This window comes from Malania oleifera, chromosome 6 (assembly GCF_029873635.1).
Source record: "Malania oleifera isolate guangnan ecotype guangnan chromosome 6, ASM2987363v1, whole genome shotgun sequence".
In the NCBI taxonomy this organism is placed as follows: domain Eukaryota; kingdom Viridiplantae; phylum Streptophyta; class Magnoliopsida; order Santalales; family Ximeniaceae; genus Malania; species Malania oleifera.
This window is the reverse complement of record NC_080422.1, coordinates 46,736,084-46,880,262: the sequence shown is the minus strand read 5'-3', so window position 1 is coordinate 46,880,262 and position 144,179 is coordinate 46,736,084. Positions and strand designations below refer to the sequence as shown.

The 144,179-nt window shown below is 36.0% G+C and overlaps 2 protein-coding genes and 1 non-coding gene across 6 annotated transcripts; 1 reads left to right on the top strand and 2 right to left on the bottom strand.

Moving 5' to 3' along the window:
* Window positions 1-13,803: 13,803 nt before the first annotated feature.
* LOC131158976 (small nucleolar RNA R71) lies at window positions 13,804-13,909 on the bottom strand. Its single transcript, XR_009137592.1, has one exon. It is a non-coding gene; the product is annotated as a small nucleolar RNA R71 (small nucleolar RNA).
* A 44,685-nt stretch (window positions 13,910-58,594) lies between these two features.
* On the top strand, window positions 58,595-91,571 carry LOC131158327 (uncharacterized). Of its 4 annotated transcripts, none has more exons than XM_058113114.1 (7): window positions 58,595-58,727; window positions 58,821-58,958; window positions 59,099-59,169; window positions 86,321-86,369; window positions 86,446-86,553; window positions 90,608-90,689; window positions 90,766-91,571. In XM_058113114.1, exons 2-7 carry the CDS (start codon window positions 58,910-58,912, stop codon window positions 91,019-91,021), a joined length of 615 nt encoding a protein of 204 aa, XP_057969097.1. In that variant the 5' UTR covers window positions 58,595-58,727; window positions 58,821-58,909; the 3' UTR covers window positions 91,022-91,571. The 4 variants fall into 4 exon arrangements, with proteins under 4 accessions (XP_057969097.1, XP_057969096.1, XP_057969099.1 ...); XM_058113113.1 differs by having other exon boundaries at window positions 58,610-58,732; XM_058113116.1 differs by lacking the exons at window positions 58,595-58,727; window positions 58,821-58,958 and having other exon boundaries at window positions 59,097-59,169; window positions 86,282-86,369.
* LOC131158326 (probable pectate lyase 4) lies at window positions 91,257-94,038 on the bottom strand. Its single transcript, XM_058113112.1, has 4 exons — window positions 93,566-94,038; window positions 93,140-93,495; window positions 91,573-91,708; window positions 91,257-91,472 (listed from the first exon to the last, which is right to left on the bottom strand). Exons 1-4 carry the CDS (start codon window positions 94,010-94,012, stop codon window positions 91,257-91,259), a joined length of 1,155 nt encoding a protein of 384 aa, XP_057969095.1. The 5' UTR covers window positions 94,013-94,038.
* Window positions 94,039-144,179: the final 50,141 nt, after the last annotated feature.

The window sequence follows — 144,179 nt, the reverse complement described above, 5'->3', positions numbered from 1 at the left end:
TGGAGAACCAAGACACAAGAGATCTTCCTAGAAAGTGGCAAGTACCACTTGTTCTTTTTCTATCAATTTTACATCCATCATAATCAGCATCCGAATAGCTGATCATTTCAAAGCCAGTGTCCTTAGGATACCATACACCCAAGTCAATAGTACCTATTAAATATCTTAAGATTCTTTTTACGGCTATTAGGTGAGATTCCTTAGGGGCTTTCTAAAATCGGGCACACATGCATACACTAAACATAATGTACGGTCTACTGGCTACCAAATATAGTAGACTTCCTATCATGCCTCGATAATATTTCATATCTACCGGTTTTCCTTTTTAATCCTTATCAAAACTTATAGATGTACTCATTGGGGTTCCTATAGGTTTGCTACCTTCCATATCAAACTTCTTAAGCATATCTCTTATATATTTTGATTGATTTATGAAGGTTCCATTTTTAGCTTGCTTAATCTGAAGTCCTAAGAAGTAAGTCAATTCTCCCATCATACTCATTTCAAATTCATTTTGCATACACTATCAAAGCCTTTACATTGATCTTCGTTTGTAGCATAAAAATTGATATCATCCATATAGATTTGAATAATAAGCATATCTTCATTTTTAGATTTAATAAACAATGTGCTATCCACTTTTCCTCTAGAAAAACCATTATCCAATAGAAATCCACTCAACCTCTCATACCAAGCTCTAGGGGCTTGTTTTAGTCCATATAGTGCTTTTGTTAAACTAAACACATGATTAGGGTTATGAATATCCTCAAAACCTCAAGGTTGTACCACATAGACTTCTTCATTTATAAATCCATTTAAGAATGCACTCTTCATATCCATTTGATAGAGTTTGAATTCTTTGTGAGATGCATAGGCTAATAACATTCTTTTGACTTCCATTCTAGCTACAGGAGCAAAGGTCTCATCGTAGTCTATTCTTTCTTTTTAATTATGTCCTTGAGCTACAAGTCTCGCTTTATTACATACTACTATACCATTTTCATCCTTTTTATTCCTAAATACCCATTTAGTTCCTATTACTGAATGATCAGCGGGTCTAGGAACTAAATTTCATACTTTATTTCTTTCAAACTGATTTAATTCTTCTTGCATAGCTACTATCCAAGAATCATCACTTAAGGCTTCTTCTATATTCTTGGGTTCCTCTTGAGATAGAAACGCCTAATGATTACATAGATTTTTCACTGAGGATCTAGTGGACACACTGTGTGAGGGTTCACTAATGACTTGGTCTTTTGGGTGATTTCTTACAAACTTCCATTCTTTAGGTAGTTCCAATTTATCTGTAGGTCCATAATTTAAGGTTGATTCATTGTTTTCATCTTTTATTTCTTTAATTTCTAAGTCTTCTAGTTCTTGTATTGTTTCAGTTTCCTCATTATCAATTGTTTTAGTGAATGGATTTGCCTCATCAAAGGCTACATGTATTGATTCTATGATTGTGAGTGTTCTTTTTTTGTAGATTCTAAAAGCTTTACTATTTAATGAATAACCTAAGAATATTCCTTCATCCAATTTTGCATCAAATTTTCCTAACTCTTCTTTATCATTCAATACAAAACACTTACATCCAAATACATGAAAATAAGATATGTTATACCGTCTTACTTTCCATAGTTCATAGGGGGTCTTATCTAGGCTTGATCTTATGGAAACTCTATTCATCACATGACATGCGATATTTTTCTCTTTAGCCCAAAAATACATAGGTAATTTATGCTCATTAAGCATGGTCCTAGCCATTTCTTGAAGAGACCTATTGTTGACTTTGATGCAATCCCAAGAGGGGGGGTGAATTGGTATTTTAAAAAATTTATCCCCTAGGTCAATTATCCAGCACTAGTATTTCACAATCCTAGGGTCAATCTAGAGTAGATAATAAGGTAAACAAATAAATGCAGCTATAATTTAAATTACACAATTAAATGAGCCAAGTATGCATAGAAAAGCGAGTAAAGTAAAAATAACACTGGATATGTTATCGAGGTTCGGAAAAAGCGTCTATGTCCCCGTCTCAGGTCGCAAGCCTGAGGATTACCACTATTACTCACTTAATGGGTGGAGCGGCACCGATTACAACCAGGTCAAATTTTCAGGGCTGATCTCAACCTTTACAAACTTTCCTTACAGGGTAGAGAAGACCCTAACAACTTATCCTTATGGGCTAGATCAATACCCCCTTAGGCCACACCTGGAATACAATCAGATAATATAAAATTTGTGTACAATGAAGATGCTTCTTACACTAAGCAGATATGTACCACCATAAGCACAATACAACCAATGCACTCAAATATGATAAGAGTTAATGCTCAAGTGAGTATATCAAGTATATCTCTCAATCAAATAAATTATATGATAATGTGGGAGATGCTAATGTGAAGTTATATGACAACTCTTAAGAATGTGTGTGTGTGTGTGTGTGTGTGTGTGTGTGTGTGTGTATAAGAGTGAGACCTTTGATTCAATATAGTATATTCAATAAATGAATTATCAAAGGTGCTTTATAAATCCCTAAGCAAATATCTCAAAATATTTTATCACACAATAAATATTAGGGTTTAAGCTTGCAAAAATATTTTTATCAAGAACACAAAGCAAGCTTTTGAACCTTGCAATAAGAATGCCAAGATTCACAAGCATGGAGGAGTTCTTCTTGAATAATATTTAGCAATAAAATACAATGGGAAAAACTTTAGCTCACTCTCAAAAATCAAGATCAAACAATGCAAGTATGTGAGAGTAGTTGGCTTAATCAGAATGTATAAATGCCCACAAGATATGAGTGTTCACTCAATCCTCAAGTTGCAATAACTTTGCAAATGAAGATGAAGAACACAATGCACTCTTTCTAAAATATGTAATCAATAGAGTATAAGAAAAAGTTTTAACAATGAGCTTATGAAAATGTGGGAGTATGAAATATTTTAGGAATAAAATTTTCAAAGGATTTTTGACTAATCACTTTGCTAATCTCATGCTAATTATGACAAATTGGGGGGGGGGTATATATAGAGTAGGGCAAAAATCTAACCGTTGAGAACATATAGGGTATTTTCGAAATTGTTTAACTATGTTTAATAAAAATTAACCCTATTTAACACGTGGTAAAAATTTGCCAACCCGAGAGGTTTGGTTGACTAGATTTGAGGTTCGGTCGACTATATCACTAAGTTCGGTCAACCGTGGCATTTTTGAACTAAGGTTTTGGTCAACTAGATTAAGTCGATTTTGAACCCTTCGAGGTTCAGTCAACCAGAGCATGTTCGATTGACCAAATTCAAAGGTTTGGTCAACCAGGTCAAATTTGAACTAAGATTTCGGTTGACTAGGGCATTGGGAATTCCCCATGTGTCAATTCGGTCGACCATATGTGCCTAGTTCATTTGAAAATGGTCAACCAACCAAAGTCAAAATGTTGGCTTCAATTCGGTCGACCAAAGCTTCTATATAGCTTTAAGATTAGTCGACCAAGGCCACTTAAGATGTGAATTTAAGCCCTATTTTGGTCTCAATGCTTCATCACCCCAGTGTAATTAAGCATAAGGCATTTTAAGTTATATAGGTGATGATTCCTATGGTCATTCTAAGGCCTCTTAAGAGTTAACCCCAAAAATCCGACGTCGGTCGACCGACTCCCTAAAGTCAAACTATGGTCTTGAGTATTTAATTCTTGTCATGCATGATATGCAAATATTACAGGCCCAAACTATAAAAAAAAATGCATTTTACAGTAAGAACAAATGTCTTCAATCTTCTTGCTCGTGTGTCTTCATGGAATGCGCCAGATACATATGATCTTAGATTTTCCTCTGGCTTCCAAGTCCCTTGATCTTATGTGTACTGAAATTTAGACTTGTTCACATACTTAAACGCACATAAGATACTGGTATTTTGTCAGCATCAAACAGAGATCTGACTCAAAAAGTCAACACCTATTCTTCCTTTCAACAACTCTATTTTTTTTAGGCGTTCAAGGTGTTAAAAAATTGTGATTTATTCCATGTTCGTTACAAAATTTATCAAATTCTTTATTTTTAAATTCTCTTTCTTGCTCACTTCTAATATTTAGAACTCCATACCCTTTTTCATTTTGGAGTCTCTTGCATGAGTTAATTAACATCCTGCAAGCTTCATCTTTGGGCTAAGAAGAGTACCCAGGTAAACCTAGAGTAGTCATCAACAGTGACGAAAGCATATTGCTTTCCTTCTAGACTTTGTGTTCTAATAGGGCCAAATAAATCTAAGTGGATAAGTTATAAGGGCCTACTAGTGGAAATGTGTTACTTCTTTTTACAACTTGTCTTAGTTTGCTTTCCAAGCTGGCAAGCACCACAAATTTTGTCTTTTATGAACTTTGTGCTAGGTAGACCTTTGACTAAGTTCTTTTTTGCTAATTTAGATAACAAATCCATACTAGCATGTCCTAGTCTTCTATGCCACAACCAGCTAGTTTCATTTGTGGTTGCTAAGCATGTGATTTCTTGAGATATTAGATTTTCAAAGTTTATACAATACACATTATCAACCCTATTAGCTATGAGCAACACATCATGTGACAACCCAAAATTTTTTTTCTGATACCAAAATGTGACACCCTAAACCCAGTGGGGTCTAGGGTGCAACCTTTCATAAATAAAATCAATACAAGCAGCGGAAATAATTTTAACACCTTAAATATTACATTACCAGAGTACTAAACCACCATAATTTCATAAGTGTCTCTAAGTAACAATATTTACAATACGTGGAATATATATATATATAAAGAGAGAGAGAGAGAGAGAGAGAGAGAGAGAGAGAGAGAGAGAGAGAGAGAGAGAGAGAAACATTGATAACTAGTATTACTCAACCACTTATCCTATACTATATTTTCTAATCTTGCCCCGAAGCTGGCTACGCCTGTTCTCTGGTATGTCCTGAAATATGAATTAATTATAGGGTGAGACATCTCTCAGTAAGTACGAACTAGATTATCATCAATGTGTGGCTAAAATGAGCTTTAGTGTCAAAACAATTTAATCACAATTTTATTTTAAGAAAAATATCATTTGTAATATGTTAATCATGTATACAATCAAATACTCGTACTTTCCTTCAAAACACATTTTATGCCTATCAAAGGTCATCATCACATAAATACCCAATATGTAGACAAGACTCCTTTTAATCGATGCATGTCATGTTTAACCCCTATGACCAGATTGTGCGATTCAAAGACTGGACTTAATCTTGGTTAGCCGACCAAGGCTAAATCAAAAGTAACTCATCTGTAAATGTGATTTGCCCCACATCCTGGTCCAGAAATAGGTGTGTACTACACTTCTCAGGCCAAATCCACTATCTACCACCAACACTTTTACAACGGTGTGGTTGCACTAATACTCATCTGTAGCTACAGTACCGAGCATCCACCATCCATCCGGCCCATCAGGACTCTTAAAACATATAATTGCAATTTATGCAACAACATAATATAATGGTCTCATCATTTTCTCAACATGCAATTTGTAACCATATTTCAACAATATTCCCAATGAGCCACATAATTTCCTTAACACCATATGGTAATAATCTCATCATTTTCCATTGTATCACTTGTCATAAATTTCATCAAAATTCCAAATCAAACACATATTGAATATAACAAAGTAAAATTCCAATTTGCTCAATTAGTTAACAAAATTAAATAAACTCATGCCACACAATTTATTCAATATTTATAATTTCCCAAATTGCCTGCAAAATTTTCACAAATATATACTCGGTAAATTTAATCAAAATGCAGGCATGATCAACTTCCCGTTTTTACATTTAATCCCCTATACATTTAAAAACCCAAATATGATCAAATCCCCACAGAATAATTTAATCCAAAATATTCCCAAAAACCCAGGCATACGAAAATAATTGAATTTACATAAATATAATTAAATTTTCGTACTCAAATTTAATCAAGAATATATTAAAATCAACACGACATAATCTCGTCCACTTACTCTAGCTTTGGATTGGTGCCTACGACATACAAACGATGAAATTTCCCTGATTAGATCATTGAAGAGCATAGCAGAGACCCAGAAATGGTGTCCGTCCTTCAATTCCACTAAGGAAAGGAAGAGAAATTGAGAGAGAGAGAGAGAGAGAGAGAGAGAGAGAGAGAGAGAGAGAGAGAGAGATGTGAGGAGGGTGTTCTCAGGAAATCAACTTTCTTGATTCTTTAGGAAAGTTTACCTTATATATATATATATATATATATATATATATATATATATATATATAAAATATTATATTATATTATATTATATTATATTATATTATATAATTAATAATTATTATTATTTAATTAATTTTTTTTTTCATTTTTGGATTACTACATCCTCCCCTCCTTACAAAAATTTCATCCTAGAAATTTGTCAAGCATTTAATATCAGTCGACTCTAAGAAAGAGCCAGTAGTCACCCACATAGTGGCCTCATCCCAAATTTATTAAAAACACTCACTTGTGGCGGAGGAAAATCGTGGTTACAAGCGAAGTTTCTAGGAGATTACAATTAGGCAATAAAATTCTCCCAAAAACCAACCACAAACATAAACCAAAAAACAGAAAACCAAAACTATACAAATCTACATCACAACAGTCCAACAAACTACACAATAGTCATGGTTACTTAACTCAGTGTTGAGTCTCGTTGAACATATGTACGTATCACTTATGCATTTTTTTCTCTAATTCCCACGAGACTTCCTCAATTGTATGATTACACTAGAGCACATTTACTAACAGAATCTTCTTTGTATGTAACTCCTGATCCTTTCTATTTAGAATCTGCACCGGCACTTCCTTATATGATAAAGTGTCACTGACTTCCAACGACTCATAAATTATCACATGAGAAGGGTCTGAGACGTACTTTTTCAACGTTGACACGTGGAACACATCATGAATTCTAGATAACGTTATTCTGTAGGCGACTGGACCAATCCTCTCCAGTATCTCGAATGGCCCAATATACCTGGGGCTCCAAACCTCATAATTCCCTTCATTGGTGCAATTCTCAAAAAATACATTATCCCCTACCTCAAATTCTAGCTCTCGTCGGCGGATATCAACATAACTTTTTTGTTGACTCTGAGTTGTTTTAATTTTGTCCCGAATGAGTTTGATTTTCTCAGTAGTTTGTTGTACTATCTCTAGCCCCAAAACTCGTTGTTCACCAACCTCATCCTAATACAATGGATATCAGCACCTCCTACCATATAATGCTTCACACAGTGCCATCTCGATGCTAGCCTGATAGTTGTTGTTATAGGCAAGCTAAACCAAGGGCAAATACTGAATCCAACTACCTCTGAAATCCAGCACAAATGCTTGCAACATATCTTCTAATATATGAATTGTCTTCTCAAATTGTCCATTAGTCTGGGGGTGAAATGTTATACTAAAAGTTAGTTGAGATCCCAAGGCTTTCTGCAAACTTTTCCAGAACTAGGATGTGAACCGTGGGTCCTGATCTGATATGATGGATACGGGCCCGCCGTGTAGTATAACTATCTCCTGAACATACAATTCTGCCAATTTATTCATGGAGTAGTTAACTTTGATTGGAATAAAATGGGCAACTTTTGTTAGACGACCAACAACTACCCAAATGACATTTTTCTCATGAAGTGCGGGCGGTAATCCTATGATAAAATCCAAAGAAATGTGCTCCCACTTCAACTCAGAAATATGGAGTGGTTTCAATGGCCCTAATAGTCTCTGATGTTTAGCTTTCACTTCCTGACATGTAAGGCACTGCTTTACAAATCGGGTAAATTCTCTTCATGTTGTTCCACTAGAAAGATTCTCGCAAATCCTGATACATCTTGGTGTTTCCTGGATGCACCGTATAAAGAGAGCGATGAGCTTCTTCCAAAATTGTTCTTTTATTTCTTCATCATTGGGTACACATAATCGGGTTTGAAACCTCAAAACCCAACATATGAGATGTTAAAATCCGCCCTCAATCCATTCTGTACCTTGCCCATAATCTTCACCAATTCTGTATCTTTCTTTTGTGCGGCCTTAATCTTTTTTAGCAGGGTCGGTTAGATAACCAGACTGACAACGAAAGCCTGATGATTTCCCTCCACTATTTCAACACCAAATCTTTCTAGATCCATCCTAATTTGATGTGGAGTTACAACTACTGAGACTAATGCATTTAATGACTTATGACTTAGCGCATCTGCTACCACATTGGCTTTTGCCGACTAGTAGTTGATGGTGTAATCATAATCTTTGATCAATTCTAACCATCTCCTTTGTCTCATATTCAGTTCTTTTTGCGTAAAAAAAAAATACTTAAGACTTTCATGGTTTGTGAAAATCTCGCACCTTTCACCATACAGGTAGTGCCTCTAGAGTTTCAACACAAATACCACTATTACTAGTTCTAAATAGTGCGTAGGATAATTCTTCTCATACTCCTTGAGTTGCTGAGAGCATATGCAATAACCTTCCCCTACTACATTAATACGCACCCAAGCTCTTTTGGAGATGCATCACTGTAAATCACAAAACCACCTTCCCCTGTAGGAATTGTCAACACTAGCGCAATGATGAGTCATTGCTTGAATTCCTAGAAGCTTTGCTCATATTCATCTATCCACTCATATTTCACATTCTTTCTTGCCAATCTCGTCAGAGGACCTGATAATTTAGATAACCCTTCCATGAATAGGCAATAATATCCTACCAGAACTAAGAAACTTCTAACCTCATGAACATTCTTCGATCTTGCCCAATCCATTACTGCCTCTATTTTACTTGGGTCCACAGAAATACCATCCCTGGATATCACATGTCCTAGGAATGCAACTTTCTCCAGCTAAAACTCACATTTCTTAAATTTAGCATAAAGCTTCTTTTCTCTTAGCGCCTAGAGTACCAATCTCAAATGGTTCTCATGCTCCTCAGGACTCTTCGAATAAATCAAAATATCATCAATAAATACAACCAAAAATTGATCCAGATATTCATGAAAAACCATGTTCATAAGGTCCATAAATACAGTAGGAGCATTAGTTAGTTTGAATGGCATAACTAAAAATTCATAGTGACCATACCTTGTTTGGAATGTAGTCTTTGGAACATCCTCAAACTTGATTTTCACTTGATGATACCCTGATCGGAGATCGATCTTAGAGAAGACTTGTGTTCCCTAGAGTTGGTCAAACAAGTCATCTATATAGGGTAATGGGTACTTTTTCTTAACTGTCGCCTTGTTTATTTCCAAGTAATCAATACACATTCTCATCGACCCGTCTTTCTTTTTAACAAATAGAACCAGTGGTGCTCCCTATGGTGACACACTGGGTCTGATGAACCCTTTATCCAGCAACACCTATAATTGCTCTTTCAATTTTGCTGGAGTCATTCTATATAAAGCCTTAGAAATCAGTGTTGTTCCTAGAAATAGGTCGATAGAGAACTCGACTTTGCGATCAGGAGGCAACCCAGGTAAGTCCTCCAGGAATACATCAGAGAATTCTCGCATTATTGGGATATCCTCGAGGTTTAATTCTCCCTTTGGTGCTTCCTTCACATATGCTAGGTACCCCTGACATCCATTCAATAGTAGCTTTTTTGCCTGAATAGCTGACAATATCTGTGGTGAGGAGCACACACAGGACCGAAAAAATTTATACTCTTGCTCTCAAGGAGGTCTGAACACCACCTCTTTCTTGTAACAATCTATACTAGAATAGCTGGAGGCTAGCCAGTACATCCCCAAAATTACATCAAATCCATGCATATCAAACACCACTAAATTAGCAAGTAGCATTCTTCCCTATATACAGATGGGACAACCTTCAAGCATATTTCTACATACTACCAAGATCTTCGTTGGTGTAATATCAGTTAATTCAACATTCAGTGGTTGAGTTTCCACCCCACACATTTTAACATGCACCATAGATATAAAAGAATTTGTTCTTTTAGAATCAAATAATACTACCACTTTCTTTGAAAATATAGAAATATTACCTATCACCACGTCAGTGGCATTCTTTGCATCTCCTGGAGAGTAGACACGAGTCGGGGCGGTATTCTTCTGAGGATTGCCTCAAGGTGCCTGATTTCCCTAGTATTGATTAGGAGTAGGTGCATTATTCAGTGACACATGATAGTCTCGTGCAATGTGGCAGGGTCTATCGCATTAATAACAGATTATTACTCCAACTCGACATTCACCCCAATGCCTATTATTACATTTAGGACAAAGAGGGCATGGTGGATTGTTCTAATAAGCCTGATTTCCCACTACTTGCCTTTGGCTCACATTATTACTATTTCTCTACCAAGGACCCTAACTAGCACCGACGTGAAAACCTAGAGGTGCGAGCCTCTTCCTTTGATTCAGTATCTCTGCACTTCTCAATAGAATTTTCTCTATTACCGCTGCTTTATCCACCAACTCAAATAATTTCTAGACTTGAAAAGCCACCACTTGCTTATAAATCCTCAGATTCAAACCCTTTTCAAATCTCCGAGCATTCTTTGGTTCATCTGGAACCAAATATGGGGCAAATCGAGCAAGCGCCATAAACTTGGCCATATACTGTTGAACGGTCAAGCTCCCTTGAGTTAGATTTGTAAACTTCTCTGCCTTGGACTCTTTGGTGGAGGCAGGAAAATAATGATCCAAGAAAAACTCCTTGAAACGTTTCCATGTAAAAATTTTCGGCTCTGGCCTTTACTCCTTGAGCAGCTTCATAGAAGTCCACCAACGTTTGGCCTCACCAGTCATCTTGAAAGCGACATATAGAACCTTCTACTCGTCTGTGTAGCGAAGGACTGCCAATAAGTCCTCCATCTTTTGAATCCAATTTTTTGTAGCAATTGGATCAGCTCCTCCCTCAAAAGTTAGGGGGTTCATACTAGTGAACTGCTCAATGGTACACCCCTAGTCAGTGGGTGGGCAACTTAGTCCCCTAGAGCTCCAAAGAATCTTCGTCATAACCTGCTATGCTACTTCACGTATCACCACAGCAGAATTAACACCCTCCTAGTTGAAAGCCTCCATATTATTACTTCCATCCGCATTCTTGTTGTTATTTCTAAGGTCTATTCTGAAGAAAAGACAAAAAATTATTTTACGATCACAAATTACAATGTGCCCAACAATACACTAAAAATATCTTAACCTACCCATTCCTACCCTCATCATAATTCATACCTATACTCTAGTAAAATTATTCACTAAATTCTACAGAACCTATCTCCTAAGCTCTGATACCACAATATGATGACCAAAATTTTTTTCTAATACCAAAATGTGACGCCCCGAACCCAGTGGGGTCCAGGGTGAGACCTTTCATAAATAAAATCAATACAAGCAGTGGAAATAATTTTAACACCCCAAATATTAAATTACCAAAGTACTAAACCACCATAATTTCATGAGAGTCTTTAAGTAACAATATTTACAACACGTGGAATATATATATATATATATAAAGAGAGAGAGAGAGAGAGAGAGAGAGAGAGAGAGAGAGAGAGAGAGAGAGAAACACTCATGGCAACTATGACACCTTGTAAGGTACTGTTGAGCCATTTGTTCATTTCTCGAGTTGTTGACGTCAAACTCTGAGTTTATAAAACTCAACCTTCCTTCTTTTTCTGGACTTCCCTTGCCAACTAGTCTTCATTTTTGCACTTGCCAACCCAGAGGAACATTAAGTGGCACGACCAGAAACACACAAGGGTGACTTATTCTTCTACCGCAGACTCCAAAGTTTAGACTAAGATAAAAATGATGCAAGGTTCAATCAATTCCTCAACCAAATGACCCTTCAGGGTGACCATATTGAAATACTGAGACAGAACTGAGAGCAAAATTATCGAGAGCCTCGAAGAAGTGTTCGACCAAGAGACCTTAAGGGATGCCTATGTTGAGTTCTTGAAATTTCCTAAAGATCGAGATCCTACAAGTCTCGACCACCAATTTGACCAACAAGACCTTGAGGCGCAGTGCAGTTGAAGACATTGAAGATTTGAATTCTTGATTTCCCGCAAGTCTCGACTAAGGCATGCACAAGAAGGACATAGGGGCGACTTGGTCGACAGCGACGATCTTTTGCTCGAGATCTGCTGCAAACTTTTCTAACTTGTAAAACAAACCTTATAAACCCTAGAACCTATAAGTATTCGCTACGAACACGAGCTCTGGGTTCCTCTTTAGCCACTCTTAGGTTAGTGACAGACTTAAGATGTCATTGAGAGCCACTTTAGATTAGGAGTAGAGTTGATTTCAATTCCTGTTTCGGTTTGTGCATGAAGTGTCCAACGGCCTGTGACAACCGGCAGCATTCTTGTGCTATGTATATTACATGATCTTCTTTTGTACTTACTAGCGTTAGTGACAAACGTGATGAACGCAAAGGGATGATCTTCTTACATGCTTTCTCTTTACTACTTTCATTTATTATTTCGATTGTGATGATGTTTAGTGACAAGATTAGCACCTATATTGCTTCAATCAGGTACACGTATTAGGCTACAATCTCCCATAAAGGTTCTCGTGATCGTTTGTGATAGAGTATACTTTGGATCCCGAACATACTCTAGATGGCTGGTGCACCCTTGCTACTCTATACCATCGAATGACTCCTTGTACTATTTAGCCGGGTTCTGGTTAATTTAGTACAGTAAACTCACTGAACTTAGATTACGCCAAACAACGTCCTAAATTATATTCATGTCTAAACATTGCTTTGTAGGAGTAGGGTTAGCTTAGATTTATTTGCTTTCTTTTACATGCTTTACAGTAGATTGTTAGACTTCACCCATTAAAAAATACCACTTTTTTACTTCTCTTTTATACAAGGATAGAGTAAACTAATTTAGAAGAGGTCACATAACTATGCCTTAAGTCTTCGTGGATCAACACCCGACTTACCCACATTTTACTGAACTTGGGATTAGTTAGGTTGTATAAATTTTATCTTTGGTAGTTAAGGACCCAAGCTTTGGTAAGCCTACCAAATTTTGGCGTCGTTGCCAAGGACTTGGCTACGATTATGAACCAACTTCTAATTTAGGGTATTGTTGCCTTGTTCTTTTGATTTGCTCTCCTTTTATTTTCACTTTCTTTATTGTTTTTATTTTTTTTATTTTTGTTTACAGTTTCTGAAGTTTGAATCTTTGTGCTTAAAGGTGAGCATGTATGGTCTGCGTTCTTTGGAACCTGAGATAATTCCCATAGATCCTAAGTTTGAAAAATCTAGTAGATCCCTTAGGAAACCTATCTCTAATCTAGAGAAGGCTCAGTCATCTGAACTAAAAGCCATGGCCAAAAATAATCCACCGGTTCCCGCTGAACAAATCTCAGAACCTCAAGCTCCCCCACCTACCTGTAGTAGGAGAACAACCCCTTCGGTCTCTTAGGGACTACTTTGTACCTAATGCATACACCTCCCCATCTTGCATCTGGTTATTGGATATCCAGGTGGCGCAATTCAAGATTAAGACTTCAATAATCTCGATGCTGCCCAACTTTCATGGGAATTGCACTGAAAATCCTTATCAGTATCTGGATGAGTTCTTGGAGATTTGCTCCACCATCCGTATACCTAATTTTAGTGATGACGCCCTTCGTCTTAGGCTTTTTCCATTCTCTCTGAAGGATAAGGCCAAATATTGGCTGACGTACTTAGAGCCGAATTTGGTGGCCAGCTGGGCCACCATGCAACATGAATTTTTGAAAAAGTACTTCCTAATTGGGAAGACTAACCAGCTACGAAGGGCAATCACAAGTTTCACACAAACGAATAGGGAACTTTTCTTTGAGACCTAAGAGCGTTTCAAGGACCTACTTCATAAATGCCCACACCATCAGGTCCCCAAGTGGCAATTAGTTCAAACTTTTTACGAAGGGTTAACTGAGAGAGATAGTTCCATGGTTGATGAATCGTGCAAAGGTACTTTCCTCACAAAGCATGAAAACGAGGCCGGGATTCTCTTTGGAAATTTGGCTAAAAATTCTCAGCAACATATGGCTGCCACTCATAGACTACCCAATCCATCAACCTATAAACCTAAGGGAGTTTACGAGTTAGCCACAAGTCAAGACCTAGCCCCTACATTGCATGCCATATCCAAAAAATTAGACCAGTGCTTATCCTTAGGACCGCAGGCAATGGCATGTGCAAAGGTTTGTGCAATCTGCTCTGACCCTTCTCATACATATTATAATTGCCCCCACACACATTCCCATCCTGAGCTTGTGTAAAAGAAAGTAAAGGCCACCCACAATTGGTATGACAAGCCGTCTAACGACCCTTATTCGAATATCGAAAACTCCGGGTGGAAACAACATCTCAACTTCTCTTGGAGGCCACAAACTCCAAGTTTTCAATCCCAAAGACCTCCGCAAGCCCCTAATGCTTTGCCTTCACGCTCATACCAAAATATCCAAAATCATTCTGATTGAACCTGTTGGAATTGGTGTGATCCCAAGAGGGGGGTGAATTGGGTTTTAAAAATATTTCAGCTAATTTAAATACTTACGCCAATTTACCACATATCATATCCAATTTTAATTATGGTTGTTTATGTAAAAAATGAATAAGCAATATATGCAGACATACATGTGTATCTCATTTAAAATAAATGTGTGCATGCAATTTGTTATAACCATAAATGAACAAGCATACACATGCTGAATTTAAAGTGCATAAATTAAATGAGATGATAAGAGAGAGACACACGATATTTGTTATCGATGTTCGGCCAAACTAGCCTACGGCCCCCCCCTTGGGCATACCCCCCAAGGATTCCACTAACCCTGCTCACTTAAACGGGCGGAGCAAAAGTCGTTACAACCTTTACTTACGGGGTGAGGTAAACCCCAACTCAATTACAAGGTTGAGCCCAACTTATTTCACTTATGAGGCTAAGAGTTCCCAGTTCAATTTTTGGGTTGAACCGAACCGGTCTCACTTACGGGGTTGAGACTCCATAGTTCAATTCCCGGATGAACCCAACTGATATAAAAAAAAAAATTGTACATAATAATGCTTTTGAAAATACAAACAACGATGTACACGTTTAAACTCATAAAATGCACACTTTAATATGATATGATTTATGCTCAGTAAAGAAAGGGTATAAAACAAATATTCCAATCTTTGATGAAAGACATATATCATAAAATGCATCAAAGATTTGAACAATAATAAAATACTTCTCCAAAAAATATTTTCAGTACTAAGTAGGTGAACCTAGGGTTTGCTTTTCAAATAGTTTTTGCACAAATAAAAATATATATGAAAAATGAATATTGTGTTCTCCAAAAGGATTTTTGCAAATGAAAAATATTTGGAGAATCTAGGAGTTAAGCTCAAAGATATTTGTGCAATGAATACAAAAACAAATACCCAAACAAAATACTCTCTTAAAAATATATATATTTCAAAAAATGTAACAAAGAGAATTGGAGAGTATGAAAATTTTAACTCCAAAATGATTTTTGAAATAAAAGAGTATGTGGGGGAGCTTTGATTAAGTAAAAAAGTTTAAGAAAAAAAGTTTGCTAATCTGGAGTAATGAAGGGGTATTTATAGTTTTTCTAAAAATTATGACCATTGGGGACATGCTCGGTTTTTTGAAAAAGTTTAATTAAAAAATTAATGATATTTTAGCCCTTAAAAAATTTCCAACTCAAGATGTTCAGTCGACCATATTTAAGGTTTGGTCAGCTATATTACTAGGTTCGGTTGACCATGTCAATTTTGAACTACGGATTTGGTCGACCATCTCAAGGCGATTTTTGAACCCTTCATAGGTTTGGTCGACCAAGGCAAAGGTCGGTTGACCATTCCTATGGATTTGGTCGACCAAGGCCAATATGAACTACAAGGTTCAATCCACCAAGTAGTTGGGGGTCAAACACGTGTTAATTCAGTCGACTGTGGATGGTTAGTTCATTTTAGAATGATCGATCGAGCGAAGTCAATATGCTGACTTCTGGTCAGTTTGGTTGACCGTGGCATTTATATTGCCAAGGGTTCGGTCGATTGATACAGTCAAATGTTTGACTCAGGGTAGGTTTGGTCGACCAAGCTTATTTGTATTAAAGGATTCGGTCAACCGAGACTTTTGAATTAAACCTAAAAACCCAATATTGATCGACCGAAGTCTTTATAAGCCCTAATTTGACCCTAAAGCAATTTCTAAACCTTTTGTAAAATTTTATCTTTTTATGAAAAAGGTTTTGTATGAAGTGTAGGTGCACTAAGGTTAGTCTATAGTCATCTGAGCATTCAAGTTATATCATGCAGATGCATGCATTATTACAGACCAAATAATAAGAGAACTTAAATGTAATACAAATTAAAATGAATGTCTTTGTCTTTTGCTCTTCAGTCTTCATGGAATATGCTAGAATGATATGAGCATTACGTTCTTCTTGGCTTCCATTTTCCCTTGATCTTATATGTGATTTGAATTATATACATGTTCACAAGTTAAGTACACACATAAGATACATGTGCTTTGTCAACATCAAAACAGGGATCGGACTCAAAAAGTCAACAATAACCCCCTTTTTGATGATGACAAACATACTAGAGCAAAATGGGTACAGCCTGAAAAGGCTCCCTCTAAGAATATGCATAATGTAAAATATAAATTGTAAGCATAAACATATTTACAAAATAAGACATTGCAAATAATCATGCATTTAAAATTTTGCATTAAGGCACAAGCTCAGATATTTTACCCCTATATTATTTGCCCCTAAAAAATATTTCTCTATTGGTCATAAACATTTTTCTCATTAAATTCTCCCCTTTTTGGCATCAACAAAAAAGGGTTAAGCTAAGTAGAAAAATATTTTATTGTTTAAAAACATACTTAACAAAGAGAATTCCCCCTTTTTAAAATAATTTTAATTTTCTTGAGAAAAAATCTCCCTTTTTTTGGCTTAGGATTTGGGCAAAGAAATTTTTGAACTATTTTAAAAAATAGCAATTAAGCACACAAAATAGTTTAACTGATCATAATAAAAGATTAAAATGACATGTTAACAAGATTAGACCAGAAATATCCTCAGACCATTGCAATTTAGGCACAACGTAAGACCGACAAAAGATTTGAATTTAAAGCATGCGATATATATATAAAAAAAAAATAGGCTCGAGCATAAGAATGGTCTAACTAGTGCACATGCATTTCATGTAAGATCCATGAACCAATTATGCAACACTCATAAAAAGAATTTATAAACAATATAATTTGATGACATAAAATTTCAATACAATACAAGCACAGTCATGAAAACATTCATGCACATAAGCAAGAGATAAAAGATATATTCTATATAAGTTCAATTCTTATATACATATATACATTTTCAAAAGTAAGAATATATCCCCTTAATATTTTTGATAAATACTGGGAGCTTATGCTTCCTGAAAAAGAAACTTTAATTTAAAACTCAAGCAAGCATTATTTTTCTAGTTTATCATTTAAGCACAAATCACAAAGTACCAGAAAAATGCAACCATATAGATCCAAAGATATTAAATAAATTTAAAAATAGGGATCATATGGCAAAACCTAAGACACCTACAGCTAAGTAGTATATTTTAAATCAAACTTTTCAATAAAATCATTTCATTTAAGCACAGGCTACAATGAATTCAACAACATATCTAAGCCAAAAATTTGGTGAGCATAACAAGATAGAATTTTAACTTAAGATGATCCCCCTATCAATTTGAGTTCATGCTTAGATCCTTCTAACTACTTATACTGATACAAAAGAAAAAATTAAGCATTTAAACAGTATAAATACTATTTTTCATTCATAAACTAATTTTACTGGGCATAGGTTAAATCATTTGTTTTCCACTAGTAAAATGTCCCTAAACACACATGCGCTAAAAATCAAATACAAAGTCATGCATGGTGTTCATCTGTACCATGAACAATCCATATCAAAGATTGATTCAATAGAGATAGGATATGAAGTTCAAGGTAAAACAATTTCGGAGTCAAAAAGTAGTAATAATGAAGAAGTGAGTCAATGGGTCAGGTATTTCTAATCCTTTTCTCAAGGATTGGGCTTATTTTGTGTAATCCAAAGAGGGGGGGTGAATTGGATATTTTAAAATTTCTAAGTCAAATTATCAACAATCAGTATGTTCAACCTAGGGTCTATTTAAAACTCGTATTTAAAAATAGATAAATAAATCAGTAATTAATGTGCACGAATATTTACTTCAGATATTCTCGATCAAACACAAATATGTATTCAAGAACAGATTTAGCAAATATATATATGTCAAGAAGTAAGTGCTAGAAAGTAAAGCATTAAGAATACGAGATAACACCAAATATGTTATCGAGGTTCGGTAGCAACGCCTACATCCCCTCCTCGAGCTAACAAGCATGAGGATTTGCACTAAACCTTTGCTTACTTGCGGGTGGAGCCGCACCTTTTACAAAGCCTGTTAACCTTATAGGTCACACCCAGTTTTTGATTATGACAAATACTCCTGGTACTAATGGCAGTACTGAGAATTGCATGCAGAATCACCTTGTGCGCACTTCAGGACTAAAAGACATATCATGATGGCATTCAATGTTCATGCCAAAGAATGAAGATCTATGTGTTGTAATTCATATTCATTTGCTTAGTTCTTCATTCTGGGTTGTAATTTATTATGAACTGTGCACGTGTATGGCTTGTAATAATTTGCATCATGCATAGTAGGTAGGTATGCTCAAAACGACCTTAGTTGGACCTTAGGTACCTACATTAAGGACACAAAGTCCCCTACATCACTTATCTAAATTAGGAGAATCAAATCAGGATAAAATGCACTTAAAGGGAAAAGATGAAAGGGTTTGGGCGACCGAACCTTTGTTGTGTAAAGTGGCCTAGGCGACCAAACCAGTCAACATGTTGACTTGATCTTCGAGCACCCAAACCTTTTTGAACGTACCTTCCTCGGGCACCTGAAAGCCTGTCAGGATACTTTTCAACTACTCGGGCGACTAATGGTTTGCGTTCAAATGGAGGCTTAGGTGACCAAACTGCCTAGTTCGGTTAACCGAACTATGAGTCGGGCACGCGAACTATCGAACATTTGCTACTGACTTTGTTTCAGCCGACCGACTCATCATTCAGGCACCCAAACCATTAAAAGTTGTATTTTTGACTATGTCTGTTCAGGCACCCGAACCTTTGGTTGGGCACCCGAACCTCGTGGGTTAAATAATTTTTACTAAATTTTTAAATGGGGTAAAAAGGGCTAATGTTCTTAATGATCCTTTAAACAAATCTAATTATACCCATTATCCCCAACGGTCAAAAATCCCTCCTTGCCTATATATACTCATTCATTTGTCTTAATTAGACAATTTTAGAAAACTTGATTAGGGCAAAAATTTACTCAACTTTCAAAACCCTTTATTAGTCAAATAATACTTCCAAACACTTACATACTCCTCATTCCTTTCTCTAAGCATTGTGAGTATTGTCCAAGGCTATTGTGTTTAATATTCATAGCTTAAACTCTCACTTGTATTATTAGTTGATTGATTTTCTGAGAGAGTTTAGCATTACAGTTCTTCCACCAATTTCATTTGATAAATTTGGTGTGGAACAACCTTGAGGGTTGTGGTTCTTGCATCGTTGTTGTAAGGTACCGAAACCTAGATTTGGTGTGCAAAAATCCTTCTCAAAAGCTAGTGCTTCAAATAATTCTAGTGTGCCTTGAATATTGAGTTTGTTTGCTTGAACTTGCTTAGCATATTCTGAAACCCTGATCTAATATTGTATTGTTCATATAGTGTGTTTCAAATATTGCTTGGGTTTACACTCTAGATCTAAACTAAAATCTTAAACGTGATTGAGTGCTTAAGCACACATTAGAGCACTGAGCATATTTACATATCATTTGTACTTGCATTGTTGATTGAGCTATATTGGTGCACACATCTGCTTGTCTAGAAGCAAATTTCCGTGTACAAACATTTTATACACATTGGTTGCATTCCAGGCATGGGCCTGAAGAGGGAGACTAGCCCTGTGGAATAGTCCCGGATTGGCTTTGATCTGGTTAGGAAAGCTAGGTGCGCCATCCTATTAAGGCGTGTCGATTGAGGTCATCCCCTTGAATTGACCTGGTTGTATTAGGTGCCGCTCCACTTGTTTAAGTTAGCATTATAGTGGTAATCCTTGTGCTTGATAGCCAAAGCGGGGATGTAGGCAATTTGCCAAACCTCGATAACATATCGTGCATGTTCTTTACATTTCCGCACTTTCTTTACTGCACGTGTATGCTTATTTGTTAATGGCATAGATTAACCCTAGGTTGTGTTACATTATTGTTAAAACCAGTAGACCTAGGAGATTAACTTTAAATACCCAATCCACCCCCCCCCCTCTTGGGGTTGCACCAAAGCTAACAATTGGTATCAGAGCCTCGTAACTTAGACTTAGACGTCACTTAGTAAAAGATCATGATGGCTCATGTTAGTGCATCCCCTTCATGTGAGGGAAGATTGGTCACACACCCACCTGTATTCTGTGGTAATGATTATGCTATATGGAAATTTAGAATGACTGTGTATGTGAAACCCTTAAATTGGAAATTTTGGAGAGTCATTGATAAGGGTGATTGTGTGCCTATGAAATCTATTGGGTGTACTAATATTCCTAAATTTGAGAGTGAACTGAATGATCATGATAGGGACTTAGTATAGGTAAATTTTGATGCCATGAATACCTTACTACATGCTTTAGATTCTAATGTTTAATGTGAGGTTGTGGCTTGTAGTAGTGCTAAGCAGATTTGGGATAAACTTGAGTGGAGATACAGTGCATCCATGCAAAAGGAAGATTTCTCTCCACGCGACTCAGGCTCCACTGATCTTAAGGAAGGTAACCTATGTTATATAGTTTTTACCAATGATGAGGCTATCTTAGTTCCTTATGTCTTAGTAGATGAATATAAGCATGATTCATATGCCGATTTGAATGATATATCTGATTGTGAATCATATGATAGTAGTGATAGTAAAAGCATGCCAACTTATAAGGAACTGCAAATTGAATACATGAGGACTCATAAGTTACTGGTAAAATCAAATAAGAAATACTTTGTGCTGAAAAAAAAGTATGATGCATGCTTTAATGAATGTGACTCGAAAATTCTTGCTAAAAGAGAAAATAATTTTAAAATTAAAAACTAGAGAGAAAGAATGAATCATTAGAAAAAGAATTGGCTGTTTTGAAATCTAAAGCTTCTAATGATAATGAAAAGAACCATTTGACTGCAGATCTTGAAAGTAAAGCAAACAATTTATCTAAAGAACTTTTGAAACTTCGGAATGTTTGCAAAAATTTGGAGAACTCAAAAATTTAAGATCTAGAAAAGAAAATAGAATACCATTGTAAAATCATCCATACATTCACTAGAGATAAATAAAATTTTGACAAACTTTTAGATTCACAAAGGATGACCTTAGATAAAGAAGGTATAGGTTTTAATGGAATTGAAAATAAGAAAAAGAAGAACTTATGCATAGGGTACTTTGTAAAAGAATTGAAACACTATGCTAGTACCTCCTCTAGTCTATACATTCACACCATATGCATCTTAAGCAAAAATAAGAGGCACAAAAAATTTGATTGCCCGTTTAAAAGAAAAGGTGTGAAGCCCAAACAGGTATGGAAAATCAAGGAACCACCAACCCCTAACTTATCGAAAATAAAAGGAAGAAAAATGGTATGGGTTGTTAAGAAGGAAAACCCCTTGAAAGTCAAGGAAGAACACGCTCACATAGGAATTACATGACCACACAGCTCTTCCTTAGTAGTTAGGATTACGGGGTAGCATTCTCTAAGGGGTTAGGAAGGGGGCTAGGGCTGATAAATATAAAATCTTAGTATATCCACCATTCAAGAGCATACTAAGTGTCTTGAGGAATTAAGCCAAAATGTGAATTCAAGTACAAAACCAATATGGACTAAATGAATATTCTTATTGGTTAGAATATAAATCATTGGCTGTTTGAATGAAAATCCACTCCTAAATGGACATGGCATGTTTACCTTGTATTTAAACTTCAAATTGCTTGCTTAAATATACATCTATCGTTAAGCACACTTTGTCCATTGTACAACTTTGAGGTTTAGAAATTAAAGCCGAAAATCCTGTCCTAATCTTATCCTGAAGCCATATCATTGCCCTAAATCCTACATGTAATCCATAGGGTCTCTAGCTTTGAAAAATTGATCAAATAAGAACAAGTGGACCAAGGTCGGGTGACCGAACCCATTAGTACATGTGTACTTCGGTCAACTGAACTAGAAGTTTGACCAAGCCGTTGACTAGACTTCGGGCAGCTGAACCTTTGGGTTCAAATTAACTCAGGCTGCTGAACTGTCATTGGGTCCCCTGCCATATATTCGGGCTACTAAACCAAGATTTCAAGTGACCGATCAGAACAATTCAAAATCAATTCAGGTGGCCAACCCTCAAAAATACAAAATGGCGCTTAATATTCGACCAACCGAACCAGTGTTCGGGCTACCAAAAAGACTCAGAGGGTTCCCATATTTAAAGCTGTTCGGGCAACCAAACTCATGCTTAGGCGCCTGAACCGCGCTGATATATATGGTTCTCCGTGAAAAATGGTTCCTTTCTTCCACAAATTTGAGAGTCTTCTTAGTTTCTCCTCTCACATCCTAGCCCAGCCTTACTTGAGATTTGTCTCCATGGCCAGAGAGCAAAGACGTGTAGCCACGGGTGTTCCATTAGACGAGTGGTTTCTCACACCCGATCTGCGAATTAAGTATGAGAAAATTTTTTGCCTCAAAGATCCCATTCTGGGAAAAATTCTTGATATCAAATTCATGCAAACTCACTTCAACAACGTTCTTGACATGTTTCAATATCAAGGATGGTATGAGTTTGTAGCCTTTCAGCCCAGAGGGATGTACCTACTACTCATCCAGCTCTTCTATGCCAATCTCGCTCAAGATGGGCAAGGCTACTACTCCAGGGTGCTCGAAACGAATCTCCACTTTGACGATGCCTACCTAGAAGAGACCTTTGAGATCCAGTGTGGCGACTTCATCTGTCTCGACTCTTCCTCCACCTGGATAGCCAAGTAGGACTTCATGGTGAGCACTTTCGTCAATTTAGTTCTGACAAACCCTGTAGCTGATTTGACCCATACCCCCAGCTATAGATCCTCGACTCTAGAGGAAAAGGTGGTACACCACCTAATTTCCTATAACATCTTGCCCAAGTCAGGACTGAGGGATCATGTGTCCTACATGGATTGTTTTGTTATTTGGTGCCTCTTCACCAGGAAGAAGCTAGACCTACCTAGATTGATCAAAAGGTGGATGTTCGTGAAAACTGTTGGAAAGAGGATTATTCTACCCTATGGTGGGATCTTGTCTAGGATATTTGTTAGAGAGAGACTTAATAGGTCACCACTTGCCACCATCAAGAAAGTCCGGCCCTCCGACGTATTCAACTCCACCACCTTAAAGTTGATGGGTTACGAGCTCACTAGCAACATGTGGTTGCCCACTGCACACGAGAGAGACCCAGGAGCTCAGGAGGCCCCACAAGAGCTGCCTCATGTACCATCCAGTGCCGAGATCATGTCAGCTATCACTGATCTCTCTACCTCATTTCAGGAGTTCCATGTCTCCATGACTAAGCATGTATCTTCTTCATAAGCTAGACTGGACTCCCTATACAGTGAATTCACCGAGTTCCAATCCGAGGTACGGGCTAACTTCCATATCCTCGGTGAGTGGCTACAAGAGATGAATGAAGAGGTCATTGGGGAGGACGACCAGATGGAGGTGAGCGGTGAAGAGGGAGATGATGATCATGACGACGGAGAGACCTAGGAGTGCTTCATGAGGATCCATTTTGTCATGCTATAGCTCCTTATTTGATCATCTGTTATGTTTTATTCAGATACATTTTTCATTTGGTCTGTATTTATTTTTAAAATAGCTTTTATATTTGTTTCTTTTGATGATCACATTTGCCTCACACACGCAGATACGATGATATGGTGATTGTGCTTTTGATTATGATATATATATATATATATATGCAGTATTTTGATTTGCATGTGCTTATGCTTAAATGACTATTCTATTGAAATATATGCTTAGTATAGAAAGCCTCCTACATAGCGGATGCAGTTTATGAGAATTGCCTGCAGGTAGATTATAGGTTCTCGCATGCCTTACTCATGAAATACTGCTTGTTTGAGAATTGTTTTTGTGCAGGTAAATTTTGGGAAATGTCCTATTTACAGCTGGCATGCTGCCGAATTTTCTGTAGATATTTGCCCAAATAATTGAAATGATCGTTTATATATTTTCTTGTGTGCAAATGCATTTGATCTTAAACTTTAAGTATTTATGCTTAGCTCATTTGCTTTAAAATTCTAAATTCCTTGGAGTTGGTTATGCGTATATATTTGAAGTGCTTAGATTTTGGCAGGCTATTGTGGATTGATCATATTTTCAAACAAAATGCTCCCGGATTTTTCCATAACTATTGCACACAATCATATATCATTTTCTAAATGCTAAACTTCTTGAAGCTTGAGTTTGTTTCCAAAATATCATTTGAACTTTACTTAAGTTGACTTATTAGGAAAATGCATACTCTTAGGGGGAGTCTTTTACCTTTAAAACCATTAGGCTCTGAGAAAATAAATATGTATTTTGCATTCACCTTTATATCCTTTGGAAAATACAATAACAATTGGTATCAAAGATGATTATAACTAGTGGTATTTTAATAGTTGGTATCTTCTCTACCATGTAGTTATAACAATTGGTATCAGACTCACATGTTTTTTTTATTATAGTATACCTTTTGAGCATACATGTTTGTTTTGGCAACTAGAGACGATTATGATAAAATTAAGTTTAAAACATTTTTGAAAGGATGAGTGAAATCCAAATGAAAAATTAATCTTCATCCTTGCATAATCATCCATTGGGGAAGTATAGAACGTTAAGATTGTTAATGTACTGCATGCTACTTATACTTCCTCGATGCATATTCTGTTTGGATTAATTGATTGAAATATGTTGTATACTGTTCATTATAACTCCAAACAAGTCACTTAGGTACACAGTTATGATTGGGATTGTTTTACTTTCAAGCGGCTTGCTGCCGAATTTTCTTAATATATCTTTTGTATCTAAAGGACATACTTTGCCTTCGCACTTTATTACTTAACCATTTTTCTCATTGCCAAAAGGGGGAGAAGAGGCAAAAGTGGGTATTAGTGTGTTTCATTTTATTTACATCTCTTATTACCCATTACTTTAATTATCTTTATGCATAAAGTTAGGAGGAGCCCTTTTTGGCTGAACCCACTTTTGCATAAAGTATTTGTCATCATAAAAAAGGGGAGATTGTTGACCTTATAGGTCACACCCAATTTTTGATTATGACAAATACTCCTAATACTAATGGTTGTACTAAGAATTGCATGCAGAATCACCTTGTGCATGCTTCGGGACTAAAAAACGTATCATGATGGCGTGCGATGTTCGCGCCAAAGAATGAATAGCTATGTGTTTTAATTTATATTCATTTGTTTAGTCCTTCATTTTGGGATGTAATTCATTATGAACTGTGCACGTGTATGGCTTGAAATAATTTGCATCATGCAGGATAGGTAGGTATGCTCAAAATGACCTTAGTTGAACCTTAGATACCTACACTAAGGACACAAACTCCCCTACATCACTTATCTTAATCAAAAGAATCAAAATCAGGATAAAATGCACTTAAAGGGAAAAGATGAGAGGGTTCGGGCGACCGAACCTTTGCCGTGTAAAGCGGCTCAAGCAAATGAACCAGTCAACATGTTGACTCGGTCTTCGGGCACCCGAACCTTTTTTAACATACCTTCCTCGAGCACCCGAAAGCCTGTCAAGGCACTTTTCAACTACTTGGGTGACCGATGGTTTGCATTCAAATGGAGGCTCGAGCGACCAAACTGCCTTGTTCGGTTAACCGAACTATGAGTTGGGCACTCGAACTATCGAACATTTGCTACTCACTTTGTTTCAGCCGACCGACTCATCATTCAGGAACCCAAACCATTAAAATTTGTATTTTTGACCGTGCCTGTTCAAGCACCCGAACCTTTGGTCGGGCACCCAAACCTCGTGGGTTAAAATAATTTTTACTGAATTTTTAAATGGGGTAAAAAGGGTTAATGTTCTTAATGGTCCTTTAAACAAATCTAATTATACCCATTATATCCCCAACGGTCAAAAATCCCTCCTTGCCTATATATACTCATTCATTTGTCTTAATTAGACAATTTTAGAAAACTTGATTATGGCAAAAATTCTCTCAACTTTCAAAACCTTTTATTAGCCAATAATACTTCCAAACACTCACATACTCCTCATTCTTTTCTCTAAGCATTGTGAGTATTGTCCAAGGCTAATGTGTTTAATATTCATATCTTAAACTCTCACTTGTATTATTGGTTGGTCGATTTTCTGAGAAGGTTTAGCATTAAGGTTCTTCCACCAATTTCATTTGATAAATTTGGTGTGGAATAACCTTGAGGGTTGTGGTTCTTGCATCATTGTTGCAAGGTACCTAAACCTAGATTTTGTGTGCAAAAATCCTTCTCAAAAGCTAGTGCTTCAAACAACTCTAGTGTGCCTTGAATATTGAAATTTACTATTGAGTTTGTTTTCTTGAACTTGCTTAGCATATTTTGAAACCCTGATCTAATATTGTATTGTTCATATAGTGTGTTTCAAATATTGCTGGGTTTACACTCTAGATCTGAATTGAAATCTTATACGTGATTGAGTGTTTAAGCATACATTAGAGCACTAAGCATATTTACATATCATTTGTGCTTGCATTGTTGATTGAGCTATACTGGTGCACACATCTTCTTGTCTAGAAGCGAATTTCTGTGTACAAACGTTTTATACACATTGGTTGTATTCCATGCACGAGCCTGAACAGGGAGACTAGCCTTGTGGAGTAGTCCCGGATTGGCTTAGACCTGGTTAGAAAAGCTCGGTGCACCATCCTATTAAGGCGTGTCGGTTGAGGTCAGCCCCTTGAATTGACTTGGTTGTATTAGGTGCCGCTTCACCCGTTTAAGTGAGCATTATAGTGGTAATCCTTGTGATTGATAGCCAAGGCGGGGACATAGGCAATTTGGCTGAACCTCGATAACATATCGGGCGTTTTCTTTACATTTCCGCACTTTCTTTACTACACGTGTATGCTTATTTGTTAATGGCATAGATTAAGCCTAGGTTGTGTTACATTATTGTTAAAACCAATAGACCTAGGCGATAAACTTTAAATACGCAATTCACCCCCCCCCCCTTTTGGGGTTGCATCAAAGCTAACAAAGCCTCTCCTTACGAGGCGAGGTAAACCCCAGGTTAGATTAACAAGGTTGACCCCAACCTTTACAACCAATCCTTGCGGACTAGATCAACACCCCCTTAGGCCATGCCTGGAATACAATAGATAAATCATATAAATTTTCGTATACAATATCAATACTTCTCCAATAAGCAAGTGTGTACTAATACGCACAATCAATACACTCACAGATAATAGTAATTTATGATCAAGTGAGATAAAGGTCAATCTATATGTCAATTCTCAACCCATGTATATATATTGTATATACGTGAGAGTGATACCTTTGATTCAAGATAATATATTCAACAAGTAAATAATCAAAGGACTTTAAACTTCTATGAAAATATCTCAACAAATATATTTCAAATATTAAGCCCAACTAAGATAAGGTTTCAAGCTTGCAAGAAAATATTCTATCAAATAACACAAGCAAGCCCTTGAATCTGGCAATAAAAATGCTAAGACTCAAAAGTTAAATATGAGTTCTTCCCAAATAGTATTTATCAATAAAATACAACGGGAAAAACTTTAGCTTACTCTCTAAAAATCAAGTTCAAATCATGCAATATGAGAGAGTTGTAAGCTTCGAGAATATGTATAAAATGAGCACACTAATATGAAATCAAACTCCCTTACAAGTTGCAATCAGTTTGCAACCAAGGGATATAACAGATGATTCTCCTTAAGAAGTAGTTTTGCAAATCAAAGTGTAAGGAGAATGAGTAATCTGTTTGGAAGATTAGAAGGATATGAACAAAATGAGTATGAAAAATTCAAAGGATTTTTTGCTAATGATATTTTCTAATCTAATACTAATTAAGACAAATGAAGGGGTATTTATAGACATCCATAAGAAATTAACCTTTGGGGGCACGGAGGACCTTTTGGAAAAAGATTAATCATGTTTAGTTAAAAATAACCTCGTTTACTTACGGTAAAAAATTGACCAATCCGAGAGATTCGATCGACCAAGGACAAGGTTCAATCGACCACGTTTATAAGTTCGGTTGAATGAGGCAAATTTGAACTACAGGTTTGGTCAACCATATCAGGGTGTTTCTAAACCCTTTGTGGGTTCGGTCGACCAAGGCCAATTTTAATATAAGGTTTGGTCAACCAAGTTGTTGGGGTGTTAGTGATTAATGGTTTGGTCAATTGAGGACGGTGCATTCAATTCAGTATGGTTGACCGAGTGAAGTCAACATGTTGACTTCTGACCTATTCGGTTGACCGAGCCAGTTTGTGCATGATGGATTTGGTCAACCACCAAGCAAACCAAAAACTTAGAATTTTTGTCCTCTTTGGTTCCTTGTGCTTTAACAACCTTATGTGAACAAGCATATGTCTTTTAAGTTCAAGAGTATTGGTCCTATGGTCATTCTAAGGCCGCTTGAGCATTAATACTTATTATGCATCATATGCAGATTATTACAAACCATTATTATAGACCAACAAAATTAAATTGCAATTACAAGAAGGAAAGATTTGATCTTCATTTCTTTTTGCTTCTTTAAAAACCATCTTGGTGTGAGCATTAAGATCTCTATGGCTTCCACTATATCCTTACCCTTGTGTGCAAACTATGGTCCTGTTTACGAACTCAAGGCACGGGTAAGAAACAAAGATATTTGTCATTATCAAAACGGGATATGACCAATAAGGTCAACATTTTCCCCCTTTTTTATGATGACAAATACTTTAAGAAAAAATGGATATAACCTTGAAAGGCTCCCCCTAAGAATATGCATAATAAGAATGTATAATAAAGCCCAAGCATATGTGAAAGGAAGACACCAGCTAATCAATCATGCATACGATCAAGTTGTTGGCAGTATAGCTCAAGTACATGGGAGAATAAATATTATGTGTGATACCAAGCAATCACTCCCAACTTGATTTACCCAGCTTTGCACACTTCTTCCCTTTTTGGAATCAACAAAAGGACTAGGGTGATAGAAGCTTATAAGCATGCAGTGGATAGTAGTCATTTAAATACAAGATTTAGTTTTGGGAAAATTTTTAGAAATTTCGGCAACATGCCATTTGAAAGTAGAGCATTTCCCAAAAAAAAAATATGTATAACAAAGACCTGATTGATTTCAACAAGCATTTTATAATATTCCGCATCAATGAACTCAAGCAGTCTAGTATGGATCAAAGCAATTCATATAATAAGTACATTACTTCCAACATCCAAAAGATAGTATAGTCATGCAGTGCAAATTGATATCAAAAGTGATCTCACAAAGTATGAAGTATATTAATAATTGATGTGAGAGAATATTTATATTTTTAAAGCCATAGTTTTCTAAGTTAAGTAGCTCCCCCTCAGTTTATGCACTCAATCATACTTCTAGGTGGCATCTCTACTGAGCATTAGACCTAATTCATGTCTAATCTATATAAATTTATCCTACTGAAGAGGTTTTGTGAATATGTGAGCCCACTGTTCATTAGTACACACGAACTCAAGTGCCACATCCCCCTTTTGCACATGATCACGAATAAAATGATGTCTAATTTCAATGTGTTTGGTTCGTGAATGTGATATGAGATTCTTTGACATATTAATTGCACTAGTATTATCAAATTTAAAAAGGTGCTTTTAGCATCCATTTGATATAATTTAAAGTCCTTAAAAATGGCATATGCAAGTAACATGCGAATTGCTTCCATCCCAGCCACGGGACCCTATGTTTCCTCAAAGTCTATTCCTTCCTCCTAATTATACCCCTGTGCTACTAACCTAGCTTTGTTTCTAATCACTACTCCATTTTCATCCTTTTTTTATTTCTATAAACCCATATGGTTCCAATAATAGTGTGATCATCAAGTCTAGGAACTAGGGTCCAGACTTTACTTCTTTCAAATTGGTTTAGCTCTTCTTGAATAGATAGTATCCATGATTCATCCTTTATGGCTTCATTAATATTTTTAGGTTCTTCCTGAGATAAGAATGTAAAATTACTAACCAGGTTTCTTGAGGAAGAACGTGTGGCAACTCCACATGAGGGTTCTCCTATAATCTGTTCAATAGGATGGTTCCTAACAAATTTCCAGTCTCTAGGCAGTTCTTGAATCTCATTTTCAGCTTTATTATCTTCAATTGATTTATCTTTGATCTCTGAATTCTTATCTACATTATTTTCAATGGAGAGCTTCTCTAATCCTATTCTAATTTCAATATCATCTTCATTAGCTCTCTTAGAGAAAGGATTTGACTCATCAAAGACTACATGGATGGATTCAATGATAGTCAATGTTCTTTTATTAAATACTCTATAAGCCTTGCTGTCAAGTGAATAACCTAGAAAAATTCCTTCATCAGATTTTGAGTCAAATTTTCCTAAGTGATCATTATCCCTAAGCACAAAGCATCTACAGTCAAAGACATGAAAATAGGAGATGTATGGTCTATGGCCATTCCATAATTCATAGGGAGTTTTATTAAGAGAGGGCCTAATTAAAGACTTTATTCATTACATAGTAAGCAGTGCTCACTATTTCGGCCCAGAAATATTTGGGTAATTTATATTCATTAATCATTATTCTACCCATTTCTTACAAGGACCTATTCTTTCTTTCAATGACACTGTTTTTATATAGAGTCCTAGGTGTAGAAATATTATAAGATATGCCCTCTAAGTCACAGTAGTTCTCTATGCCTTCATTTTTAAATTATGTTCCCCTATCACTTCCAATGTGTGTTATTTTGTACCCCTTTTCATTTTGGATTTTCCTACAAAGTTTAGTAAATTGTTCACAAGTTTCATCTTTATGTGCAAGAAATAAAACCCACGAGAATCTAGAGTAGTCATCCACAATTTGAAATGCATATGCCTGCTAGACTCAAAACCTGATTAGGACCAAATAAATCTAAGTGCAACATTTGAAGTGGCCTAGTAGTAGAAATGGTTTTCTTTTTCTTAAAACTGGATCTAGATTGCTTACCAAATTGACATGCATCACAAATTTTTTCTTTTACAAATTGAGTTTTTGGCAAACCTTTAGCTAAATCCTTTTTAACTAGTTTTGATATTAAATCCATGCTAGCATGCCCTAGTCTTCTGTGCCACAACCAACTTGCTTCATTTATAGCAAAAAAACATGTTACATGTTGTGAAGCTAAGTTATCAAAGCTAGTGGTGTAGACATTTTCATGACGATCGGCAGTGAATAGAATTTTGTTATTAGATTTATTCTCAACAATGCATTTGTCATTTTCAAATGACACTCAATAAACTTTATCACACAATTGACTTATGCTCAGTAGGTTATGTTTTAGACTATCAACTAATAAGATATTATTAATAATAAGGGAAAGTTCCTTACCAACCTTACCTACTCCAATAATTTTGCCCTTTGCGTTGTCCCCGAAGGTCACAAACCCTACTTCCTTGGGTGAAATGGATGCAAACTTGGCCTTGTTGCCAGTCATATGTCGTGAACAGCCGTTATCCATATACCACTTGTCCTTAAAGGAGGACGATCTCAAACACACTTGCAAAAATATTTAAGTAACTGATGCTAGTAACCAAATTTTGTTGGGTCCAAAAAGGTTGGTGCTTAGTTCACCTTTGACTCTCCATACTTTCTTAATTTTCACACTTCTACTTCTAAATGGATAGTCAAATTGAATATGACCCTTCTATTTGCATTTATAGCATGTCATTTGCCTAAATGAATCTTTAAGTGGAATGTGTGTTTTTGATTCACAAGCAAAATGTCCCAAATAAAGATCATTTCATCTTTTGTTTTCAATTTCATTAAAGCCGAGACATTCTTTATCAAGCAAATTTATTTGGACCCCAAGAAGTTTTTTAAAATTATTTTGGCCCTTTGTAAATTTATAGATAATTTTTGAGCTATCCTCCAATTTTCTTTCAAGCTCTGCAATTTTCAAATCCTTTTCTTTAAGTGATGCAGTATGGGACTTTTTTCCAATTTCAAAAAGTTTTGACTAATTTTCACATTTATTTTTCAAAAAACTATTTTCCTTGGTCATCTTATTTAGCAATTTAAAGACATGAATATATTCACGCTGCAGTTCTTTATATGTAGGCATGCTATCAGAGTCAGAATCATCATCAGGAATGGTAAGGCGATAAAGAATAAGATGATAGTACCTCATCATTGTGTGCCATCAAGTACAAGTTAGCTACCTTAGTGTCACTAGAGTCTGTGTCTGAATCACTACTATTATATTTGTCCCACGATGTGCCAGGTTTCATTACTTTCTTCTTCTTCTTTGATTCCTTTTCAACAATGGGCAGTCTGGTTTGATATGCCCGACTTTGTTACAGTTGTCGCATGTGGGAGCATTTGATTTTTCTTTTCTTTTGCTTGACTCTCCCTTTTCAAATGTTGAGCCTTGGAACCTTCTATATAGTCTACTATTCTTTCTAAAGAACTTGCTAAATTTATGGGTAAGCATAGCCATATCTTCTCCTAATTCGGGTTCACTACATTTACAAAAGGTATTAGTAGATGTTTTCAAAGCAATTACTTTCTTTACTCTCTTGTGCTCATTCAATCTCTCATTAATAGTCATCTCGTATGTGATGAGTGACCCTATCAGTTCATTTAGTGTCATTGCTTTTAAATCTCTACCTTCGGCTATAGTAGTAGTCTGTGCTTCCTATACTAGTGGTAGTCCCCTGAGTATTTTTCTGATCATTTCATATATGGGATATGTTTTGCCTAGAGCATGCAATGAGTTAGTGATGTGCGTGAAACGAGTGTGCATGCTCTGTATGGATTCACTAGTGTTCATCCTGAATGCCTCGTACTCACTAGTTAACATGTCAATCCTACTGTCCTTAACATTTCTAGTGCCTTCATAAGTAATCTCTAATTTATCCCATATTTCCTTAGTTGTTGTGCATGTCATAACCCTGTTGAATTCATTTGCATCAAGTGCACAATATAAATTATTCATAGCAGTTGCATTTACATCTACTGCTTTCATGTCATCATCAGTGTATTCTTCCTCAGTCTTACGTACTCTAGCCTCCTCTATAGTTTTCATGGCAATATAATTTCCTCTAGAGACCACTCTCCACACCTTCCAATCAATGTTTTGAATGTAAATACGCACCTTTGTTTCCAGAAAGTGTAGTTCACACCACTAAAAATAGGAGGACATGTGGATGAGTGTCCCTCAGCAAAAGGGGTTACACTAACATTAGTCATTATGATCTTTTTGCAAAAAAATGATAAGTCTAAGAAACAAGGCTCTGATACCAATTGTTGACTTTTGTGTAATCCCAAGAGGGGGGTGAATTGGATATTTTAAAATTTCTAGGTCAAATGATCAGCAATCAGTATGTTCACAACCTAGGGTATGTCTAAAACTCGTATTTAAAAACAGATAAATAAATCAGTAATTAATGTGCATGAATATTTACTTCAGATATTCTTAATTAATTACAAATATGTATTCAAGAACAGATTCAGAAGATATATATATATATATATATATATATATATATATATAAGTATCAAGAAGTAAGTGCTAAAAAGTAAAGCATTCAAAATACGAGATAACACAAGATATGTTATCGAGGTTCGGTAGCAGTGCCTACGTCCCCATCTCGAGCTAACAAGCAGGAGGATTTCCACTAAACCTTTGCTCACTTACTGGTGGAGCAACACCGTTTACAATGTCTCTCCTTACTGGGCGAGGCAAACCCCAGGTTAGATTAACAAGGCTAACCCCAACATTTACAACCAATCATTATAGGCTAGATCAATACCCCCTCAGGCCACACCTGGAATATAACAGATAAACCATATAAATTTTCATGTACAATATCAATGCTTCTCCAATAAGCAAGTATGTATCAATACGCATAATCAATACACTCACAGATAATAGTAATTTATGCTCAAGTGAGATAAAGGTCAATCTATATGTCAACTCTCAACCAATGTGCATATATTGTATATAGGTGAGAGTGATATCTTTGATTGGAGATAATATATTCAACAAGTAAATAATCAAAGGACTTTAAACTTCTATGAAAATATCTCAACAAATATATTTCAAATATTAAACACAACTGAGATAAGGTCTCAAGCTTGCAAGAAAGTATTTTATCAAATAACACAAGCAAGCCCTTGAATCTGGCAATAAAAATGTCAAGGCTCAGAAGCTAAATATGAGTTCTTCCCAAATAGTGTTTATCAATAAAATAGAATGAGAAAAACTTTAGCTTACTCTCTAAAAATCAAGTTCAAATCATGCAATAAGAGAGAGTTGTAAGCTTTGAGAATATGTATGAAATGAGCACACTAATATGAAATTAAACTCCCTTACAAGTTGCAATCTATTTTCAACCAAGGGATATAGCAGATGATTCTCCTTAAGAAATAGTTTTGCAAATCAAAGCGTAAGGAGAATGAGTAATCTATTTGGAAGATTAGAAGTATATGAGCAAAATGAGTATGAAAAATTCAGAGGATTTTCGCTAATGATATTTGCTAATCTAATACTAATTAAGACAAATGAAGGGGTATTTATAGACATCCATAAAAAATTAACCTTTGGGGACACAGAGGGCCTTTTGGAAAAATATTAATCATGTTTAATTAAAAATAACCTCGTTTAGTTACGGTAAAAAATTGACCAACCTGAGAGATTCGGTCGACCAAGGACAAGGTTGGTCGACCACTTTTATAAGTTCGTTTGACCAAGACAAATTTGAACTACAGGTTTGGTCGATCATATTAGGGTGTTTCTAAACCTTTCATGGGTTCGGTCAACCAAGGCAAAGGTTGGTTGACCATTCATATAGATTCGATCGACCAAGGCCAATTTGAACTATGAACTACAAGGTTTGGCTGACCAAGTAGTTAGAGTGTCAGTGGTTAATGGTTTGGTCAATCGAGGACGGTGCATTCAATTCAATATGGTCGACCGAGCAAAGTCAACATGTTGACTTCTGATTTGTTCGATCGACCAAGCTAGTTTGTGCATGATGGGGTCAGTCGATCGAACTAACCAAAAACTTAGAATTTTGGTCTTTTTTTTCTCTATGCTTTAACAACCTTATGTGAACAATCATATGTCTTTTAAGTTCAAGAGTATTGGTCCTATGGTCATTCTAAGGCCTCTTGAGCATAAATACCTATTATGCATCATATGCAGATTATTACAGACCATTATTACAGACCAACAAAATTAAATTGCAATTACAAGAATGAAAGATTTGGTCTTCATTTCTTTTTGCTTCTTCAAAAACCATCTTGTGGTGTGAGCATTAAGATCTCTATGGCTTCCACTATATCCTTACCCTTGCGTGCAAACTATGGTCCTGTTTTCAAACTCAAGGCACAAGTAAGAAACAAAGATATTTGTCATTATCAAAACGGGATATGACTAATAAGGTCAATATTCTTCCCCTTTTTGATGATGACAAATACTTTAAGCAAAAATGGGTATAGCCTTGAAAGGCTCCCCTAAGAATATGCATAATAAGAATGTATAATAAAGCTCAAGCATATGTGAAAGGAAGACACCAACTAATCAATTATGCATACAATCAAGTTGTTGGCAGCATAGCTCAAGTACATGGGAGAATAAATATTATGTGTGATACCAAGCAATCTTTAAAATTCAACTAAGAAATTTTTTAATTATCCCATTCTGCCCCCTCTTGGGAATACATCTTTAATTTCAATTGGTATCAGAGTGTGGATTGTTGTAAATCCTAATAAGTAGTTATATAAAAATCCTTATGGCACACATAAGAGTATCTTGAAGATCAATCTTCATCTAGACCTCCTATTTTCTGCAGTGTAAACTACACCTTCTAGAAACAACGTATAAGGATATTCTTGCAAACTATGGATTGGAAGGTCTGCAAGTAGTTATCCATGGTGACTTTATTCCCACTAAGAATGTAGATAATAAAGAAGTCCCTAAAGAAGAAATTGAGTTAAATTACACTGATATGAAATAGCTACAAATAAATTCTAGGGCAATGAATGCACTATATTATGTCGTAGATGCCAATGAATTCAACATAACAATGGGATGTAAATCTGGTGAAGAAATATGGGATAAGCTTGAAGTAACGTATGAAGGAATTGTTGATGTGAGGGATAGTAGGATTGACATGCTCACCAACAAGTATGAGGCTTTTAGGATGAACCCTGAGGAGTCTATTACTAGTATGTATACTAGGTTCACCCACATAATTAATTTTATTAATGCACAAGGTAAGAACTACACCATACAAGATGATTAAGAAAATCCTTAGAGGACTACCTCCTATTTGGGAACCTAAGGCCACTGCCATAATTGAGGGCAGAACCTTGAAGAGTACTTCCCTAGATGAACTTATAGGATCGCTTCTCACGTATGAGATGATGATAAATGAAAGAACTATTGAAGGTAGTAAACAAAAGAAATCAATAGCTCTTAAAGTTTCAAAGAAAAAAGTGAGGAAGAGGACAATGAGTTGGAAGATGATGAGTTAGCCCTATTCACTAAACGACTAGGCAAATTCTTTAAAAAGAATAAAAGATTTGCTAGAAAATTTAGAGGGTAAAAAATAGACAAGGGTGAAACAAGCAAGAAAGAAACAAAAAATGAACCACCAACTTGTTATAACTGTAAGAAGGTAGGACATATAATGTAGTGATTCCAAAAAAAGAAATTAATTAATTAATAATTATTATTATTAAAAAATAATATAATATAATATAATATAATAATATCCTTCCTCAAACTTCTAGCTTCAAGAAGGAAATCAAATTTCCTTAAAGGATCTAGAGACCCCCCAAAGACACTTCTCATGCAACCCCCCCCCCCCCTCTCTCTCTCTCTCTCTCTCTCTCTCTCTCTCTCTCTCTCTCTCTCTCTCTCTCCTCATGCTCTCCCACTCTTTCTCGTCAATTTCTCCTAAATCTTTGGCCAAATCAACGATCAGGCACCACTAGGAGGTCCTGGCTTCAATTCTGAGCAAGTTAATCGAAGAAAATTTTTTATTTAGGTATCCTAGGTACCACTCCAAGGCTTAGGTGAGGAGTACAAATTATATCTGTTCTTTTAAAAAAAAAATTAACCGATTAAATTCTAGTATTTAATTATTAAATTGTAGTATTTGATTATATTAGATTTTTGAAAATATTTTTAGGATTAAATTAAACTGCAGGATTGGATAATATTATATTTTTGGAAATATTATTAGGATTAAATTAAACTGCAGGATTTGATTATATTAGATTTTTGGAAATATTCCTGAGATTAAATTAAACTGCAGGGATTTGATTAAATTAGAATTTTGGGGATATTTCTAGAATTAGATTAAACTACAGGGATTTGATCATATTGGTGTTTTAATATGTTAAAAATTAAATTTAAATATGGGAAGTTGATCAAACCCGTGTTTTTAGAATTTAACTAGTTAATGGGAGCGTGTGAGCTTCGGAATATTAAGATAATTGTAATTATGGGGTTGAGTTGGTTAAACTGATAAAATATGATTTTAGGGTTTTGAGCTCCAAATGCCGTGGGTGTTGGTTTAGAGATCTTAGCAGGCACCCTCTCAATAAGCAGGTAAGGGGAATAAATTATAACAAATATTTTTGGGACATTAACTGGTTGACCTAATGTATGTGAAAATTGAGAATACTGTATATGGTTTTGGAAAATTATAATATGAATATTTTCCCTGCGATTATTATATTATGATTATCAGTCTAAAATTGTGTGGTAGAAGGAATATGAAATAACAATTTTATACTAAAATATATGATTTGCACTAAGAAATGATGTTATGAAAACCACAAATATGATTTTATATAGTAATGAAATTATGAGATATACAGATATGTTTTTATACAGATATGATAATATGAGATATACTAATATGTTTTATGTAGATATGATGATATGAGAAATATAGATATGTTTTATACTAAAATGATGATACATGATATACACAGATGTGTTTATATAGAAATGATGATATGTAATATACACAAAGATGTTTTATACAGAAATGATGAAATGAGATATATACAGACATGAAAAGAGATATATATAAATATGATGAGAATTATATAGATATGATGAGATAAATAGACATGATGAAAAATGAATACAGAAATGTGGAAATGAGAACCCTAATGGACCAAAGATATACAAAAAGCACGGTACTATTGCTAACATATATGTTAGTGCAACCACACATCTTGGATAGAGTGTGGCATGACAGTCGATTGGGCCTGTGAAGAGTAGAGTTACCTCCTGGGGTCCGAATTAGGATCGGGTAGGCCAATCGTACTACAGGCGCATTAAGTTTTGATCAAACCTAGTAGGCCAACCACGGTTAGGTCCCGCTTTCAGGTCGCACAACCCGATCATGTGGGGTGAATACATGATGATATGACATGAATATCCTCAGGATGGTTTCTCATTACAGACGCGATAATTGAATGTTATAATAAAATGAATAGTCATGAGTTACAGACGCGTTGTGCTATATGTTGTGAATACTCATGGGCTAGAATGTGAATATGAGAAATGAAATGAAAAATGAATAACCATTAGTTACAGATGTGATGTGTTATATGCTGGTAGATACTCATGAGCTAGAACCTGAATATGAGAAATGATATGAAAGTTTATGAAACTATGAATTTTATATATATATATATATATATATATATGACTATGAGTACATATCTATATGTTTTTATCAGTTGATATAATTATTTAAATAAATGTGTTATGATATAACAAAACTCTTGTTGCCACACACTATCAATAATTTATTCCGTCTTACTGAGAGGTGTCTCACCCATAATTTAAACATTTCAGGAAATCAAGACAGACAAGCAGAGAGAGCTTCGACATAGAGGAGATCTTGTTACCCTAGTATTCAGGGTAAGTGTTTGGAGTTGGGGATATGTTTTTGTATAACCCCTAGAGTATTTTATGAATTTTTAGGGATATATATGCATATGTAGGGAGGTTATAGCACTCTAGTATTGTATATAGGTCCCAGACACTTTATGTATTCTGTTGTTTGGATAGTACGTTTTAATGAACAGATTTCCCGGTACCCCACTTCGGGTTGGGTTATGTTGATATATGGTATTAGAGATGTTTGTTAGATGATTGATTATTATTGTATATAAAAAAATGGTCAAAAATTGGGTCATTACAGTTTGGTATTAGAGTCTAAGTTGTTAAATTTTGCAGACTTCAACGGAATATAATACCAGAGTATAGGAATGGATCTTGATGAGTGTAAAGGATGGGTAGACTGGGATTTGAGTCAGTCATTTTCGAAGGTAGATATTAAAATTTAGGGTTCTATCTTGCCACTCGGAGGCAGGAAATTCTGTGGCGATTTCTATGATTTTCCTGGGGCGACAACTTCAGAAAAACCGTAGTAAACTACCGTCGATTCTTGTTTCTAAGTGGTAAGAATGAATCTTAAAATTTGGAATGAGAATGTTAAGACGAATGGTTATAAGAGAATATCCTATGGTTCTTAGCCAGATGAGTGTATTAGTTATGTTACGATGATGGGATTCTAAGACTGTTTTGTTCCATTTTCATGAATGATAATACAAATGTTGGCAATGGTGGTGACAGTGTAGGGTCTTCTAGTATGGGCGGAAGTGATTCTGATGCAGTATTACGTAGCATCACCCAACAAGTGATGGCAGAGATGGCCAGGAATTCATAGGAATGGGGCTGCATGATTGAGCAGTTCACACATATGAATCCCCCATCATTCTCCGGAGGGGTCAACCTATTTATGGCTGAGGACTAGGCCCAGGAGATTGAGGAGACATTGGTAGTTCTCCTTTGTACCGATGAGCAGAAGGTTCTGTTTGCTACGTTTAAGTTGACAGAAGAGGCTAAATGCTGGTGGAGATCAGCGAGATTGCTGGAGGAGTAGAGGCCAATGCCTATAGCCATGACCTGGAACCACTTCAGAGAATTATTCTTTGAGCGATATTTCCCTCCTACTACCAGAAATGGTAAAGCAAAAAAATTTCTAAATTTGACTCAAGAACACCTGACGGTCTAGCAGTACGTAGCCTGATTCATAGAGCTGTCTCGATTTGCCCCATTCATGATACCGGATAAGGAGAAGAAGGCGAGGAAATTTGAGGAGGGCCTAAGATAGAATATTTATGAGCAGGTGGTAGCATTCTAGGTCCAAAATTTTTCAGAACTAGTAGATAAAGCAACAATAATAGAGACCAACTTACTGAGAGGTGCTGGGGCACAGAGCTAGAGGAAGAGGCCCACGCCTCCCGATTTTTAGGTGGGTACTAGCCAGGGGCCTTTGAGGAGGCATGGTGGCAAAGGAGGTCAAATACAAGGGATGGAAGACCGATCTGTATAAGGCAGACCATTGTACCCTCCCTGTCTTAGGTGCCACTAGAGTCATTTAGGAGAATGTCGGGTTAGAGAGGTGATTTGTTGTCGATGCAATCGACCCAGACATATAGCACGAGACTGTCGTGCACCACTGGGCAATGCGCCTACTCCTAGACTGTTCCGAGGAGATAACCAGGCACCCCTAGGCAGTCAATAGAGGAATACCGCCCTAGAGAGGGTATATGCTCTGACCCCAAGAGACACTGAGGCGACAGGCAATGTAGTGACAGGTATTATTTCAATTTTTTCATATGAAGTTATGGTTTTGTTTGATTTAGGGGTGACTCACTCCTTCATAGCCCGTGAGTTTATCAAATTCTGTGAAATAGAAACTCAGCCATTAGATGTCAATTTATCAGTGACTACACCGACTAGGACTGTAGTGTTATGTAAGCAAGTACTCAGATACTGTCCAATCTATATTCAAAGGAGGTCTTTGCCAGCTAATTTGGTAGTCCTAGATATGCATGGTTTCGAGGTTGTTATGGGGATGGACTGGCTAGCTACCAACTATGCTAGTATTAATTGCTATCAGAAAAAGGTAGTATTCAGATCTCCAGGAGAATATTAGTATAGATTTGTGGGGACATGTGTGCGCACCCCACCACAGATGCTATTAGCTATTCAGGCGAGGAGTTTGCTATTTGAGAGATTCCAGGGATACCTAGCCTGTCTAAAGAAAGTGCCGGAAGGGGAACTAAAGTTGGAGGAAATCTCGATAGTGAGGGATTTTCCTAATATGTTTTCGGAGGATTTTCCAGGACTGCCTCCTGATTGTGAGGTAGAGTTTGCTATTGACTTGTCTATAGGAAAGTGCCGATTTCTAAAGCGTCGTACAGAATGGCACCGATAGAATTAAAAGAGTTGAAAGAACAGCTACAGGAATTCTTAGACAAAGGGTTTATCAGGCCCAGTGTTTCACCTTGGGGAGTGTCGGTATTGTTTGTGAAAAAGAAAGATGGATCAATGAGGATGTGCGTCGACTATAGAGAAATCAATAAAGTGACCATCAAGAATAAATACCCGCTTCCCCGCATTGATGACTTATTTGTTGAGTTTTAGGGGAAACAAACTTTCTCCAAGATTGATCTATGGTCCGAGTACCATCAAGTGAAGGTCAAGGTAGAGGATGTTCCAAAAACAGCATTCAGAACTCGGTATGGCCACTATGAGTTCATGGTTATGTCGTTCGGACTGACGAATGCTCCTGTTGTATTCATGGACCTGATGAATAGGGCCTTCCATCAGTACCTGGACCAGTTTGTAATGAACTTCATTGATGACATTCTAGTATATTCAAAGAGCTTCGAGGAACAGGAGGAACATTTGAGAATAGTTATTCAGGTGCAGAGAGAAAGAAGGTTGTATGCCAAGTTTAAGAAGTGTGAATTCTAATTGAAACAAGTCACCTTCCTTGGATAAGTGATATCCAAGGATGGCATTTATGTGGATCCGAACAAGAATAAGGTGGTAGTGGACTGGGAAAGACCTAAAAATGTGCAAGAGGTCAGGAGTTTCTTGGGATTGGCAGGGTACTATAGCTGATTTGTAGAAGGCTTCTCTAAATTGTCAGGCCCTTTGACAAAACTGACTAGGAAGAGTGTGAAGTTTAAATGGATAGATGAGTTTGAACAGAGCTTCTAAGAATTAAAGCAATGACTCATCACTGCACCAGTTGTGACGAATCCTTCGGAAGAAGAGGGTTTTGTAATTTATAATGATGCATCACACAAAGGGCTCGGGTGTGTTCTGATGCAGCGGAGGAGAGTTGTAGCTTATGCTTCACAGTAGTTCAAATAATATGAAAAGAATTATCCTATCCATGATCTGGAGTTAGCAGTAGTGGTTTATGCTTTGAAGATTTGGAGACATTATTTGTATGGGGGTAGGTGTGAGATCGTCACTGATCATAAGAGCCTGAAGTACTTTTTCACACAGAATGAACTAAATATGAGGCAGAGGAGATGGCTAAAGCTGATTAAAGATTATGACTACACCATTAGTTACCACCCAGGAAAAGCTAATGTGGTAGTTGATGCTTTGAGTGGGTCCATCTGTATTAGCAATGATGACTCAACATCCGATCCATATGGATTTAGAAAGGCTTGGTGTGGAGTTGGTAGAGGGAAATCACCAGGCACTCATTGCTAATCTAGTACTTCAGCCCACCTTACAGGAAAAAAATTAAAGCTACTTAGATGAAAGATGTGGAATTATTAAAGATTATAGATAAAGTGCAGAATGGTCAGGGAGAAAAGTTTAATGTCTCAGAGGATGGAGCTTTGAGGTTCCATACTAGACTTTGAATATCGGCTGACGCTGAGATCAAAAGAATTATCCTAGAGGAAGCACATTGATCCATTTATACAGTGCACCCTAGAAAGCACAAAGATGTACAAGGATCTTCAGGAGTGTTTTTGGTAGAATAATATGAAGAAAAAAATTGTTAAATTTGTAGAGCAGTGTTTGACATGCCAGCAGGTGAAAGCTGAGCATTAGAGAGCGGAGGGATCATTGCAACCACTTCACATTCCCGAATGGAAGTGGGAGCATATTTCTATGGACTTTGTCATAGGGTTACCACCGGCATTGCATGGATAGAACGTCATTTGGGTAGTCGTTGACCAATTGGCGAATACTGCCCATTTCTCCTTCCAATTAGAATAAACTACTCCATGAGTATATTGATGGAGTTATACATACAAGAGATAGTTAGACTGCATGGCGTGCCAGTGTCCATAGCTTCGGACTGAGACCCACAGTTCGCATCTTAGTTTTGGAAGAGTTTGCAAAGGGCCAAGGGTTCTCAACTGACATTTAGTACAACACTTCATCCTCAGACAGATGGACAGACAGAGAGGACTATACATATACTAGAGGATATGCTACGAGCTTATGTGCTAGACTTTGGTGGATATAGTTTTTACCACTAGTTGAATTTTCTTATAGTAACAGCTACCACACCAGCATTGGAATGGCACCATATGAAGCATTGTATGGCTGGAGGTGCCGATCTCCATTATATTGGGATGAAATTGGTGAAAAATAGATATTGGGGCTAGAGATAGTTTAGCAAAATTCATAAAAGATCAAACTCATTCAAGATAGAATCAAAATAGCTCAGAGTCGCCAGAAAAGTTATGCTGACACTCGTCGACGAGAGCTGGAGTTTGGTGCGCGGGACCATGTATTTTTGAAAATTGCACTGATGAGAGGAGTAATGAGATTTGGGAAAAAGGGTAAGCTAAGCCCTAGGTTTATTAGACTATTTGAGATGTTGGGAAAAGTGGGTACAGTTGCCTATAGGTTATTATTACCACTGATTCTATCCAGAATCCATGATGTATTCCATATGTCTATGTTGAGGAATTATGTCCCTGATCCCTCACATGTAATTAGCTATGAGGCATTAGAGCTTAAGGATACTCTGACATATGAAGAAGTGCCAGTATAGATTTTGGATCGGAAGGAAAAGGAACTACGTACTAAAACGATCCCACTAGTAAAAGTGCTCTGGTGCGTGATGCTTGTCAACTTGGGAAGCAAAACAAGACGAGTTTTAATAAGAAGAAGCACATATCTATTGGTAGGCCACAAGAACTCATTTATCTAGACTTGTTTGGCTCCACCAGAGCACAAAGCCTAGGAGGAAAGCAATGCACATTCGTTATAGTCGATGATTATTCCAGTTTTACCTAGGTACTTTTTCTATCCTTCAAGGATGAAGTGTGTATGATGTTGACCAACTTATGTAAGAAACTTCAAAATGAAATAGGATATGGCGTTCTTAACATTAGACATGACAGAGGTAGAGAATTCAAAAATAAAGATGTTGAGAACTTTTATGATGAACATGGAATATCTCACAACTTCTCAGCACCACGTACATCTCAACAAAATGGAGTAGTTGAAAGAAAGAATAGGTCACTTCAGGAAATGGCTAGGACCATGCTAAATGAGCATAACCTGCCTAAATATTTTTGGGCTGAAGTGGTGAACACCACTTCTTACGTGATGAACAGAGTTTCCCTTAGAACTAGCCTAGAGAAGACCCCGTATGAACTTTGGAAGGGTAAAAGACCAAATATATCTTACTTCTATGTATTTGGATGTAAGCGCTTTGTCTTAAATGATAAAGCAGACTTAGGAAAATTTGATGCTAAATCGGATAAAGGAATCTTCCTAGGATATGTTGTGAATAGAAAAGCCTTTAGAATCTACAACAAAAAAACCCTTTCAGTTGTAAAGTCCATTTATGTAGCATTTGATGAGGCTAATCCATTTTCTTCTAAACCTACTGACATTGATGAAGTATAAATTAGAAAAAGTTTAGAATATTTAGCAATTCAAGAAATAAAGGATGGGAGTAAAGAAACCAGCACACCTTTGAATGATGACTCTTAAGATCAGTCCGAATTGCCTAAGGAATGGAAGTTTGTAAGGAATCACCATAAGGACCAAATTATAGGTGAATCATCATGAGGGGCGTCCACTAGATCATCATTGAAGAATTTATGCAATCATTGTGTGTTCCTATCTCAAGAGGAACCCAAGAATATAAACGAAGCAATAAATGATTATTCATGGATAGTAGTCATGCAAGAAGAACTAAATCAATTCGAAAGAAATAAAGTTTGGAAGTTAGTCACTGATCACTCGGTAATCGGAACCAAATGGGGTTAGGAATAAGAAGGATGAGAACGACATTGTAGTTCGTAACAAGGCCAGATTGATAGCTCAAGGTTACAATCAAAAAAGAAGGATAGATTATGATAAGACATTTTCTCTCGTAATTAGAATGTTAGCAATTAGAATGCTACTAGCCTATGCATCTCACAGGAATTTCAAATTTTAGCAAATGGATGTGAAGAGTGCATTTTTAAATGGATTCATAAATGAAGAAGTATATGTAGTACAAACCCCTGGTTTTGAGGACTTTCATTAATCTTGATCATGTGTTTATACTAACAAAAGTCCTATATGGATTAAAACAAGCTCCTAGCACTTGGTACGAATGATTAAATGGCTTTTTGTTAGAAAATGGCTTCTCTAGAGGAAAAATGGATAGCACCCTATTTATAAAGTCTAAAAACAATGATATGCTCATCATACAAATCTATGTTGATGACATTATCTTTGGTGCTACAAATGAGGAATTATGTAAGGACTTCGCCAAATGCATGCAATATGAATTTGAGATGAGCATGATGGGCGAGTTGACATATTTCCTTGGTATTCAAATCAAACAAGCTAAGAATGGCACATTCATCAATCAATCAAAGTACATAAAAGACCTGCTCAAGAAATTTGATATAGAAGGTGGCAAGCCATTTGGGACTCCAATGAGCACCTCTATTAGTCTTAACAAAGATGAGCAAGGAAAGCCGATATATGTCAAATACTATCGCGGCATGATAGGTAGTCTACTTTATTTGACAGCCAGTAAACTTGACATTATGTTCAGTGTCTGCATGTGTGCTCGTTTTCAAGCGACACCTAAAGAATTTCACCAAATAGCAGTCAAGAGGATCTTGAGGTATTTGATAGGTACTATAGACTTAGGTTTATGGTATCCTAAAGATACAACCTTAAAGATGATTAGCTATTCGAACGCGGATTATGCTGGATGTAAAATAGACCGAAAAAGTACTAGTGGTACTTGCCACTTCTTAGGAGGATCTTTGGTATCTTGGTCTTCCAAAAAATAGAATTTTGTGACATTATCTACTGCTAGGGCTGAATACGTAGCAGCAGGTAGTTGTTGTGCACAAACATTGTACATGAAACAACAACTCAAGGATTTCAATTTGGAATATTCGGCTGTACTGATTAAATGTGATAATACCAGCGCCATTAATATTTCCAAAAATCCTATATCTCACTTTGGAACAAAGCACATTGACATTAGACATCATTTTCTTAGAGATCATGTGCAAAAGGAAGATATTATTCTTAAATTCGTAAACACGGATGAACAATGGACAAATATTTTCACAAAACCTCTTTTAGAGGATAGGTTCATCTCTATATGACGAGAATTAGGTTTACTACACAGTAGAAAGGTGATTTAAGAATGAGAAGTTAATAAGAATGAGTGGTTGAGTTAAATGAACATTTAAGTCAAAAATTCTGAAGGATAGGCGACCGACTCTTTACCATCAGTCGACTGAACTTACACTGACTTACAAATATCTCAAATTCAAGCACATTAGGCGACTGACTCTTCGAGAGCAGTCCACTGACTCGCTACTGACTTGTGAAATTTTTTAACAAATACAAAGATCATGCAACTAACAATATCAAGTCAGTTGACTAACCTGTGGAGAGATATTTAACAACCCAAAATTCCTATCCATTTTTTTTATTTATTATTTGTCATGCTATAAAACATAATCTTTGATACTTTGTAAATAAACATCTATCATCATCACGGTCCGGAGTGGATACCGTGGTAACCTGTGCATTCTATATATAAAACCTATGTAGCATGAAAACATAAATATCCAAAATATAACCCAAAATACACAATACCAGAGTTCTACAAACGCACAAGTATATAGATACACACATAATCATCCTTTCCTAAAAAATCCTCAAAAATCCATAAAAATACAGTGGGCTCTACTACACAGCCCAAAACTCACCCCAAAACTACGCCAAGTCAGCTGCCTCTTCTATCTCTGAGCCACCCTGCACCCTCCTTTGGGTTACCTGAAATATTTATAATGCTGGGGTGAGATACCTCTCAGTAAGGAGAAACATGTTATTACGAGTGTGTGGCATATGAGTCTGTATATAAAACATAACCTTTAATTAAAGTTGTAAAAAGAATATCATGTAAAAAGTATTTGTATAGTAATCCACATTTATGTCATTTAAATTGCATTATTTTACGAGTTATCTATTCAATCATAGTTTATCTACAATAAGTTATCTTTATTTTCTATAAATTCTATAATACATACATAACTCTTAAAACCTCCCCCAGATGGCTATATGTCATGATTTAACCCCTCATGACTGGGTTGTGCGGCCCATAAATGGGGCTAGAGAGTGGTTGGCCCTACAATGTCATCCTAATTATACGCATCTGTATATGCCTTTAGCACAAAAGGCCCCACTCCACCTGGTCCGGATGTCAAGGAGTCCTTTACTCTACATGTGGCACAATCGGCTGTACCATACTCTATTCAAGACATATTGTTGCACTATCTATACTATATAGCTATGGTACCGTGCTCTGTAAATTGTTCTGTTCCATCAAGGTCTGATACTATATAATACTATTTCTATATAAGATCTAACTGTTTTACCATGATTCTGTATCATCTATATTAACCATGATGCTATAAATCTCTATAATTCTGTATAATCTGTACTGCTGTATAATCTATATTTCTGTACAATGTGTATTTCTATATGTCATGGTTCTATGCTTTGTATATCATGGTTCTATAAAACATTCTGTATAATCATGGTACTATAAAACATTCTATATAATCATGGTACTGTCAAACATTCTATATAATCATGGTACTGTAAAACATTTTGTATAATCATGGTGCTATAAAACTCAGTATAGACATGTTTTTATAAAAAACTGTATTACATGGTTCTATATAATGTTGTATAAACATGGTTCTGTAAAATACAGTATATTGCAATACTACATAACCATGTAAACTGTAATTCTATAAAACTCTGTATAGCCATAGCTTTGTAAATAAAACTATATTTCATAACCATGTAAAAACTATATAATCATAAGTCTATAAATCTGTATAAAACTCTGTAACTATTCTAGTATTTTCCTCATGCCACACAATTAAATAAAACTCTATAAATATCTACTATAATACTATATAGTTTCCATGTTTTATTTAGTTTAAAACCATACTCTTTAACTCATATTCAAATACTATGCTATACTAATAAAATCTCTAAATTATCTAGCATAACATATTTCCCCTTACCTAACTACTTGAACTCGTTCATTAATTTTCTAACTCACACCTTTGCGGCATTTATAATTCCAAACCTTGAAATTACACACATATGAATATATCCCTGTCAATCAACTAAATTTTCCAGAATAACTATAATATTCACATATCTCTACAAACCCACATATTCCTATTTATCTGTAAAATATCAATCTAGACAAGCATTATTATCCTTACCCTATTTTCTGAAAAATGTCCGCCAAAACTCTAAACTCCTACCTATAGCATTCACACCATAACCCTGTATTTCACAAATTTCCAATTCCTCAATTCAACTCCAAAAACTATATGTATATTCACATATTTAAGGCCTATACATCCTACAATTCAGATAAACAACCCATAAATACTCAAATAATACCCTTACCTTAGTTTTGGGATGGTACCCCAGAACCCCAAATTGAGATTCCACTTCGCCTATGATATAAAGAATCTTCCTAGTAACCCTGTGGTGGTTCCTGATCATTGAAATGAGGTTTAATGGAGCTGAAATCAAAGGTGGAAGGTAAAGGAACCGTGGGTTTGCATAAGAGAAAGAGAAAGAGAGAGAGAGAGAGAGAGAGAGAGAGAGAGAGAGAGAGAGAGAGGAGAGAGAGAGAGAGAGAGAGTTTTAAATTTTATATTTTCAAATAACTTTTGGCTTCCCTTTATACTCCCAGCTTTGCAACCAAAAATCGTCGATGGTTTTCCTGGCTTCTTAGAAAACTGTCGCCTGTTTTCTCTTTAACTAGCCAGAATTTACTGTTTTACCTTTACCGTCCCGCGGTGAAAACCAAAATCGTCGCCATTTTTCTAGCTCCTTTAGAAAACCATCACCTGTTTTCTTCCTTTCTAGCCAAAAATTCAATTTTTCCTATTTTCGTTTATTATTTTATTTCCCGGGTCTCTACATTCTCCCCTCCTTATAAAATTTCGTCCTCAAAATTTGTTGTCTGTATTATTCACCATCCTCTGAGGAAAATTTACTACTTATTTTACTACTTACCCTCATTTATGGTGGAAGAATACCATGGTTATATTCAGGATTCTAGGAGATTACAAATACACATAAAAGAAAACTCTCCCAAACCAAAAACACTACCTATCCTATGGCTTAAAATACTATTTATACATACATTGTCCTACTCTGCATAAAATAGAATCAAACCCTATCTACTTTACCTAAATAATTATTACTTTTTTTCTATCTAATGTTGGTCCCCACGAAATAAATGTGAGTATTTCTGTCGTATCTCCTCCTCTAACTCCCATGAGATCTCCTCTACTGCATGGTCCTCCATAGGACTTTTACTAGTTGAATTCTTTTAGTGCACAACTCCTATTCTTTTTTGTCTGGAATTTGTACTGGTGTCTCCTCATATACTAGTGTATCTTTGAGCTTTATCTCTTCGTAGCTAGTCACGTGGGAGGGATCTGAGACGTATTTCCTTAGCATGGAAACATGGAATACGTCGTGTATTCTGGATAAAGCTGGTGGCAAAGCTAGCCTATAGGGAACTGAACCCACTCTCTCAAGTACCTCAAATGGGCCAATAAACCTAGGGCTCAGCTTACCTTTCTTCCCAAACTTCATAGCTCCTTTTAGTGGTGCTACTTTAAAAAGTACATGGTCTCCCACATCAAATTCCAATTCTCGGCGGTGAGTATCTGCGTAACTTTTCTACCGACTCTAAGCTGCACTGATTCGGTCTTTAATTAGTTGAACTTTTATCATACGCCGGCTGCACTAATTCTGATCCCAAAACTCACCTCTCACCCATTTCATCCCAGTACAGTGGAGATCGGGACCCCTACCATATAATGCCTCGTAAGGTGCCATCCTGATGCTGTCTTGATAGCTGTTAGTATAGGTGAACTCAACCAGCGACATATGTTGGGTCCAATTACCCTCAAAATCCAGCACGCAAGCTTATAGCATGTCCTCAAGTATCTGAATCATCCTCTCTGTCTGCCCATCAGTCTAAGGATGAAAAGTTGTGCCAAATGATAATTGAGACCCTAAAGTTTCCTGCAAACTCCTTCAAAATCGGGATGTAAAACGTGGGTCTCGGTCTGAAACTATAGATATTGGCACTCCATGGGGTCAAACTATCTCCTGAATATATACCTTTGCCATTTTATTCATAGGGTAGCTAACTTTAATAAGTAGAAAGTGGTCAGTCTTTGTCAACCGGTCTACAACCACTCAAATAGCGTTCTGACCATGCAACGTCGGCAGTAATCCTATGACAAAATTCATATATATATGGTCCCACTTCCACACTGGAATGTGGAGTGGCTGCAACTGTCCTGCCAGCCTCTGGTGCTCAACCTTTACCTGGTGGCGCGTCAAACACTGCTCCACAAGCTCGACTATCTCTCTCTTCATACCACTCCCCCATAATAATTCCTGAAGGTCCCGATACATCTTAGTACTACCAGGATGCACTATATAAAAAGATATGTGCACCTCCTCTAGGATAGTCCTCCTAATTTTAGCATCTGTAGGTATACAAAGATAGGTGTAGAATCTCAAGGCTCCATCATCTGAAATACCAAACTCCTCTTCCTATCCGTTTTGCACTTTATTTATCAGCTCTACCAACTCTACATCATTCCTCTAAACTTCTTTAATTTTCTCTAGCAAAGTTGGTTGTAGTACTAAAATGGCAATAAATGCCTAATGATCATCCTCTACTAACTCCACACCAAGCCTCTCTAAGTCCATTTGAATCGGATGCTGAATTTCCTCTGCTAATAATGTTGCACCCACTGATTTTTGGCTCAATGCATCAGCCACCACATTTGTTTTCCTTGGGTGGTAGCTAATAGTACAATCATAATCTTTAATAAGTTTCAGCCACCTTCTCTGTCTCATATTTAATCCTTTCTGGGTGAAGAAATATTTGAAACTTTAATGAAACAGTGAAGATCTCACATCTTCCCCCATAAAGATAGTGCCTCAAAATCCTTTGAGCATACACCACTGCAGTTAATTCTAAATCACATATTGGGTAGTTCTTTTCATACTCTTTAAGCTGCCTAGAAGCATATGCTATAACTCTTCCGTGCTACATCATCACACATCCAAGTCCCTTCAAAGATGCATCACTGTATAAAACAAATCCATCCGTTCTTATTGGGATAGATAACACTGTTGCAGTGACCAACTACTGTTTCAACTCCTGGAAGCTTTGCTCACACTCATCATTCCATTCAAACTTTACATTTTTTCCTCGTAAGTCGTGTTAGTGGACTTGAAAATCTGGAAAAACCATCTACAAAGCATCAGTAGTACATGTGGATTTTAAAGTGCATGTGGATTCTAGATTCTACATGATTTGAGAGGACATCGACAATATGAATGAGACCATCTAGGCTAATTTTCAAATCCTTAACGACCGCTTCAACAGATTAGAATGCTCCTTAAAAAGGAAGGAACCCATGGAGACCAGTGACAGTGAGGAGAGCTCTTCAGAGGATGGTGATGATTATTAGGGTTGCATCAGTGAGGGGGAGCAACAATTTTATCTGATAAATAGTTGATCTTATTGTACTTATTTGAAAACACTCCTTTATTTCGTTTATGTTTATGCCTTTTTGAAATAGCACTGAAAATACTATTTATGCTTGTTGAATATTTAAATTTATCTGATGATTATGGCATGAACTACTTATTGGACATACTAGTTTGAATGATATATCTATCTTAATTGGTGAATATATAAATGAGCATCTGCATGCTTGATGCAAAAAATGATATGTTTGTTTTAATTGTTGAATATACAACTGAGCATATGCATGCTTGATGCTAGAAAATTGTGAGTTGTATGCTGGTTAGTTGAATAAGATATTGCATGATGATTGAGTTCATAGCATCTGCATGTTTGATGCAGAAATTGTGAATTGCATGTTGGTTAGTTTACTAAGATGTTGCATGCTGGTTAAATGAACAAATTAAGAACTGCATGCTGACTAGTTGACACTAGGATTGTATGTTGAATTTAGAACATTGAATGCATAAATGGAATTCATCCTTTGTCTAACTAAAGATATGCACACATACCAACACTCAACACTACATAAGCCTAATTTTGGATCATGAATATCTTAACAGGTCTTATGTAAAACCAATCTAGTATCCTAAATGGTTTATAGACACTTTATAGTCTCACCCTTGTTCGAAGTTTCATTTTAAACTTAAATGATATCTTATACTATTTTGTGTCTTAAATTCCATAATTTTGACATGTATAAGTATTTCATCTAAGCCCATGTTTTGTCAGAAAGGGGCATTTATCACTTAGGGGGATTTTCGTTTCACTGTTTAAATGATAATTTTTACTCCTACTATGTCTTTAGTCCTTTTACTAATGACAAAAGGGAGAGAAGTTCTGGAGCAAAATTCTCAAATTTTGTTTATAACTTGTGCCCTGCCTTTTGATTTTTGAGATAGGCTTATACTTTATGAGAAGAGATTATTTTCAAAAAGGAGAAATATTGAAACAAAATTCGTAAGCAATGACTTTTAAGCAAAGGCTACTACGACTGTTGTTTTTAAATCTAATTTTTAAACTCACAGAAAATGCTAAAACACAAACATGATATTTGTTACACAACTGTAATCATATATATATATATATATATATATATATATATGTATATGTATATGTATCATGTGACTTTTTTAGCTGAATATCTTTTCAAAATCATTTTCAATGCCAAATGCAAATTGAACTGAACTCAAAATTCTCAACTTGAAAAATTTCAAAGTCTTCATTTTAAATATGCTTGAAATACATTGTTCATCATTAACATTACGCATATTGTGGAGGGGAGCCCTATCAAGCTAACCTCATTTTGCTCCTGTGTTTGTCATCATAAAAATAGGGGATATTGTTGATTTTTTGAGTCATATCCCATTTTGATAATAACAAATCACAACATCTCGTTTGTGCGTTAAGTGCATGAAGATGAATAATTTTCAGAAAGCACAAATGATCGATACAATATAAAAGTTATGAAGCGCACATCACTTGGCACATTCCATGGTAAACTGAACAGCAAAGCTTGAAGACGTGTATTTTTTAGTTGTAATGCATTTAGGTTTCAATTGTAAATGCATATCTTATTAATTCGATATGAAGCTCACTCATGACCTTAGATTGACCTTAGGAACTCAAGTTTTCATGAAATATCATTTTATTAAAAAGGATAAACTAATTCAAAAGATTTGAAATGAGTTTAAACTTCAAAACGGTTGAAAATCTCAAATTTATAAGGGGCTTAGTTGATTAGATGTATAGCTCGGTCAACCAAAGTTCATTTTATTATGATCCAGTTGACCATATCATTGGCTAGTCGACCAAACATCGGGAAAATGGAAATCACCTTTGGGTAAGTTGACCGAGCCCCCATTTGGTCGACCAGAACCCTCGGGTTTTGCCGAGAATGGTTAGAAAACAGTCATAAATTTTGAAATATAATAATATTTTATACCTCAACGGTCATATAATAGATATATTTCACTTTTGCCTATAAATACAAAGTTAAAACATTTGGAAATGACTTTTGATTAATCATTAAATACTTATATTGAGCATCATTTATACTCATTTTTCTCACATCAAAAGTTCTCCTACTCTTATTATTTCCAAAATCCTTTTTTTGAGAAAAATATCCAAACTCTATTGAGTTTCAAATCATATCTTTGAGAGTGTATTAAAGAAGTTCTTTCATTATACTTGACATTCATTGTACACAAATCATTTTGTTTTCGTTTACTTTTGCAGTTCGGGTTTGAACTGTGCCAAGCAAGGGTATATCGCTTGGAAAGGTATCTCTGCCTACAAGGAGGGATTAGGAGTATCTCCACCTGAGTGAAGGAGGGGTTGTAACAGGTATCTCCACCCGAGTGAAGGAGGGATTGTAATGGTAGCTCTGCCCTGGTTGAAAGGAGCAAGATAATGGAAATCCTCAAGTGGTCATCTTGAGGCAAGGACGTAGGCGGGTATAGCCGAACCTTGTAAATTGCTCTTTAAATTTTCGCACATGTATGATTATATTTATATTGTTGTGATTGTTGCATAGGATTTAAATTTAAATTTGATAAAGATTATGAATCGGTTAAATAGTTTGACCTAATTTTTAAATAATCAATTCACCCCCCCTTTTGGGATATCTCCAATTCTAATAGTTAGTAGAATTTTTGAAACCTCAAGGGAGGTGAAGGGGAATGGTGTAGTCCTAAGAGGGGGGGGGGGGGAGGGGTGAATTGGACTTTTAAAAATTTTACAAATAAATTTAAATGATTCACCCAACAATATCCCAATCAAAGTAAAATGTGTGTATGTAAAGCAATCACAACAATTAATAAATAGACCTACAATTGCTGGAGTTTAAAGTGCGGTAATGTAAATCAGAGAGAGAGAGAGAGAGAGAGAGAGAGAGAGTAATGTAAATCAGAGAGAGAGAGAGAGAGAGAGAGAGAGAGAGAGAGAGAGAGAGAGAGAGTGACACCAATACTTAACAAGGTACCCGCTTACGTCCTTGCCTTGGGTAAACCCCCAAGGATTTTGCTAACCCTGGTCACTTAACCGGGTGGAGCAAAAACTGTTTACAAATCTCCTTACAAGGTGGAGTCCCCCTAGCTCCTTTAACCGGGTAGAGCAAAACCGTTACACACCTTACAAGATGGTGCCTTCCTACCTCCCTTAACTGAGCAGAGCCAAACCATTGCACACCTTACAGGATGGTGCCCTCTTCTTTAGGTGATACCCCACACCTGGAGCACGATTCACTACCCGAATCGCAAGAATACAAAGATATGAAAGTAATTTTTCGTACAATATGAATGCTTCTCACGAGCTGATTTGTACACTTTGAAAACTATATGCACTTTTCAAATGATTTGTAAAATGAAGCTCTTTAGAGTTAAGGTTTTCCTCTCAAAATATTTTTCAAATAAAACCGAGAGTATGGAAGATATTTTTCTTTCAAGATTGACCTTTTATAAAATCAAAATACAAGAGGTTTTTCAAGTAAAAATATGTGAAAAAATATATTACTCAAAGCACTCTTGATTTACTCAAAGATTTTCTCCATAAACAATATTCAATAATGAAGTATACAGGAGAGTTTAATCTTTGAGATAAACACCAAATAAAAAAAAAAAGGACTTTCAAGGTAGATATATGAACTTGAATATACGCTTAAGCCTTTTCCAAGAACTCCTTACAAATTTCTCCAAAAAGATTTTTCAAAATAAAGTGTGTGGGAGAAACATGATTTTTGAAATCTCAAGAGCAAGAAGCTTTGCAAGCAAGTATATATAAGTTATATATGCTCAAAGCTTACTTGTTATAACCCCAAGATTTTCACAACAAGATTTTTCAAAAGAAAGAATATAGGAAAATGAATTTGATCTTTGAAATGGAGTAGAAGATATGAGAAAGAATCAAAGAATTAACAATATAACTTTCAATGTATTTTTCTAACATTTCAAAAGAGGTTTGGCTAATTATTTAAAGGCTTTTTCAGAATATGACCATTATCTAACCATTGGGCATTAAAATATTATTATATTTTGAATTTTTTGACCATTTATGCCTAGAATTTTGAAATCCTAAGAGGTCCGATCGATTGGCCATAAGTTCGATCGACTAGCCCTAAGGTGATTTCCCAATTTGCGACAAACGGTCTGGGCACTTTGATTCGGTCTGCCGGATGAACACTGTCGGTTGATTGGGCCATTTAAGCCTTCAAGAGGTCGCCCGACTAGGCACTTATAAAGTTGCCCACTTGTTCAGTCTGGTCGACTGGGACAACACGACTTAAACTTGGCTGATCTGTGGGGCCTATGTAAATTACCATTTTGGCACTTATGCCTTCACCAGTCGACTGGCCCATATATAATTGTGAGAGGCCGGTTGACAGGCCTTACATGAAAAACCTTATTTTTGCCTTAAGGAACACTCCGATCGACTGGGCCTTACTGGGCGGTTGACTGGCTTTAGCAAAAATGAGTTTTTGGCAAAGTCTTTGACTTCAAAAATGTTTTAAATCTTTTGTGAAAATATTTGACTTTGAGTATAAAAGGTTTTCCTTTAATTTGGGGTTCCTAAGGGCAATCTATGGTCTTAGTAGAGCTTCAATTTAAATCAATTGACATGTAAGCACAAATAAGACCCTAATTACTATTACAACTTAATATTCAAAGTCTTCAAACTCTGCACCCTTGGAATATGCCATGGAATATGATCTTTTAATTGTATTTTAAGACTTCCATATTGCATCATCATATGTGCCATTAAAAGTATGAACTTGTGCAAGCACTAAGCACATAGTGAGATGTTGTGGTTTGTCATAATTAAAACAGGAATCAGACTTAAAAAGTCAATAGGAGATCTTAGTCTTTTTGCCAAATCTCGAAGGAGGTGAGTATCTTTTATCCTTTTTGTGAAGATAATTCACTTTTCATTATGTTTTTCCTATATATAAATTATTAATTAAAAATATAATTTAAAAAATTAAATTGGGTAAAGACATTTACCTTTATTGAGATTTGACAAAAAGTCAAAAATTTCTCTTAAAGTTTCAAAAATTTAAAATAATTAAAAATATAATTTAAAAAATTAAATAGGGTAAAGACATTTACCTCTATTGAGATTTGACAAAAAGTCAAAAAGTTTCTCTTAAACTTTCCTTTAATTTGAGGTTCTTAAGGTCAATCTATGGTCTTAGTAGAGCTTCAATTTAAATCAATTGACATGCATGCACAAATAAGACCCTAATTACTATTACAACTTAATATTCAATGTCTTCAAACTCTGCTCCCTTGGAATATGCCATGGAATATGATATTTCAGCTGTGTTTTAAGGCTTCTATATTGCATCATCATATGTGCTATTAAAAGGATGAACCTGTGCAAGCACTAAACACATAGTGAGATGCTGTGATTTGTCATAATCAAAATAGAGATCAAACTCAAAAAGTCAAAAAGAGGTCTTAGTCTTTTTGCCAAATCTCGAGGGAGGTGAGTATCTTTTATCCTTTTTGTAAAGATAATTCATTTTTCATTATGTTTTCCCTATATATAAATTATTGTTAAAAATATAATTTAAAAAATTAAATATGGTGAAGACATATACCTCTCTTGAGATTTGACAAAAAGTCAAAAATTTCTCTTAAAATTTTAAAAATTTTAAAAACCTTCCTTGAGATTTTAAATATTCATAAACCTCCCCAATCGTTTGTCAAAAAATACAAATCTCACCTTATATTTGGTATCAAGATAATTTTTTTTGCGGGGTAGAAGTATCTCAAAATTAAGTGCGAGTAGAGGTTTATGAAAATTTCGTAATCTTAACAAAGATTGTAGGATTTTTAAAACTATAAGGGTTTGTTTAGATTAAAGATTATACTTGAAAAAAGAAAAGAAGAGGAAAATAAAATAAAAATTCTTTTTCCTGAATTTGTATTTTTCTACTACTATAAATAAAGGTTTGTTTTTATATAATTAAACATTAAGAAAAATAAAAGGTTAGTTATAAGGAAATTAATTTTTATTATTATTTGGGTATATTTTAATTTCTTTTTTCTTTTTTAATTTATTTGATAATTAAACATAAGAAAGTGATTTTTTTTTTTTCATCGAACTTAGAATTGCCCCAATTAAATAACTGAATATGGACGGGATAAGGCTCAATATGTGCGCGAGTTGGGGTAGAGTCGGAAGAATATTAGTCGGGCAAGGCGGTAAATCTCCACCGGAATCGTAAAATATCGAAGAACAGAGCAAGTGCAGAGACTCGGAGCCAGGGCAAGGATTGGTTTGGTTAGGTTTTCCCACGGACTGAGCCCAACATTTATCAACATCGTTCAGAACTCTGAAGGTGGAAGGCTAATTATATTATTCTTATGATCGCAGAGGATACTGGAGAAGATCTGTACCTCTTATTCTTGCGAGATTACTGAGACGAGCGAGTTCAGTTTCGATTTTCAGCTGCTACGGAAATAATGGCTGGAAGAGAAGTTCGAGAATACACCAACCTCACCGACCCCAAAGGTTTGTGCTGCGTCAAAATTATTATTTTCTCGTTCTTTTTGTTGTTTGATTGTTTTGCTTTTTTGATGTTGGAGGTTTGCTGTTTGATGGCAGTGTCATTGATGCTGTTCTTGTTGTTGTTGTTGTTGCATTTTCAACAGATAAGAAATTGGGGAAAGGGAAGGATAAAATTGACGATGAAGACGTCACTTTCCAGCGTATGGTTGCCAAGGTTAGCGAATCGCTTTTCCCGTCTCTTCTTCTTCTCGATTTAATCAAACAGTGAGTTATTTATTGACGGAGATTATAATTGCGATGTACAACTGTGTTACAGTGCTAGTAGCTTGATTTTTTTTTTACTCCGAAGGATGTTTAATGTTTTTCCCCATCATAGATATCAGCGTAACAAACTTAAATTTCTCCATATTTTCCGACTCGTTTTCTGTCTAAAGCATTCAATTTCTAGTTTATTTTTGGAAATTTTTCCGTAAAATTTTCTGAATGTACTATCTTGTGAAATATTGCCAAGATGTTTGATTCAACATCAAGATTATTGTCCCTAGTCGATTCAGTGAGCAAACCTGCGTGGGCCCGTCATAGGCTGCCTCTGTAGTTGCTGAATAGACAAATACAACCGTAAGTCACATTTGGTGTGAATTGACCCATATATATTTTTAGTAGAGCTTTGTTTTTGGTGATGGACTGGTTGAGAACTGTCTGCGGGAGCTATGGAACTTATGATAAATTGTGTTTGTTCTTAGATTGCTATGGACTACGACTATGTTGATTTATCGTGGGTCTGAATTTGATTGTGGGATAAATTGGAATATTTGATGGGCTAATATGTAGTTTCTTTAGAGATTGCAATAATGTTTCTTTTTACAAGGTGATTGAACTGCATGAAGGGGGATCCATGTCTTTATTTCAACCATCAATATTCCGTCGTGCATTCGTAGTGGTTGCCAATCATATTGAATTTTTCTTTTTCTTTCCACCAAGAGTCAATTATATCTAGTAAATGTTTCTTACCATCTTCTTCCTTTAAGCATCCATCTTATTTCATCTATTTCCTGAATTTATTTTTTTCCCTTGTGTATTCTATCTGATGGTATTCAATAGGAAAAGTCAAAAGTGTATAAACAGAGTTTTTTATGCTTCGACTAATTGCAAAATCACATTGATAGTCTCCAAAAGTGTCCTAGCTCGTTTGAGAGCTAGATTTCCCTTAATTGTTTGCCTTTTGCTTCTGCATTTCTCAAGTTATTTTCTGCTAGTTCAAGAGTTTAAAAAGCTTCTTGTGGATCAATCTTGCTGCCCTTGTCTGCATCATTACTAAAATAGCAATCTCATTATTGCTTATTCTAGCAAAACCACATTTCAAAGTTGTCCTTAACCATTAGTCTTAGGTGTATTCTCAAAATACCTATATCCAAAGTTGTGGCAGTAGGGGCATGATTTGGTGGTGCAACTATTTGGCCACTCTTAGTAGATAAATGATAAAAAAAATGGGACCAATTATTTCTTAGTAGATAAATGATAAAAAAAAATGGAACCAATTATTTCGTTATCCATTTATATTGGTTACTTTCTTATTCACTTTGTTTTTGATCTAATATCAATGTAGTTTCTTATTTAAAAATGAAAAAAGTCTTGATAGGGAAGTTTATAGTAGGAAAAGCTATTGGAATTTCCTTTATATGCATTGTAAAAATCTGTTTGTTATTAATAGGCTGGGAAAGGAGGATAAGAATAAGTGAAATAACAAAATCAATTAGTGATCAATGAAAGTTTCATTATTCAATGGCCAAAACTAGATATGAGGATATATGGTTGGATGGCATAGAAAAAAAAATTCTTTTATTGATATCAAGCTTTCGGGGGCTCATGTAATTTTTTGTGGTTAGGAGTGGGGAGCATTGATTGATATCTTGGATCTATTATGCAAGCAGAGGGAGAAATTGAAAAGAATGGTGTCCATAAGGTTGAAGAGAATGGTGTAAATAAGGTTAAAGCAGGATAGATAAAATGGAGGAGTGCTTCGGGTGTGCTGTGCGATCATAGAATATTGTTAACACTAAAAGGAAAGTTTATAGGATGATGATAAGACCAACAATGCTATGTGGATTAGAATGCTAGGCAACTAAGAAAGAACATGTTCAAAAAGTAAAAGTAGTCGAAATGTGCGTGCTAAAGGAAATGAGTGGTAAAACATTAAAAATTAAATTAAGAAATGAACATATCCGTCATAAGCTAGGCATGACACCAGTAGAGGATAAGATAAGGGAGGGATGACTTAGATGGTTTACACATTTGAAATGCAGGCCAACTAATGCAGTATTGAGGAGGTGCAGACTACTTATGATGGTATTAGAAGAGGGAGGGGTAAACCTAATATAACTTGGAATGAGGTTATGAGGAAGGACTTAATGGCTCTTAAGTTAGTCGAAGAAAATGCTCTTGATCAAGTGAATTGGCAGATAAGGATTCATATCATTGACCCCACTTAGTGGGACTTAAGGCTTGTTATTGTCATTGTTATTTTTGCAGGAATTGGGGAGGGTGCAAGATACGGTTTGCTTTGTTGGGATTGGGTTTGCAGGCCTAAATGTGAGGGTGGTTTGGGCCTAGGTAATCTAAGAACATTGCCTTGTTGGGTAAATGGTTTGCCTTTTCCTTTGGAGTTCGGATCCTTGTGACATAGGGTAATTCATGGAAAATTTGAAATCAAGCACAGTGATGGTATGCCGAATGCAGTAATAATGCTACTTATGGGAGCCATGGAAGTTTTTTTCTCAGATTTAGCAGTTCTTCTTTCCTTGGGTTAAATTTTATGTGCACAATTGTGAGAGAGTTTGTGATGTAGGACATCAAATGAATTTAAAAAGTCAGACAGAGAATTGAGAAAATTTGAAGAAGAGGAGAAGAAGAGAAGGAGAGGACTATAATTACACAAGCACAGAGAAATAGAAACAGAAGCAGAATTATAGAATAGAATTAGAAGGCAGCTGAGTGAGACAGAACAAAACAAAAGAGAAGGAAGAACAGAGAGACAGAAAGAGATTTAGATACAGAACAGAGAAGAAAGGAGGAAGGAAGAAGAGAAGGAGAGGAGGATAATTACACAAGTACATAGAGATAGAAACAAAAGTAGAATTAGAAGGTAGCAGAGTGAGACAGAACAAAACAGAAGAGAAGGAAGAACAGAGAGACAGACAGAGAATTAGATACAGAACAGGGAAGAAGGGAAGAAGGGAGAAGAAGGAAGTAGAAGAAGGAAGAAGGACAGGGAAAGCTGCACGAGAGAAAGGGGATGCAATTGCAATTTTGATTCAAAACATTGACTGCCAAAATAATTTCTTGAGCTTTCATACCCACTACTACTAACACATATTTACATTAAAAACCTGATAAAACAAGAAGTTACAAAATAACACCGAACTACTTGAATATACAAAACAAACTTACATTAACCATGATAAAATGACCAGAAATTTTTCCAAACTAAAATAAAAATCTCTGCTACAATATAAACATCGAAAGTTCTGCATTGGTAGTACTCCATCAGACCCCTTGTTAGAGAAAACTCGACCTCATGTTCTCAAATGACATAGTAGCTCTAACTTCATGAGAGGGAACAAGGTCAAACATGTAGAAAAATGAAGAGGAGGCATGATCTGCAGTGCATCGTCAATTACCATTCAGGAATATCTAGAAGATCTGCCAACTGCAAGTAGCATAGAAGGCTGCAATGTTCTATGATAAAATAACAAGTCCTCCAAAAAAGAAATCAATTTAATATCCAAATCTATTGGCAGCTCAAGCAAATATGCATTTGGTCCATATTCTAAGATGATGGACAATGTCTCACTAGATATGGAAGATCTGGAAGGAGAAGATGTGAGGAATGGAGGCACAAGTTTTCTAGATGAAGGAGAAATAATCTCAAGGATTTATAGTGGGCTTGACTCACTCTAAAAACCTTAGAGAATAACTCCCAAGTATAAGAGTGTCACCAAGTAGTATTAGGGAAGTCCCTAAGTCATTTCCACAGGGAACAGTATGTTTAAGTTCCAAATTTAACTATTATAAAAAATAATGGAGAATTAAACGCTACGACTAATTAAAATGTTATTTACAGTGAAATAGGGTTTTTGGGCATAACCCAAAGATGGTTCGTTCTTCTTTTGTATGAGATTGATAGAATGTGTACTCAATGAACTAAAGGAATTTTAAATGCAGCATGTTTATAAACCCAAGTGAGAAGCGGAACATAGCTACATACAAGTTTAGGATTTATGCTCCGATGCCCTTGGCTCTAACATTACTCTTGTCCCTAAATTGGATGAATTTGAGGACGTGTTTTGAATGAATTATGGTTATCTTTGCTCAAGGAGCTAAACCATAATCATCGACATCATCTAATCCACCTATTTCCAACAATAAATGACAAAGTGTAATGCTTATGCTCTAAGGGGCATTTTTCCAAGCACCTTGTGTGCACCCTGAAATTAAACTAGGTTCTAATCTCCTTGAGTTGTAAAACAGGCCATAAATACAAATCAAATCAGCAAATTACACAAAAAACAAATGTAACTAATTAACCAATAATGACTCATTCAAGACACTAAAATAAATGGACAATTGAAAATAAAGAAACAAATTATTCTAATGATAAACCATTCAAAACAATAAAAAAGTAAAAGACAAAGAAACTAGTTAATCTAATGATAAACCATTCAAGACAATAAAGTAAAAGACAAAGGAACTAATTATTCTAATGTTAAACCATTCAAAACAATAAAGTAAAAGACAAAGGAACTAATTAATCTATTGTTAAACCATTCAAAACAATAAAATGCATGACAATAGAAATTAAGGAGCATTCAATCCAACAATAAAATGTTCAAAACAATGAATTAAATGAGCATTAAAAATAAAGAAACAAAGGAGAGAGGAAGAGGAGCAAGGAGAAAGGAGAAAGTCCTTGGTGGCCGAACACAGCTGCTGTTTTTTTTCCCTTCTTGTGTTCTGCGCACAGCACAGCTGTAAAAGCTGCTGCTCTTTTGTTATTCTGCACGGCCAGCTGCTCCCAATAAAGCCTCACGGCCTCTCCCTTTTTCCTCTCCCTGCGCACAGCCTGCTGTGTGTATTCTTTTTTCTCATGGCTCCCCAGTGGCTGCCCTCAAAGAAACCCTGCGGTATCTCTTTTAATCTTCTCTGCACATGGGCCCCATCATATCTGCTGCTCACGGCCCCCTTTAGCTTCCTCCACAAAGCCCAGCCGCATGGCCCCTCTCAAATGCATGGCCCATGCATTTTGCATGGGCTTCACGTGCTGCTCACGGCTGCCAGCTTTGTCTCTTATGCACAGCCAAAGATCATTGGTTTATGTTAGCAGAGCCCAGCATCACATATTCACAATATGCATGGAATTCAGTTCTCTTGCTATAATTTCATACATAACTTGCATGGTCTGTTCTAGCAATCTTTAATGCCAATTCCATTGGGATTGGATTGTTTGTCCGCACCTAGTCATGTGAAAGCAATGCTATGCTTGAGGAAAAGTCATAGGACTAAGATACAAATAAAATTGAAAGAAACACTTGCAAAAAAAATGACAGCAACACAAGCGCATGCAATGGCTTATACCCTGCAATAGTTAAATATTAGTGCTCGTAAATTTACAGGCAAAAATGGGATAATGACCCTAATGTTGTCAATTGAGCTCCATTTAAAATAATGTGCATAACTGAGACATTTAATCTAATTTGCAATAACCAATAAACACATTTAAAGACCTCATTATGCAGTATTTGATACTTAATCACACCCCCAACTAACATTTTGCTAGTCTCTAGCAAATAACGTGAATGCACTTATACAAAGGGAAGTAGCAACTATAATTCTAGTATTTTTGAAAATCACATGCCATGAAACAAACTTGTTGAGTTTAGGAACACAGGAAATAGATTAATATGAATTTAGTATCAACTGAGAGACTTATACACCATTTAGTTAATCAACCAAGGTAATTGAATGTAACAAAGTTCGCGTGCATGGGAATAAGGCTAGAATTCCAAGATTGACCACCAAGAGGCATTAATAGTTCCAATCACAACAGTTAATTTGAGATAAATGCATGGTCTTACTCTAATTCAAAACCATTGTAGTGGCGGCTTTCACGCTATTACACTTTAAAAGGTACCTTTTTTTTTTTCAAGGACCCCGGTAATAGGTAGTCTTTCCCAGTACACAAATGTACAATGGTAACTCTGTGTGTGATGCCATATTTCTTCATGAGTGAAGAAAATGGTTTGTTGCAAAATTGAGTACCCCTATCACTAATGATAACCTTAGGCTTGCCAAAATGAGCAAATAGAGAGTGTAAAAATTTTAGCACAACGCGGTGGTCATTTGTTTTGCAAGCGACAACTTCAACCTATTTTGAGACATAATCCACAGCAAATAAAACAAAGGTGTTTCCAAAGGAGGCTGGGAAAGGGCCTATGAAGTCAATTCCCCAACAATCAAAAATTTATAAGGTAAGAATATGGGAAAGGGGCATCATGTCTTTTTTACTAATGGATCCTACTTTTTGACATGGTTCGCACGCCTTACAAAAATTGTAAGCTTCTTTGAACATGGAAGGCCACTACAACCCGCTTTGCAAAATTTTAGCTACTGTGTTTTAGCTGAAAAATGACCACCACATGCACCCATATGACAAAATCTCAACACAGAAGAAAACTCATCATCAGAAATGCACCTTCAAATCAATTGATCTAAACAATATTTGAAAAGGTGTGGATCATCAAAGTAGAAATGCCGTACCTCAGAGAGAAATCGACGCCTATCTTGGGTGGACCAGTCAGAAGACATTTGTTCAGTCACGAAGTAATTGACTATGTCAGCAAACCAGGGAGCTTTTTGAACCACAAATAGCTGCTTATCTGAGAAATTATCATCAAGAGGAGGGCTGATGTTTGCAGAGGAGGATGGTCGCAATCTGGAGAGGTGGTCAGCCACCACATTCTCAATTCCTTTCTTGTCCTTGATGGTGATGTTAAACTCTTGAAGTAGCAAGATCCAGCGGATTAAGCGTAGTTTCGCATCTTTCTTAGTCAACAAATACTTCAAGGCAGAATGGTCAGTGAAAATAATAACAGGAGAACCAAGAATGTAAGACTGAAATTTTTCAAATGCAATAACCACAACAAGCAATTCTTTTTCAGTAGTGGTGTAAATTTTCTGAGCATCATTTGAGGTCCTACTGGCATAATAAATCACAGAAGACATGTTATTCACACGCTGGCCCAAAACAGCCCCTAAAGTATGGTCACTTGCATCAGTCATGATTTCAAAAGAAAGGTCCTACTGTGGGGGTTGCAAAATAGGGGCGATGGTAAGTGATTCCTTAAGAATATCAAAAGCTCATTGGCACTCATTGGTCCAAACAAATTCAACATTATTTTGTAAAAGGGTACACAAAGGTTTTGCAATAGAATTGAACCCCTTAATAAATCGCCTATAAAAGCCAGCATGGCCAAGAAAAGAACGAATATCTTTAATTGTCCTAGGGACAGGGAGTTTAGATATTAGTTCAATTTTTGCCTTGTCGACTTTTATACCTTCAGAAGAAACTAAATGGCCCAAAACATTGCCATGAGTGACCATAAACTGGCATTTTTCCCAATTAAGCAAAAGATTTTTTTTCTTCACATCTTTGCAAAACACAAGCCAGATTATGTAAACAATTCTCAAATGATTTTCCAAAAACAGAGAAATCATCCATGAATATTTCATAAATATCCTCAATCATATTAGAAAAAATACTCATCATGCATCTTTGAAAAGTAGCTGGAGCATTACACAAACCAAAAGGCATTCTAGTGAAAGCAAAGGTGCCAAAAGGACAGGTGAAGGTGGTCTTCTCCTGGTCCTCAGGTGCTACAGCAATTTGGTAATACCTAGAAAACCCATCCAAGAAACAATAGAATGCATTACCAGCCATGCGTTCTAAAATTTGGTCCAAAAATGGCAAAGGGAAATGGTCCTTCCTACTGGCTGAATTAAGTTTTTTTATAATCAATACGCATCCTCCAGCCAGTGACCATCCTAGTTGGGATTAATTCATTTTCCTCATTTTTGACAACCGTCAAACCAGATTTATTTTTTTGATCGGTAAAAGTAAATGTATATTAATCAAATATGTATGTACAAGCATACTCTGGGCATATCCAGAGGGGACACATGCTCAGTCCCAGTCATATTGCATAACACTATAGTTGAGAAGCTAAATCATAGCTCATGTACCATGCCATCCAACAGTAATAGCAACATAATAAATGTAAATAACAAAAGTACATTTACAATATTGGCTAACCTGGGATTCCAAAATTGTTGCTTTAGAGATCCATGAAGAGTCCTTTCCAAAAATCAGGGCAGCCAATAGGTTGCATCTGAGTTGTTGCTTCAAATGGAACTGCAGCATCCAAAGGAGTTTAGTCTGAAACCAACCGTAGTTGATAATTGGAAATAGACCAAAGAGCCATCACACTTATATTTTGCTGGAGTCACCCCAACAAAGAACATCACTTTAGCCAAAACTGCCAACAAAACTGAAACTGAGGCCATCCAAGCTGAGACTGACCAAATCTAGATAACTGCACCAGTGATATTGCTTCAAAACTGATCCAACATAATCTTATCAGAACAACAGAATCAAAACTGCAGTAACTCCAGCCTGTGTGCAATGGTTAAACCTGAGACCAGCAACAGATTGAACCCAGATTATAAAACTGTCGTAGCACAAGATAGAAATTCCACTTTGAGGCCACCCAGAAATCCAACCTCTGCTGCAATCAACTATATCAATCCAACACCAGGGGAGAACCATTTCCATATAGCATCAGATTTGGGAATTTGTCATACAAGACTCTGCTTGAGTCTGGATAAATTTGATAATGGCTTCTATCGGAGTATCAACATTTTCAAATTTACCTTTGTTTCTGAAATGCCAGATGCAGTAGAAAGTTGCAGCAAGGCCAGCCCTCTTAGCCATTGATTGTGCTCCCTTCCCCTTAGCTTCTTTTTTTTAACCATTTTAGTGCAGCTTTTATAGTGCTCTTGGATCTAGTGCATCCAATCCATCTTTTTATAGTTTCCCAGACTTCTTTGGCAACCTTGCATTTGAAGAAAAGGTGTGCCTCAGATTCTTTTTCTGTTTTACATAGAGCACAGACCCCATCTCTGTCTGCTCCAAACAATTTGTCATTTGTCAATAGTTTGTTCTTAGCAACCAAAGGATGAAAGAGTGCTTTGGAGTTCCTCCATTTTTCCGTACATTGTGGAACCATGGCTTTGTAGTACCCTTTATTCTCCAAAAGTTGTAAGCTTTGGAGCAGATGATTTGTTCATCTTGTGTCCATTGGTTTAATAGTTGTTGTGCATTTTCAAGGCTTCCAGAATTCTGAATCAATAGGTTTTTAATCTCAACAATTTTCTTGAACAATAGGGAGTCCTCATGTTTTGCGATGGCCTCCCAAATGCTGCCATTCCTGAGGTATATTTGATTTATCCATTTGGCCACAGCGTATCCTTCTTTTTATGAATGTTCCAAAGAGTTTTTGTGAGCAGTGCCCTATTCCAGGTCTTCATATCGAATACACCAAACCAGATTTTTTTGGTACTACCTAAGTTGGACTTGCCCACTTATTGTCTGAGATGGGGTAAATGATACTCATTGTGAGCAACTTGAGCACTTCCTTTTTGACAACTTCTTTCATGGTAGGGTTGAGCCTATGTTGAGCATCTCGAATTGGTCTAGCATCATCCTCAAGATGGATTTTGTGTGTACAAATAGCAGCGTCAATACCCTTGGTGTCGCCTATTGTCCACCCAATTGCGCCTCGATGCTTTCTTAAGACTTCTAGTAACTGGGCTTAATCTTTCTGATTTAGCTTCGAGGAGATTACCACAGGGAAGGTGCCTTCTTTAGGACCAAGAAAAACATTTTAAATCTTTAGGGAGTGGTTTCAGTTCCAGCTGAGGAACTTCCTCCTCTGAAGATTTAAGTATGTCCAGCGGTGGTAAAGTCTCAAGCTGGGGCTGCCATCTAGCGCCTGTAACTTGTAACTCAAGTGGTGAAGAAAAAATCTGCCAAACAATCCAAAGCTTCAAGGAAATTTTCATTAGTAGGGTTAGTCTCCTCATTAAATAAAAATTCAGAAGTTTAAAAAATAAACTCATTATCAGAGGAGGGGGGGAGTTGAACGATTAATTTCTATAGGTGCCAAAACCTCTATAGCATTCAACTCGCTTCTGTCATCAAAATGGCTTGGCATTTTTGCAAGCATTGAAGACATTTAACTCAAGTCCCATGTTCCCAAAAGTAAGCTTCAAAACACCACTTCTACAGTTGATCAATGTATTTGATGTAGCCAAGAATGGTCTTCCAAGGATGACAAGTGCTTGAGAATTGTTGACATTTGATTGTTGCATATCTAGGATTACAAAGTCAACTCGATAGTAAAATTTGTCAACTTTTATAAGCACATCTTCCACAACTCCCCTCGGTCTGTTGATTGACCTATCGGCTAATTGCAGCATGAGTGTAGTTTCCTTTAACTCTCCCAGTCCAAGTTGCTTATAAAGTGAGTATGGCAACAGGTTTACATTGCTGCCCAAGTCCAGCAAGACTAGCAATTCAGGACTCACCACTCTCGATGGAAATTGTTGGAAAACCCGGATCTCTATACTTTGGAGGAGTCTCACGCTAGATGATTGCACTAACTTGTTCTGTTAAAAAGGCTTTCTTCTTCACATTCAACTGCCTCTTCACTGTGCATAGCTCTTTTAGAGACTTGACATAAGAAGGAATTTTCTGAATGACCTCTAGTAGTGGAATGTTAATTTTCACCTGTTTGAACACCTCAAAAATCTCCTTTTGCTGCTTACTCTTGTTAGCCGACAATAATCTCTGAGGGTATGGTGCTGTAAGGGCATACTCCTTCCTTAGCTCCTCAATTTTCTGACCTAAAGGCTCAATCTCCTTTTGTTGAACCCCAGCTTGGTCAACATGTGCCTTAGATGACTCCAACACATCTTCCAAGGCTTCTGGACATTTATCAGGCTTAGGATCATTTCAACTGATGGCCTTGGTATAGCCTACTCAATTTGCTTACCACTCTTGAGTGTGATAACAGCTTTCATTGGTTTTACGTCTTCATTCTCAACTGAATGCACCTATAACTTCTTGTACACTTGTGGGTTGGGTTGAGTTTGAGCTAGAAATTTACCCTTCTCCAAAGTGTTTAGAGTAGTCGTCATTTTGCTAAGTGTGCCTCCGATTTCACTGATGGACTGAGAATTTTGAGTGTTGGTTAGATTTTGGCTTGCCATAAATTGCTAAAAGGTGGTAGCCATCTAAGCAATTGTATCATCCAGTGATTTCTTAGGAGGTTGAAAAGGCTGCTGATATTGAGCTATGGGGGACTGCTGAAAAGCTCCCTAAGGAGGTGCAACTGGCTGACTTGATTGTCCTGGATCATTTCTCCATGAAAAATTAGGGTGATTCTGCCATGCTAGAGTGTAAGTATTTGAGATTGGTGGATTCTGAGGTTGACCCACCCAATTTACATTCTGAGGCTGCTCTGTACCATTTTCCTAATACATCGGCAAAGCAGGACATTCCAATGTTTTATGACTTGTGTTAGCACACAGAGCTCAAACTTCCTGAGCTTTATTTACTGCCTTAACTTTTTCCATCTCCATGACATCCAATCTTCTAGTGATTGCAGCCAGATCCTTCAATTCATATCGCCCTCCACCAAGTTTTGCTCTCAATGGTTGAACTGCAATTGGTTTTCTATCAATCCTGGTAGTCCATTGTTGAACATTTTCAGCTCAATAATCAAGAAAACCAAGTGCCTCATTAGGCTTCTTATTGAAGAAATCCCCTGTACACATTATATGGACAAATTGCTTCGATTCAGGGGTCAAAGCAGTGTAGAAATAATTCACCAATTGCCATGACTCAAACCCTTGATGAGGACACATGCTAACCGGTTCTTTAAATCTTTCCTAGCTTGCATGAAAGGTCTCGTTAACTCTTTGTATGAATTGACTGATTTGTTCTTGCAAAGATTGAGTTCTCTGTAAGGGAAAAAACTTATGCAGAAATTCTTTTTGCATGTCAGACCTGCTAGTAACAGAATTTGGCCTAAGAGAATTAAACCACGCCTTAGCCTTGTCTTTCAATAAAAAAGGAAAAAAAACACAATCTAATCATCTCATTAGTAACAACCCTATTCATGAATGTAGTGCAAAAAAGTTCAAAATCAGTTAAGTGCTGATATGGATTTTTAGACTCCATCCCATGAAACTGAGGTATCACAGACATCATTTCATGCTTAATAGTAAAATTTTGTGCATTCTCAAGCAATATGATGCATGATGGTTGTGTGGTTCGTGTGGGCTGCAGATAATCCTTAAGTGTCGTAGGAACTTGTTCAGCCATGTTGTCAACAGAAAATGATTTTCTAAGTATCAGAACCAAAATTAAGGCTAGAATCCAATTCAACACTTGAAACACTACTACTTGGATTGTGATGCATGCGATACAGTCTATTTGGGTCGTCCCTAGCCCATGACATCAAACATGAGTGCCAAAAATATAAAATGCTTCAAAACAACTAAGACAGAATAAATTGCAAGAAAGAAGAAAAACAAGAAAAGAATAAGACTAATGATGAAAATGAGCAAGTGAACAGTACAAAATTTAAACAAAGAAAACTAAAGAAAGGAATGAAAAAGAAGATAATAGGAAAATTTCGAACTAAGCTAACCGCTCCCTGGCAACAGTGCCAAAAACTTGACTCTAAAAACCTTAGCGAATAACTCCCAAGTATAAGAGTGTCACCAAGTAGTATTAGGGAAGTCCCTAAGTCATTTCCGCGGGAAACGGTATGTTTAAGTTGAAAATTTAGCTGTAATAAATAATAAAGGAGAATTAAACACTATGACTATTTAAAATGTTATTTATAGTGAAACATGGTTTTTGGGCATAACCCAAAGATGGTTTGTTCTTCTTTTGTATGAGATTGATAAAATGGGTACTCAATGAACTAGAGGAATTTTAAATGCAGTGTGTTTATAAACCCAAGTGAGAAGTGGAACACAGCTGCATACAAGTTTAGGATTTATGCTCAGATGCCCTTGACACTAACATTACACTTGTCCCTAACTTGGAGGAATTTGAGAATGTGTGTTGAATGAATTCTGGTTTTTATGAGATTGGTAAAATATGTAGTCATGTTACTTAATTATGCTACAATCTGCATGGCCACTTTTGATATTTGATTGTTTATCCTAAGTAAGTTCAGTTTTCTTTTGAATTTCTTGGGTTTGCCTAGGACTACTTCATGACCATTGAGAAATTGATCTAAATTGAAACTCTTCATGATAGGAAGTGCTATTATGGGTTGGTAGCTAGAGAAATCTCTTAGCTTCCAAAGCCATGTGGTAAGCCTTAGAGTCATGGGATATTTTCGAATCTGCAAAATCATATGCCTTCTTATTTCATCCCTCAATCCTTTCTTGAACATAATCACAATTCTAGGTTCCTTACTAAGAGCTCACTAAAAAATAAGGTCTTTAAATGTAAGGTAATAATCGGTTACACTAGAAGAAAGTTGCCTAAGACTATACAATTGGTCTACTAATTGCTCTCTGCAGCAATGTGGGACGTACTTCTCTTTTTAAATATATCTCATTTCAGACCATATGGTAACAGGAGGTTTTCCACAGTCCAATAACTGCAAAGGAGATCTCTTATGTTTTTAGGAAACAAAGGTGAATTCCATTGATAGTTGGCTGGTCAACAATTTAGGTGGAATTAAGAATTGTAAATGTATTGCGTTGAATGTGACAGATAATGTGGGAGGCATTCTCATTATGTGGAATGATTTGGTTGTCGAATAGTTGGATCATTCCATTGATGCCTTCTCTGTCCCGTTTGCTCAAGAGTCTAGAAGACAATTTTGTTTGGAACTTCACTGGGGTTTATGGTCCTGGTGAAGGGCCTTCTAGACATCCTTAGCGGAATGAGCTTGTGTATATAAAAAACAAATGGGCTTCCTTGTGGGTTATTGGGGTTGACTTCAACATGATCTTATATCCTTATGAAAGGATTGGGAGATCCTCTAAGGCTATTAGCATGTAGGACTTTCATGATTTCATCATTGCTTATACTCTCATTGACCTCCCCCTCTTTGGTGGCCCTTTCACGTGGTCAAACTCGAGGGAGACTCCCTCATGCTTAAGGATTGATAGGTTCTTAATTTCCTTTGAGTGGGAGGAACACTTCTCGAGGGTTACCCAATTCTTGCTCCCTTTTCCTATCTGAGACCACTTTTCCAATCCTCATTGATGCCGAGGGAATCAAGTGGGGGCCAACCCCTTTCTACTTTGAGAACTCGTGGTTTAGACATGAAGGGTTTGATCATCAGGTCTAGAACTAGTGACTCAAGCTGCAAAATTTGAAGGGGAGGCTGGCTTTGTGATTGCCCCAAAGATGAAATTGTTTAAAGAAAAATTGAAGTTGTGAACAAAAATGTTCTTGGTGACATCACTTTGAGGAAAAAGGAGTCTCTTGACAACATTAAGGAGCTGGATGACAAGGAAATTGATGAGGGTCTAAATGTGGAGAACAAGTTATCAACACGTTCCAAAGGTTCACCTCTACTGGGGTGAATTTTTGAATCGCCTTAACACGAATGGCAAGCTCGAAGTGAGATATTATAATTGGGGGAATGAGATGTGGGTCAACAACATGTTAATGAGTCACCACTAAGCTACTTTAACCTAAGAGAGGTTAGAACATATATTTTATTATTACCTATTAATTTGGTCAACTAGCTACCCCTAGAATCTAAGCAACCAATAGTCGGAGTTTATGTACCAGAGTCCAAATTTGGGAGTACATTTATGTGAGGGGAAGGTACACCCCCTACATACCTGTTCAACGAATGGCACCTACTAAGCAGCGCCTAATCACCAATCCACATTTATTGCCCTTCATTTTATTAAGATTACCTTACCTTGCCATTTACTATTGCTCCACCTTGCATTCGCACAATATTCCGATTTAGAACGCAAGGCTTTCCTCACCATAAGAAAACCGACAGGGAGTGCTATTGCGTCCCACTATGGCATCCATCGTTGAATTCATTAATTAAGGTTCTTTCAATTTTCATTTATTTCAATCCATGCACAATTTAGATAAAGTCTCGTAGCTGACCATGTCCCCACATCCAATTACGTCACATGCACATGAAACAACACCTCTCATTGAAGCAACATTAAAGACTTGAGCAAACATGCATATCATTTAATGAAACCAAACCAAGATATCTTCTCATGGCAATCAAGTAAATTTGAACTTAGCAGTAATGCCTCATGCTCATGAATAAAGAATTTTAGGCATGATATGTGATCGTCAACACCTTTAAAACTCATGTTTTCTTACATTTTCACTTTTCAAACCAAATCTGAGACACAAGCAAGGTCCAAAATGCTCTCAGAACCCCAAAACATCTCTAGAAATTTGTCAGGAAAATTTTGATATTTTATTGAAGTTGTCTGCAATTTTTTGTTTTCTTAATCAATTAATAATTACCAAAAATGACTGAAATTCAAATGAATAAATTAAATCAACTAAAAATTAACCCAAAAAAATCATAACAAATTCTAAACCATAAAAGGAACGCTCCTAAACAATTTTATTGAAGCAAACAAATTAAAATTGTGTAAATAATAATTTTATAATTAAAGGAGCCTAATTTGAAGAAAATATAAAATTAATAGCAAATAAATAACAAAAATCATGAAATTGCTTATAAAATAAAAGGACATTTTTTCTGATTTCTCCTATTTATTAAGAATTTTTGGCTATGAAAAACCATTTTTTTTAATTTTTATCTTCAAACTTTAAAACAGATTAAGGAATTAAAAATAAATAAATAATTTAAAAAAGCACCGGTCAACCAGTTTGGTGGGGCCGATCGACCAGTTTGCATCTTAAAATAAAAGCCTGTGCTCTTTTTTCCGGTCGTCTTCTTTGGTGACATACTGGGGAGATGCTGGTACTTGCAGGCCCTATTCCGGTCACTCTGGACGCCAAAAGATGTTCGACTCCTTGGACCTCCCTGGACGTGCTCAGATACATAAAAACAAGTTAACTTTGAAAACAAACCCCCAGTCTATCTTGGCCATTGCCAGTGATAATGGCGTCGGCCCTGCATGCCTTGATTCCAGTGGGTTTCTCGGCCTATTAAACCCACAACTGAACTCTACTAACCCTACTCTAAACCCCTCTAGAGCTAACATACACATTAAAATAGCTTGAAACACACACTCCTCTATTTTCTTACTGCCTCTTCTCTCCTTTCTTTATCTCTTCCTTTTCTCTGCTTTTTCCTTTCACTTTTGATCTCTTCTGACCTACCTAGCCCTTAATTGTGCATGGTATAAAAAAAATACTGGACTTGAAGAAATCATGATGCCTAACCAAGCACTAAAAGAGTATAAGCCCTTTCTCTTGATTTTCTTTAGTTCCGGAAGCTGCCTGCCTATTTGAGGCCATGAGTGACAGCCGGGAAAACACTATTTGCTTTCATTCTTGAACACAAGCCAACAAATACTTGCTCAACATGATTTGTTTCATGTAAATATGCCATAAAAACTAAAACTTCAAGCTGCACATGATGAAAATTAAAGCCTTACTTCATACATGAAGAACACCATAAAAATCTCAACTTTGGCATGTAACAAAAGAGATTTTTCATCCATTCACCTATGCGTACCATTAATCACAAACCCAAGTTTAAGAAATCATGTAATGCTGTATGAAGATAGTAGATTTACCTTATTTTGCTTGAAGGTTTTTAGATCATCTAAGGACTTGAGCAATTAAAAAAAAAAAAAGCTTCTTTCTTATTGATTATTCCTTCTTCAAGCTTCAAGCTTCAAGCTTCAAGCTCCCTTCCTTCAATGGAGTCCTTTTCTCTTTCACAAGCTATTCTTTGGTGTTGAGGGAACGTACACTGCCTCTTGTGTATCAACCTGTGTGTAAGTCTCTAAGTGAGTGAAAGCTTCTTTCTTATTGATTATTCCTTCTTCAAGCTTCAAGATCCCTTCCTTCAATGGAGTCCTCTTTGCTCTTTTTCTCTTTCACAAGCTATTCTTTGGTGTTCCCTCTTTGGAGTGATCGTACACTTCCTCTTGTGTCTCAACGTGTGTGTAAGTGTCTCTGAATGAACGTGTGCCTCCTTCCTTTGGTTTGTCCTTGCTTCCTTTTTATAGAGAAAGATAAGTAAGGGGCATTGCCCTAGACCCCAATTTCCAAAAATGCCCTTTTAAGACAAGGAAACCCCTTCCTTGCCCAATAAGTGTGTTTGGAAGCAAATTTTCTTCTATCCGAGGAAGAATCCTTAATTCAATTAAGGATAACTCCCTATTTAACACAACTAAAACAATTGAATCCTCAAAAATTGAAATTGGGCATCCCAATTTTGAATTACACACAAAATGACCTAAGGAATGAGGAAGAAACCTCATATAATTTTTTATGATCGATTAGTATCTTTTATTTCTCAATTATTTGGGAAATTTCCAGCCTGGACAAAATTGGATGTCTACACAAGTCTGGAAGCCTTGCTTGCAAAAAAGATCTTGCTCAAGCCATCATCTCAAAAGAAATTGATTGGAGGCAAAAATCTAGGGCTCTTTGGTTGAAGGAGGGGGATAGGAATACTAATTTCTTCCACGGAGTAGCTAATGCACACCCCAAATTCAACATGATAACCAAAATGGAAGTGGAGGGAGAGATTTTGTTGGATGAAGGGAAATCAAAATGGGCATTTGCAATTTCTTCATTACTGAACTAGAATATTGGAGACGAACAACCTATGGCTTTATGTTTAGAAACCTGAGCCTCTCCATAGCTCAATGGCTTGAGAGGCTTTTTGTGGAAGAGGGAAATGTTCAAGCTGTAAAGAGTTGCAATGGGGATAAAGCTCCTGGTCCTAATGGCTTTAACATGGCCTTCTTCAAAAGGATCTGCGACCTTCTCAAGCTGGATATTGTTGGAGTTATTGAAGATTTCAATAGAACTGGCAATTTTGTGTCTATTATCAACTCAACCTTTATCTCCTTGATTCCTAAAAAATTGGGGTCTTGTAATATCAAAGATTTTCACCCGATCATCTTGGTTGTCCGTTTGGACAAAATCCTATCCAGAGTCCTCGCGGCTAGGCTCAAACACACAATTTTGATAGTTTTTAGAAAGCACCAGCATGCCTTCATTGCAAGTAGGCAAATCATGGATGTTGCTCTGATTTCCAATGAAGTTGTGGATGCCTACATTAAGGGTTTGAAAAGAGGAGTGGTGTGCAAACTGGATATGGAGAAGGCTTCTACCGATTTAAAATGGAATTTTATGGTACATACTCTTTAGGAGAATGGGTTTGGGGAATCTTGGTGCAGATGGATCCATCAGTATATCTCTACCCCATCTTTCTTGATATTGGTAAATGGATGCACTATTGATTTCTTCAAATCATCTTGTGGTCTGAGACTAGGTGATCCCCTCTTTCCCTTTTTGTTTATCACTGTGATGGAAGTTTTGAGTCCTATGATAACTAATGCCATTGAAGGTGGCCTACTCAAGGGGCTTAGCATTGGAAGGAACAATGACTCTATGGAATCACCCAATCTTTTTTTTTGCAGATGGCACTGTCATCTTTTGTTAGGACGAGCCTTAGCAAATTCATAATCTTAGATGCATTCTCCTCAGTTTTGAAGCGTTTAATACTTAAAAGTGAATTTGGGTAAAAATGAAATCATTCCGATCGGGACTTGATATCGTAGGCCTTTGCTTGCAAGTCTCCTAGCTATAAGTTCGAAGCCTTTCCTATTACCTATCTTGGCGCCCCCTTAGGAGACAAGTTCAAGGATACGTATGTTTTGACCCATTGTTGGCAGGTTTGAAAAGAAACCTATAGGTTGGAAAAAGGAACTTTTTGTCACAAGGCAGTCGACTAATCATGTTCATTAAAAGTACTCTGTCTGATCTCCTGGTTTACTTCATGTCTGTTTTCCCTATCCCCAATGTGGTAGCCAAGAGATTGGAGGGTGTCCAAAGAAGATTCCTTTGGGAAAATACAGTTGAGGATTTAAATTATCTTGTTAAATGTGGGGTGGTTAAACAAGTTTTGCAAAAGGGTTGTCTAGGCCTCAAAGTACAGTCTTCATCATAATGGTTGGGCCCCAAAAGAATCAAAGGAAGCTTACGTTACGGTAGAGGTGTTTGGAGATATATGAAGAGAGGATGGGAGAAATTCTGCTCTCATATGCTTTCATGTGGGGAATGGAGAGTATGCATTCTTTTGGCATGATATATGTTGTGATAAATCCAATATCAGCTCTACTTTCCCTTCCATCTTCAGGATAGGTTGTGACAAAGATGCCCTCATTAGCCAACACTTGGAGTTCACAAATCAGGGGATGGTTCGGAGTATTCCCATGTGTAGGAATGCTTTTTGATTGGGATCTTGATACTTAACATATTTGTACAGCAGTCTCTGTAATACAATGTCAGGCCACTTCCAATGAGTCCAAATGGGTTTTGAGCAAGGATGGAAACTTCACGGTCAGCTTATTCTGTAAAAACCTTAGTTTCCTGGATGAGTGCACCACCAACATCCCTTGGAAACTTATTTGGGAAATGGCAGCCCCTAACAAATTGCTTACCACATGGGAAACAACTCTTGGGAGCATCCTTACCATGGACTATCTTCAGAGAAAAAAGGGTTTCTCTTGTTAATAGATGCTTTTTATCCTTGGAGCAGGTGGAAAGAGTAGATGACATCCTTCTGCATTGTTCTTGGACCACGAAAATGTGGAACTTAGCCATTTCCATGGTCAAGCAGAACTGGGTTGGTGTAGCTATGGTGGTGGGTGAATTGTGGGCTTGGAAAGGAATCAGATCAAACTAGGAAGAAAGAAAGTTTCTCTCCCTCATTCTTCTTGCTATTTTGTGGGAAGTGTGGAGGGAAAAGAACAAAAGAGCCTTCGAAGGAGCTATTTCTCCCATTCAGGCTGTCGTGGACTGCCACATTCTATGATTTCTAGCTGGCATACTGGGTTAGGAGGGACTCCTTCATAATCCTTGATTTTCTTGATACTTTTCAGTAAGGGCTGTTTCTCACTTGTTGTTTCCTTTACACTTGGGGGGCATCCCCTTGATTCCTCTTTCTAATTAGATTTCTCTTTGCTGATAAAAAAAAGTTCATACAGTATTAGCAAAAGATCCTTGGGCTGACTTTTTAGTTTCGAGAGATTTTTTCAAATATTTCACTTCAATTGCTTGCAGATGTTCCAAGAATTCTACACATAAACTTGGAAAAGGGTGCTCACCCACTGAATTTATCGTCCAAAAATATGTAATGAACAATTGAAGATGAATTTCATATTGCAGAGGAAAAGTAATTTTCTGGAGTTATTGCAACTGAGTCTATGTAGAGTGCTGGTAAGACTTAATTCATCCTCGAAAACATTGAAATTTGCACTGACAGCCCAGTTTCTCAAACATTCCTATTTTCTCAAATCTCTGCAAAATTGAAGCCTACAAAATGCAGCAGATAAAGTCTAAATCCAGTGTTGGTGCTGAAATTATTCTCCAAAACATGTAATATGTGCTATCGCTTGAATTTTCCTCAAATCAGCTTAAAAATCTCAAGGAAAAAAACTAAATTATCGTGGCAGGAAGCAATGTCTCACAAGTCTGGAAAGATGCAGGAGAAATTCAGCAACTTCCTCATGTGCATCGCTGGTGCGTAGTGTACATAGAATGGTGTCAAGTTCCTGAATGATGAAATTCCAGCTGGTCGCAGGTCGGGGGCTGGGAGTTGAGTGGTAGTGGTGATATGTCAAGAGAACACTGGCAGACCTGAGATTTTAGAAGGGGGTCAGCTGGAACGGCCTACACCCCTTGTCAGATGAATGTGAAATTGTGGGAAAGGTGTTTTCAGTGGTCTCTGTTTGATGGTGTAGGACGTGTCATGAATTTCTGCCTGGAAATTACGGTTTCAAAATCGGTGCAAGTCTGTAATTTTCTGGGGAAGTTACAGATGAATGGTGCTTCAGTTCTCTAGGATTTTCCTGCGATTTCTGATCTTTGAGTTCTTTGTAGGACTTGTAGTTGTGCCAGATTTGAATCTAAAATAACTGCTTGTGCTGTGTTGTGGGAACAATGGCAGTTCTGGTCTGTGGCTTTGATGGCTTCAATTTCCTTGATTTTGCAATCATGATTAGGTTCTGATACCAATTTGATGTGGGACAGCCACTGTATATCAGAAATCAGAGAGAGAATTAAGAGAATTATGGGAGAGAATTAGAAGAAGAGGAGAAGAAGCGAAAGGGAGGAGAATTACAGAGAGAGATAGAAACAGAAGCAGAATGACAATAGAATTAGAAGGCAGCAGAGAGTGCAGAAAACAGAACAGAACAGAAGGAAGAACAGTAAGAGGCAGAAATAGAATTAGGTACAGAACAGAGAAGAAGGGAAGAAAAAGAAAGGAAGAAGAAACAGGAAGAAGGAGAGGGAAGGCTATGCTGGAGAGAGAGAGAGAGAGAGGGAAATTGCAATTGCAATTCTGATTCAAAATATTAGCTGCCAAAATACCTACATGCCCAGTATTTATACCCACTACAACTAACACATATTTACATAAAAGACCCCAATGAAAAAAGAACTTATAAAATAACCCGAGTACTTAAAATACACAAAATGAACCTAAATTAACCGACCTTCCAAAATAACTCAAAATTTTTCAAATAAATAAAACTCTTGGCTACAATAGCTCTCCATTGGTGGTTCTTCATCAGTTTGGTTTTTGGGAAGATTTGTGGATTGGGATCCTTTTTTAGCGTGTTTCCTTGCCACAATAATACATAATGATCCATTTTCTAATTTTTGGTTCTTGGGCAGGCTATTTGTCTCTATGAGTTTGTGTTTTTGGAGGAATTTGAATGAGAAGGGAGTTGTGAATTTAATACAATTCTTGGGGTTAGATTCTTTTATATAGTCTTCTCATATTAATCGTAGAGTTTGGGTTTTGGATGGGCAGGGTGGTTTCTTGAAAATCTTTTTTTGATCAGCCTTATCATGATGTTGATGGTTCTTGGTTTGGAAGGGCAAAACTCCATCTAAAATCAAGGCTTTTATTTGGTTTGTCATTCTTGATGAGATCAATACTAATTATTGGCTCTAGGTGAGATGACCTTAGAAAGCTTGTCTCAAGTTGTTTGCTTTCTTTGTTTCCAATGTAATGAAATGAATGGTATTTATTTTTACATTGTCCTCTTTCTTAGGAGATATGGTGCAAGCCTTTTGATGTGTTTGGGAGTTTTGGGCGTGCCATGCGTCTATAGAAAGGTTCTATTCTTCAAAGTTTTAGGGTTTTTTGTTCTTGTAAGGAGTGAAAATTCTTAAAGATGTGCTAGTTTTGCTATTGTTTCAGAAATTATTTAGGGGAGGATGATGGATCTAGAGTTGGTGGTAGAGTATGCTTCCCTTTTTTTTTTTCTTTGAAATTCTTTATGGTGCTCTGCTTTTGGTTTGTTTTTTGGGGGGAGGGGGGGGGGTTACAACTTGTTAGATCTCTATGATATGAATTTGTAATGATTGTGTGTTGCATTGTCCCCTATGACTGATGTATTGTATCTATGCCACCCGTGTGTAGTAAAAATGGGTGAGGGTAGGCTAGGTCGTCATCATGTGACGCCTTGTTGGCGCCTCAGTATGGTGTCAAATGTGCGAGGGTTCCCGCATCATTCGGGATGTTAGTGCGCGAAGAAATTTGTTTGTAAGACCAAGGTTAGTTTAGCAACATGGAAAATAGGGACACTTACAGGTAAAAGCATGTAGATAGTTGACACAATGATTAAAAGAAAACTTAACTAAGTGGGTAAGGGAAAAAGCTAGAGAAATTGAAAAATTAGAATTTAAACATTGGTATATTGGAAAAGAAAAGGTCAGAATAGGGTGGGAATAATTATAGATCAAGAGCTAAAAGATAGTGTTGTAGATGTTAAAAGATTATGGGATAGAATTATTAAAATCAAGATGGTCTTAGGTCAGAAGATAATAAATGTCATTAGTCTTTATGATCCTCAAATAGGCTTAGGAGAAAGCCTTAAAAAGAAAAATTTGGGAAGATATGGATAAATATATATAAGGGAGAAAATATTCATAGGAGCTGATATGAATGAACACATTGGAAATGACAAAGAAGGATATGAGAGGATATATGTAGGACATGGATATGGAGATGAAGATGAGTCCGGGGATATGATTGTAGATTTTGCCAAGTCATATGACATTAAAATGAATACCTGCTTTAAGAAGAGAGAATACTTAATAATCTTAAAGAATGAACAAACTAAAAGTCAAATAGATTTTTTCTTAAATAGGAGGATAGGTCATTTAGTATGTAAGGATTGTAAAATATAATAAAATTAAAAGATAAAATGATCAAAGAGAGTGATTGGACAATAAGGGATAGTGTAGATGTAAACACTCTTTGGAGTAGGATAGATAGCTTTATTAAAAAGATAGGAAAAAAAAATTTAGGTGAATTTGTAGGAAGATTTTTGACTAGTAAAGAAAGTTGGTGGTGGGATCAATATGTCCAAAAAGCCGTAAAGACAAAAAGAATTAGGTATAAAACATGGGAAAAATATAGAAACATGGAAAAATATAGAAAACCTCTTTGACATCCAAACCTTTGCTGCAAATTTAATTGATCTTGCTTTGATGCTGTGGTGAACCACTCCACACAAATAAATATTTTAATATTTAGAGTAGACTTCTCAGTAATCCTAAAAAGAACTGCTTCAAATAGGTTTCAAACACCAATTTTTATTAAATCAAGCCCAAATAAGGTACAAAAGCAGTTGGTCACAAGAAATATTGTTGAGATCCAACAAAATTTTCTTTGTACCAAACAAAAAAGATTATTCCTCACTTTAAAATATCCTTAGCAATAGCAGAGCAGAAAATACAATGAAGATGACAAAATAATTGAAGCTTGAACTATGAAATGTGAGATTCTAGAGCTGAATAGCCTCCAGAAAGTTTCTGCAGTCTGATTTTTGGAAAATACTGACTAAAAATTCATTACAATAGGCTTAGCCAGTGTTTTTGTGTAAGGACTACAAAAGCCTATTACCCTTGCCCCTGGTTGTACCCTTAAACCTTTATTGTCAGCTATCCATTTAGTTAAGTCGCTTGCTAGTCGTGTGACTACTTAAAGACTGGCACTAGATAAAAGATGAAAGACATTGAAGTCCCTAAAAGAATGATATGCTACAGTGTTGTGAACAATACCCACAATATTGACATGAACACTGAAGTGAACAGTAAATTCCCACAGTAGCCTGAATAGTAATCAAGCTGATTGCCATGTACCTTGAATTGGATGCTTCTATATCGAACTCCCTGTGTTGGAGTAAAAAACTTTTGGCCACATTTGAATTGATCTTCCTACAATTAAATGATTGTCTTACTAATCCTTGCCATCCTCTCTTTCTACCCTTTTGGAAATATAAAATGTGAAAATTATTCCCCAAACATGGTTGGTTGAGAATTGGATTCAACATAAGCTTCCATACCCTACCTTTGCTGCATATTTGATTGAACTTCACTAATGCTGTTGCAAGCCACTCTACTCAAATAAATATTTACAGTAGACTTCTCCAATCATCCCCCAAAAGCTACTTTTTACAGTGTGTCAAATACCAGCTCTCTCTTTTTCTCTCTTTCTATTTTTTTATCATTATCAGATCAAGCCCCAAATAAGATACAAGAAGCAACTAGTCATGAGGAATGTTAATCAGTTTCAACAGTCAGGTCGGGATCTTGTCAAAAAAAATTCCCAATTGGCAAATCTACAATTTTATGCCTCAGCAATCCTTGGTCGTCCTGTTTTCTACTGTTTGGTTATTAAAATTTGGAATGCATTGCTTGATCTCGCTGCCTGGTCGATGGCCATATGATTTAGAATATGCCACGCCGTGTAAATTTTGGGATGTGGTTTCACAGTGACCGTCAGCATTCCCAACCACATTACACTCACAATCTTTAGGACACTTAAAAAAAATTCATCTAGAAAAATTTCGTCCTCATTTCGATCAACTTTGAGTTTCATTGATATGCATCAGACTTCCAAAGACTATTCGAACTGGATAAATTTCAATGTCTTCCTCTTTGTTGTTCTGTTGGCTCCAGTAACTCCTTATCATCATCTTCAATTTTTTCAAGGTTCATTTTTTTGTGGCAGATATTATATATGTGTCCTCTCTTTGCACAAGTGAAGCACCAACCCTGAAACCTGCTGCCAGCTTTGGAATGACTTGAAACCATGCTGTTTTGAGGCGTAAATCTTGCTGTTACTTTTCCCTTCTTGCTTGTCATTTCCCTGATTGGTTTGATTATGTCCAACCATTAGTAATAGCTCCTCAATCACTGTTAGGTCCTGTCTCTTCCCTTTGGCTCGGGGTACCCGCAAAAGAAGCAGTTTATCAAAAGATAGTCTCCTTGTTCGATAACACCACACCCCCTTTTCTGTCATTAAGGCATGCTGTTGAGCATCTTCTAGGTCGAATATGTGGACTACTTCCATCTCCTCTTCAGTTGTATACTCTGCCTCCGACAAGCCCATTTTCGTAATCAAGTGGCGAATTGCTTCCACACTTTCTCTTTCTTCATGTGTTCACATGTTCTGATTTTGCGCTTAATTTGCCGAGACACTCTATTCTTCAACTTAAGCTTTACAAAGAATGCCTTTCAATCTTTGGTCATGGGTTTCCATTTGAAATAATTCTCAGGCCAGCCTCCGTATCCAAATAATCCTCCGGATGCATTTTACCATAGAAACTTGCAATTTCAACAATGCAAAATTTCTACAAATCCATGTCATACCACTTAATTAGCCAGGTACAACACCACAGGACTTTCCTCTTCTACTAATAGCCATCACTAGTGCTACCTTGCAGCATGTCCAGGGGTTTGTGGTCACGCTTATGGAATTTTTATAGTGTTCCCGCATGTTCTAATTGTTGGAGTCTTGCATAGCATATGACAGATCTACAATCATAACGCTTCCTCTCAGCTATCTCAGGTTTCTCATTTGATTTCCTCTTCCACCACAACTTCTTCCAGGATCAGCCATCATAGGATTCATGATATTTTGCTCTAATACCAAGTTGTGCATTATAAAGGTTTGGATCTAGTAATTGGGATATTCTACATGTTAAAGGATTCCTGGTGGTAACAGCAGAAAACAAGATGATGAATTGGAGCAGGTGTTACAAAACATGAGATTCTTGGGCCGACTAGGCTTAATAGCCTCCAAAAGTCTCTGGGATCTTATTTCTGGATTGCACTGCTGAAAAAATTGTTACAAAAAGCTTAACTAGTATTTTATACAAGGACTATGGAGCCCTACAATCCTAGCCCTTGGTTAACATTTAATCTCAGTTGTCCATTTGTTTAAAAGTTCACGTGCCAGTCGTGACTGCTTAAAGGTTAGCACTAAAAAATATGAGTAGACGTTAACGACCCTAAAGAATAAGATACTGCAGTAGAGTGAACAGTGGCCACTAAAGTGGCATGAACAGCGATGTGAACAATAAGTCTCTACAGTATCATGAACAGTAATCAATCTGTTTGATGTTCATCTTGAATATGGATGCTTTGGTATCACTGAGAGTCCTTGGATGAGGGAGCAAGTCATAAGAGGATAAAGAAGTGCATTTGAGGAGTGTGTCCAGCCATTGTCCAGTATGCCTCATGTGGAATCCTCTTTATTTTGAGCAATCACATGATCTCTATATTCAAGGCATTAAATCTGTTTCATCACTTTTGTGTGTGCATGTGTGCTTTTCGTCTTTTCTTTTTTTTTTTTTTTTTGGGGGGGGGGGGGGGGGGGGGTTGTGAATGAGTTGCACTTGTTCCCTGTGCTATTTTTTGTAAGTTTGTTGAAGCTCAGTCTGTTTAGATGGGTTGATGAGCTTCTTGCTTTTTAGTCTTGTAACAGGCATGGCCACTATCTACACCTTTTAGCACTCTTATAGATTACTAAAGGGACCGTTGTTGATGGCTTGATGCATTATATTAGACATTTAAAATCGTCCTATGGTTGTTTACTATAGCATAATTTCACCCTTCTCTCCTTTTTTTTGTGAAATCTAGTGGACTTTTTTCTGATAACATGCCCCGGCAGGGATATTGGCTTCTTCTACCGGGTGGTTGATGCAAGCAGATGCAAGAGGTTGCAGGAGAACGTGGAGGTTACCTTCACGGAAGAGGCGGTACACCTCAATACCTGTTTTTGGTTTTACTATTGTACCATTAATTTTTTAAACTTTTGTTGAGTTTGATGTGCAGCCCTTGACAGCGATGACTTACTCTATCTTAAGGAGCAGATGGAAGCTGAAGAGGATGCAGAACGTCTCCTACGCCGCACTGAGAAACGGGCATTTGCTGCCTTTAAAATATCCTTACATGTTGATTCTAACACAACTTTGTAAATAAGGACATTTATAGCATAGGTTAAGTTTAGCTTGTGAAGCGTAGACATGGAAATAGATACACAGCCATGGAAAATCCTAGAAATGTTGGGTCAGAGAGTTAAATAAACAGCCATGGAAAATCCTAGAAATGTTGAACCAGCAAGTTAAGGACATGACAATAAATAAGCATATATTTTATTTATTTGTATATATCAAATACGTTGCACAAGAAATTCGAAGACTAAGTTAGGGTTTCCTACAATAACAGGACCATGTCTTGTTTTTGATCTCGTATTTCATTTTGATTCTTCCTTCTCTTCTTGATGGAGTGAGATATGGAGGAGAACCTCCCCCTGTCTCTGTAGAGAGGAAATCCTTTGATCTGCGACTGGAAAATGTTGGGGAAGGGAGAAGGGGTATTGCTTGTCCCAAATAATCTCAATTAGAAATCAATGGATCAGTGTTAATATTTTGGTAAGGAGATGGGTAGTTGATTGTTTACCTTTAGTTTTTCGAGATTAGATTGATATGTTAGTTGCAGGAAGTTTGGCTGGACAAAGTTTTGGGTTGTGATAAAGGCAAATTGTCAAGGTAGGTTATTGGGGTTGGGGTTACACTCATTTGGAAAGGCTTTATTCTATTTTTGTCCCTGGGGGTTCTGATGGGAAGTGATGGTATGGTTTTTTAAGGTGTTGCAGATGCTGATAAGTGCTAGGAGGAGTGAATCCCCAGATAGGATTGTCATTCAACCCTCAGATTGCATAGCTCTTTAAAATTCGACACATGTGCTATTGGGAAGGTCAACCAAGCTATCCACAAGGGTGATATGTGATGTGCATGGTGGGGTGATAGTGGCCGAGGGTTCAGAAGGTCTTGGGGCTGCTAGGGTTTGTGGGATGAAGGGGCTGGATGCTTATGGGCCAATTATTTAAAATTAAAGGGTTTAATTCAGTTAAGTCTGTGGGTCAACCTGCTATAAGTTGATAAGCCCAATACACAAATCATGCTTTAGAGCTCAGTTTCAGGGCCTCAAAAATCAGTGATGGTCCTGATTGTAATTATACCCAGTTCAATTGTAATAAAGCAGAAAGGCTTTTAGTTATAAGAATCATGTTTTAGATCCTAATTTCTGGGCTCCAAAGATCAGCAATAGACGCATTTGCAAACAAGCCTATTTAACCAGTTCTAAGGCAGAAAGGAGTTCAGGTTCTGGAATGAGTGCGTTGTCAACAGGAGAGGGGAGATTGATCAACCCTCGTTTACGTGAGCCAGATATTGTTCCAAAGAAGCTCTTGTTTCTCAAATGGGGGGTCTTGATTTGTCTACAAATAATATAAAATCTGGATCCTTAATAGGGGAGGAGGCCAATTGTAAAGTGGAGCAGCACAGAAGGATTTCTTTTCTGAATAGTGAGCATGCGAATTTAAACAAGGCCCAAGATTGTGAATCTCAAAACCAGGAGGTTTATGTGGAAGACAGCTAAGGGAATATTGATAGTGCCTGGGCTAATTCTATTAATTATGGGGAGATTGCAGGTAAGGCTGCATTAGTAAGGTTTATTCTTGTGGAATGGTGGTGCTGGCAGGTGTTGAAATGAGAAAATATTTCGAAAAGAAACAAGTCAACTCTGGTACGATGATGGCCAAGTCTTTAAGAAGAAATTCTGAGTGGCAATTGTGTATTGTGGAAAGGTTGGAAGCTCGGCAGAATGAATCAGGTGGGAAAAGAATGTGAGGGAGGTTGTTCAGAGGGGAAAAGGAAATGAGCTGATGAGTGAATGCGAGAGAGAGAGAGAGAGAGAGAGAGAGATGTTGAAAGTAAATTTTGTTGCGGCATCGGTTTGTTATTGAATGAGGTATGGGAACATGATGGGTATGCTTCAGATTTATCCCATTTAGGTGGTGATATCCTATATCCCATTTAGGTGGATTATATTCCTATTTTTATGGAAGATGTTAAAGAAGAGGATGACCAGCAAGATATTGTGCAGACAGGGGATGATATTTTCCATACACTTATTTCGCCTGTGGTAGAGATAAATGAAAGACATTGTAGCTCAAAAAATGGTGGATTGGGTGGGACTTTGGTTGTCTGATCCTGCATGGCAGGTTGTTCATTTGGATGCAGGAAAGTGTAAGGTGAAAAAGGTCAGTGACGGATAGCTCATTTGAAGTGCTTGGTTAAATGATGGAAGAGGTCTAAAGAGGGGTTTTCTGGGTTAGATAGAGTTCCAGAGTTGGGTTCTGTTGCTTTGTTCCTTTTTTTTCTGTATTCTTTTTGTGAGGACTCTTGTTTCACTGATTAGTGGTATTTTTTTCTCTTTCTCAATATAATTCTCCAGTTATCTAAAAGAAACAAATTACATAAATTGTAGGACAGAAACATTAACACTGCTTTTGGAAATGTGAAATTTTAAGCCTTGAATTTGGAATTAATATGGATTTGGGTACAACTTGATACAAATTGTGTTGAATATTGTGCAATATTGTGCAGTTCCCAATCAAAGGAATAAATTTGATGCTCCCAAATGCTAGGGAAGTTATTTGACATTTTATATAACACAATGTATTCAAAAGACCATAGAATTGCTTCTTCCTCTGCCTCTTTGAAAATTCTGAATAACACTAAATCTGTGTTTGGGAATTTGGAGTTCAGAAACTAGCTTAGTGTCTTGGATTTATGTGGATTTGGACAAAAAACATTAGAAAGGTTATATTGAGTTCTTGTCCAAATTCACACAAAATCTGAATCCAAAGGCTCAAAATCTATTCTCTCAGATATGATTTCAGTATATTGTCAAAATATTTGAGGTCATTATAAGTTTTGTTAAACCATCATTATGGTTTTTTGTACATGTACTATTATATTGTTTTTTTTTCATGAAAAATATAAAAGAAATGTAGCATTAGAATGTGTTATTAACATGTCTAAAGAGCATGAAATAAGTGTTGGATGTCAGAGAAGCGGTGTTAAAATCTGTCTAGCATTGAAATGAACATGTGATAGCTTGAAGCATTGTAATATGGCCATATGGTGTTGCTGAGTACTAATTTGTACATGTTCTGATGCAATGACCTTCCAACTTGTTATTGACTTAATTGAATGACTTGATTTTATTGTTAATTTGTTTATTGGCCATTCTAATCAATCAATTGAAGATCTAGTAAACACATTAGTGATAATGTTCCCTTCTTGTTCATCATTATACATGAGCATAGTTTGCCGTCCATAGCACCCAAAATTGTTTTAGGTTAGGACTTGAAGCACTGGGAGGGTCTGAGCTTGGTTGGTTGTTTATAGAATGAATTATTTGAGGATGCTCTAGGAATTGAGTTGTGATGTTTTATAATGTCTTGGTCCTTTACTGGCTTAATGCCAATGATCTGCTGCACAGACGAGGAGAGGCCTCATAAAGCTATGAGTATGGATGTTTGTTTAATGTGCTATGATTAGAATGAAACTATCAACCATTTGTTCCTTCACTGCCTAAGGAGATTTGGGTTAGGTGGTTTTCAGTCTCTGGTGAGGATGTGGTTTTCCCACGGACAGTAGATGCCTTATAAGTGTGTTATAGAGGCTTTGGGAGAAGGAGGGATGGATCTTTGGAGATGTGTTATATTTGCCATCCTTTGGGCTCTGGACAGAACGAATGCAAGGATTTCTAATGGCAAAGTAATCCTACTGTGTCTTATGGGACAGTGGTTTTCCTTGCGTTTTTTTGGACTAATTTGATTTTTTCTGGGATTACTTTTGTCAGACCCTCAGGAATTGGGAGGAGTACAACTGTAATTTCTTTTGTTTCTTTGGTTTTTCAGGTGGATCTCTTATCCTCCACCCTTGTAAATTCTTCTCTCTTGGTATTGAATTTTTTTTTCTATCCAAAAAATATATAGTATAATCCATCACTGATGGGAGTATTTGGCAAGACGAGCTATTAATAGGGTATCTTGCAGAGGCAGGATGTAGACTTTTGTCCCAGTGAAACTGCTGTGTGTGTGTGGGTTTGTGTATTGTGTTTTCCTTGACTGAAGAACACAAGGCTGCTACACTGGCAGATTCTTCACCTGCATCAGTACCCCTGCCACTTCGAGTTGAGCCCAAGTCAAAGAGTGGGATTCGGTCTCTCTCTCTCTCTCTCTCTTCAATGCAGCAAAAATTTTACCATTTATGAATGCCTGTAATTTTCTAATTGCAGGCAGCAAGATCTACTGAAAAAAGTTGTGGAAATCAAGCCCAAACGCCAGAAAGTCTCGAGCTTATCAGATGGGAATCGGCCCACCATTGTTCCAAGGGAAGAAGGTTCCACAGATCTCAAGTTTGAGGCTCAGCAGCAGGAGAAAGAATCTTCTGATCGGCAGACAGTAACCCAATCAGAGAACAGGATGGAAGTGGATAACCCGGCTAAACGTTTACTGGGATTAGCATATGAAAGTTCTGAGGATGAGGACTGATGGTGTTAATGAACAGTGTGCTTGTGCAATGTAACATTTTTGGTTGTTCTTTTAATTACACATTAATTAAACATGTCTTGTTTCAGTACAGAAATATCCCATTGTGTAGTAGACAGTAGGAAAAATAGGTAATTAAGAATCGTAGCCCATTGCTGAGCTGATACAAGTAGTTGTTAGCCTGGATCTAGTTGCACACGGGTACTGGGATCGAAGGACGACGCCCCGTGTCTACGTTTCAGCATCTGGAGAACCGAGGGCACCGAAGAGCACCCGATGAGCTAGTTAATGACCTGACGGATTTGGCGTCTGCAACTGGGAATGACTGCTCGCGATTATAGTGTGGTCGAACAATTCTCCGAGCTTCTATCGGAGTGTTGAAAAGAGCTCCATTCTCGAAAAGGTCACCCACTGACTGGAAATTCATAGGCTTTCCACCATGCCCCCATGTCACCTGTTAAGGAATGAGTGTATTTGTATTTTAAAAACTAGGCCTTCTCATTTTGTTTCTGGAGTAGCGTCTGTTGATAATGAAATAGAGGTGGTTACATTACCTGCTTGCTTCCTGATTCCGGTGCGATGAAGAGGTTGGATTGACTCTTAACACTAGGGTTCATGCTGCCGCCGATGGCATATTTCTCCCATCCTTGATACACATTGTTCACGACGTGGGCAAATCCGTGGCGCACCCTGCAAAATGCAATCTCACACTGCCGTGATTACTTTTTAACCTGATATGAAGCTATTCATCATATAGAAACTGAGGGCGCTTTAGTTTCAGAAAATAATTTTAAATATTGCATTAGTGTTATTTTTTTTATTCTTTTATTTTTGAATTTCCTGTATTTGTATATTTTTTTCCAACTTATATAAATGTTAGGATATTGAAACATAGTATAATGTTAAATTTTTATAATTCTTTATAAAATTACAATTAAAAATAACTAAATATGCATTGGAAAATATTATTTTATGTTCCAAATAATTGCAAAAATTGACCACATTTTAAAAATTTTTCAACATTTATGAAGGAAACTTAACACGTAATAAAAGGTGCTAGGATATTTTTTTGTTTAGTTAGAAAATTTAAAAATAAAACAATAATTGTATAATTACTTAAAATTTAAAAATGAAACATAAAAATGATTCCTTACAATTAAAAAACCATAAGATCTCATCTACTGATCATAGAAATTTTGAGGACATTTAATTATTTGAAAACAAATTTTTTATTTTTCATTTTTAGCTTTCTAAAAAGAAAATTTTACATGGAGAAGTTTAACATTATTTAACAATGTTTTAACTTTTATATATAAATGTTAGAAAATTGAAAAAAAGTAATGAACATCTATTTCAAAAATAAAAAATAAAAAATAAAAAATAAAAAAAAAAACTTTTTTTTTTTTAAACTACAAATAGATATATCCTAAGATTTTGCATTTGGATTAGTAGGGGAAGAGGAATGTAGGTAAGTATTGGCCTTCTCGAAATGGTATATTGAGGAGGCATGTCAACAAGATAGGATCAGGTGTGAGAAATATACCTTATGTCTAGATAGGTCTTGGATTTAGAGTTGTATTGGATTTGAATAAAATATAATATAAAATTATATTGAAATATTTCCAAATTCACTCAAATCCAAATTCAAGATTCCAAATCCTTGCTCTCAAGTGTAAGCATAAGAGACCGTTTTGTTATGAAAAAGTATTTTTCATTTTTTATGCTTTAGTTTTTCAAAGAAATATAAAATTTTAACTTATATTTTTTAGTTTTTCAAGATTAATATAAAAAGGTAAAAAAATAAAGAATTTGTTTATTTATACAAAACAATTTTATGCTAGTATTCCACATCATGGATTTTGGAGCTTTGATTTAAGTTCATGCGGTGCAAAGTAAGAAATCAAGTAAATAAAAAAAATAATGTTTTTTTTTAGAATCTTTTTTATATAATTTTAAAGGTTGAAAAAAAGTGACATTGGTGTAGATATTTGAAAATATAAAAATGAAATTATACAGAACATCTCACAACACAAATGAACGAAGAAGTAATTTTTATTTTCTCAATATAAATGAAGGTAGGCTAACATTTACAAATGAAGGAGTGGAGGTGCATATATATACCTTGGCATCCGCTGGAAGCAACGAGGACCGAAATGGTTGAAGACAACAGTGACGCGCATTTTGCTGTCAAGGACGAAAGCGTCGTCGTGGCCCAGAAGCATAACCTTGTTATGGTTCCTGAACCAGTTGTTGGATATGGTGATGGCGGTGGAGCCTCTCGTCACGTCTATCAGCCCGTCCTCGCACCTGAACAGCGTGTTGTGGTCTATCCACACCTTCCTCGACTCCACCATCCTGATTGCGTCTCCGTCCACCGCCCCCATCTGCACTATCTTCCCCTCCGGCCCCATCACCGGCCCTGCCCCTTCCGACCGGCAATGGTGGATCCTCAGCCCGTGAATTATCACATTGCTCACCTGCTCATTCATCCACCCATTATATATTTATTTTTTTTTTATAATTAATGCAAAGTGATTAGCTGTATACCTTGTGGAGCAAAAGGCATGCACCGCCGGCAATGTTAACGCTGGCTCCTCGGCCGTCGATGGCAGTGAAGCTGCCGACGAGGAGTGGCTTCTCCAGCTTGATCCGCATCCTCACGTTCCTCTGGAACGTTATCCACACCTTCCCCTTTACCACGCTGGCTCCGTACCTCAGCGTCCCCGGTTTGGGGTCGAGGGGGTTGTCGCCGGGGTCGGTCACCTTGTAGTGCGTCAGCCCCGGGCCGATGTTGCCGATCATCTTGCCGGCGAAACCCACCGAGCAGGTTGCCAGTCGCTGCCTGTCACTCTGCCACTTGGGGTTCCATCTCCAGCACTCGTCGATCGCGTTGTATTGATCACGAGCGGCGTCAGTGGTGGTGCAGCAGATCAGGATGAGGGCGAAAGCTGCTGCCGCCAAATGAAAAGAAGGGCGCAATGGAGGAAGAGCCATGGGATGGGATAAGTCAGAAAAGTGGGAAGGGCAGTGAGGACGGATTTCTAGATACATATATAGGGAGTAATAGGATCAGTGGGGAGGTGGTGTCAATTTGTATGAGTGTTTTTTCGCTGTCACCCTCTTTTTTCGGGGTTGGTACAGTGAAAGGGAGAAGTATTATGGTGGTTGTCATTACATGGTCGCGGTTTAATTGGCTTAGTTTGGAATTGGTTATAGATAACGATGAAGCGAAGAAGAACCGTTTCTGCTATCATCCCTGTCAAAGTTTGCTAGCTAGCTTACTATTTTTGGAGAGAGAGAGAGAGAGAGAGAGAGAGGTCGTAAACAAACCAAAATCTTTGTGGACAACTGAGACCTCAAACCGAAAGGAATGAGTTTGAATATGGTTTTCGAAGATCGATAATGAACGAGCCAAACTTCAATATTTTAGGAGTCCGGCACGATCGTTCGCTTGTCTGAAAAATTAGTGTAGGCTCTGAATTAATTAAATGTATCAAATTTACTCTAGTCCTATGTTTGAAGGAGATGCTTGATTTTAGGATAATATTAGATTGGGATAAGATGTAATATAAAATTATATTAAATTTTTTTTTAAATTCACACAAATCCAAATTAAAGGTGCTAAATTCATATTCCCAAACGCAGCAGCATAAGGAAATAAAATATTATGGAAAAGTAAAGAAAACATAAAAAAAAAAAAAAAAAAAAAAAATTGGATTGGCTTGTCGGCGCGTAGCCCGAAGATGATAAAATCAACTAATAAATTTGACTTCATTCTTCTCGATTTCATTTCATTGTATCATAAGTCAAACTTGCTTAGGGCATTATGATTTCATTTCACTGTATCATAAGCCAAACTTGCTTAGGGCATTATGTTTGCTTGTGACTGCAACCTCGTATACATGGGATGGGTTACCGTCCTATAAATGCTAGTATATATTTTATATTTTTAGCAGGTGCATGACTTATTCTAAAAGGGAAGTATGATTCATCAGATAATTTGATGTTTCCTATAGCTGCTTATGTCATGTTTGATTTGTAAGATAAAATAAAGTAGGAAAGAAATGAAATGAAAATTTGCATGAAAATATGATAAAATCAAGTAATAATCTTGAGTTTTTTACCCCTCAATTTCATCCAATTGTTACGTACCAAACATGCAATTAGAGTTATAGTGATAGGGAGATAGATGAATTGGTCAAACTAATACCAAAAAAATGTAATTTGAATATAATTAATGATATAAATAAAGAAAGGAGGAGTTGAAATTATATATTAAGTTATAAGGTAAAAACATTAACTCTTATATTTAAAAAATAAATATTGATTTAAAATCCTTGAAAAAAAAGAGACAATCCTAAGAGTATCTCTAGAACTTGAAAAATACGAGAGAAAAGAAAGGAAAATATAAAAAATTTAATTTTTTTTATGTTTGGTTATCAAGAAAAGTGAAAAGGAAAATGAAATATATATAGTAAATCAATGAATGAGATTTTGATTTTGCACATGATTAATATTTAATTTTTCATCATCTTAATCCTATTTAGGATAAATTTTTATTTTTAATACTATTCAAAGTGGAGAGAAAACACAATTAAAAATATATTTCTTTCTTATTTATCTTTTCTTTTCTTTTTCCCAAATAAATTCTTTGATCAAAATGGGGGATAAAGGACATCTATTAGGAGTGTGGACTATTAAAAGTAAATTAAAATGGTAAAGTCATTAGAGGGATAATTTGAGATGCTGTGGATCTTCTTTTAATTTTCAACAACCCTAACTTTGAGGTTGTTGATGGGTGGAGGTGGCTCACTTAATCATTGATTGTGATTGAACTCAGTGAGAATTGCACACGATTGCACACAAAACACTCAATTGATTTCAATAAATAATTTGAAACAAAATACAGAGAAATTCTCAAAGTACAACTCTCTCTTCTCACTGGTTAATGTCCCTCTCTACACCACATAACATTACACACACACAACTCCTATATATATATATATAGAAAAGGATGGGATGGTAGGTGGATATTAATTCAACGATGTAGGCTAGTTGGTTGAGGTAGTTGCCGCAGCTCAACAATTTCAACATAAATGGTTGCGGTTGGTGGAGATAGCTGCATCCAAAGTTGACTCTCCTGCCTTTGGCAAGTTTATATTTTCAACACCCCCCCTTAAACTTGACTTTCTTGGCTTTGTCATTCCGAGCATTGTCTCCAGTCTTGCAAAAAATATCATGCTTGAGTGGTTTCGTGAAAATATCAGCAATCTGATCATATGTTTTGCAAGATATCAACTCCACTTCTTTCTTTTTGACATGCTCTTTGATAAAATGATATCGAGTATCAATATGTTTGCTTCTTTCATGAAATATTGGATTCTTTACAAGTGCAATTACTTATCGATTGTTGATGTAGACTTCTGTGGGTCATTTTGAAGAAATCCCAGATACTTCAGTACATTCCTAATCCATATACCATGACAAATAACTGAGCTGACATCAACATACTCAACTTTACATGATGACAACATTACGATGTGTTGCTTCTTTGATGACCATGTAAACGTTGTATCTCTTATGAAGAATGTGAATCTAGTCATACTTTTTCTTTCATCGAGATCCCTTCCCCAATCGCTATCTGAATAACCAATTGTTGACCTAGTCGGTGATATCCCGATTTTGATAATGACAAATACATTTGGTACTGATGTCTGTACTGAGGCTTGCATGCAAGTTCACCTTATGTGTGTATTCGAACAGAAAGCCATATCATGATGGCGTATGGTGATCAAGCAGAAGATTGAAGAAAATTGTGCTGTAGTTGTAGTTATTTTCATTTTCTTTATTTTGGGATGTAATTTAATTATGGACTGTACCTCAATATGACTTGTAATAATGTGCATCATGCATGATAGGTAAGTATGCTCAAAACGACCTTAATTGGACTTTAGGTTCCTACACATAGTGCACTAAGTCCCCAATATCACATAATATATCATGGGAATTATCTCGAGAAAAATTGGATTGAAAGGCCAAATTTTGTGAGTGGTAGGGCTATCGAACCCTTAGTGTTCTAAACACCCTGGGCGATTGAACCATGGACGGGTCAACAAGTTGACCTGTGTTCGGCAAATCGAACCAAAATGTACACATCTTCCATGGTCGACCGAGCCTGTGTCAGGTCACTTTTTACCAACTCGAGCGCCCGAACTTTAGTGTTCAAAATAGCCTCGAGTGACTGAACTTGTGAGTTCAGTTAACCGAACTTTAGATCAGGCACCCGAAACATGGTATTTTTGAGGAATCGCATGATTCAGCAAACTGAATTATTATTCAGGTGTTTGAACCATAAAAATACCTTTTTGCACTATGTTTGTTCGGGTACTCAAACCATGAACCGGGCACCCGAAACTCCGAGTTGTTTTTATTTTTACCGAGTTTAAAGAGGGGTAAATAGGTTTAATTTTCTTAATTAGTTTTCAAACAAAATTAATAATACCCTATATGTCCCCAACGGTCATAATTTTCCCCTTGCCTATATATACTAGTTCATTTGCAAAAATTATTAAGGTTTAGCAAAATCATTAATGCCAAATTCTCTCAAAATTCCAAAATCCTATTTTAGCCTATACTACTCCCATACACTCAAAAACTTCATTTTTACTGATTATCCAAGAGTTGTGAGTGTACTTAGAGTATTTGTGCTTCATTCTCATTAGCTTAATACTCTCATTTGTTGTGCTCATTGATTGATTTTATTATTAAGAGTAAAACTTTAAGTTCTCCCACTGATTTTATTTAATAGATATTGTGTGTGAAGACTTAGAGGCTTGTGGTTCTTGCATTGTCATTGCAAGCTACCTTAGCCCGCATTTTTGTGTGCAAAAATTATTTTCAAGTTTGCATTCAAACATATTTTATGCATAGTTTATTGAGAACATATTGTTGAGGTTGTTTGAATCATCTTGCTAGCATTTTTTGAAACCCTAAACTGATATTGTGATATTCAATACCATGTTTCAAAGCTTGCTTAGATATACACTCTAGATCATGATTGCTTATTTATACTTGATTGAGTGTTTAGCACACATCATTAAGCACTGAGCATATTTTCTATCATTCGTGCTTGCGTTATTATTTGAGGTATACTGTGGTACATATCTGCTTGTGAAGAAGCATATTTTGGTGTACAAAAAATTTCATATACATTTGTTGTATTCCAGGTGTGAGCCTGAAGAGGGAGACTAGCCTTGTGGAATAGTCCCGGATTGGTTTCAACTTGGTTAGGAAAGTTAGGTGTACCATCCTGGTAAGGTTTAGGTTGAGGTCAGCCTCACTAATTGACCTAGTTGTAAACGGTGCCGCTCCACCCATTAAGTGAGCCGTAGTGGAATCCTTGTCCTGGTGAGCCAAGGCGGGGACATAGGCACAGTTGGCCGAACCCCGATAACATATCTAGTGTTGATTTTATTTTCCGTAATTTACTTTCTGCACCTATATATTTATGTTTATCGTTTAAATGTTTGATTGGGATTGTGAATACATAGAAAGACCCTAGGTTTGTGAAATATTGTCTGCTAGATTAGTTGAACCTAGGAGGAAATTTTTAAATCTCCAATTCACCCCTCTTTTGGGATTGCACCAAAGCTAACACCAATAAGTTTGAAATCACCTCTTAATGAATAGAACATACCATCAATGATGGTACCCTTGATATAGTGGAGTATCCTCTTTACTACATTCGGATGGGACTGGTCAGGAGTTTCCATGTACCTGCTAACAAGTCCAACTCCATAGAGTATGTCTAGTCTGGTGCACGTCAAATACCTCAAGCTTCCAACCAGACTCTTGAAATATGTGGGGTCAACATCTCCTTGCTCATTCTTTCTCAACTCCAATCCCATTTCAACCGGAGTTGTCACAAGGTTGCAGTTGTCCATCCCAAATTTCTTAGTATTTCTTTTGCATAGTGGCTTTAAGAGATGAAGATTCCCTTCTCACTTTGTATGACTTCTATTCCAAGGAAATGAGCCATTTGGCCAATATCTGTCATTTTGAATTTTTTGCCCATGCTCCTCTTGAAAGTGACAAACATCTCTGGATTGTTGCTAGTGAAAATTAGATCATCAACATATAGGTAGGCAATCAGCATGCTTCCGTCAGTCTCCATCTTCATGTATAGTGCATGCTCGTAGGGACACTTCTCAAATCCATTCTTCTTGAAATAGTAATCAATCCTCATATTCCACACACGAGGTGTCTGCTTCAAGCCATAAAGTGCTTTCTTCAGCTTGTACACTTTATCTTCTTTGCCCTTCTTCACATATCTAGGTGGTTGATTGACGTAGATCTCTTCTTCTAGAAAATCGTTCAGAAATGCTAATTTTATGTCCATTTGGTAAATTTTCCATTAATTTTGTGCAGAAAGTGAAATCAATAATTTGATAGTCTTTAGCTTGGAAACTCGTGCAAAGATTTCTCCATAATCAATCCATTTTTTTTGTCTATAGCCCTTGGCGACAAGTTTTGTTTTGTATCTCTGAACTTCTCCTTGAGCATTTTTCTTTGTCTTGTAGACCCATTTCACACCAATAGTTTTGTAGCCCTTTGGGAGATTTGTCAGCTCCCAAGTATGTTCTTATCGATGGATTGAATCTCCTCATCCATCACTTTTCTCCATTTGTCTTCTTCGTTTGCCTCCTTAAAACTAACCGGGCCGCTGGTTAACAATAGACAGTATAGTACATACTCTTCTATAGGCTTTGTAGTTTCATAAAGATCAGGTAGATTACAAGATCCTCTAGGCCTTATGTATGAGATTTCACGCTCAATTGGTGATGGAGCTTCATTCCTTTGTAGTGAATGGAACCTATGTGGAGGTGTCGGTAGTTCAGGAACTTGTGACTCGATAACTGCTTCTTTTGTTTATGTGGGTTGTAACAACCTGCTTATCTTAACATATAATAAAACATAGTTAGTAAAATAATTAACCCGAACCCATGGGTAACGGGGACACGTCTGACATTCACAGCGGATACCTAAGCAGCAATAAACATAAATCGACAGTCATACAACCATAAAATGTATAATATCAGACTCAACAACATTCCTAAGTACTATGTTTATATACAATCTCCAAAAATATATATATAAAAAAATATCCCTAGGATCCTACATCAAAATCTCTTGATCCTAATTCAAACTTACCCTTCTAGTAGGGTAGCACAATTGACTCAACAGCAGCCTCAATCCGCAGGTCTTTCTGAGTTCCCTGAAAATTATTTAAGTTCGAGGGTGAGACACTTCTCAGTAAAGGAAAATAAACTAAATACAGTTGTGTGACTACATGAATATCTGGTGTTATCATACATATACAGTACATTTCATATACTAGAAAACATTCATCATAACATACTGAGTAATCATATACGATTATAATTTCTAATAATTCATACTGATAATGAAATTTCTGATATAACTGATAATACTGAAATTTACCCAGGATGTATAGCTAGCTGATGTCATGTATTACCCCCCATGACGGGTTCTGTAGCCCGAAGGCAGGACCCGATAATGGTTGGCCAACCACTGCCGAGTCAAAAATCTCTGTGAGTATGATGGGCCCGCCACATCTTGGTCCGGACTGCCAGGTGGATGTCTACAACTCTATACTAAAAGCCACATCGACTATCCATCTCCCACCCCCTTGTGGGGCGGTTAGCACAAGTCTGAACATAATATCTGATCTATATAGCTATGGTACCGTGCTCCTGTAACTGAACTGAACTATCATCCGGATTCTGATAACATATAATACATGATAATATATTTGTCTAACATAAATAGATCGATAGCATTTTCTGAAACAACATACATACATATGGCCTTGCGTCAGTTTCTTTCATATTTGCGGCCTTGCGCCGAACATTCATAAATACGACCTTGCGCCGAAATCATACATATAACACGGCCTTATGCCAAAATCATACATATAACATGACCTTACGCCATCTATCAATCACGGCCTTGCGCTGAACATTTCATAAATATCATTTTGAATAAATAATTCATTTATCATGTATTTTGAAACTATAATGTTTTGTAATATTTCACAATTCCTGAAAACATACTCTATTCATAAAATTGCCATAACATAATACTTCCCACGTAAAATAATATTCATGCCACACATTGCTATATAAAACCATACATTATATTCTAAAATCACAATTTTTGACATTTCATACATATATATACATTTCAACATAATAGCAATATTTTCTCAAAGATGCATTTTCTCCATAATATACAAATACAATACATGCTTTCCTAAAAATTAATTTGCTGATAAATAATAATAATTTGCATGAAAAATAATTGCTTTAGTTTATTCCCTTACCTGATTTCTGAGAAGAACCCCCCCTAAAATACACTCGTCCTGCACCTGCAGGGTTCCCCATTCAACACCCTGAAAACGACAACTCTCAGAACTAAACTTCAGTATTTTTCCATCAATAACATTTCCTATAACTATGGGAAGGCCAAATTTTGCATACAAAACTTTACCTTAACCCAAGGATGAATTTCAACTTGGTCCCACCAACGATCCGCTCCTGTAGATTTGGAGAGAACTTCCCCAGGAGTATCGTGGTGGCCTTAAATCATCGATATGGCGAACGTTGGAGCCGAAATTGAAGAGAGAGGAGAGAGAAACCGTAGAGAGGAGAGATAGTATTTTCTGTTTTTCTACATAAAAATCTGAGGTTTGGGCCATTTATACTATAGGCTTCGTTGACAAGGTCAAAAGGAAATTCATCGATGAAATTCAGAGTTGCCCAAAACATCCTCTTGGTATCTTCTTGTCGATGAAGCACACCTTTGTCGACGAGCCTATACTACCGCGTTGTTCGTCGACAAAGTTTGCTGTGCCCTCTTTTAATATTCCCATTTTTCCTTTTTATTATTATTTAAATACCATTATTCTTCAGGTCATTACATGAGTTCTTCTCCTTTAAGCATCAATTCTGCATCTTTGGAAGATTTAGCCTAGTCCCACTTCCAGGATTCATTTTCTTCAAAAATGACATCTCGACTATGAATGACTTTCTTGTTGATGGGATTGTAGAGTCGATATCCCATGGTGCTGTCTCAGTATCCAACAAGGATACACTTCTCTCCTTTTTCTTCCAACTTTGTCCTTCTTGCCTCTAAAATCTTGGTGTAGGCTATGAAGCCAAACACTCTAAGATGACTCACACTGGGCTTGTGAGTACTCCAGGCTTCATGTGGCATCTTTGTATCAAGACTCTTCGTAGGATACTCGTTGAGTAGATAGACTGCACATGACACCGCTTCTGCCTAAAAACCTTTTGGTACATTCTTATCCTTTAACATGCTCCTGGCCATGTTAAGGATTGTGCCGTTCTTCCTCTTAGTTATATCATTCAACTAGGGAGTGTAGATCGGTGTGAACTTTTTTTGAATCCCTTGTTGTCTAAGGAATTCCAGGAAAGCTTCATCCTTGTACTCTTCTCCTTGGTCGTATTGGAGTGACATGATGCGATAGCTACTCTATTTCTCCACAAGAGGTTTGAATTCTTTGAACTTGTCAAACACTTCTGACTTCCATTTCAGGAAGTAGACCCAAGTCTTTCCACTGTAATTGTCAGTGAAGATGAGGAAGTATCTGTTCTATCCATTTGATAATGGTTTCAATGGACCACACACATCCATGTGTACTAGCTAGAGCGGCATGGTTGATCTCTAGTTGGTTTGCTTTTCAAAGATGTTTATGTGTTGTTTACTTAGAACACAACTTTCACATATCACATTTGGGTAGTGGATGTTGGGAAGCAGGGGGTAAGCCTTTCACCATCTTCTTGCTTCCCAACTGTTTCAAGTTTTCAAAGTTGAGGTGTCCATACTTGCGATGCCATATCTAGTCTTTGTTTTTGATGATAGCACTTAAAAACCTTGGCAAATCATGTTGAATGGATAGCGAAAACATTTGATTCTTTGCCATTTGTATTCGAGTAACCAGCTTTTCTTGAGCGTCTGTTGTCACCATATGCTTATCTCTAAGGCTAATTCGGTAACCTTTCTCCACAAGTTGTCCGAGACTAAGTATATTAGTCTTCATGGCTGGCACATAGTACACATTGGAGATAAAAGCCTAATCTCCATCCTTCCTCTTGATTAGGACATTTCCTCTTCATCGAACTGGTACTTTAGATAGATTACCAAAGGATATCTCTCCCTGAACTTTCTCATCAAGTTTAGTAAACAAGTTTTTTCTACTAGTTATGTGATTGCTAGCTCTAGAGTTGAGGTACCAAACACTTTGGTCCTAGGTTGAGCTATGCACCATTAACATCAATGACTCTCCATCTGCATGTTTAGTTTTGGCAAGGTTAGCCTCCTCGCTAACCTTTTCTTGTTGTGTTGACTTTTTAAGTTCGATCCCTGTTTTGATGCTACAAGCACTTGGAAATAATGTGTGTGCCTAGTACTTGATCATGTTAATAATTCAGAACACACACATGGAAAAAGGGAATGGAAGCCGAAAATAACTTATAGCTCACATTCACTTGGCGGATTCCATAAAGAATAAGAAGGGGAAAGAAGATTGAAGACATTATTTCTTTTTAAATTGTATATGTGTTTAGTTTATGGTCTGTAATAATTGCATGACATGCATGATGTGGATGAAAAGTTCAATATGACCATAGATTGACTGTTGGGAGCCAAACTACATTGGATTTTTAGGGTCATAATTAGGGTCAAAATTTATGTTTTGAATAGCTCCAATTGACCGAACCCTTCTGGTAATAACCAGCTTGGTCGACTGAACCTCTATTGGCTAAAAGTCAAAAAGTTGACTAAGTCGCGGTTGATCAAACCTGTGGTAGTATAAATGCCACAATCGACCGACCATCAAGAAGTCAACATGTTGACTTCGCGCGGTCGACCGTTCTGCTTTTGAACGTATCGTCCTTGGTTGACCGAAGCATAAAGAGTTTGACCCCCAACTACCTGGTCAACTGTTTGTGTAGTTCAAAGTGGCCACGATCGACCAAACCATACGAGTGGTCAACTAAACCTTAGCCATGGTCGACTGAACCTACGAAGAGTTCAAAATCGCCCTGAGATGGTCGACCAAATTCGTAATTCAAAATTGACACGGTTGACCAAACTTAGTAATATGGTCGACCGAACCTCTAGGGTTGGCAAGATTTTTCTATGGTTAAACAGGGTTATTTTTCATTAAACATAATTAAATATTTTTGAAAATACCCCTTGTATCCCCAACGGTCATATTTCCACCTAAGTCTATATATACCCCCTCACAACTCAAAATTAGCAAGATGATTAGTTAGAAAATCCTCTCAAACTTCTATATCATATTTTCATCTTCCTAAGCTAATTTTTGATCCTCTCTTTACTATTACTTTGAAAAAATCTTTCAAGAGAGCTTTGTTTTAAACCTCTTTTGGGCATATGTTTTACAAATAAAAATCCTTTTTACTCTCATATCTTATTCAAGCTTCATATCACATTTTTGAGAGTAAATTAAAGTTTTCTTCATATATATTCATTGATATATATCTTTGGTGAAAACTTGTTTATTACTTGTGAATCTTGCACAGATATTGCAAGACTTCAAAGGCTCATATATTCTTCATTGCAAAATTATTTTTGGGCAAGAATCCTAGTTTACCTAAACTTTATTTAAAAAACTAGTTTTTGGGAAAACTCTTGGCATATTGAAAAGAGTACCTTGAGCATATTCTTATTTTAATATCTTTGCTTGGAAGGTCTCTTACTCTTTGTTAGTAAGAAAGTTATTTTTCACATTCGGTCTTTATTAAGAAATCTTTTTGAGTGAGAAATACACATTCTCACATTGAACTTTAATTCATATCATACGTGAGTGTATTGAGCATATTGTTGTACATCATCAGCTTAATGTTAGAAGCACATTTGTTTGCACACAAAATTATTGATTATCTGTTGTATTCCTAACGGGTTGTCGGAAGAGGGAGACTAGCCCTGTGAATAGTCCCAAACTTGCTCAGACCCTATTAAGAAAGCACTAGACTGGTTCAGACCCAGTTAGGAGAACTAGGTGCACCATCCTAGTAAGGTGTTGTAAACGGTGTCGCTCCACCTGCAAGTGAGCAACTTAGTGGAATCCTCTTACTTGTGAGCTTGAGGTGGGGACGTAGGCAGTATTGGCCGAACCTCGATAACATATTGTGTGTTAGCTTTTAATTTCTTACACTTTATTTTCCTACACATGTATGTTATATTTGATATATTGTGAATGTTGCGCATGATTTAACTTCCGCATATTATTTTTATCAGTGCAATTGGTATATGCTTAGAAAGACCCTAGGTTGCAAAATGATATTTAGTATGAAGTGCTTACACAGGTTATCCTAAAGCCTTATACACACTAAGCTTGAAGTCTTCATATGAGTTTTTGCTTTGAATCCTCTTAGACTTGAGCTTGAGTCATCTTTAGGCTTCCATATGCTTTGAACATTTTGGTCCTCTTGAGCTTTCTTTGATCACATTGTTGACGAAGTATGGCTCTTATGATACTCGTGATCTTGAACTTTCATTTCTTTTGATCTTTTGAACTTTGTCATTCAAGCTTTCCTGAAATATCATCACTTAAACACAACATGTTAAATCAACCTTTATTAGATATCATCAAAACGAGATTCGAAAGCCATGTTAGGCCAACAATCTCCCCCTTTTTGATGATCAAATAAGGAGCAAAGATGAGAGAACCTTTGATAAGGCTCCCCCTTACAATGAGCACAGCTTTTAACAAATATGAAAAATGATGATTTCAAATATGAGTAAGTTCAAAAAATAAGTCACAATCAAGTATATTGCATTATAGCTCATGTCAACATATATTTGCTTTATGGTCTCATTCTTTCTTATGTTCTCATGTTTATTATGCTTTTACTCCCCCATGCTATATGCCAAAATTTATATGCTTTACATATTTTCTATGTTCTCATTTTTCATTGTTGCTCCTTAAGATAGATATCTTCTCATGTTTACCTCCCTAAAATAGATACTACCTTCTCATGTTTGCTTTCTCATGTTTGCTTAATATTTCTCCCCCTTCAACATCAATCAAAAGAAATGAGGAGCATAGGCACAAAGAGTCTTAGCACATAAAAAGCATAGTTATTTTACACAAAGTCATAAGTAATGGAGTTAGAAGCCAAACTTCAAACAAAAACAAAAAAAAAGCAAAATCAAACAAAGCCAATACATAGAGAGTTCTTAATACAACAAAAAGTGAGAAATAAATCAGTTATCATCAGCATCATCATCATCCTCTTCAACTTCCTTGTCATAACCTTCTTCACTTTGTTCCTTAGATTCTTCATCAGAAGAAGCATCACTCTGAGGGGCAGAACTAGTATCCATAGGATCAACACCATGAGATGAGCTAGCCCTATACTACTTGATACGAGTGAGGCGCTGATCAAGTGAAGAGCTAGTAGTGTGAAGTGAAGATACATTCTCTTGAAGGAATTGAAGTCCCGATTGCATATCTATGCTGAAAGTAGAGAATTCACGATGGAAGGGAATAAACCAAAAGGAAGTGTTAGCTGGAGGTCCTTTGTCCTATGCCAGAGGAGGAGGATGAGGTATAACTGCTGGTCTCTGAGGTCGTCCTCCTTTCAAAAACCAACCCTGATCATGTTTTTCATATCCTATTTGCTTGAGGGTTGTGGAGGTGAAAAGGTCATATCTTGTACGTTTGATGAACAATTTAGTAGGTATGGTAACATTAAGTTGAGCAAAAATAAGGTTCAATACACCACCATACGGAAGAGTTAAGCTAGAGAGATCAAGTTTCTTCCCTTTTAGTAAACACTTGAACACAAAGCAATTGACATAGGAAAGATGATCATATGAGCTAGCCTTAGGTAGGATGTTGTTGGTGATAATTTTATGAAGCATTTGGGCTTGAAGGTTCAACTTTTTGTACATAGGAGGATGTCCAAAATAAATGGGTTTGGCTACCATAATCAATGGAAAAAATTCTTCGGGTGTGAAGCCTTACTCTAGGTTGACTTTGGTGTATTCCCAAGAGAGGGGGTGAATTGGAATTTTAAAATTTATTCCTCGGTTTAGCTAATCTAATAGTAGTATATTCGCAACCTAGGGTCTATCTATGTAGTTCCAAATGCGCAGATAAATATAACATTCAGAAATTAAATCATGTGCGACATTCACAATATAACATACACGTGCGATAAATAAATTAAGAAAAAATAAAATGCACACACGATATGTTATTGGAGTTCGGCCAATTGTGCCTACGTCCCCACCTCTAGCTCGCAAGCCTGAGGATTCCACTAATGGCTCACTTAACGAGTGGAGCAGCACCGGTTACAACCATGTCAATTCAAGGGGCTGGCCTCAACCAAAATGCCTTACCAAGATGGCGCACCTAGCTTTCCTAACAGGGTTTCAGCTAGTCCGGGACTATTTACCAGGACTAGTCTCCCTCTTCAAGCCCGTGCCTGGAATACAACCAATTTGAAATACAATTTTTTGCGTACATGGAAATGCTTCTTACACTAAGAAAATATGTACCTTTAAGGAAAAGTAATAATCAATGCACATCAATATGATAAGAACTATAAGCTCAATGCAGATAATACTACAACTCTCAAGATAATGTCACTAGGCAATGAAAGTATGAGAGTGTGTTTGCAATCTATCTTTGAAACTGTATATAGATATATATCAACCACAAATAGGGTTTCAAAGATTTTCAGAGAATGTAATCAAAATATCTTTAAGATGATTTTCTCAAGATTCTAACACAAGAGATATTTGAAATCAAGCTTGTTTGAAAAATATTTCACAAAGCACAAGAACAGGCTTTCAAATACTTGCAACAATAATGCAAGATTCACAAGCTCAAACGAATTATCCCAAGATAGTATTTATCAATGAAATAATCTGGGATAAACTCAAGCTAACTCTCTAAAAATAATTTCAACAATAATAAATGAGAGAGTATACTAGCTTTAAAATAATGTATGAAAACACACAAATATATTCACTCTTCAAGTTGCAACAATAATGCAAATGAAGACAATAAATGCTCTCTTTATCAAAGATGATTTTGCAAGAAGAATAAAAAAGAGTGTGTAAAAATTTGCTTGGAATGTTGAGTATATAGAAAAAGGGGTATAAAATATTTGAGAGAAATTTTCCTAATCACTTTTACTAATCTACTACTAATCCTTGCAAATGAGGGGGTATATATAGACAACCCCTTGATTTTAGTTGTACAAGATATATAGGGAATTATTATAATTATTTTAAAACATTTTAACCAAATTAACCCTATTAAAATATTTTAACCATGGTAAAAATATTGGGGCAACTCGAGAGCACCAGTCGACCGAAGGCATGTTCGGTTGACCAAGTTGTGCAAGTTCGGTCGATTGGGCATAAATTGAACTAGAAGTTGGGTCTATCAGATACCAGGGTTCCAAGGTGATTTTTCTTTACTACGCGGTTCGGTCGACTGGGAGGTTTTTGAATTAAGTAGTTCGGTCGACTGGAGCGTTGGATTCTCACACGTGGGAACTCAGTCGACCAGGGCGTTGGCTTATGTTTTTGGCTCGATTGACCGTATGGTCAAACGGTTGACTCTGAGGGAGTTTGGTCGACCGGGTGAGAATGAACTGGCATGGCTTGGTTGACCGGGCAATGGTCAAAGTGTTGACCCGATTCTGGCTTGGTCGATCAAGAGATATTGTACTTTCAAGTACGGTCAACCGAATAAGTATTTTTCATACATTTCAGTTCAATTTGATTATGTGATCACCCTTTCCATATAATCATGTATATATGTGCATGTATGAGTGTCCTAGGGTCATTCTAGGCCTTTTTGAGGACACCGAAAAAATCTTGCATCGGTCGACCGAAGGGTGATCCCTAAGGTCTTTCTAAGGTCATGATTTTGTGTAGGGACCTAGAGTCATTCTAAGGTCTTTGAGCTTGTAGTTCCTACATGCATGATATGCATTAAATATTACAGGCCTTTTGCTCCTAATTACTATTATAGACCCGAATTGAATAATAATTAAATACAATAAAAATGATCTTCAGGGTCTTCATGCTTTACTTCATGTGCCATCAGTGTATTTGCTAATATAAACCTACACATGAACTAGATAGCCATTAAATACTTGAGTATTTGTCATTATCAAAACTGGGATTTGACCCATAGGGTCAACACTCTAGAATCCAAGTTTAAGCAAAGGCTAGGCATTCAAATTCACCCCGAGTGATATGCAAAATGGGAGCCAAGATTTGTGGAATCAAAACAATATTCTTTCCTTTAACCTCAGTGGTTAGAACATTTTCGCCATGGATCATGATTGCATAAAAAAAAACCAAGTTGGGATACAATCGTTTGGATTGATAAACAACGAAATTCTTCTAACCAATATTCCTAAACATAGGTAGGATTTCTAGAAATTCAGGATCGAAGAAGGTGGTGTCGATGACCTTACCAAAAATCGGGTCCATAGAACGGAGATGAGAACAATATCGAAGCTTCGATTGAGGGGTGACAAGCCGTTGTTCGATGTCGTTATCATCCCTTTCGGAAGAAGATCCTCGATTTGCTGTAGTCTTGGTGCAGGGCATCTTAGATTTTGGAAGATGGAAGATATTAGCCAAGAGAAACCCTAGAATCTATGGGAAAAGGTGTAGGAGAAGGCTTTTGGGGCTTTGATTCAAGGGATTTTGAGTGAGGAATCAAAGGAGACCAAGCATTGGAGATTTAGGTGAGTGATGGAGCAGGGTTTAGTTGCTTGAAGTCTGAAGAGTTAGGGTTTTCGCGCTTAAAAATATATAATACCCATGACTTAAGGCGCCTGAAGATTTACTAAAATTGAATTTCAGCAGGAAGTAGCACCTCAGTCGCCTAAGGTCTAATGGCTCAGGTGCCTGAGCCTCCAAAAAACACTGTGTAGGCACCTGAACTTCCAAGCTCATTCGCCTGAAGTCTTTAATTTTTTAAATTTCTCTTTATACTTAACATGAGACCTTCCTAAATCACTTCCCTACCATGTAACAACCCAAGTTATCTTCTAATGGATATGAATCTTTCTTCGGGAAGAGGTTTTGTGAAGATATCAGCCTATTGGTCATTTGTATTTATAAGTTCAAGTAGGATTTCTTTTTTTGAACGCGGTCTCTTAGAAAGTGGTGTCTTACGTCAATGTGCTTAGTTCTTGAGTGTGATATTAGATTTTTAGAGATATTTATTGCACTTGTGTTATCACACTTAATTGGTATGGCGGAATATTCTAGATTATAGTCCTTTAATTATTGTTTCATGTACAAGCTTTGTGCACAACAACTCCTAACTGCTCTATACTCAGCTTTAGCTGTGGATAAGGCTACGTAGTTTTGTTTCTTAGAAAACCAAAATACTAAGGATTGTCTTAGAAAGTGACAAGTCCCACTTGTACTTTTTCTATCAATCTTACAGCCTGCACAATCGGCATCCGAATAACTAATCATTTCGAATCTGGTGTCCTTAGGATAACAAAGTCCTAAATCAATTGTACCTATCAAATACCTTAGGATTCTTTTTACAGCTATTTGATGTGATTCTTTAGGTGTTGATTGAAATCATGCACATAGCCATACACTAAACATTATATCCGACCTACTAGCTGTTAGGTATAGCAAACTTCCTATCATACCTCTATAATATTTTAATATTTCATATCTACCAGTTTCCCTTTTTCATCTTTATCGAGGCTTATGGAAGTACTCATGGGGGTACTTATGGGCTTACTACTTTCCATATCGAATTTTTTAAGCTTATCTTTTATGTATTTGGATTGACTTATAAAAGTTTCATTCTTTGCTTTTTTGATTTGTAATCCTAGGAAGTAGTTCAATTCTCCCATTATGCTCATTTCAACATCCTCTTGCATACAATTAGCAAATTCTTTACATAGATTGTCATTAGTTGCCCCAAATATGATATCAGTTGCATAAATTTGGATTATGAGCATGTCTTCTTTCTTAGTTTTGATAAATAAGGTACTATCAACCTTTTCTCTAGAAACCACTTTTCTAGTAAGAATCCACTAAGTCTTTCATACCAAGCCCTAGGGGCTTGTTTCAAACCATATAAAGCCTTAGTTAACTTGTACACATAATCAGGTTTTTGAATATCTTCAAAGCTCGGTGGTTATGCTACATATACCTCTTCATTAATGAAACCATTTAAAAATGCACTCTTTACATCCATTTGATACATTTTAAATTCCTTATGAGATGCATAAGCTAAAAGCATTCTAATTGCTTCCATTCTAGCTACAGGAGTAAATGTTTCATCATAGTCTATTCCTTCTTCTTGGTTGTATCCTTGAGCTACAAGCCTAGCTTTATTTCTTACTATAATTTCATTTTCATCAATTTTATTTCTAAATACCAACTTAGTTCCAATGATTGAATGGTTGTCCGGTTTGGGAACTAATTTCTATACTTTATTTATTTCAAATTGATTTAATTCTTCTTGCATGAGCATTATCCATGAGTCATTAGTTAGAGCTTTTCAACATTCTTTGGTTCATCTTGAGATAAGAAAGCATAGTGATTGCATAGATTTTTCAAAGAGGATCTTGTAGTTATACCTCGTGATGGCTCTCCTATTATTTGATCTTTCGGATGATTTCTTACATATTTCCATTCTTTTGGAAAATCAGTATTTTCAACCACATAAATATTTGATTTTACTTCATTTTCTTCTTTTGCTTCTACTGTGTCTAAGTCTTCTGGTTCTTGAGTAGTTTGAACTTCTTCACCTTTTATTGATTCATTGAATGGATTTTCTTCATCAAATGTTACCTGAATTGATTCCAAGATTGTAAGAGTTATTTTATTGTATATTCTAAAAACTTTGCTCTTTAATGAATGCCCTAAGAATATGCCTTCATAAGCTTTTGCATCAAATTTACCTAAATCATCTTTATCATTTAATACAAAGCATTTGCATCCAAAAACATGGAAGTAAGAAATGTTAGGTCTTCTACCTTTCCAAAGTTCATAGGGAGTTTTATTCAAACTTGATCTTATTGAAACTCTATTTATTACATAGCATGCAGTGTTTACCGCTTCAGCCCAAAAGTATTTTGGTAGATTGTGTTCATTTAACATTGTTCTTGCCATTTCTTGAAGAGTTCTATTCTTTCTTTAAACAATTCAATTTTTTTGTGGAGTTCTAAGTGTTAAAAAATTATGATTAATTCCATATTCATTGCAAAAATTTTCAACTTCTTTGTTATTGAATTCTCTTCTTTGGTCACTCCTTATATTTGAAACATTATATCCTTTTTCATTTTGAAGTCTCTTGCATAAATTTATTAACATGTTACAAGCTTCATCCTTGGAGGCTAAAAATAATACCCAAGTAAACTTAGAGTAGTTATCAACTATAACAAAGACATATTGCTTGCCTCCAATGTTTTGAGTTCTAATAGGACCAAACAAATCTAAATGAATAAGTACTAAGGGTATACTAGTAGATATATGTTTCTTCTTTTTAAAACTTGTTTTAATTTGCTTTCAAAGTTGGCAAGTGTTGGCCTCACAAGACTTAAAATCTTGTTTTGATGATAACAAATCAGAGGAACCTTATATATTCGGTTAAGTGATGATGTGACAGGACTCAAGAAAGAGAATACAAGGTCAAGAGCTCACTAAGATCAATAAAAGCTTATACTTCAAAGAAAGATGATCAGATGAAGCTTAAAAGGCATGGATTCAAAGATGATATAGTAAAGCTTGAAGATCATGAGAGCATGAATGAGAATTTGCTAAAGTATATTAAAACTTGAAGATCATGAGAGCATAAAAGATATCTCGCTAAAAGCTTAAAGTATATTAAAGCTTGAAGACAAGATGGAGCCAAAGAAAGACAAGCATGAAGATTTAAATGCTTAAAATGTCAAAAGTTGAAAGAAGTCTTTATGTAAGTACTTCATGTTTTAAATATCGTATAGAAATATGTTGAAAGCTCTTTAGGGGTAATTATGGACTTAGAGACCTTATTTCAAAACCCCAGAAAACGTTCGATAAGAAATCAAAGTAAGAGAATAAAAAGGATTTTTGAAAACTAAAATGAAAAATCTGAATTTGCTCTGCTCAGACGACTGATGTGCACTCTCATAAGACTAAAGATTTCGTTTAATTTACTGAAGAATTTCTTTAGAAGACTGAAAAATTAGTTCAGTCTACTAAAGATTTTTCTGAAGGAATACAGAAGAGGCAGTACACCCTCAGAAGACTGAACCCTCAGTTTAGTCGTCTGACCTTGTGTCCAGTTCAAATTTTGCAGTGTGTTAAGGAACATTAGAACATTGAACCCGATACTTCAGTTGTCTAAACACTATTAACGGTTAGAAATTTTAAATGTTTTAAATTTCAAATAAAGGTTTCTTATGCCCCAAATTTTCTAAAAACTTGGAAGATACTCCAAGTAATCTTGGGCAACACGAAATTACTTTTCTAAGCTTATAAATACATGGTTTTGCAAATCAAGTTACGCAAAAAAAAAAAAAAAAAGAATTGAAAAATCTATTTCAAAGTTGAAAGCACACTTGCTCTTTCAAAACTCTCTCTTGCTCACTTATTGCAAAATCTAGTTTGTTGAGAATACTAAAGTGCTGATCCATCCTACTCTGATTTCTACTGCTGATCATCATCTAGAGAAGGATATTGGTGAAATCTTTACTAGAGCTTCAATCTTATTTCAATATGATATTTAATTATTGAAGTATCTAGTGTTTGAAATTGTACTAATCTGCTCTATGTGAGAGTATTATTGTACGCAGAGATTGTCTATTGTTTTCTTGTAGTGATTGACGATTCCAGGTTGTTGGTTCATTGGACCGAGCATGGGGTATCGCTTAGAGAGGCGTTGCTCTAGCCCATTGAAAGAATGACCGAGTGTGAGGTATCGCTTGGAGAGGCGTTGCTCTAGCCAACTAAAGGAGAATTTGAGCGTGGGGTATCGCTTGTAACGGTTAATTCCGCCTAGAAAGGAATGGTATAGTAGAATCCTTTGGTGGTATTGGCCAAACGCGAGGACGTAGGTTGGGGATAAGCTGAACCTCATAAAAAACGTGGTGTCACTCTCCTTTCTTACTCTATTTACTTTTTAGCATATATTAACTACGTGATTGAATTTAATTTTTGATCATATACACTGCGTGGATTGGATATTAAATAAACTAAAGATTAATTTGATTTTGGGATTTGCGGAAACCAAAAGGAAGTACATTGGTTGATCAATACAAATTGCGGAAACCGTAAGGGAGTACGTTGATTGATTAACACCCAAGACTTATTAACTAAAAGTTTATCTAAAGTCCAAGTTCTTGGAAGGAGTGTTCAAATTCATATTGAGAAACATATCCATTAATATAGGGCTTACATATATTCACAGAGCTATAAACAAGCAAATATCCTGAATTTTTGCAAAAGTTGAAATTGCCAAAGAATTGCATATTATATCTTGATTTGGTATTTTGTGGTTGAATACTTTATTGGTTGGTTGATTGTTTAAGTTTTGGTTTACTTGTGTTGTGTTGAAGTGTTGGTTTGTGGATTAAATAATTAACTTAGCTTTGCAGTGTGTTTGATAAATCAACAAGAGATTAGGAATCAATAAAAAGAATTAAAAGAAAATTTTAATAACCCAATTCTCCCTCCTCCCTCTTGGGACTATACCTCAACTTTCAATTGGTATCAGAGTGGGGCTGTAGCAAATCCTAACTAGTAGCTACATAAAGATCTATATGGCACACTTAGGAGTAGCTCCCTTTGGAGAGGGTCAATCCTCTACTAGACCGCCTATTTTTTTGTGGTTTAAATTATATATTTTGGAAACAAAGAATGAGAATATATATTCAAACCATGGATTGGAAAGCATGGAAGGTTGTCACACATGGTGACTACATTCCTACTAAAACCGTAGATGGCAAAGAAGTCCTTAAAGAAGAAAAAGTGATGCAAACTCCAATCGATGCACGTTGAAACCCAACAATCAATATTGGAATGTTTGCCAAATGATATGAACCTCAACCGACACGCGTTGAAACCCAACAATCAATATTGGAATACTTGCCCAAGAAAGCTAAAATTCAGATTTTGGATAGAAAACCTCGACCCAACATTTATAAGTGAAACGCGAACCGAAGGTTTATGTAGCAAACCTTAACCCAATGATTATAATTAAATCACGAACCGAAGGTATAAAGTAAAAAACCTCGACCCAATGATTATAATTAAATCACGAACCAAAGGTATAAAATTTGAATGCCACAAGGAAGAATCCTTGATAAGTTCTCAAGTTCTTTGAAGAACCAACAGAAGCAACAAAACCTCACATTTTTATTCAGTGTTCCATTCCACGATGTTTGTTCTTACAATAAGAAAGCTTTTATAGGCACAGCCTGGGAGACAAAACATTAAACACTTCAAACCACTCTCAACAACTCTCAACAACTTACTAAGACTTCTTGCAAAATTACAAATTAGGCTCAACAACTCTCAACAACTTACTAAGACTTATTGTAAGATTACAAATTAAATATAACACAAAAGTCAAAGATAGGCTCAACAACTCAACAACTTACTAAGACATGGACATGCAACCAAACAAATTGTCTTGCATGATTACAAATTAAATATAACACAAAATTCAAAGAGTCAAATCCCATATTTGAATAGCACACCATTATTATAGAGATTACAACATTTAAGCAAGATCAACTCTATCAAAACTTGGATTGAGTTTAGTAAACCTTCATATTTTTTTGGGCCAAGCTTGGAGTGCCCCATTTTTGAATAAGCCCAAATATCTTGAATTAGCACATGAAGTGCTTCTTTGATCTTCTTGGATTTCTCTCTAGTGATAGGCCCAACTTGAACATGCAATGGATCCTTTTAATGGTGCTTGTTGATTCTCATCATTTAATGGTGCTTGTCGATTCTCATCATTCCCCCTATCTTCAAAAGGATTCGTCCTTAAATCCGTGTAGTATTTTAAACCGATATTGACAGCAATAAAATATTATAGAAACGACGGATCAAGGAAGAGGACAAAAAATCAGATTTTTGAGGGAAATGAAACTACAAAAGTCACGATTCAAGAAAAAAAAAATTAACTTTGATAAGTAGTACCAAATGATAGTTTATGTTGCTTCAATATCACTTTTTTATTTTTATTTATTTTCTTTCTTTTCTTTTTTTGACATCTTTGTTTTTTTTTTTTTTTTTCTTTCCTAACGTTTTTTTTTCTACTTGGTACACGTTACAAAACAAGAACAATGAATAATGAACATAAACATAACAAGATAGGATGAAAACAAGAAACAAATGATAAAAGGATAGTAAACTTGATTTTAGAACCTAAGCTCTGATACCAAATGATGCAAACCTCTAATCGATGCGCATTGAAACCAAACAATCAATATTGGAATGTTTGCCAAATGATATGAACCTCAACTAACACGTGTTGAATACTTGCCCAAGAAAGCTAAAATTCACATTTTGGATAAAAACCTTGACCCAACATTTATATATGAAACACGAAGCGAAGGTTTATGTAGCAAACCTTGACCCAATGATTATAATTAAATCATGAATCGAAGGTAAAAAGTAACAAACCTCAACCCAATGATTATAATTAAATCATGAACCAAAGGTATAAAATTTGAACGCCACAAGGAAGAATCCTCGATAAGTTCTCAAGTTCTCTAAAGAACCAACATAAGCAACAAAACCTCACATTTTTATGCAATGTTCCATTCCATGATGTTTGTTCTTACAATAAGAAAGCTTTTATAGGCATAGCCTGAGAGACAAAAACATTAACACTTCAAACCACTCTCAACAACTCTCAACAACTTACTAAGACTTCTTGTAAGATTAAAAATTAGGCTCAATAACTCTCAACAACTTACTAAGACTTCTTGCAAGATTACAAATTAAATATAACACAAAAGTTAAAGGTAGGATCAACAACTCAACAATTTACAAAGACATGGACATGCAACCAAAAAGTTGTCTTGCATGATTACAAATTAAATATAACACAAAAGTCAAAGAGTCAAATCCCATATTTGAATAGCACACAATTATTAAAGAGATTACAACATTTAAGCAAGATCAACTCCATCAAAAACTTGGATTAAGTTTAGTAAACCTTCATATTTCTTTGGGCCAAGCTTGGAGTGCCCCATTTTTTAATGAGCCCAAATATCTTGAATCAGCCTATGAAGTGCTTCTTTGATCTTCTTGGAACTCTCTCTAGTGATAGGCCCAACAAGAACATGCAATGGATCCTTTTAATAGTACTTGTTGATTCTTATCATTTAATGGTGCTTGTTGATTCTAATAAAAAAGACTTGACCGACAATGATTACAAAATGATGCAAGTAAACTCTAGTACCATGAATGCATTATATTGTGCCTTAGATGTTAATGAGTTTAATAGGGTCATGGCATGTAAGTCAGCAAATGGAATTTGGGACAAGCTAGAAGTAACCTATAAAGGAACTATAGATGTTAAAGATAGTAGAATCGACATGTTCACAAGCGAGTATGAGGCTTTCAAGATGAACCCAGATGAAACCATAACAAATATGTATACAAGGTTTACACATATCATAAACTCCCTCAACGCTTTAGGAAAAACATACTCAACTTATGAAATGATCTGGAAAATCCTTAGAAGACTTCCTCCAATATGGGAACCTAAAGCTACAGCAATTACGGAAGGAAGAAATCTAAAAAATACATCCCTAGATGAACTCATAGGATCCCTTCTCACGTATGAGATGACTATGAATGAAAGAAGTAGAAAAACTAAAGCTCAAGAATCCATTGCTTTTAGAGCATCAAACGAAAACTCTAGTGATGAAGATGAAGAAGAGATGGATATAGATGAAATAGCCTTCATATCCAAGAAACTTGCAAGAATACTAAGAAGGAAGAATAAATTCAAAAGAAAAATACAGAATTCAAAATCAGATGAGGAAGAAACTAATAAGAAAGATACAAAACCACTTACATGCTATAATTGTAACAAAGTTGGACACGTAAAATCGGATTGTCCAAAACTTAAAGATTCCAAAAAGAAAAGGAAAAATGCAATGAAAGCAACTACTTGGGATAATATGAGTACAAGTAGTACAAATAATGAATCAAGTGACCAAGAGGTTGCTTGCTATATGACATAAGATGTTGAAGAAAGCTCCTCATTCAAATCTTTTAATGATTCTTGCAATGACTCAACAGAAGAATCCAATGATGAAAGTATGCATTCTTATGAAAAACTTCAAAATGAACTATTTAAGGTGCATAAAATCTTAGTTAATGTGACTAAAGGATATATATCATTGAAAAAAAAGAATGAAGCTGTAATGAAAGAGTTAGAATCTCTAAGACTTGCTGAAAGAGAAAAAGATTTAAAAATCAATAAACTAGAAAGTAAGAATGAGAAAGCGACAAAAGAACTAGAAGATCTAAAGTTCAAAACTTCTATGGATGATGAAAAAGACTTATATATTTCTGAATTAGAAAGTAGAATCAGCGAAATGTCTCAAAATCAAGAAAAAGGTAAAAATATGCAAAATTCAGAAATTTATGATCTTAAGAGAAAAATTGAGGATCAAAACAAAATCATCTACAACCTTACTAAAGGAAAAGAAAATTTTGATAGAATGATTGGTGCACAAAGAATGTTTTTGAATAAAGAGGGCATAAGGTTCAATGGAGTTGAAAATTCAAAGAAAAAGAACCTCTATATGGGGTACTTTACAAAAGCCTCCAAAAACTATGCTAGCACCTCTTCTAATGCTTATACTCACACTATTTGTTTCCTATGTAAGAGGAAGGGACATATAAATTTTGAATGTCCATTAAAGAGGAAGGATGTGAAAATTAAACAAGTTTGGAAAGTAAAAGAAACATATCTTGTTAAACCATCCAGACCCAAGAAAGTATGGGTACCAAGATGAAAGATTAGTTCATAAACTATAGATTTTAGGTATAAGTATTCTCTTATTAGGAGTTACGAAAGCTAAAATTATACTTAAATGAAATGGATTAGTAATGACTCAATAGCTATAGAATTTAAGTTAGCCAATCCTTAAAGAAACAAAGTGATAATTATAAATATGCTCTGATAATAGACATGCTTAACTCATAAAATATAAATAAATGTCTACCTTAAAGATTTGATGCTTAATCTAAAAGTTTATATTAACTATGCATATCATGGTAAATATTTCAGCTATAGCTAAAGGGATGAAAAAACATAACCTTAGATGAACTGTTATAAGTACTTAAGGTTAAAATTTTTTAGAGCACAACATATAATATTATTTGCACATACTTGAGATTTAGAAAATCAATCACTAACGAAGCTCATAAGTGAAAAATATGAAATACAGCTGATTATAGTATTGTAGGTGCAATGAACTTGTTTTATGCTCATAGCATATGGCTGACTCAAGAAGAAAAATTCTCCTTGATCAAATCTATGGAAAATAATTTTATAATACAAGGATATTAGACATGTTGAAATAGGAGATAAGGATGAGTTTTCGAGCTTATTGATACTTATCATATTGAAACAAATGAAAATAATATTGTTGGCCACAATCAATAGATGAATTGTCCAACACTTATTTGTCTTGTGTTGTACCTTGCATTAGAATGCATATGCTTATTGATAATCTTCTTTATTAATGTCAAAAAGGGGGAGAGAGAGTTAAATTAAAAAATTGGTATCTATGAACATAAATTGATATCCATAAGCAGCTCATGATATAATATTACTCTTGGTATCTATGAAATATGTTGGCATCCATGAGTATGTTAATTGATACTTGAGCATGACAGCATATTTGTATTCATAAGCATGTTATGATATTTATGATATTGATATAATATTGGTATTATTTTTGATATTGGTATCCATGAGCACTTACATGAAATTAATTGATATTTGAGCATGACATGATAAATTTAAAAGCACAATTGATATCTTCATGAATACATAGTTTACAATTCACAAATGAAAGTTTGAATTTATTGAATAAAAGATACATTTCATTTAGGAGGAGTTAGACTTAATAAGTAATGATATCATGATTTATGAAAATCATTGAAAATTATGATAAATCTTTTTTATTTTCTAATACTACTTTGGAATTTTTTTTTTTGTTAATCTTATTATGCATATTAAATGCAAAAATTCTGTTTTGAGCCTTCACTAGATCTATATTTTTGCTTACGGTTGCTCAATGCCTTAGTATTTATACGTTTTTGTTGATATCTTACTCTTTTTGATTGATGTCAAAAAGGGGAGACATTTTGGGGAAAAAATTGAGCATAATATTGCATCCTTAAGTTGATATATTGGTATTTTGATCTTGAATGTTGTGATTTTGATATATGAGCATGATAATGGTATTGAAATTAATATTGAATCTTGATATTACAAATATTGTTAAGTTGATGCTTATTATAAGGGAGAGTCTTTTTAAGACTAACTCAATTTTTTACTCCTTATTTGTCATCATGAAAAAGGGGGAGACTGTTGGCCTTACAAGAATTAAAATCTTGTTTTGATGATAAAAAAATAAGAGGAACTTAACATATTTGGTTAAATGATGATGTGACAGGACTCAAGAAAGAGAATACAAGGTCAAGTGCTCACAAAGATCAATGAAAGCTTATACTTTAAAGAAAGATGATCAAATGAAGCTTAGAAGGCATGGATTTAAAGATGATATTGTAAAGCTTGAAGATCATGAGAGCATGAATGAGAATTTTGTAAAGTATATTAAAGCTTGAAGATCATGATAGCATGAAAGAGAACTTGCTAAAAGCTTGAAGTACATTGAAGCTTGAAGACAGGATGGAGCCAAAGAAAGACAAACATGAAGACTTAAGTGCTTAGAATGTCAAATATCCTAAGAAATCTTTATGTAAGTACTTCACGTTTTAAATATCTAATGGAAATATGTTGAAAGCTTTTTAGGGGTAATTATGGACTTAGAGACCGGAAAATGTTTTATAAGAAATCAAAGCAAGAGAACATAAAGGATTTTTAAAAACTAAAATGAAAAATCTGAATTTGGTCTACTTAGACGACTGAGGTGCACTCTCAGAAGGCTGAAGAGTTACTTCAAAAGAATGGAGATTTCCTTTAGTCTACTGAAGAATTTCTTCAGAAGACTGAAGAATTAGTTTAGTCTACTGAAGAATTTTTTGAAGGAATACAGAAGAGGCAGTACACCCTCAGAAGACTGAACCCACAATTTAGTCATCTGATCAGGGATTTCAGAAGACCGAACCCTCAGTTTAGTCGTCTGGCCCTGTGTCTAGTTCAAATTTGTTAGTGTGTTAAGGAACATTAGAAGACCACACCCGATACTTTAGTGGTATGAACACTATTACCGGTTAGAAATTTTAAATGTTTTAAATTGCAAATAAAGGTTTCTTATGCCCCAAATTTTCTAAAAACTTGGAAGATACTCCAAGTAATCTTGGGCAACAAGAAATTACTTTTCTAAGCGTATAAATACATGGTTTTTCAAATCAAATTACAAAAAAAAAAAAAAAAGAATTTAAAAATCTATTTCAAAGTTGAAAGCACACTTGCTCTTTCAAAGCTCTCTCTTACTCACTTATTGCAAAATCTGGTTTGCTGAAAATACTGAAGTGCTGATCCATCCTACTCTGATTTCTGCTACTGATGATCATCTAGAGAAGGATATTGGTGAAATCTTTACTAGAGCTTCAATCTTATTTCAGTTTGATATTTAATTATTGAAGTATCTAGTGTTTGAAATTGTACTAATCTGCTCTATATGAGAGTATCATTGTACGTAGAGATTGTCTATTGTTTTCTTGTAATGATTGACGATTCCAGGTTGTTGGATCATTGGACTGAGCATTGGGTATCACTTAGAGAGGCGTTGCTCTAGCCTATTGAAGGAATGACCGAGCGTGGGGTATCGCTTGGAGAGACATTGCTCTAACCAACTAAAGGAGTGTTTGAGCATGGGGTATCACTTGTAATGATTTGTTCCACCTGGAAAGGAATGGTATAGTAGAATCCTTTGGTGGTATTGACTAAAGGTGAGGACGTAGGCTGGGGATAAGCCGAACCTCGTAAAAAATGTGGTGTCACTTTCCTTTCTTACTCTCTTTACTTTTCAGCATATATTAACTACGTGGTTGAATTTGATTTAATTTTTAATTTAATTTTTAATTTGATTTTGGAATTTGCAGAAACTGAAAGGAAGTACGTTGGTTGATCAATACAAATTTTGGAAACCGTAAGGGAGTACGTTGATTGATTAACACCCAAGACTTATTAACTGAAAGTTTATCTAAATTTCAAGTTCTTGGAAGGAGTGTTAAAATTCATATTGAGAAATCAAATCAATTAATACAAGCTTTAAATATATTCACAAAGCTATAAACAAGCAAATATCCTGAATTCTTGCAAAAGCTGAAATTGTCAAAGAATTGCATATTATATCTTGATTTGGTATTTTGTGGTTGAATACTTTAATGGTTGGTTGATTGTTTAAGTTGTGGTTTACTTGTGTTGTGTTGAAGTGTTGGTTTGTAGATTAAATAATTAACTAAGATTTGCTGTGTGCTTGATAAATCAACAAGAGATTAAGAATCCATAAAAAGAATTAAAAGAAAATTTTAATAACCCAATTCACTCGCTCTTGGGACTACACCTCAACTTTCAGCAAGCATAAAATTTTTTATCTTTTATGAATTTTGTATGTGGTAAACCTTTAACTAACTTCTTTCCAGATAAGTTTGATAATAGGTCCATACTTGCATATCCTAGACTTCTACGCCAAAACCAACTAGCTTCATTCATGGCAGCCAAGCATCTTACATATTGAGAGATTAAGTTTTCAAGGTTTATACAATATACATTATTTACTCTATAAGATATGAGTAGAATTTCATGTTTTCTTTGATTTTCAACTATGCACTTATCTTGCTTAAAGATTATGCCAAACCCTTTGTCACTAAGTTGACTTATGGTTAAAAGGTTATGCTTTAATCCATTAACTAACAAAACATCATCAATTGTAAGTGAGGGTTCTTTACCAATTTTACTTATTCCGATGATTTTACCTCTGACATTGTCACCGAAGGTCACATACCCTCCCTCTTTTTAAACTAGGGAGGTGAACTTTGTTCTATCTCCAGTCATATGTCTTGAACACCCACTGTCCAAGTACCATTTTTCCTTTGATGGAGTAGTCCTAAGGCATACCTACAAGGAAGGATTCACGGTGTTACTTTTGGAACCCAAACCTTTTTAATTCCTTTTAAGTCATGCCTAGTTTTAGTGTTTACTTTCCATTCATTCTTGATTTTGACATACTTCTTTTTAAGTGGACAGTTAAACTTTATGTGTACATTATTCCTACACAAGTAGCAAGTAGTGTTTTCATGTATATTTGTAGAGGATGTACTTGCATATTGTTTTGCTTCTTTTACAAAGTATCCCATAAATAAGTTCTTCTTCCTTTCGTTTTCAATTCCATTGTAACCGATTCCTTCTTTATTACTAATCATCCTTTGTTGTCCAACCATCTTTTTAAAATTCTCTTTTCCTCTAGTAAAGTTGTAAATTATCTTATCTTTATCTTCAATTTTACTTTTAAGTTCACATATTTCTAAGTCTTTCTTACTTTCACCATTTACTTGTAGTTTTACTAATTCTGGAGACATATTGTTAATTTTATTCATTAGATCATCAATATGAGATTCTTTTTCTTTTTCAGCTATTTTAGAACTTTCTAGCTGATTCTTAAGATTTTTATTTTGTTCTTTCAAGGCTATGTTCCTTTTAGACACTTTAATGAACCAATTATGTAAGGTGAATAATTTAGCTTGGATTTTCTTATATGATGGCATACTATCACATGAATCATTACAAGACTCTCCACTAGATTCTTCCGATGAACTAATAAGAGTTTACCTCAGCATTGTGTGCCATAAAGCACATGTTAGCAACTTCTTGTTCACTTGATTCTTCCTCCGTTTCGTTTGAGTTTGTATCGTCCCATGTAGCTTTCATTGCCTTCTTTTTCTTCTTCTTATCTTTCTTCAGTTGTGGACAATCGGATTTAATGTGTCCAACCTTCTTACATTTATAACATGTAGGTGGTTCCTTCTTAGTTTCCTTTATGTTTGTTTCTCCTTTGTTAGTTTTTTATCATTTAAACTTCCGAGGGAATTTCCTATTCTTTTTGAAAAATTTGCCAAGTCTTTTAGTGATAAAGGCTAGTTCTTCATCATCTAATTTGTTGTCTTCATCCTCATCACTAGAAATTTATTTCCTTGCCTTAAGAACTATTGATTTCTTTTTTTTATTATTGTTCTTTGAATTTCTTTCATTCATTGTCATCTCATATCTAAGAAGGGATCCGATTAACTCATCAAGGGAGGTATTTTTTTAGATTTCTACCTTCCGTTATTGCTGTGGCCTTTGATTCCCATATTGAAGGAAGTCCTCTAAGGATTTTTCTAATCATTTCATATGTTGAATAATTTTTCCGTAAAGCATTTAAATAATTTATTATGTGAGTAAACCCTAGTATACATGCTAGTGATAGTTTCTTCTGGATTCATCTTAAAGGCCTTATACTCGCTAGTGAGCATGTCGATTCTACTATCTCTAACATCTATAGTTCCTTCATAGGTTACTTCTAACTTGTCCCAAATTTCTTTGGCTGACTTACATGCCATGACCCTATTAAAATCATTTACGTCTAAAGTACAATATAGTGCATTCATGGCACTTGAGGTTACTTGCATCATTTTATAGTAATTATTGGTCAAGTATTTTTCTTCTTTAGGAACTTCTTTACCATCTACTAATTTAGTAGGAATGTAGTCACCATGCGTCACAACTTTCCATGCTTTCCAATCCATAGTTTGAATGTATATTCTCATTTTTTTTTTCCAAAATGTATAATTTAAACCACAAAAGATAGGTGGTCTAGTTGAGGATTGGCCTTCAGCAAAAGGGGATACACCTAGGTGTGCCATTTAGACCTTTATATAGCTTCTAATTACAATTTTTTATAACTTAACTCTGATACCAATTGAAAGTTAAGGTGTAGTACCAAGAGGGGGGGGGGGTGAATTGGGTTTATAAAATTCTTTTAAGTCTTTTTAACAAATTCACTATCTTTTGTATATTTAGCAAACACACAAGAATGTTTTGATTTTAAATCAACCACAATCCAAACACAATCTAAATATTTTTAATAAAAACAATCAACCAATCAACTCACTATTCAAACACACAATACTTAACCAATTAGTCAAAGCTGCAGCACTTTCTTATTTTAGCGTTTGCAAAATTTCAGTTTATAGCCTCGTATTAATGAATATTTGTGCACTTCTTTTAATCAAGATTTCTACAAATGATTAATCAACGTACTCCCTTTAAGGTTTCCACAAAAGGCTAACCAACGTACTTTCTTAAATTAAAAGGTATTCTCAATCTCAATTTCAGGTACCTGCACTTAGAAACACAATTTATAGATGCTGAAAATTTAAAGAGTAAAGGGTAAGAGTGAGACCGAGATTTTTTATGAGGTTCGGCTTATCCCCAACCTACGTCCTCGCCTTAAGCAAGACCACCTAAGGATTCCATTAAATCATTCTTTTGCGGGTGGAACAAACGTTTTACAAACCCTCCTTTAGGGTGGAGCCCCCTCTCCAAGCGATACCCCATGCTTGGTACAATGATGCAATGACCTGAACCATAAAAGAAATAAGGAAACAAGAAAAAATTTCTTTTGTACAAGAGATGCTCTTAGATAGAGCTGGTTAGTACAACTGAAAGCACTAATATACTTCAAAACAAATATCAAAGTGAATGAATTGAAGCTCAAGAATTAATTCATTGGATTTCTTCTTTTGATAAGAATTAGCAATTCAGAAGTTTTAACTTAGAGAAGATTGTTCAGAGACTCAAAATATCTGAGAAATTCTCAGTATGAAGATACAAGCTAGAGAGTTTTGAGAGAGTAAGCAATTTAGGCTCGAGAGCAAAATTTGAATGCTTGGTGCTAATTTGATTAGAGAAATCATGTATTTATAGGCTAAAAAAGGTTTAGTTCATGTTGCCTAAGTTACTTGGAGTGTTTCCCAAGTTTATACGAAATTTGGGGCACAAGAAACATAAATTTGAATTTTAAAATTTTTTTAAAAATATAGGCATTAACAGTGTTCAGGCGCCTGAGGTCTCAGGGTTAGTCACCTGAGGTTTTATAAAATTGTGTAATTTTCAACAAGAAATAGGGTTAGGCACCTGAGGTTACCAGGGTCAAGCGCCTGGGCCTACATTGCCTCTTTAGAAATTGCTCAGGAAATTCTTCAGGTGCCCGAGGTTTAATCTTTAGTTGCCTGAACAGTTATAATTTCTGTTTTTCAATTTAGTTTTCAAAAACACTTTGTCATCTTGCTTTGTTACTCTAAAAGAACATTTTCTGGGTTTTAAAATAAGGTCTCTAAATCCATGACAACCCCTAATGAGCTTCAAAGAATTTTAAAATGATATTTAGTATGAAGTGCTTACATAGGTTATCCTAAAGCCTTATACACTCTAAGCTTGAAGTCTTCATATGAGTTTTTGCTTTGAATCCTCTTAGACTTGAGCTTGAGTCATCTTTAGGCTTCTATATGCTTTGAACATTTTGGTCATCTTGAGCTTTCTTTAATCACATTTTTGATGGAGTCTGGCTCTTATGATACTCGTGATCTTGAACTTTCATTTCTTTTGATCTTTTGAACTTTGTCATTCAAGCTTTCCTGAAATATCATCACTTAAACACAACATGTTAAATCAACCTTTATTTGTTATCATCAAAATAAGATTTGAAAGCCATGTTAGGCCAACATGATTTAATGAATGAATTTTTTTTTTAAGTATTAGTGAAAGTTTTCAAACCGTCACTAATAGTAGCACCAGTATGCATTAGGGACGGTTTGAAAGCTGTCACTAATAGTAACACATTTAGTGACAGTTTTCAAACCATCACTAATAATTGGTCTTTAGTGACGATTTTCAGCCAAGAAAATGTAGAATTAATAGTGACCATCTTAGGCTTTTAGTGACGAAATAAAACCGTCACTAATAAGTATTAGTCACCGCCGTTTTAGTGACTAATTTGAATTCGTCACTAATAACCTCATTTTTTGTAGTGAAAATACCCTCATATGGTAATACAGTTACACCGTGCCCTTAATGATTCCCTAAAATTTATTATTTTAGACCCTCATTTACCTTTGTTCTTCCTTGTTTTATTATGTAATTACTCAGAGTTATCATTGTTTAGAGCTATGCAAGGTTTGTTCATATTTTCAAGATAAACAAGTTAAGACCAAGGAATTAGGTGTACGAGAAGCTAAAGGAGAATTTGGAGACACACAAAGCTCAAATCAGATACTCAACGAAACTCCTGAAGGTCCATGTCATCAAAGGAAAATAAGGGTTTGCTCGACGAAGTGATGCGACCAGCAGCATAAGGGGGCGACTAACTCTTTACTCACAGGTTCCCATGTTTAGACTGAGGAAGAATTACTGCAAGGATCGACCAAGTCCTCAACCAAGTGACCCTCCAGGGCGACCATGTCAAGATACTGAGCCAAAACTAAGATTAGAAGTACCGAGAGCCTCGACGAAGTGTTTGACCAGAGAGACCATGAAGGGTGACTATGTCGAGTACCTGAGATTCCCTGAAGTTTGAGATCCTGCAAGCCTCTACCATCAACTTGAATATCGAGACCCCATGGCATGACTGAGTCAACAACGTTGAAGATTCAAATCCTTGCTTTCTCAAGAGAATCGACTAAGGCGCACACAAGGGAAGCATGGGAGCGACTTCGTCGGAAACGACCATCTTCTGCGTGAGATTTGCTGCAAACTTTCCTAAATTGAAAATAAAACCTTGTAAACCCTAGAGCCTATAAATGATCACTTCTAAGATGAGCTATGGGTTCCTCTTTAGCCTCTCTTAGGTTAATGACAAACTTAAGATGTCATTGGGAGCCAATGTAGACTAGTTAGAAAAGATTTCAGAACCTATCTCAGTGTATGCACGAAGTGTCCGACGACCTGTGATAATCAGCGGCGTTTGTGTAATCTTCGTGTATGTTACACGATCACTCTCTTGTACCTTCGGACGTTAGTGACAGACATTCTAAATACTAAAAGGATGATCTTTTACATCCTTTCTCTTTACCGCTTTCATTTAAATGCTTTCCTTTACCGCTTGGCTGTGATGAATGTTTGGTTGACAGGATAAGCACTTCTACAACTTCAACCAGGTACACGTATTGGGCTATAGTCTTCGAAAAAGGCTCTCGTGATCGTTGTGATAGAGTATAATCCGATTCCCGACTGTGCTCTGGACGGTTGGTGAACTCTTGCTATTCTATGCCATCGAACAACTCCTTGGACTATTTAGCCGGGTTCCAATTAGTTTAATGTAGTAAACTCAATGAACTTAGATTACACAAACAACTTCCCAAGTGTCATTCATGATTAAGCATTGCTTTGTAGGAGTAGAGTTAAGTTAGATTCATATGCTTTCATTTACATGCTTTCCAGTAGTTGATAGAAAATACCCTAAAAAAATATCATCGTTTACTTTTCTTTTACACAAGGCTATAACAGATTAATTTGGAAGTGGTTTGATAACTGCGCTTTAAGTCCCTAAGGATCGACACCTAACTTCCCCACTTTCTACTGAACTTGGGATTAAGTTATGTTTTATAAATATTATATTTGGTAGTTAAGAACCCAAGTCTTAATAAGTCTACGAAATTTTGGCGTCACTACCGGGGACTTAGCTACGGTCATAAGCCAACTTCTATTTTAGGATATTGTTGCTTTGTTTTTTTTTTTTTTATTTACTTTCTTTTAATTTTATTTGCTGATTTTGAAGTCTTAAATAGGTGTGTGTCAAGTGTGTATTTTTGGTTTGCATTCTTTGGATCCTGAGATAGTACCCCTAGACCCCAAGATTGAGAAATCTCGTCGATCCTATAGGAAACCTACCTCTAATCTTGAGATTGCTGAGTCATCTGAACTAAAACACATGGTTGAATGACCATCGATTCCGGTTGAACAGGTCTCGGAACCCTGAGCTCCCTACTGACCTGTGGTAGGGGAACAACCCCTTTGGCCGCTTAGGGACTACTTTGTACCTAATGCATACACCTCGTCGTCTTACATCCGGTTCTCGAATGTCCAAGCAGCGCAATTCGAGATTAAGACTTCTATCATCTCGATGCTGCCCACCTTTCATGAGAATTCTATAGAAAATCCTTACCAGCTTCTCGATGAATTCTTGGAAATCTGCTCCACCATCCGTATACCTAATGTTAGTGATTATGCTCTTTGTCTTAGGCTCTTTCCGTTCTCTCTAAAGGATAAGGCCAAATATTGGTTGACATCCTTAAAACCGAACTCGGTGACCAACTGGGTCACCATGCAACATGAATTCTTGAAAAAGTATTTCCCAATTGGGAAGATGAACCAACTATGAAGAGCCATCACAAGCTTCTCACAGATGGATAGGGAACTCTTTTTTGAGACTAAGGAACGCTTTAGGGACCTTCTCCATAAATGCACACATCATCAGGTCCCCAAGTGGCAATTAGTTCAAACTCTTTACGAAGGGTTAGCTAAGAGAGATAGGTCAATGGTTGATGCATCGTGCGGAGGGACTTTCCTCACCAAACATAAGAATAAGACCTGGGTTCTCTTTGAGAACTTGGCTGAAAACTCTTAGCAGCACATGGTTGCTACTAGTAGACCCCCCCCAATCCATCCACCTATAAACCTAAAGGAGTTTACGAGTTGGATGCAAACCATGACCTAGGCCCTACCCTGCACTCCATATCCTAAAAACTTGATCAGTTCTTGTCTCTAGAACAGCAACCACGATCGATGTCTTCGGTAGAAGTATGTGTGATTTGTTTTGACCCTTCACACGCATGCTACAATTACCCCCACACACCTTCCCAACTTGAGCTTGTATAGGAGGAAGTGAAGGCCACCCACAATTTGTATGATTGGCCATCAAACGACCCCTACTCAAATACCTACAATCCCGGGAGGAAACAACTTCCTAACTTCTCTTGGAGGCCGCAAGTTCTAGGTTTTCAAGCCCAAGGACCTCAATAAAACCCTAATGCTTCACTCCCGTGCCCATATCAAAATTTTAAAAATCCTCCCATTTCGGCCCATAGACACTCATCATTTCAACAATCATCTCCTCAACAACCTAAATATGATTCTTTTCAAGAGACGGTGTTGAAAACCTTACAAGGCATTGAAGCCGATCGCCAAGTAAATCGAAAATTACTCCATTCTCATTCTCAATCCATAGCTAAGTTGGAAGCCACTATGGGACAACTATCTATGTCATTGGGTAAGAGAGATGAAGGTGAGTTGCCAAGCTAGCCTCAATCAATACCTAAGGGTCAAAGTAGAGTAGAGTGTGAGACCATAATAGAACGTGCATCATATAAAGCACATGCCCAGGCTATAACCACTCTTAGGAGTGGTAAGGAGATAAACAAAAGGGTTGGGGCGAAAATATATCAAGAAAAGGGTAAAGAGAAGAAGAGGTATGAGCCTACAGAGGAATTACATGCCCCACTTTCTCATAATTTGGAAATGGACACCGAATCACCTACTTTTCCAAAGCAAACACTTCCCCATCATATTCCTACAGCTACTTACCTTACAGCTCTCAAGGCGCCCTTTAAATTTAAGAAGGAGACCACTACTAAATCCATCATGGACACATTTAGGAAAGTTACAGTCAACATCCCTCTCTTAGAAACTATTAAGCAAATACCTGCATAGGCCAAATTCCTCAAGGACCTATGCATGTAAAAGTGAAGATTAAGGGTGCATATGAACAAGCAAGTTAGGTTGACCGAGCAATCAAGCTCAATCCTTTTAGGTCCCCACCCTCCAAAGCTAAAAGACCTAGGTGCTCTTACTATTTCATATGTAATCTACAATTACATAATTGATAGGGCTCTCTTGGAGTTAGGAACAAGCGTGAACCTTCTACCAAACTCGGTTTTCAAGAAATTTAACTTAGAAGAGCTGAAGCCCACCTCAGTAACACTGAGTTTTATTGACCGATCTGTGAAAATATCTCAGGGTGTAATAGAGGACATCTTAGTTAAGGTTGAAGATTTTTACTATCTTGTTGACTTCATAGTCTTGGATATGGAACCCTCTGACCCAACTAAGGACTAAATCCTTGTCCTCTTATGACGACCCTTTTTAGCCACGGCCAATGCTTGCATTCAATGAAGATAAGGAATTATGGGTGTGTCCTTTGGTAATATACAACTCTGGCTAAAGACATCCAAGATGTGGATGTCGATACGATCAAGGAATGTGTTGCAGACATAATCCCCTCAATCTCATGGAGGAACCCTTTAGGGGAAATACATCAACCTGAGAACACTCCTCTGTCTAACTCGGATGACCCAAATGAGCAGATTCTCTCAGTCTATCATTTGGCCTTCGGTTTAGAAGGAAGCATTTAGCTAAGTAAGACATGGTTCACAAATGAAATAGGTGAAGACATGCTTATCAAACCAAGTTGAGTTAGATAGGTGCCTTCGCTGTGTCTGGTTGAAGATGGTGGTAAACTTAAAGCTTTTGGGAGGCAACCCAAGCATTTTTTTTTTTCTTTTTGAGTTCTTAGGATGTAATTAATAGATTAAATAAGTATAAAGTCTTTAGAGTGAGTCTTAGGAGAGGTTTGGGGTGTGACTACAAGGGCGACTAGAACAACGACTCGTGCAACCTGGTCAAGGATATGTAGGGTCGGTTAGAAAACTCTTTTCCCCTCACAATCTTCAATTCCAAAATCCCCTACTTCTCTATTAGACGTCATCACATCGAATCCATCGTGACGACTACACCTCACTCACACATTCTTCACTCCCGGCGGAAGTTCAACACTCATTTTGGTGAACCCTAGCCTCAGATCGTAACACCATTTGGACGGAGACTCCTGGGCCACAACACATCTAGGGTTTATGGTGAATAACACTCCTTTTTTGCTTCTTACATTCTTCAAAATAATCATAAAATGCCCCCAGCGACTGGTGTACAAGGCTTCCTCCAAGCAACCTCAGTCACCAAGACCCAACTTTATACATACAAGAGCTCTTATTTCATTACAGGATGAATATTCATCTGGGTCAGAGTCTACACCACCCATACCAGCGCCATCGAGGGGCCAGGCTAATCACCCAAAACCAAAGAAAAGCAAATGATAGGTGATACATCGATTGTCTTTGGATGACTATGACTTTCAACTGATGTATTCATTCAAGCTAGATGACACTCGAGGCCATAAAAGAAAAAAATGTTGTGTCAACATTCTAGAGATGCAAAAATTTGATCATTACATGACCCCTCCAATAGACTTCAACCATCCTGTGCTGATTAAAAAGTTTTATTAGAACATGCTCCACGACCCACAGACCGGCATTTAGACTACTATAGTCTAGGGCATGTTGATTAAGCTCAACACTAATTTAATCGACCATACGTGGCCCCATCAAGAAATTGATGACATCCCATGGGTAGAACCTCATTCCGTCAATGTTCATCACTTCATTCGCTAGATGTTCCATGGGCAATGAAATTAGAATAGTGTTCCCAAGAGGGAGGTGAATTGGGTTAATTAAAAAAATTTAAATTCCTTTTATCTTCTTACTTTTTTTAGTGCAACAACAAGAACGTAATTAAATCAATCAATTTATAATCACAACCAAAACACACCACAAAGTACTTAAATTTAAACAATCCAATCAACCAAAATATTAAAATCAATCAATCATTTAAGAACTTGATGCTTTCAACTTTTGGTAGCAGCCTTGTGTTTATATGCAATCCTTGTTTTGATTTTGATTTGTAATGCGCTCTCTTAACCAAGATTTCCGCAAATTAACCAATGTACTCCCTTGTGGGTTTCCGAAAAAGGTTAATTAAAAATGTAATTTCTAAAATTAAGAGTCTTCTCTGAATTTTTACTTAAGCCCTTCAATCAGCAATATGCATTCAAAAAATACAAATATTAGTAGAAAGTAAAAGGTAAAGTAGAGAGAAGAACACCAAGTTTTTACGAGGTTCGGCTTATCCCCAGCCTACGTCCTCGCCTTTGGCAAACTATCAAAGGATTCTGAAATTATGATAGCTTCCCAAGATGGGGGGGGGGGGGGAATTGGATTTTTAAACTTATATTCTTTTTAATACTTTGTTTTATATCAACAATCACAACAAGTAAACACAAAATCAATTCAACCACAACCAATCAACAAGATAATCAAAATCTTGATCTTTGTATCAATAGCCCTGCAATAAATTGTAAAGCACGCTGATTTTATGTAAACCCTGTGTTATACCAAACTCACACTTCTTCCTTGTGTTTAGTTTTTAAACAAACTTTCAGATTAATAAGTTTAGGATGATCAACCAATGTAGTCCTTTTCGGTTTCCATAGTCAATGCTGATCAAGCCAAAACAAATTATCCTCCAATCTATTTAATAACCATACACTCAGAATTAAATAATTTAAAGCATACACACAGGTTGTAAGTATTGCTGAAAAATAAAGAGTAAGGAAGAGAGAGAGATACAAAGCTTTTACGAGGTTCAGCTTATACCTAGCCTACGTCCTCACCTTTGGCAAACCACCAAAGGATTCACTAGTTCAGTTCCGTTGATGGGTGGAACAATACCAATTACAATCACTCCTTCCTTTAGGCTAGAGCCCGCCTCTCCAAACGATATTCTCTCGTTCGTTCCAACGATTCTACAACCTTGAATCGTCTATAAACAAGAACCAATATAGAGAAAAGTTTGTGTACAAGATACACTCGCACAGCAAAGTAAGTTAGTATAACATTCAGCACAAGAATACTTCAAAGTAAATCAAATATAAAAGGATTGAAGCTCAATACTGAATTTAGATTGCTAAATATCTTCTAAGTATTGAAAGATTCAGACTTTGAAAGCTTTACTTCAGAGTTTGAATCAACAACAACTCAGTATTTGAAGTTAGATGAACACAAGAGAGTTTGAGAGCTTTTTGAGAACTTTGATTGCTAGAAAATTTATTGGTGTTCAAAATCTTTGAAGTTTGGGGCTATTTATAGATGTTTAAAAGATATTCCTTGCCCCCAAAGTTTCCTTGAAGTAATCCCCAAGTTTTTAAAATAGTAGTGCCCAAAAAAATTCATTTAAAAAATCTTCTTGTTGGAAATTTTTAAACCAACGTTCGAGTGGCAGTCGCCTGCCACGACCTAGCAATCACCTGCCATAGAAGAAACTTAAAACATAGAACATTGGCAGTCGACTGCCAGAACTTAGGCAGTCATCTGGCATGACCTCCCAAGCGCTTGGCTGTGCTCAGGCAGTCGCCTGGCACCCTACTGCCTCTTTTAAAAATATTCATTTAATTTGGGCAGTTGCCTGGCAAGAGTAGGCAGTCGCTGGGCCCTTCTATTTTTTTTTTTAAATATTTTTTAAACCCTTTTTCCTTTGATTTGAAAATCATACTTTAGGGTTTTACTTAAAACTCTATTTCTAAATTTCTTTTGATTTTATGAGAGCTTTAATTCAGTTTATATTTGGAGTTTACTTGAAGTACTTACATGCAAACATCCTTAAACTCTATTTCTTTGATCTTCAAGTAAGTCCTTGTTCTTTTATCATCTTTGAGCTTTTAATCTCTTTCTTTCTTGATCTTTTTTAATCCATAAACTTTATCATCATTTTGAGCTTTGTCACTACCTTTAAGCTTTGCCACTTATCTTTAAGCTTTGCCTTCTTCCGGAAAAACTTTCACTTGAAATAAACCATATTAAACATATCATGATTTGTTATCATCAAAATAAGAATTGTAAGCCTTGTTAGGCCAATAGATTCCACTATATTAGTTTCTTTGCTGGGCGGAATAACACCGTTACAACCACTCCTTAATTATGATAGAGCCCGTTTGTCCAAACGATATTCCCTCATTCGGTCCGATGATCTAAGCACTTGAACCATCAATCTACAAAACAAGATTTGAAACAAGGTGTACAAGAGATGCTTTCAAAAGAGCTGATTAGTACAAATTCAGAGCTGTATACTTCAAAGCAAATCAATATGAAATTTAGATTGAAGCCCCAAGAGTATATCATCGTATGATCCTTTCAATGGATGAAAGAATTTATAATTGTAGCACAATACTAGAGATTGAGAATCAGCAAAGCCTTAGTAGTTTTCGTGCAAGTTGAGAGTGAGAGAGCCTTTGAGAGTTTGAGAGCAATTGAGAGAGATTGAATTTTGTAATTGATTCTTGGTAATTGAATTAATTAATATTGGGTGTACTTATAGAGTTAGAATAGTATTTAACTTGAACCTCGAGTTTACTGGGAGTAGTGTCCAAGTTTTGAACAAGTTTGAGCACCAAGTAATTGATTTTTCAAAAATATGTCTGTTATGAATTTTAAAATTCGCCGCATGGCAGTAGCCTGAGGGCTTATAGTCAAGCCCATGTCAATGTATTACACTGATAAATAACATAGGCAGTAGGGTGGCAATCGCCTGTCACCTAGTGGCCAGGCGTTTGTCACTGAATTTCTTAGTTTTAATAAACAGGCAAAAGGGTGATATAGTAGCTTGATGAAACCTGGACATGCTTCTCAAAAGACCTCGTCAGGTGCCTGTCAAGGTCTAGACAGTATCCTAACGGCCTTCTATCTATGTATTTTAAAAGCCTTTAAAGCGGCAGCCTACTGACCATGTGCAATCAGGCGCATGTCAAATAAAAAATTTGACTTTTAAAATATTGTTATTCTCTCTCTCTCTCTCTCTCTCTCTCTCTCTCTCTCTCTCTCTCTCTCTCTTTTCTTATCTATTCTTGGAATGTTAATTTGTTTTCTTTGAAAAATATGTTCCAAGTTTTAAAATTAAGGTCTCTAGGTCTCTTCATTCCTAATGAGCTTCAAAATGAAATTTCATACTCGAAATATACTTGAAGTACTTACAAACATGTCCTACTAGACTCTTTTCATTTCTTGAACTCTCTTTGAAAAACTTCATCAAGTTGTTGCTTCGAGTTCCTGAGTTTTCAATATTAATCACTTGAGTTGATATGAGCTTTCAACGTTCTTGTGATCTTTGAGTGTTTCCATGTTGGTCTCTTAAGCTTTCAGAATTGATCACTTGTGTTCATGAAGTATGCTTTTGTTTCAGTATCTGAAATATCACAACTTTGAAGAACATTAGATAACGTTACTTTGTTATCATCAAAATCAAGAGTCGTAAGCCTTGGTTAGGCCAACAATCTCTCCCTTTTTAATGATGACAAATAAGGAGAAAAGATAAGAAAGCCTTAAAAGGCTCCCCCTTACAATAAGCATAAATCTTCAAAGTTAATATAACATTAAAGCACAATTTCAAATACTTCACAATTTTAGCATTTCAAAATGTAATTCACATTTCATAATGATCATGCATACTTCTCCTTGTTAACATATACATTAAGCATATTCCAAAACATTACATACCATAACCAAAACCAAAATATACATACCATAGGTCATCATAACCATCTTTTTCTCATACACATACTCCCCCTTTAGACATCAATCAAAAAGGAAATAACAAACATATATAGAGCAAGTGTTCCATACATAAGCAAAATATGAACAAAAGTTAAGTTTCTAAAGGTTACAAAACATCAAGGATAAGCATAATCAAGCATTAGATTATGAAGCACTATCTTCAACAACTTCTTTTCCTTTGGAGCCCTTTCTTTTAGAAGCTTCTCCTTCTTCCACAGTCTCTTTAGTAGAGTCATCGCCAGATTTTTCTTTAGATGATTCATCACTTTTCTCTAATTCTTCATTGGATTCAGCTTCACTAGCAGGTGCGGAACTAATATCCATGGGGGCTGCACTAGTGATATGTTGTTCTATCTTTTCAATATGCTGATCTAGTCATGAGTATTTAGTGTCTATAGTGGAGAATCTTTCTTGAAATGAAGTGAGACCAGTCTGAATGTCAGAACTAAAGCTAGAATAATGCTGGTAGAAGGGATTGAACCATGCAGGCATATCAGCTTCTTCAGGAGTGGGATTAGGGTCTTCTGGCTCCGGTTGTGTAGGCCTATTTCCTCTATACAACCATCCTTCAGTGTACTTCTTGTAACCCATCAATTTTAGTGTGGTTGAGGAGAATAAATCATAATGGGTTCTATTTATTAGTTTGGAAGATGGTGTGAGGACTTAAAATTGAGCAAAGACCAAAGAGAGTATTCCTCCATAGGGAAGTACAATTCTATGAGCTTCCAACTTCATGACCATCCATTTAAGCATCAAACTTGTTAAATCCAGCTTTTTTTCCTTTCAGTAGGCACCACATTATAAAACAATCCAAGAAGGACACATGATCATATGATCTTGCTCTAGGAAGGATATTATAGGCAATAAGTTTGTGAAGAATTAAAGCTTGTAGATTTAGTTGCTTATAAAGTGGAGGATTATCAAAGTAAACAGGCGGATCATTCATTACAAGTGGCAAAAAACTCTTGTGGAGTGAATCCCTGCTCTATAATCCATTGTTCTTCAATGGGATTACACTCGAATTCATCACTCTTTATGTGAAGAATTTTTCCTAGCGAGTGTGGTGTAAGGGTGATGGTTTGTCCTAGGAGATCAATAGAAATACCTACCTCCTTATTCACCAAGTTTGAATAAAAAAATTTGATCATATCAAGATAATACTCTTTTGCTTGGTGTTTAATAAATTTACCCATCCTATGTCTTTGAACAAATCTATGATTTCAGGAAAGTCTGATTCAAAGAAGGGAATATCCAGGGCTTTACCAAATTTTGGATCAATGGTTGAGATGTGATTTCGATACACTGATTTGGCATGAAAGGGGACCAACCATTTCTCTACTTCATCATTGCTTGTTGAGCGGGAGGATGAAGCTTTTTCCTTGTTTTCGGTGGTTTTTATTCTTGGCACTTTGAAAACCAAAAACCTAGGTTGAGGAGGATAAGGGTTTGATGAGGTGAGGTGTTGATTGAGTAAGGGACGGATTTGAGAAGGAGGATGGAGAGGTAAAGAAGAAAGAAAGGATTTTTGAGAGGTATAGAAGTGTTATCAAGCAGCTGGGGTTTAAAAATTTGTGTTTTTCGCATGTTTTAGAAAAGAACAGCAGCGCGACAAAAGCCTGTATTCGAAGACTCAGGCACCTGGTGAGTTATATTTCAACTGGCAGTAGCTTGTCAAGCACTTGCCATTCAACTGGCAGTCGCCTGCTATGCAGGCTACTTGTATATTTTTCTGTTGTCTCTTCTAGTTGACTTCACGTATACGTAACATTCCTAATTCTCATCTAATAAATACAAATCGTTCTTCTGGAAGGGGTTTTGTAAATACATCAGCTAATTGATCATTTGTATTGACAAACTCAAGAATTATTTCCTTCTTTTGAACATTATCTCTTAAGAAATGATGTCTAATGTTAATGTGTTTAGTTCTTGAGTGAGATATTGGATTCTTTGAAATATTTATAGCACTTGTATTGTCGCACTTAATTGGAATTGTTTGGTGTTCAAGATTGAAGACTTTTAGTTGTTGTTTCATATATAGTGTTTGTGCACAACAACTCCCAATTGCTATTTATTCAGCTTCAGTTGTGGATAATGCTACAAAATTTTGCTTTTTCGAAAACCAAGAGACTAGTGAGTGTCCTAGAAAGTGACAAGTACCACTAGTGCTCTTTCTATCTATTTTACATCTGACATAATCTGCATCTGAATAGCTTATCATTTCAAAATCAGTGTCCTTTGGATACCACAAGCTTAGATCAAGGGTTCTTATTAAGAATCTTAGAGTTCTTTCGACTGCAACTTGATGAGATTCCTTAGGTACTAATTGAAATCTAGTGCACATGCACACACTAAACATGATATTGGGTCTACTAGTTGTTAAGTATAGTAAACTACCTATCATTCCTCGATAATGTTTTGTGTCTACTGGTTTTCCCTTTTCATCTTTATCAAGGCTTGTTGAGGTGCTCATAGGGGTTCCTATGAGTTTACTTTCTTCCATATCAAACTTTTTTAGCATATCTTTAATATATTTAGTTTGATTTATGAAAGTTCCATTTTTGGCTTGTTTGATTTGTAACCATAGAAAATAATTTAACTCTCCCATCGTACTCATTTCAAACTCTTTTTGCATACATGTTGCAAAATCTTTACATAGTTCTTCATTTGTAGCACCAAATATGATATCATTAACATAGATTTGAACTATTAACATGTCTTTGTTTTTGGTCATTATAAAAAGGGTGCTATCTACCTTTCCTCTTGAAAAATCACTTTTAAGTAAAAATTTACTTAGTCTCTCATACTAATCTCTAGGAGCTTGTTTTAAACCATACAAGGCTTTAGTTAATCTAAATACATGATCAGGATGTTTTAGGTCTTCGAAATCGGGTGGTTGTTTTACATAAACCTCTTCATTTATATATCCATTTAAAAAAGCACTTTTTACATCCATTTGATATAGTTTGAATTCCTTATGGGCTGCATAGGCTAGGAGCATTCTAATTGCTTCCATTCTTGTTATAGGGGCAAAGGTTTCATCACAGTCAATAGCTTCTTCTTGATTATATCCTTGAGCTACTAGCCTAGCCTTGTTTCTCACAACTATCTCATTTTCATCTTTCTTATTTCTAAAGACCCATTTAGTTCCTATGATTGAATGATCTTTAGGTTTGGGAACTAATTTCCACACTTGACTTCTTTCAAATTGATTAAGCTCTTCTTGCATAGCCATAATCCATGAATCATTATTTAATGCTTCTTCTACATTTTTTTGTTCATCTTGATATAGGAAAGCATAATGGTTGCATATATTATTTAATGATGATCTAGTGGTTACTCCTCTTGAAGGTTCTCCAATAATTTGATCTTGAGGATGGTTTCTTATGTATTTCCATTCTTTTGGTAATTCTTGATTTTCCGTGGATTTTTATTTTGAAGTTTCTTCATTGTTTTCTTCTTTTTCTTCTTTAATTTCAAGATTTTACACCTTTTGCGAGATATCTTCGTTTTCATAATTTTTTATTTCATTTGCAAAAGGATTTGATTCATCAAAAGTTACATGCATTGATTCAACAATAGTAAGTGTTCTTTTATTATAGATCCTATTTACTATTTGTAGAATATCCTAAGAAAATTCTTTCATCTGATTTGGCATCAAATTTCCCGAAGTCATCCTTGTTATTTAGAACAAAACATTTACACCCAATTACATGCAAGTAAGTTGTGTTAGGCCTTCTCCCTTTCCATAATTCAGAAGGTGTCTTGTTTAGACTTGATCTAATAGATATCCTATTTATTACATAACAAGCTGTATTTACAACTTTAGTCCAAAAATACTTAGGTAAATTATTTTTATTTAGCATAGTTCTAGCCATTTCTTGAAGGGTTCTATTTTTTTTTCAACAACTCCATTTTGTTATGGAGTTCTAGGTGCTAAGAAATTATGGTTTATGTCATGATCATTACAAAATTTTTCGACATCTTTATTTTTGAATTCTTTACCTTGATCACTCCTAAAGTTAATGGCATTATAACCTTTCTCATTTTGAAGTTTCTTGCATAGAGTTATTAACATATCACAAGCTTCATTTTTGTTGGATAAAAACAATACCCATGTATATCTAGAATAGTCATCAACAATCACAAAAACATATTGTTTTCCACCTAAGCTTTGAGTTCTAGTAGGTCTAAACAAGTCTAAATGCATGAGTTCTAAGGTTCTACTAGTTGATATGTGTTTCTTCTTTTTAAAATTTGTCTTGACTTGTTTTCCTAGTTGGCAAGCATCACAAATTTTATCTTTGATAAGCTTAGTATTTGGTAAGTCTTTCACTAAATTTTTCTTTGATAGTTTAGATAAAATGTCCATGCTAGTATGACCTAATCTTCTATGCCAAAGTCTTCTATTTTCATTTAGGGCAGCCAAGCAAGTTACATCTTGAGATATTAAATTATCAAGATTTATGCAATACACATTGTTTGTTCTATGTGCTGTGAATAGAATTTCATTATCCTTAGGGTTTTGTATTATGCACTTGTCTTTCTTAAAGATAATTTCAAATCCTTTATCACTAAGTTGACTTATACTTAAGAGATTATGTTTTAGACCATCTACTAACAACACATCATCAATAGTTAAAGAGGGTTCTTTACCTATTTTACCAATTTCAACAATTTTACCTTTGGCATTGTCATCGAAGGTTACGTACCCCCCATTTTTTGAGTTAATGTGGTGAACTTGGTTCTATCTCCGGTCATGTGTCTTGAACACCCATTGTCCAAGTACCATTTTTCCCTTGATGGTGTTGTCCTAAAGCATACCTACAATGAAAGATTTAAGATGTTACTTTTGGAATCCAAACTTTCTTAATTTTCTTTAAATCATATCTAGTTCCATTGTTTTCTTTCCATTCATTTTTAACTTTAACATACTTCCTTTTAAGTGGGAAGTTAAACATGATATGTCCTTTGTTCTTGCACATGTAGCAAGTGGTATATTAGTTGAGGAAGTACTAGCATAGTGTTTAACTTCTTTCACGAAGTACCCTATGAACAACTTCTTCTTTCTTTTATTTGTTATTCCATTATAACCGATTCCTTCTTTATTTCCATGCATTCTTTGTTGTCCAATCATTTTCTCAAAGTTTTCTTTTCATTTCGTGAAGTTGTAGATAATATTCTCTTTATCCTCAAGTGTCTTCTTAAGATCAATTATTTCTAAATTCTTCTTACTTTGATCATCTACTTGTATTTTTACTATTTCTTGTGACATGGCATTTATTTTTTCTTTTAGATTTTCAATTTGGGATTCTTTCTCTTTTTCAATAGATTTAGAGGATTCAAGTTGTTTCATTAGATTTTTATTTTGTTCTTTCAAACTTATATTTCTTTTAGAAGCTTGATGAAACTTTTATGTAGAGCAAACAATTCGACTTGAAGTTCTTTGTAGGAGGGCATGCTATCACAAGATTCATCACACGATTCACCACTAGATTCTTCTGATGTGGAGTAGTAAGAATTTACCTCTTCATCATGTGTCATGAAGCACATGTTAGCCATATCTTGCCCGCTTGACTCATTTTCTGTTTCACTTGAACTTGTGTCATCCCATGTTGCCTTCATGGCTGTTTTCTTTTTCTTCTTCTCCTTCTTGAGTTGAGGGCAGTCTGGCTTGATATGACCTAACTTTTTGCAATGATAACATGTAGGTAGGTCATTTTTATTTTTGTTTTCTTTCCCACTAGTTTCCCCTTTTTCAAATTTTGTTTTACTAAATTTTCTAGGGAAATTTATGTTTCTTCTATAGAACTTGCCAAGTCTTTTGGTAATGAATGCTAATTCATCTTGGTCTAGATCACTTGATTCACTATCGTCATCACTTGAGCTTTCGTTAGCTACTTTTAAAGCAATAGACTTCTTGTGCTTAGGTTCAAGATTTCTTTCCTTCAAGGCCATTTCATAAGTAAGCAATGAACCTATAAGTTCATCTAGTGATGTGGTTTTAAGGTTCCTAACTTCCGTTATTTCTATGGCCTTTGGTTCCCATATGGGTGGAATACCTCTAAGTATTTTTTGAATCATCTCATAGGTAGTGTAGGTTTTTCCTAAGGCATTGAGAGAATTGATTATGTGAGTGAACCTTGTATACCTACTAGTAATAGATTCATCTGAGTTCATTTTGAAAGCTTCATATTCCCTAGTTAGCATATCAATCCTATTGTCTCTAACATCAATTGTTCCTTCATAGTTTACCTCTAGCTTATCCCAAATTTATTTGGCTATTTTCTGGGCCATGACTCTATTGAATTCGTTAATATCTAGAGCACAATACAGAGCATTGATAGTGCTTGAATTAACTTGCATCATTTTATGATCTAAGACAGTTATGTCCTTTTTTCTCCTCAGGGACTTGTTTTCCATCTACTAGTTTGAAGGGAATTAGGTCACCTTCCGTGACAACCTCCCAAGCTTTCCAATCCATAGTTTGAAGATATATTCTCATACGTTGTTTCAAAAAAGTATAGTTCATTCCACAAAAGATTGGTGGTCCGGTTGAGGATTTACCCTCTCCAAAGGGAGCTATTCCTATGCTTGTCATTTCGATCTTTATATATATTCTTCTTAAGATTTACTATTAACTAGGACCTGATACCAATTGAAATTAGAATAGTGATCCCAAGAGGGGGGTGAATTGGGTTAATTAAAAAAAGTTAAATTCTTTTTAACTTCTTACTTGTTTTAGTGTAATAACAAGAACGTAAGTAAATCAATCAATTTATAATCAAAATCAAAACACACCATAAAGTACTGAAATTTAAACAATCCAATCAACCACAATATTAAAATCAATCAATCATTCAAGAACTTGATGCTTTCAGCTTTTGGTAGCAGCCTTGTGTTTATATGCAATCCCTGTTTTGATTTTGATTTGTAATGCGCTCTTTTAACCAAGATTTTCAAAAATTAACCAACGTACTCCCTTGTGGGTTTCTGCAAAAGGTTAATTTAAAATGTACTTTCTAAAATTAAGAGTATTCTCTGAATTTTTACTTAAGCCCTGCAATCAGCAATATGCATTCAAAAAATACAAATATCGTATAGAAAGTAAAGGGTAAAGTAGAGAGAAGAACACCAAGTTTTTACAAGGTTCAGCTCATCCCCAGCCTACATCCTCGCCTTTGGAAAACTACCAAAGGATTCTACTATATTAGTTCCCCGAGTGGAACAACGTCGTTACAACCACTCCTTAGTTAGGCTAGAGCCCGCCTCTCCAAACGATATTCCCTCGTTCGGTCTAACGATCCAAGTACTTGAACCGTCAATCTAAAAAACAAGA

What these genes read in the sequence shown, in the direction of transcription:
- LOC131158327 (XM_058113114.1), top strand. Translation starts at nt 58,910, where the DNA reads ATGGCTGGAAGAGAAGTTCGAGAATACACCAACCTCACCGACCCCAAA. An exon ending in CAACCTCACCGACCCCAAAG is followed by an intron (nt 58,959 to 59,098) that starts GTTTGTGCTGCG and finishes CATTTTCAACAG; the next exon opens with ATAAGAAATTGGGGAAAGGG. An exon ending in TCCAGCGTATGGTTGCCAAG is followed by an intron (nt 59,170 to 86,320) that starts GTTAGCGAATCG and finishes TGATGCAAGCAG; the next exon opens with ATGCAAGAGGTTGCAGGAGA.
- LOC131158326 (XM_058113112.1), bottom strand. Translation starts at nt 94,012, where the DNA reads ATGGCTCTTCCTCCATTGCGCCCTTCTTTTCATTTGGCGGCAGCAGCT. An exon ending in CATGCCTTTTGCTCCACAAG is followed by an intron (nt 93,496 to 93,565) that starts GTATACAGCTAA and finishes ATGAATGAGCAG; the next exon opens with GTGAGCAATGTGATAATTCA. An exon ending in TGCTTCCAGCGGATGCCAAG is followed by an intron (nt 91,709 to 93,139) that starts GTATATATATGC and finishes TGCATTTTGCAG; the next exon opens with GGTGCGCCACGGATTTGCCC.